Source organism: Pempheris klunzingeri, chromosome 6, assembly GCF_042242105.1.
Source record: "Pempheris klunzingeri isolate RE-2024b chromosome 6, fPemKlu1.hap1, whole genome shotgun sequence".
Taxonomy (NCBI): Eukaryota; Metazoa; Chordata; class Actinopteri; order Acropomatiformes; family Pempheridae; genus Pempheris; species Pempheris klunzingeri.
In genome coordinates this window covers 13,212,787-13,323,241 of record NC_092017.1, presented here as the reverse complement: position 1 = coordinate 13,323,241, position 110,455 = coordinate 13,212,787, and the positions used below count along the sequence as shown (strand labels likewise).

Here is a 110,455-nt window from a genome sequence, read left to right as displayed (position 1 = left end):
AGTGTACACGCACAGAACGTTTGGGTGTTTATATCTAACATACACTGAGCGTGTTTGTATTCACTGTTCACTATAAACTGCATGTGCCCCTTTTAACCTTTCAACCTTTCAGACAAAACGCAGAGCTTTGCAGGAAGATAGTAATCGCAGATATTCCTCCTTATCAGCGAGGTCCAATGTATGCAGAATGCAGCACCTACAGAAATACCCAAAGGAACTATTTTGAATTTGAATAGTTTTGCAGGTGAAAACACAGATAAAATCACTTTTGTGGTCCCGCTATGAGCCATTTTGACTTCTGCAGAGATGATGTTCGTGAGATCGGTGGGAAGCCAGAAACATCAGCCTTCTCATATATCATCTTTGACATATACTGTATAAAAAATTACATTTAAATATATATGAAATCTGAGTCTACTTACAGATGCCAAACCCCAAGACAGCACTGTTACATAGCATGAGGATATTTTTGCTTGCCAGTTAGATAAGGGATGTGGGTAATGTAGACTTCGTGTTTTGACAAGGAAGAAGAATGCGTTGGATGAAACAAAAGAGATGTTTCTGGCTCTGCTGCATCGATTTTATCTTCTTTTTTTCCCCCAAACTGTCCATCTTGAGTGTGACAATGTTGTAGGAGTGTAATGTTAGGTTGGTTGGAGTTCAGCCGAGAAACTCGACTGAAATTATGCCAATGTGGGACATTTTTCATCTGCAGAGCCTTATAATGGAACCTGTACTGTACTGTAATAATTCCATATTTATTCCAGCATCATTGTAATACGGTCTTCGTCACACTCTGTCATAGTTTTTACATCTATACTTATATATATATAAACACACACACACACACACACACACACACATATATATACACTACTCACTAAAACTTAGGGATATTCCGCTTTCAGGTGAAATTTCAGGATGAACCTAAAATGCATTCTAACCTTTCCAGGTGAACTTAATGTGACCTTCTCTAAACCTTTGAATGCACATGTCCAACTGTTCAGTGTTTCAGTACTTTTTGCACAAGTTGCTGTTCTCTAACAAGAAGCTTAACAGCAAAATTCACAACAGGTTTGATCCATGAATCGACCAATACATTTCCTGCTTCAGTTAGAATTGGTATTTAAACAGTCCTCCTCATCCTGCTGTTCACATTCTGACATCATGAGACCAAGACGACACCTAACAGTTGATCAGCAGCACCTCAACACTGGAGGCTTCAAACAGGAAGTCCTCAGACGGAGGTGTTCACTGAGCTTAGAGGGTCACAGAGTGTCATCAGGAGGTTGTAACAGTGATACAGAGACTGGAAGAGTCACAGAAAGGAGAGGAGTGGACGTCCTTTGGCCACATCCCAATTTATTGAGACACTGAAAGTTTTTTGTTGTGGTATACCTACCACTGTTGTTAGCGTTTCTTTCAATAAATTGTTTAAGATGAATAAAATTACTATTGCATGCTTCTACTTAAATGCCCTACTTCCATGAGTAGTGTATATATATATATATATATATATATATATATATATATATATACTGTATATATACATATTTATTTATTTGCTTAGTTAGATGTGTTAAATTTGTGCTTAGCTTGTTTACTTTGTTCGGCTTTGGTGTTCTTGTCCCCCTTTTTGTCTGTTTATGTTTAAGTACACAAGAGCAGTGGAAAAACCAAAGTCAAATTCTGTGCATGTGTTCACATACTTGGCCAATAAAAGCTGATTCTGATTCTGATTCTTTTTTTTTTCCAGTTTCAAACTCAATGAAGTGATCTCAATGAGTAGACCACAGCGGGCCTGACTCCACCAACACTATATGAGGGCTGGATGTATGATAGGGTTACAATATGAGATAAGGGGTCAGATTCATCAGTCTTCTCTTATATCATATTTGACATATGTATAAAAATAGATGTAACTGTTTAGCTATGAAACCTAAGTCCATTTGCAGATGCCAAACACCAAAACGGCACTATCATTTAGCGTGAGGACATTTTTGTCTTTCTTGCATAAGGCATATGCATGCTAATGCACCCACATTATGTATGTGTGTGTGCATGCATCTAGTGTGTATACATTGCACACACACACAAACACACAGGAGAACATATGGTTCGAAGGCCGTCCATCTGTTGCCGCTTGTCCTCTATAAGTCACATAATACAGAGCTTCCACTGTCTTTTACACACTGCGCCCTGAGCACAAATGCACATTTGTCATGGATGCATGCAAGTGTACATGGAGTCCCCACGTATATAGAGAGATGTGTGCAGTCTGAGACGCACACACGCAACAGACTCAAACACACTCCAGTAGCTCTGTCTACTCAATAGAGTTTTTCGGTCACAATTTCATGCCTGTACATTACATAAGCACTTTTTTCACATGTGTGTTGATGGTTTTATCTGTATTGACCAGGAGCCTGAATGAGTCTTATGTTTAGTCCATGAAAGCAGCTGGCCATGCTAGTGTTAAATTCAGTTAAAATGGAGACTTGAGCCTCTGTGTGTGCAGCCGCCAGCACCAGTCTGGACTTTCACAACTCTCAAGTGATGTCCCAACTCAAAAGAAAGAAGTGGTTTCAGAACAATTTGATTTCTGTTGCTCCAGATGGTGCCAGCGCCCGGCCTGGCAGTGATGAGAAGGGGCTGAACTTGTGGAGTTTGGCAGCACAAAGTTCATTTTAATTCATATATTTGAATTATTTTGCAAACTAATCGTATGTGAAAATAAACTGTTAAATATATAAAGCGCATTCATTTAGTATTTTACATCAAATACTGGGTAGTGAGTAATGGACTGTACTGTAGTGCTTTAATTGGTCAATGAGTAAACTGAAGTTAAAGGCTCAGTATCAAAGAGACAACATTTAATTACTGTCTGACTCTCCACTTGACTGATGATGCTTTAGGTTCCTATCTAACTCTAATTCTGCCTTATTCCATGGCTCACATCACTGAAGCTCTGCAGAACTCCATCTCCTCCCTGCAGGCCAAGCTGTTGCTCTGAGCTTCAGTTCTGTGGAAAAATAAAAAGGATGTTGACTCAGCTTTGTTTTCCCTCAACTTTCCAATGAAGCTCCTGGTGGATCCACCTGTGGATCTGTTTCAGGTCTGGTTGCCTCGAAGAGGAGCTCATGTACTATCAAATGCAAACATGCAACACGAACACCATGACTGTTCCTCAGCTCCCCTGTTGCAATCAAATGCAACTAATTATGATTCATGAACCAATCAAAGTGATGAAAGATCTTACCAGAAACCTGTTGTGAAATATGATGTGAATCCACCATGTTTCTCACATGTTGGACAAAGGGGGGGTCTGACACGCCAACGCATTACCTGCGATACATTCATATATCATCCTGACAGGAGATATAGACCTTGTTTGTGAACTTAGAAAATGCAGAGGAAAGCACATCATATTCTACTTTTTAAAACAGCCAGTCAGGGTGGATAAGACTCAAATATCACATTCATTTTGCGATTGGCAGCCACTCAAAGAGTCATAAACCCAAATAAATAAACCTCTGTAGAGATGGGCACAGAGCGCACATTGCACTTAAGTATCCCATTACAATCCGGTTTTAACATGTTTTAATCCTTGCTGTAGAATCTGTCTGTGAAATATATGATTTCCAAACAGGAAATCAGGAAAGAAAAACAGCTGCAGGAAATGAGCTTATATTTTTGTGTAACAGACTAGGATGAGAGAGAGAAAAAAGAGGAGAAAGACACAACAGACACAGAAACATGGAGGACGCCTCAGTTCGACGACTCATCAGGACAGCCATCAGAGAAAATAAACACAGTTACCTTCCAAAGTCCAGGAATCTGGGTAAATGATGTTTCACAGCACGGGGTGAAACCAATCATTGAACACCTGTGGTGTGCCTGTTTGAGCGTGTGCATTCTTCTTACTTTGACCTCAGTGTGTGTGCTTACACATGCATATTTCTACCTTTAAGTGTGTCTGTCCACATGAAGTGTCGGCAGCCTTCTGTTTTGCTCAGACCCCGTGTGCTTTTCTCCCCAGTGGCTGCAGCCATGTTGATTTAGGCTGTTCGTCCAACATGTGGTGGACTTTTTGTCGTGGTGGAGCAGTCAGTCAGGTTGAGAGGAGAGGGGAAGAGGTGAACCAGGGACATGAACAGAGACACTGATACATGTCCTGATGAAGGCATGGAGGTCATGTCTTCTATGCCTTTATCTACTGTCTCCATTGATTCACCTCCTCTATGTAGCACTGCTGTCATCCATGCTGCTAAAGTTGATATTTAAGCTGTCACTAACCTTCCCAATAACATCTACTTCTAAAGTAGATATAGGATTATCCAGTTCTGGTTTCTATTTATGATTATGTGACACCCTCTAGTGGATAGAAAGAAAACAACAGACAAAATTGAATAGAAATGCATTAGATTAAACGATTTCATGAAATGGCATTAAGATTGTAATCACCTCATGTGGTTTCAGTGTTTCTGCCTGAAACACCAAGATAGTTGAGACAGGCACATCTGCTGCATGTCGCTCTAGTTATTGTATCTGCAGACCTGCACATTTGATATGATGATAGAGGTCAAAATCTATGATAACATTTTATTAACTAAAAGTTTGTTCACACCAGTGGGTGCAACAGCAAGTTATGTATAAACAAAGGGATACATTGAAGTACATGTATAAAATATACAAGAAGTATGCAAACATGTATTTATTAAAGATATTTGGCAGCAAAGTAACAAATGTTCCCAGGTACACAAGGTAGCATGGAAAGATAAAAATATAAGCTATTATAAACTACTAACGGCAATTATCATACCTCATGTTGACTTTGAAACGTTTTCTCATTACAGAAATCCCATTGTTTCTTCAGTCTTCTTTTATCACCATGAATTATGTTTTGTCCACAAAGTTCATGAACTAGAAAAGTGACTCCGGATCATTTCTTTAAAGCCAAACCGTCCAGATGGCCCACTGGCAGACAGCAAGCCTCAAAGTTTGACTTTATGACTTGAGCAATAGCACCTTCAGTTTAATAAAACTTAAGAGTTAATATGAAGCTCAAATGTACAGCCTGATGTTGGGTACTTTCCTCGTGATAATTCTACACTTATAGTCATTATCTACACTTCATGACACAAGAGCTGCAGTGTGTTGGAGGAGGAACGTATCTGTGGAAAAGAAAGGAACTCCATTTGTAGAGAATGAACTTGGAGGCCCAGTATTAGATAAAGACCATGGAGGTCACAGTGAAGAAAGAACTATATCTGGAGGTCAAAATGGCATCCTATAGAAGATCATTTTCTGGTGTGATTTAACATGCAATATGTGATTCTGCAACGACAGTGTTACATGCAACCCTGATACCCACTGGGCTTGCTATTGCAGTCGCTAACTTCTCACCTCATTACTTCAGTCTGTGCTGGAGGTCTACAAGCCACGTGAAATCCATCCATCCTTCATCATTGGACTTCACGTTGAGTAACACTCCCTTTGCCACTTGGCTAAGTTTCAGGGCACCAGGGCTGCAGTCTAAGTGCAAATAAGCACTGGGGAATTCCATTATCAGTCAGCGACAGTACTCCCAATCATCATTACTATTAAACAAATTTGAAACAAACTATACCACAAGGTTACTCCTGTCATTATACTGTAAATTCTGTAAGCACACTGGGAACTCGGACCTGCTGTGCCTACTATTGTGGTGATTCCATTTGCTGCTGTTTTATGTGACATTTTCATCTTGCTGTGTTAAACATTCACTCGCTGCAAGTTCTCCAGCACTGCAGTGAGTTCAAACGTATGTACTGAATTTTGGTAAGAAAGGAAGCCATCATACAAGGGGAAGCTCGAACAAGAGGGTTTAAATTTAAATATTTGCCTCAGTGAGTCACACCACCTCATTTGCTTTTAAGTTTTTAGTGATTTTTCTTGTGCTCAATGAGCCCCTGAAATTGACCATTGAAAAAAGCAAGCAAAATATGAGTCAGGGACCATTTGTTTGAATAGCACCACTGCAAAAAGATGAAAAGTCTTTTATTGTTGGAGGAAACTTCACCCTGTGAATTTTACAACCCAGCTCCACGACCACCAGCAGCTGATATTTACTGCCACTGAACTGAGCATGGCATTAAAATGAACTGAAAAACTGAACTGAAAAGAAAAAAAACACTGTAAGCAGGAGGATGAAAAAACAAAATATCATTTTTATGGAAAAAAAGAAAACTAAATACATTGGGGTTACAGAAAACTTAGACTGACACATTTTTAGATTTGATCAATCAATACTTTGAACACACGCTCTCCAGGGGCATTTATTACTAGTATCCAACAATCACAAGTCAAATCCTATATACAAAAACACTAACTGAAACTTTAAAAAAAGTCTATCAAGCACTGATGATCAAAATGTGACATGTAGTTTAAAAACCTCTTCAGCAGCAAAACTTCGCCAACCATCTGTGTTATAACAAGAATAAACACCAAAACGGAGCCTCAAGCTCTGAACAAATTAATTGCGACAAAGGCTAATTTAAGAAGAATGGAAAAAAATCCAAAATGCTTTGGACATAAACTGGGATACAGAGTGAAGACTGGTGAGTTTAGGTCCATGAACCCAGTTGTCTATAAAACATTTGAATTTACAACACAGAGCTCTGACATGGCTCTCCTCCATAGGCCAACCTGCATTTACAGCATATCCTTGTGAGCAGACAGTTGTGTTATACAAATAAGGTGGGTTTGACTGAATGATAAATACAAGATCACAAAAGATCACAACATCACAAAAGAAAAAAAAAAAAAAGGTGGAAGCGACCAAAAAAACTAAAGGTCTCCATCAAAAATTGATTGGAATTGTGTCAAAAAAGAATTCCTGATTTAAAAACATGTACAAAACCAAGATGGCCACATCCTTCATGGCATGACCTCCTGAAACAGTCCCCCCTACTGTCTTCAGACAGACATCAGTAACGTCGACCAAAAGCTCCACTCTGCAGCCCGCTGCCACCGCTGCCCTGCATCAGCTGGTTCTGTCTGTTGAGAGCTCCAGAGAGGGACTGAGATGTTCCTGTGTTCATGTAGCCTCCACGGCTGGTGACAAAACAAAAAACACACACAATCATCAATACAGTTCTAACAAACAGACCAAACAATCAATGAGGCTTAAATCCAGCTGATATTCACTACTCACCCTGCCATTCCTCCACGCGCTATGTGGCTCTGGCCAGGGATGGCACCGTCTCTGCCTGGAACAACAAAGCAAAACATCAGACACAGACACCAGAGTAGTTTTACAACTCTATTTCCATTAAGTAGGATAACGACTATTTTCAGAACATATTGCATATTTCCTTCAGCCTGCTACTGTATGCCAATCAGACCTGCTGTACTTTAAAATGTACATCACGGTATCACAAAAGCAGTGGATGTAGAGAGCAGTACAGTTATCACACACAAACAGCACAAGAACACATACTTTGCCATGCTCTGTCTCCGTCCATCTTCCGGCTGGAGTCCCAGTCTCGACTTCCTTCCCTAAAAAACGAACAAAAATCATTTTTACATTGTCTCCCTCTCTTCAGAAAAAAAATATACTGGACTCCATTTTGGTTTTAATATGGCTTGAACTGAAACCAGTGCCAGCTCAGTCTGGTGCTCACCGGGGGTTTATGCGTTTGTCGTAGCCTCCACTCCAAGAGTCTCTGCCATCTCTGCTATGTCTGTCTGACCGGTCTGAGAAGTGCTGCAAGAGGAGACACAGCACAGTTAAACTTTCTAACATCCTATGCCTGTGCACTCTTAGGCTTCAAAACACCCACATGTGTCTTCTGGGCATCTGTTTACATGTGTACTGATCTATGTGTCTGTCACAAACCCTGCCTACTACCCACAGTGCTTGGCTTGACTCTCGCCACACCAAAAAGGTATATTTTAACTAAAGTGGCTTTACTAAGGTGCATGGGATTCATCTAGACTGTAGTGAGATTGTGTTTTTAAAACAGGAGGAGGAGGAGGGTCTATGTCTCTTACCTGACCATCTCTGTCTGCGGCGATACTTCGAGTGTTGTCACGCCTGTCAATCATCATGTCGTCCTGGTAACGGCCCCGGTCCCTGTGGTCAAAGTCCTGATAACGCTCTTGACGACCGAAATCTGAGCGGCCGTAACGGTCGTCCATGGCCATGCGCTTCTCAGGCCAGTCATCTTTCCTAAAAATAAGAGCAGGTAACATCCGCAATGAAATTCATCTAGTGAGCTGCTCTGTGTACAGTTGGTTTATGCAGTATACATGTAAGCATATTTTAGTATTGGTGATATTCTGACGCTGGTGGAAGTTACAGTGGGTCAAAAAAGTATTTAGTCAGCCACCAATTGTGCAAATTCTCCCACTTAAAAAGATGAGAGAGGCCTGTAATTTTCATCATAGGTACACTTCAACTATGAGAGACAGAATGAGAAAAAAAAAAAATCCAGAAAATTACTGTCTGATTTTTAAAGAATTTATTTGCAAATTATGGTGGAAAATAAGTATTTGGTCAATAACAAAAGTTCATCTCAATACTTTGTTATATACCCTTTGTTGGCAATGACAGGTCAAACATTTTCACACACTGTTGCTGGTATTTTGGCCCATTCCTCCATGCAGATCTCCTCTAGAGCAGTGATGTTTTGGGGCTGTCGCTGGGCAACACGGACTTTCAACTCCCTCCAAAGATTTTCTATGGGGTTGAGATCTGGAGACTGGCTAGGCCACTCCAGGACCTTGAAATGCTTCTTACGAAGCCACTCCTTCGTTGCCCGGGCGGGTGTGTTTGGGATCATTGTCATGTTGAGAGACCCAGCCACGTTTCATCTTCAATGCCCTTGCTGATGGAAGGAGGTTTTCACTCAAAATCTCGCGATACATGGCCCCATTCATTCTTTCCTTAACACGGATCAGTCGTCCTGGTCCCTTTGCAGAAAAACAGCCCCAAAGCATGATGTTTCCACCCCCATGCTTCACAGTAGGTATGGTGTTCTTTGGATGCAACTCAGCATTGTTTCTCCTCCAAACATGACAAGTTGAGTTTTTACCAAAAAGTTCTATTTTGGTTTCATCTGACCATATGACATTCTCCCAATCCTCTTCTGGATCATCCAAATGCTCTCTAGCAAACTTCAGACGGGCCTGGACATGTACTGGCTTAAGCAGGGGGACACGTCTGGCACTGCAGGATTTGAGGATTCACTAGGTCCCCCCGTGTGGTTCTGGGATTTTTGCTCACCGTTCTTGTGATCATTTTGACCCCACGGGGTGAGATCTTGCGTGGAGCCCCAGATCGAGGGAGATTATCAGTGGTCTTGTATGTCTTCCATTTTCTAATAATTGCTCCCACAGTTGATTTCTTCACACCAAGCTGCTTACCTATTGCAGATTCAGTCTTCCCAGCCTGGTGCAGGTCTACAATTTTGTTTCTGGTGTCCTTTGACAGCTCTTTGGTCTTAGCCATAGTGGAGTTTGGAGTGTGACTGTTTGAGGTTGTGGACAGGTGTCTTTTATACTGATAACCAGTTCAAACAGGTGCCATTAATACAGGTAACGAGTGGAGGACAGAGGAGCCTCTTAAAGGAGAAGTTACAGGTCTGTGAGAGCCAGAAATCTTGCTTGTTTGTAGGTGACCAAATACTTATTTTACAGAGGAATTTACCAATTAATTTATTAAAAATCCTACAATGTGATTTCCTGGATTCTTTCCCCCCATTCTGTCTCTCATAGTTGAAGTGTACCTATGATGAAAATTACAGGCCTCTCTCATCTTTTTAAGTGGGAGAACTTGCACAATTGGTGGCTGACGTGGCTGATACTTTTTTGCCCCACTTTATCTGAAAAGAACGTCCTGTTCAGCATCACCACAATATGTCTCTTATAATTTACCTGCTCTCCATGTCATAAGGCCTCTTGATGGGGCGTCGCTCCTGTTCATAACGCAGCTGCTCCTGCTGCCGCCGCAGCTCGTCGCGCTCCCTGAGGATCCTTTCCTGCTCACGCCGCCTCTCGTACTCTATACGCAGCCTTTCCCGCTCCAAGAACTGACGCTCCATGCGGTCTGCATCGAGGCGCTGCTTCTCAGCCTGAAAGCGTTCATGGGTTCGGTAAGATTATTAACATGAAACCCATGAGGAAGAAAGGCTGACATTGACAAATTTCTATATGGGAGCAAAATTGATGATATTTTATACATTTCATATCTATACTTTATTATTTGATACAACAGTATGTGTATTCGTCAGGCTGAGATTTGCACCAGAGATAATATAATGTAGGAAATGTGAAATAAGAGAACTCAGAGATCCGACGGTACCTCCAGCCAGTTTCGCTTCCGGATCAAATGTTTCCTCTCCTCTCTCTCCCGGAAGAGACGGATTCGCTCGCGCTCACGGTCCGGGCGGTTGTCACGATCACGGTCCCGGTCACTGAAAGAAGATGGAGATCAATCTTTCAGCATCAAAACGTACTGTTTATGAAGACCAGGTGAGGTTTCAGGCTTCAAGAAGGATGTTGACATGGACCTAATCCAAACAAACACAATAGAAATGTTTTAGTAAGGCCTTATCGCTGGGTTTGAGTCGTTGTTTCTATCCCCCCTTGCATGATGCTTACGTGTATCTGCGTCTCTCCACCTCTCTGATCTCCCTCTCCCGTTGTCTCTGCCTCTCCCTCTCTCGCTGCTCCTTGATCTGGTCAAACGATAGGATGTCTTTCTTCTCCTTGCTGGGAGACTTGCGGTCCCGACTTTTTGTGCTCTGGGGAAAGGACACAAGGAAAAAAAATATATAAGAGGAAAAAAGTTTGGAAAGAGTATCTGGGCGTGACATTAACTGGAGGAAAATTTGAATTAGTAACATTGTTGTTACAGAATGAAGGTTCACTCACTCGTTCCTTGCTTTTTGTTTTGACGCTGATGACGGGTTCTCCTTTGGATTTGTCCATGACTACAGTCCTCTCATTTCGCCCTGTCAAAACAATTGTCCAGAATATATGAAAATGTTTGACAGAGGTGACCATTTTTGTGACCGTTTGTGATAAGTACAAGCAGGGAATAATCCCACATTTCTCACCTTTGCCATCTTTTCCTTCTCCCTCAGACTTCTCATCCTTTCCATCAGACCTACAGGAAATATCAACAGTGTGAGCTTTATCAAGACTATATCAATTAACACTTTAATCAGTTGACAATTAAACAATGACTGGTTTATTTATCTATCCACATAGTTTGATAACTTATCCACTCTTGAGTTGTATAACTCAGGGGCTGTAACCGCTATGGTTATGGGTCACCACTGGGGCATGCCATGCTAAATATGTATGCACCCATGATATTTAAAAGAACACCAGACCAAAAATACCGAGCTGGCGGGGGCATTTTCAGTGAGAGACTTTACTCATGTGACAGCATGTCAGGGGTCTTACTTGGAGTCAGAGGAGTGTCTCCTGTCACTGCCAGACTTCTTGGTGTCAGTCTTGTCTGCTGGCTTCTTCCCAGCGGGCTCATTTTTAGCCTACAATGTTTAAACAGGAACATGTTTATTCACAAAAGCTGAATGAACATTTACACAGTGATAGTACCATGCGCTGAAAATGAACACTGCCACCTTTTCTATCTCAATAGATATTCTAATCTTTAACAAAATAATACATTATCAAGTATAACAATTGTTCCTGTGCCCATTTCCTACATCTCTTCTCATAAGTAGGCTTCGCAAAAGGATCAAATGTATCAGTATGTTGTGAAAAAGGAGTTTTAGAGAGATGATGGTGGAAATAAACCCATAGGCTTCATTATATTTTCTTCAACTGGTCTTATTTTTGTGATTTAAGCATCTGGCTTGCCTAATAATGTTAGTTAGCTGATTAGAACTGCACGTGGAGCATAATTAAATTTGTCACCATCAGGTTAGCAACTTCTCCCATTACACCAGAAATAATTAAATAACAAAAACTGACTTCTGTGTACACCTTCCAACAGATGCACTCAGACCCATTAAGGAGTTTCTGGGTGGGACCAAGGTTATTGGAGATCCAATGAACAGACTACATCTTCCGCCGACACTGACCCGCTCTACAGAGATCATCCTGCCGTGCAGCTCAGTTCTGTGAAGGTGGCTGATGCACTTGGTGGCCTCCTCTGTGGAAGACATGGTGACAAAACCATAGCAGCGAGCCCCGGGACTCTTGGCGTTGGTCACCACCTTAGCCCCAACAACCTGCAGGAAATGGAGAGAGAGAAAGAGAAGGGAGGCAAGGACCAAGAGACGACCAGGGAACAGGAGAAAAATATGAAATCCTCAATTTTAGATATACTATAAATGACTTGTATATTCCAGGCCTGATAACAATGGTGAGGGATAGTTTGTGTTCGCTCACCTTGCCATATTTGCTGAAGAGTGTCTTCAGATCAGTCGCTCTGGTAGTGGAGGAGAGGCCACTGACCCACAGATTCCTGCTACTGCTTGCGGCAGCACCACTTCCAGCAGCTACACACAAACAAATACACAATAAATTGATGAGCATGTATCTTCTGAATTTGCAGGACCAGAAGAGGAAGAAAAACATTACATCCACTCACCCTTTTCATCTTTTGACTCTGTCTTGCCTTCTTTTTCCTCAGAGCTAGAGACAAAGAAATAAAGCCATAAATACAAAGCAGTGAGGACATCTGGGATCTGTCCTCACACAGATGTATGTACTTATGTGTTTTATGGTATAATACACAATTGACAGTGATCAGCCCATCATGTACGATTGTGCAGTGATTTAACAGTGAATGAATGGAGCTACATCCTCTGTCAATCCCAAAACGTTACTTGTTAATGGGTAATAACGCAGGATAGGTGAGTGTAAGGAATGACAAATGAAAACGGACAAATGCACAGAACGTTTTTACCTCCAAAAGAGCATCCAAATTTTGCTAGCACAAAGGAGCCAATGCAACAGAGATAGCCATTTTGGTTTCTAGTAGACAGAAAGCAACAAACCTCTTTCTCTGATCATCGCCCTCTACAGAAGAGGACTCTTTCACTGTCGAGGCTGAATCCACAGCAGCTTTCTCTTCTGTCTTCTCGTCCTCCTCCCCCTCCTTAGACCCCATTTCTGAATCAACAGTTTCACCCACAGTGCCCTGTTTGCTTACACTAACAGCCTGCGAGCTTTTGTTTTCAGCGTCAAATGTCTCTTCTGGGACATTGAGCGTGTCCCCAACCTCTTTGGTGTCAGTCTCCACAACATCCTTGTCGCTCTCCACATCTCCAGAGGCGGCCTTGGCACCAGTGTCGGACACATTTTCTTCCCCTCCGGCGGTGGCAGCTTGCTCTTCTTCAGGGCTCGTCTCATGGCTCTGGTGGTGATCTTCGTTAAGCGGCTCAGATAAACAAGACCCGGCTACTTTGTCATTTTCTACGGATTTAACAGGAATAGAATGGCACAGAGTTTAATCACTTCTGAAACACAGCAATGGTTAACGAGGAACTGGCAAGGCCTGGATTAGGAACGTCATGACCACTGGCCTGTGCTCTTAGAACTTATGTATTAAAACGATGAAGCAGACCCTAACGAGAGACTGGAAGATAACCCAAAGGCTGGAGGACAACCAAGCAACTAGTGCAACTAACACTTTGGCTCATTTCTCAAGTTGAACCACTTCACTCTGTTCACCTGATCCAGAGCAGACAAAGAGTTCAGTGCTGAAGAGAGCCACAAGATCGGCAGTGCAGCAATAGATTCTCGCTACAGTCCATCTTCTTTCAACCTTTGACTTTCCCAGTGTCCATTCGTGATTAGCAGAACTTCAGTTCAAGTCCAGCGATTTCATATCCAGTTGACGTCTGAGTAAGTGTCTTTAAAAAGCCGAAATAGTTGCCAAATCTTGATGGATCTTCTTTGTCTTGATCTTCGTGTGGCAACCTGGAAACACTGCAATCATCTGTCACAGCTCACACCTCCCTGACCTCGTTTATAATTGCTGTCAACGTGCATCAAATTGTTAACCACTGCTGTTTTACTACAGCAAGAACACGACTGGCACCGTAATCAACATTTGCCAGTGATATTAGTAAGTATGGTTAACCAAATTTCAACACAAAGTCAGCAATTGCCCTTTGGGCTTCCAGTCTCTCTTCCTTAATGAAACTTAACTAAGTGTTTGCATTCCAAGCTCAACACTGTAAAAAGACGCCTCCACCTTTTTATAACCCCTTTTTTACAGTACCTGTTTCTTCTTTCACCTCATCTGCGTCTGGATCCTGAGACTACAAGAAAAGAAGGACGTCTTAAGGAATGTGACCGTTTGTAACATTTAGTTTAACCGCAACATCACAAGCTTTATACACAAGATATATTTGGGAAAAAACATACCATATTGATTGATGAGCACGTCATAAATTCATCCGCGTCCAACGTTTCAGACTCTTCCATCTGCTGAAATAGACAGAGATTCAGTGACATTAAAACCTGCCAGTTCGACAGATAAAAAGATCAAACTTAGTAGACAAGTTTCTAGTCTAATTTCTCACCTCTGGACCTTTAGCTTCATCTTCTGACTCAAAGGTCTTGGAGACATGTTCTTCGTTCATCGCTGCGTCTTCGTCAGAGTGAAAATTCCCGTTTTTTTCCTCATAATCCTTGGTTGGTATTCCGTTGTCATTCTCCGTCTCGTCCAAAACGTTCATGTCGAGGATGTCCATCTCCTGCATGTTCTCGTGATCATCCTGAAGCTCCTCCTAAAAGAAAAGAAGGGAAATTTGCTACAACACAGACAACAATTCAACAGAGATATCCAGAGCCTTCAACAACTCTGCTGAACTAATTTTCACAAGATTAAGCACTGCTAATGTTTTTGCTGGACTTGAAGCCCTCCTTAATGACTGCAAACTCACATGTCCATCAGGGGAATCCTCCTCGAGAGTGCTGTCCTCTGGTTCATCATTCTCTTGCCTTGTATCTACAGAAAATAGTTTAGACCAAGTTTAGACAAAGGCTTGGTTTGGGATATCTTACATGTATTAGATTTGACAAGAGGTGGACAATCTTAATGCAATCCAATGCATTAAAGACAAGTAAGAGGTGCTACACTTATTCAACACCAAATGTTCTGTGACTGTTTAAGAAGTGCCGATTTAACTCAGCAGTTTGCATATCAGCTAGACCCAAAACTAGAAATCATTTCAATACCAACTACAACTTTCCAAATTGCCGCTGTCTTTATACAACAGTTCCCTTACAGTCCCAAACAAAATTTTATGACTCCAATGTAGCAGTTTTTGCAGGCAACGACAATCTTGCCTACCCCTACACAAAACTGTCGCCAGTGTACTGTTTGCAGATGTGGTGCCTATCTTGGAAAAGTGGCAGCCCCCTGTTGATGGTTTTATTTCATGAAAAATCCTAGAGGAGTTTTTAATACTTGGGGCATTTTGGTGCAAAAGTGCACTTAGCTGCTACAGTACTGGAGCAGTTCAATTGTACTGCACCACAGGCAGATGTTTTCCACAGTATAATACCTCCAATATTACCATAATATTTATTTAGATTTTAACAGATACTGAACATTAAATATTTCATGAACATGTACCCAACGTAATGACAACTGAGTGTACATCCATGCACTGTGCACTGGCAGCTACTCAACATTAGGTGGCAGTTTTAGTGGTAAATAATGTGAACATAACCAGGTGAGTCTCTCAAACACGTGAATATTTTCTGGCATTTCTTGAGGTCATGTGAACGCTCACAGGTATGAAATACCGCGAGACCGTGTGTCGTGTCATTAGGAAAGCAGAGCGCTCTCCAGTATCAATGAGACAGACAGACTGTGTGACAGACTACATGGTTATTTACACTGGGGGAAACGTGGTGAGCAGCTCTCATCATGTGCACACCTTCAGCCTCACCTTTGGCAGTCCGTTTAGCTGGAGTGGGTTTTTTAGGCGTCGATTCCGGAGCGATGACTATCTCATCAGGATTTCCACCTTCTTCCTCGATAGCCTGTTTATGGACATTTGGGCAAAACCACACACGTGCATTTTAACAGACTGCAGATATAAACTAGCGCCATATGTGTAAAAAGCCATAAATATGAGAGCCTTTAGCTGTAACGTTAGCTTGCGTTCATGGTTACAGCTACACAGCTCGGCTCAATGGGCCTGGTAAGCTAATGTAGCTTTACATTTGTATTGGTCTGACTGGGTGCCTTTGGGAAGCTAGACTATACAAGCATGTTGGTAAAGATTCAGCGCCTAGTTGTAACAAGTGTGCGGTTAGAAAACCTTTTTCAGGCGCTCCGACAGCACGCTCTTGACGCCCGTGGTGTCCAGGTTTCGCTTCTTCAGCTCGGCCTTCAGATCGATGACCCTCAGCTCCGACAGCTTGCGGACCTCTACGCCCTCCGCGGCCTCCACGTCTGCTGATGGGTCAGCCATCGTTTTGAGGTCGCAATTATGTCTCCTCAGCTAGAAGCAATCCCTTTGCGCACTTTATTTTCCTGATGCTGCGCCGGGACCATAAGCAGCTGGCTGGTAAACTACTGCAAAATGGAGGCCACGGTGAGCGGAGTTGACGTCGCGGCGCATGCGCAGTACGGTTACAGTGCAGAGAGCAGCAGGAGAAAGATTCTGTTTGCTGATGACACTGATGGGATTCAATGTAAACAAACATTCAAACATTCACTCTAAAAACAAAAGACGATGGCCCCGATCTTTTTCATGACAGTTGTAGATGTAATCAAAGTCATATAAAGTTTAGTGCGTGCAACAGTTTGTACAGTTCAGCATAAAATATTGTTTTATTTCTTCTTTCTTACAAAAATAACCCATATCTAACCTGACCTGCGATGTAATCATGTAATCAATGTAATCCTTAAGCATTATATACATTTAAAACTGTCCTGTGCCTGAAGTTAAGCATGTTGCCTGAGAACTAATTATTATTTATTGCAATCTTATAAAACTGTTTATAAAACATTCCAAAACTTTATTGCATAGTAAAGGTGACGATAAATGGGCTACATACAGTTACCTGACTGAAATGGCAAATTCATTGGCACCCCCCACTTTTGTCATGTTTGACTGATCAGTGTGTGACGGTCAAATCAAGTTTCATAATGCTTTAGTGAGAATAAAAATTATACATGTCACTAAATTTGTAGTTTGAATCAGTTACTTGGCTGTGGGGCAAGCTCTTGCTGGCAACAAGAGATTGAGGGGCATCAAATACTTCAGGGCAGTCAGTCTCCTCTGGTACATTGGCATTAATGGATGAAGTTCGACAGTCTGGGGTGGAGCGTGGATCAGTTTGTGCATAATATGACCATGTGTTTGAGGCTGAACCAACAGAGGTGACAGAGGAGCACTCGGGAACGTCGAAGGAGTCGAGGCTGAAGGATGCGGAGGGAGAGCAGGCACGAGGTGGTCTTGGTTCATGTAGATTGAGTTTGGACACCAGTGGTTTACCAACTGTCACCAGTTGGCTCTCCTGTATTACATCATCCATGTTGGAATAGGTGTAATGAAGGCAGGTGGTGAATGTGAGCTCCCTCTATAAAGACAGAGAGGAGCAAAACGTGTTTTAACTTATCAATGCAACATACTTTAATTCTACTCTGTAAACTTCACATCTTTTTCAACATGAATTTTGATGAAAATGCTTGAAATGGTAGCGTAAGCCTTGTTCATGACTGTACCAAACCCTAAAAACTTGTCAGAATAGGAGAATTAATTATGAAAACCATGGCAAGAGTCTGACCCTGAGTCTCTGCAGGCCTCGGATGCGTGTATAGAGACTCGGGACCTCTGGTGAAGGAAAATTTTCCTTGATCAAACATAAACTGCCGGCTTCAAGGAGAGTTTCCTGGTTACTTTTCTTCAGGTCAACGTCCACTTCCTGCCGAAGCAACACAGAATACAGTGTAAAGGTCAGTACAGTGCTTAAATAAGAGTGTTTGTGTGCATCAAGTGTCCAAAATGGGAAATTAACTCATTTTAACTGCTTAAAATGTAGGACTCCAGATCCAGAAGCATGATGAGTCAGACCAAATGTCTTTGTGTCTCAAACCTTCATATATAATAACAGCTTGCAAACCTCAGGGAAGTCTGTAAGCTGAGCAGAGCAGGAAACAATTTCTTCTGGCTTCTCAAGTATCCGTGTGTAGATGACCATGATGTTGGAGAACTCCGCAGCAAAACCAAGCTGAACCTTCACTCCACAGTCAAACTGCAGGCAAAGGCTCTTCGGCAGGTCTATGAACACACAGACCTTTGAAATAAGTATATTTTTTTCTAAGACTATTTTATTTTATTTCATGCCAACATTAAATACAGTAATCTACACACATAACATATGTTTGTGAAGATTCTCAGCCATCCAGGTCATAGTTATTCCTTAGGAGTTGAGCAAAAGCCAACTGGACTTGTTGCAGGTACTTGAAATTCAAGTACCTGCAACTAAGGAATACGCACATAACAGTAGCTCTTGCAGTATCTGATAATGTGAGAAGAGTACCGTGAGCAACAGCCCACTGCAGGTTTCGAGCCGAATGGGACGCAGAGCAGTCCGACATCTGTATCCGGTCGGTGAGAGAACGTCGTTCAGACAGATTACTGCGTAGCTCCAGAGCCTGTCTCCCTCGTGTGATCTCACACCGACCCATGTCTGGTGAGAATAAAGAGATTTTAGTGCACAGTGTGCATTAATCAGTGCTGTTTCTAAGTTGCACATCTGACTGGATCCCAAAGTGAGTGTTGTCCCATCTCCTGTCAGTGTTAGTGTGAGTGAGTGGTATTTGTCTCGGACTGAAAACAGAGCAGTACAGCAATATTCTTTTGTCCTTTGTGAATGTGTATGTAGCACGCTACTAAAAATATTTCTCCAGTATACATTGTCCCACACCGGAGCAGTAACATCATGGGTGCATTCAAACATTTCATAATGGTTTGAAGCATTTCTCTGATTTAAAGGATATGTTCCCCCTGAGCTGTCTTCATTTATTGCTATGGTAGTATAGTAACAAACACCTTTCTCACAATGGACATTTTGACTTTCATAGAAAAAACAGCACAGGTGGAAATAGCAGCAATAACCTGTTTCATCTAGGTATGAATGTAATGTCTGTCATGCACAATACCAGAGCTGTACAACTTCAATAGCGAAACACCACAGTGTTTATCCTGGAAAAGTTATGATCGCACCTGTCATTTCAGTGCAGTTTTAATTAAATGATAACTTTAGGCACACTTTGAATACTTCTCAAATATGAAAATGTCAGGTGTAATCATGATTTTCCATGCAACATAGAGAGTTTAATGCATTTAATGCCCAGTTTGTGCAAGTCTATTGCAGACCTAATGTTGAGCTCTCATACCTCACATGAGCAAACTGTGCTCTACATACCTTCAGCCACTCTGTCTAGCATGACTGTGACCTTCTCATCTTCACAAACTCGCCGTTTGAGGAAGCTTATGAAGATCCCATTTGACACATCTTCCTTCTTTACTTCATATGCCTCGGCGTCAACGCATCTAAACACACCGAGCTACACATCAGTTACTCCCATTAAAGCAGGTGAATTAATACACAGACATAGTTTGACAATGAATGTGTCAGAGAATTAGAAACTCACGTGGCATATCCAAACACGATATTCGCTGTCACTTTGAGCAGTCCTGGTTGTACAATGACATCATCATTTGGGTTTCTACAAAAATAAATCATTAGAAACAGGACACCTACCTCAATGTGACATAAAAAAAGCTAGAGCATCAATTAATCAGCTTCAAAAAACAGTCACACCTTTTGCGGCACATGTCCAGCAGGAATACATTAAGCCCAGTCTCTTTCTCCTGCATCCTGGTTAGTATATTCTGCACACACAGGCAGTGCTCTGATGTGTAAGAGGCCGGCGCATCGATCGGGACCATGAAACTGTTGCCGTAGTTCTCATAACCATGACCAGCGAAGTAGAGCAAGCCTGTGGAGGGAAGGACAAAGACATGCTATCAAATGATGGTCTGGTCAATAGCGTACTTCAAAAAACATATAAAAAAAGCTGTAAAGTACTGACAAAATGGCATGGATGCTTGATCAAATGAAAAGAATGTATGTTTTATCTAAGAATTTAGTTAGTTTTATACTATATATTGTGCTTTTTATAGAAACACAGAGATACATCCATTTTAATGTATTACAATGTAGGGGCAGAGCAGTGTTGCAGTCTCTGAACATACACACAGATATGAAATAAGTTTCAAACATATATATATTCCAGATGGACAAGAGACCAACCATAGACTCCCTTGTCAAGCAGCAAGAGGAACTCTGTAACAGCGCTGTGCATCTCCTGCCAGTTGAGGTCGAGCAGGGAAACCACCTTGAAGTCCATTTGTCTGAGTAAGTTGGTCATCTCGTGGACGTCAGCAATGGGAGCACTCAGCTGAGTGTGGTAGACATAGTTCATGTTACCAATCAGGAGGGCAACTTTGTCTGTTGCTGTGGAGAGGAACATAATCATCATGAAAAAACAATTAACTGTAAAAAATCATGTAACATACCTATTCATAGTGTATATGTTGATCTATAGATAATGTATTGTGATTAAAGTCATTTGTTTGGGCAAAACTCACCATAGAAATTCTTGGCTGGTGGAGGTGGCTTGACCAGCTGTTGTAGCGGATGTATTCCTGGTGTGAAGGTGGGCCTGTGGACTGTCTGTGAGCCTGTCAACACCAAAATGAAAAGATTAAAATAAAGCAAAAAGAAACATGCTGTTTGATCTCGCATCAAACTGTTTAATGTCTCATTTTAATGTCTACACTGTTTGGTAACTACAAATACTGAATGCACTGCTTTCTATTAATGAGATGAGTCCACTGAAGATTTCAACACACACCCAACCAATACCAGCAACTGATTTGGCATCCACAAAGTAAACCTACTTACTTTGACAGTAAAACTCCTCTATTCCCTCCTAAATATTCTATGTATAAGAATATAAAGAATACCAAAACCACGATCAACTTCTTCCCAGGAGGCATCAGTGATGGAACTGGGGCCTGCAGAAAGATGCAAAACAGTTGCACAGTTTTGTACTTATGCTCAAGTGTGATTTTGGGCTTACGATAGGGCAGTGTCAGACTTAATACTGACCTGTGAATGTTAACGAATTATCAGAAGTATTTTAACTTTTTAAGACCTCTTTGATGTGGCATTCTGAATATGGAGAAAAAGAAATATGCCTGAGTCTCACCGATGGTGACTGTTGCTGTGTCACTCCACGCTTCGCAATACAAGTTGAACACCTTGCATCTGTACTGTCCTCTGTGTTCTGTGGTCACACATGGGATCTACAGGAAACACAAGAATTCACAACATCAACTGCACGATGCAGACTGACAAATATGAGAATTAGCTATTAACTGTGTTTTCAAAAGTCTCAACTCTGGCGTTGGTTTAGCCAAATCTATCTTACTTCCAAAAACTGTCCTCTGAAATCATTGTTATACGTAAGCAGCTCACAGCAAGACTCTGTGAATACACTTACCTTGAGTGAACGTGTCTTGTGTTGTTTCACGGGCACCATGTTGTGGTACCACTCATACTGGGCAGGAGGGTTGGCCTCTGCATAGCACTCAAGGAACAGAGTGTCGCCCTCAGACGCTGCTTTGGACTGAGGCTGATGGGTGATAAGCAGCCCACCACTCACTGACCCTGGAGACAGACTGCTGCTGTTGCCTGAGATGGTAAGATTTACGAGGACATGCTAAAACATGTCATGAGATGAAATAAAACAAGGGAAATGATAAGAGGAAGGAGAGGTACCTGCAGAATGGACAACGCGAACTCGAGCCCAGTCGGAGAAGACAAAGTTTACCCCACAGCTGACCCTACAGATGTAGTGGCCCTCATGGACCGGGGCTACAGGACACAAAACCAGCTCTGGTGTACTCCCTGTCTCATCCAAAATCTGAAACAAGGAAATAAACAACCAGATTCACTACAACTGATATATGACAATAACTTTCAAGATAACAAAATATTTGCCCCGATACAATCTCCACATGAACATCAGCATTAAGTAAAGGTGGTAGATTTATAGGAAAAAGTCACATGATACCAAACACTCCACATAACTCATCAACTATTGTTTCTCTTTATAATCGAATATTCAGAGGATGTTGGACTGACCTCCTCATTGAGTCTGAACCACTGGTAGCAGAGTCCAGGGGGGCCAGAGGCTCTGCAGGTCAATATCACCTTCTCCCCCACTGTGGCCTGCTGGGATTGTGGCTGCATTGTGATCTGGATCAGCGCAGCTATTTCCACCGCACATGCACGCACAAACGTTTTGCACAGACAAGAAGAAACAGAGCACAGGTATTTTCATTTGGATGTGGAGCATCAGAGGGTTGCTATGCATGTCTTTAACAGGCACTAACTTGTTACCTCTGCAGACAAAAATTATTTCAATAAAAAAAAAAAAATGGAAAGTGAAATAACTTTATTTCCTTGGCATTTTACCCATTTAAGGATAAACAACACTGCATAAGATAACATTAATGAATAACATTAATAACTGTGGACCATTCCAGGCCTTGTGCATGCTGACTCGAACCCTGTTGGGAAACAAATCCAAGCTTTAAGTTAAACTTCTACACATTAGCAAATGTATGGCACCACAGCCACTTCTGCTTTACCCGTGGTAGTGAGGTAGTGCACAGCTTCCTGGTGGTTCATCTTCCTCAGGCAGAGGAGCAGGAAGTCCAGGGAGCAGTCACGATCAGCCAGCCAAGCCAGGAGGGTTCGTCCTGGGCTTCCTGTGGCGCTCATCACCTGGAGTGAGCAGCTGGTCACCTCTCTCTCACTACAGGAAGGACAGAGGAGTGGGCAGTGTCAGCAGAGGTGGTGACAGGTCAGGGGTGAGGGATCAAAACTCTTGCACAGTATTATGGAGGGACAACTCTGTTTGACATGCATGTCATACACCATAGCGAATCCTTGTGATGCAAGATGAAGAGTAAATGTTGCAATAAGTTTTCACGGTTTGGAAAAAAGATGCTTGAATGTTGAATGTTGTGATGCATTCATGACCCACCTGCAGTGGAATTTCGGCTGCTCGGACACCGCATTAGCTAGCTGCCTCCATCCGCAGGTGGAGTTGTCCAACATCTTTGACAGCCTGTTCAGGACGTCTTCACTCAGCGCACCGATGCTCATTTTACACTCCTCCATCGCCGTCTGTGTCACCACTAACAAACCCCAGAGATTTAGCGAATAAACCAGGGACACTGAAGTGAAACTTTATACAGTAAAACCTGCCTCCATGGTCTGTGCACCTTAAATCACGTAACACAGAGATGTGTAATGATTCGCCCAGGATGTGACTAAATGTGAGAACATACCACAGTGTGTGTGTGTGTGTGTGTGTGTGTGTGTGTGTGTGTGTTTTATTTTTAATGAATCCCTCTCACTTGTTCGCCTGCACAAAAGCACAGGTTGTAAATATGGGCTTGGGTTTCCCAGGGGTCAACTTAATGAAAATCCCCCTTGTAACATTACACACACACACACACACGGCAGAGGATATTAACTTTAAGGAAATAAGTCGGGTAGAAAATGAAACGACGACCAAACCAAACAAGACGACGTTGTTTAACCACTAGTATCTGCTTCCGCCATTAACATTTAGTCACGTTAGCATTAATCACAGCGCCGAGGAAACTTGAGGACTTACCGACTTCTGAACAAGCGCTGCTGTCGACAAAGAGGAGCGAGTGTCTTCTACATGAAAAGCGATATCTGGTGCATTTTTACACCCCATCGGTCTTTCATTCTTTCGTGATTTTGTTCCCCACAGGATTAAACTACTTCTCATTTCGGTTCCTCATTTCTGCCATTAGCGGCAGATTCCCCCCTTTGCATGAAGCGTTGTCATAGCAACCTTGTTTATTGAGCCCGGCTTTCACAGAAGATGATCCATTTCTATTAAATGACAAACCTGTAAAATCCCCATGTTTGTCTTATTGGTAATCTTAAAGGTGATATTCAAAATGAATGTAAATGATTTATTGATTCATAATTAGAGTGTATAAAAGGTGCCTCATTGGAGAGTGGTGCCAGATTTAATACTGTGGTGCTGACTGAAGCTGTGAGGCAGTCAGCAAGAGTACAAGACAAGATAATCGGCATGTTTATGTATTCAGATTTATTCATTGTGAGTCTGAGAAAACAACAAATAGTGACAGTGTTTGGTGGAAATATCAGCAAGCCTAGTCTCTTCAGGTACAGACAAAACCAAACATGAACACATATACATATATCAGTCCAATGCAGTATTAGTGTCCTTGCGACGTATACTGTACAACACTACCTTTCTGAAACTGACAATCTCACCACACGGTCCATTTAGTAGCTGTTCAATCTCAGAAATATGAGCGTCTATATTTTCATGACAACTAGGTGCATACAATCTGCTGAAGGTATTAAAAAAACAGGTGAAAGCTCCAGAACGAAAATTGACCCTGTGGTGAGGTTGTTTTGCCAACTACTGTCTCCAAGGTCAAGAACTACCTTTCTTAAACTTAAGGTGTTGCTTTTTTTTGTGTTTCTGTAGGCATTACTCTGGTAACATTGGGTCATATATTAAACCCCCATTTTAACACACAATGATCTATCTTTCAAGTACTGAGAGAGCCACAGACTGCACATTTCAAATGACTCGCTGGAAGTGGCAAAAAAAAAAAAAAAAAAGGTCTGATGATATATCACGCAGGAGGTTATTGTCAGGTTATTCAGTCCACAGAGTCTGAAGCATCCCGCTGCACACGGAGATGCTGTCTGCCAGTCCAGTGAAGGCCTAAAACTTCTTTCCTTTGTGTAGTCTGTTGAAACGCCAAATGTTTTCCTTCCTCAGACGATTCCAGTATTCCAATGTGTCCGAGTCCATCTCATGCAGCTTTTTGGGCGCTCCCAGGTTTAACTGGAACAACCTGAGAGGACGATAAAAGAAGAGGACAATCAGAACATTACAGAAAGAAAAATAAACTATGTAGATGCTATAGGCAACATGCAATGATTTATCTCTAAAGATGTGAACATGAATTCACAATATTATTTAGGTGAAATATGTGCAGTTTTCAGCTACAGAAGGGTACATTTACTTATGAATTTCTAACCAGCTTTTCTCAACAAATATCACGAAAAGGAGGAAAAGAAATTTCCTCACAACAAAGTACCATGACAGAATACAGAAAGAGTTAACTCTAAATCATAAAAAAGTGGCAGAAATAAAAGAAACATGTGCCCTCACCACTCTGGGTATTGCTCAGGAGGCTTCAGCTGGGGGTCCTCCCCCTGCTTCAAAACATTGACTCCTACTGCAGAAGACGTAAGTCTGGCCGCGTCTTTACACACCTCTGGACCTTTGAACTGTTCTTTCACCATGCCTTTGCCTTTCCCTTTGGCCGCTGCAGAGACAGACATACTTGCAATGACTGCATCTCTTTCGTACGGTGCTTCTCAAACTGTGTGCCGTGGAATTTTGTCCCTTAAACGTCCTATTCAGGCATTTCAGAAAGTACACATTTAAGGAGCAAATGTTATAAAATGAATGGATGCACAGTGTTATCCATATTTCATAGCAGTCACTACACTTCTAGCGTTATGTGGTGTTTCTGTGTGGTCCAGATCTCTTTTGCCTTATCTATTTGCAATATAATGCAGCTTGAATGTGCATTTTAATACAATATATTCCATATCTATGATGATGCATACACCAATACATCAATCAACATACATCAATAGTTATAAAACTAGTGTTCCTTGGAAATGTCATGTTCATAAGGGTGTGCCTAAGGGCGAAAAAGGCTGAAAACCACAGCTATAGAGACATGCTGATTATGATGAGCTGGTATGCAGATAAAGGTGATTTAGGCTGGTGGACGAACTGTGAAAACAATCATGTAAAAGGCAATTATGCACCACTTGTTCAACCACATACTGTGGAGTAAACTAAACGTGTCACAACTTAACACTGAGACAAGCTAAATAGAGATGGTTTACTCACCAGCTTTTTTGGCATATCCGCATGTCTGTGCTCTGTTTAGTGTGTTCGTCCTGCACAAAAACGTTGTGGCATTGTTTGTGAGACATTTTGTTAACGTGACTATCCTAAATAAACTGTAACCTGACATTTTTTTCCTTTACCGCAGGTTACTTAAAAACGCAGCCCACCATGCTACAGTTTGACATTCACCGGTTCCTTCAACTTCCGCTCTCTGCTTTGTGTCTTGCTCTGTGGAAATAATCTACTGCTCCTCTCCGGACGGGAAGACGCACTGCAGGGTGACTGAGCTGTGCGCTCTGGTCGCTTCATCTTCAGCCGACAGGTGGCAGCACTGCTGCGCATGCGCCAGGTGCTTTAATAACAATAACAGAAGAAGAAGAGGAGGCGGAAGAAGAAGACGACACCGAGAGCTTCCAAGATGTCTGAGTACGCTACGGCCCAGAAGAGTGCCCTGAAATTAAAAGGTCTTGGGGATATTTCAGCTGGTAAAAAGTGAGTCTTGTGGCATTTTGGTAACATTTTCCTGTAAGAGGCGACGCGTTTAAATAGACTAAAACACTTCAATTGACAGTCGCGGCTAATCGAAGCTTCTGGTTTTCAGGAGAAGCTATTGTTAGCCTGTTTGCTAATAGGTAAACATAACGTCACCTTAACATTTTCTAAGATTTTGAGAAAGCTATGAAATAATATTTTGGCAAATTCATTCAGTTTTACACTGGACAACACTTGTTTCATCTGTGACTTCAATACTGTTTACGGTGATACTGAGGAGTGCTAGAGATTTAGCAAAGCTATTGCTTCTTAGCTAGCTAAATCAGAATAATGATCGAATTTTTTTTTTTGATCAGTTAGTTTGCACTTAAATTGTAAATGAAGTTCCTTAATACAGCATTAAAAACGGGTTCCTTTCCTAGTCACAAACATATGACTTGCACTTGTCCATCTTGCGAGTTTTAGCAGGATTGTGAATGCATCATTATGTGCCACCAGAAGCTTTTTCATTCTTGCTTTACTGTAACTGCACCACAAGTGTGCTGTACAAAGAGGAGTACAGTAGGCTCTACAAAGGGCAGCTTCAGCCTTTTCTGTACACACATGAACTTTGTGTGCCAGCATATTGGCTTGCGAAAACACTGGCGTAGCCGTAGCACCATTGTCGTCATCACATGGATCGTTCCTGCTAATGTGATCCAAATATCTTAATTTTTCCACCCAATTTCTGGTGCAAGAATGTTCTTTACCAGTTCACTGTGTGAGGTATAAAGAGGGCAAGATAATAATTCAAAAGATTTGCATTCGTTGAAATTAAACCACATAGGGCATTGGATTTTTTTATTTTTCAGGAAGAAGAAGAAGGATAAGGAGAGTAAGCATCGCCTGGAGCAGGTCGTGACCAGTCAAAAAGATGAGGAGACGAAAACAAAGAAAGCTTACATTGACAAGAGGACACCGGCACAAGTTGCATTTGACAAGATGCAAGAGAAGAGGGTAAGTTATAGTTCATCATTAAAGAGCTGCAGTAATTTGTCAAGGATTTGACACAGAGGCATGGCTAATAAAAGGTTTTTAACAGGTTGGAGATGCCAAACTTACCAAAAGTGAACTATTGATTAAATTGGTAAAAATGCTTGACCGCTATCAGCCGATATGCTCCATTAGTATGAGCGACCAATAAGCAAACCATTTTGCAGCAGAAGCACAGAGAGGGGTTGTTGTAAGAACAAATGACACTAGCCAAACTATTAATATATAATAAATATTGATTTATAATAATATTACATTTTTACAAACATTAGAAGAGAAATCCAAAATACCTTTGCGGCAGGAATTTATCCAGGCATACAGTATGACAAATGAAGCTCCAAACCAGCAATGCTGCCACGGAACAAAAACACCTAATTATCCAAGTGGGTTGTAGATGAACTTTTCTGCTGTTTTGAACTTTCCTGTTCCAACGAAGTACTGATTGTATTGGAAATACCAGAGAGAGAGAGATGGATGTCTGTTTTCACTCTTAGCATAAGATAATCCCAATTTGAAATGGTTTCATGATAGACTTTGGTAGCTCAGTGTTGTAGTTAATAATGTTTCATTATTACATAAGTGGTATTGGTGTTTATACGCCCTTTTTGACTCAAAGGACAAAGTTCATTATACGAGACAGTGAATGTTGCATCATAACATTGTGAAGCACGTGAACATGGTGTCTTCTCTTAGTTGGTAAGCTGATCAACATGTCTACTGACCTAAAACATTTTCAAGGTGTTTTTTCATTCATTTTTTTTCTCTCTGTCTTTTTCCCTGAAGCAAATGGAGAGGATTTTGAACAAAGCATCAAAGACACACAAACTCAGAGTCGAGGTAAGTCATGGGAGATCTGACATGGTATCATTCAGTCCAAAAGGAGTGCATTTATGTCGGTAGAATCCATGTTGCAGCTGAAATTATTTCAACTTCACGAACAGAAAAATGTCAACAAAAGTAAGTGTATTTTCTTTGCAGGATTTCAATCGTCACCTGGACAACCTGACAGAACATTATGATATTCCCAAGGTCAGCTGGACCAAATAGACGAGGAGCAAATGTGCATTTTGTTTTCTTTACCGCTTGTACAAAAATCTTGCACGCCACATTTTTTAAGTTTCTTTGCTAGTTTTCATATATTTACAATTAAAATATGTTCTCCTTATGGTGAGTCTTTCTTTTGTCGTAACTCCTGATATATACAAATAAAAGGATTTCACCACATAAATCTGGTTGTTTCAAAGATTGCATTCATTCATCAGCTGACATTGCATACATGAGTGTATAAACAATATTTTTGAGGGGAAAAAGTCAGAAACCAGAAAATTCTTGCTTTTTAATGAATTGCATATTTAATGTAAATATATCATACTGTAAACCAGAACAGACAAGTCACATATGTAGTGCATGTTGGCGCATTTGGGATGGCACAGTGTGAACACATGAACTATTGTAAAGGTACCAACTAATAGTCAAATCAGCACTTAAGACTTTAAATACCAAAAAACCAACAAGCTGGTACACACACACACACAGAGAAAAAGTTGAATTGACAGTAAAATATACTTGGTTGTGTGACAGATCTGAGTGGGGTAGCATCCTCACATACGCAAGTCTGTAAAGTGTGGCTTTACTGTTTGACCACCACTAATATAGAAGTGTTCAACAGTAAGTTTTACCAGTATGCAAAACAGTGAGAATAAGAAGCTGCATCAAACAACAGCAGAGGATTCTCAAAACGTTTATTAAGAGACGAGAGATGTTCAGGATTCAGAGAATGTTTAGTTCGTACAGTTCACAGGGTATTTTTCTGTGTTTTGTAGTGCTTCGTGTCTTGCAGAGTTCACTTTGGCCCCAGCATGTCACTTGGCTTCACCCACTGGTCAAACTGCTCCTCGGTCAGGTAGCCCAGCTCCACAGCCACGGCCTTCAGCGTAGAGCCTTTCTTGTGAGCGGTCTTGGCGATGGTGGCTGCTTTGTCATAACCAATGTGTGGGTTGAGCGCAGTGACCAGCATGAGGGACTCGTTCATGAGCTTGTTGATCCTCTCAGTGTTGGCCTGGATGCCCACCACGCAGTTGTTGGTGAAGGACACTGATGCGTCTCCGAGCAGCCGGGCTGAGTTCAGCACATTCTTGATCATCATGGGTTTGAAGACGTTGAGCTCGAAGTGTCCGTTGCTGCCTCCGATGGTGACCGCGACGTGGTTCCCCATTACCTGGGCTGCGACCATGGTCATGGCCTCACACTGGGTGGGGTTGACCTTTCCTGGCATGATGCTGCTTCCCGGTTCGTTCTCTGGTAAGATGAGCTCTCCCAGGCCGGAGCGGGGTCCTGACCCCAAGAAGCGAACGTCGTTGGCGATCTTCATCATGCTGACAGCCACTGTGTTCAGCGCTCCGCTCAGCTCCACCAGGGCGTCGTGGGCTGCCAGAGCTTCAAACTTGTTGGGAGCTGTCACAAACGGCAGGCCTGTGAGGGAGGCGACAGTGGAGGCTACTTTCTCAGCGAAGCCGATGCGGGTGTTGAGTCCTGTCCCCACTGCTGTGCCTCCTGCTGCCAGCTCATACACCCTGGGCATGGCGGCCTTCACTCTCTCAATGCTGTACTTCACCTGCTGGACGTAACCGCCGAACTCCTGCCCGAGGGAGAGAGGCACAGCGTCCTGAGTGTGTGTGCGTCCAATCTTGATGATATCTTTGAACTCTTCTGCCTTGGCAGCCAGGGCGTCGTGCAGCGTCTGCAGGCCGGGCAGCAGGACGTGGTGCACCTCTGTGGCAGCAGCAATGTGCATGGCGGTGGGGAAGGTGTCATTGGAGCTCTGGCTCTTGTTGACATGGTCATTGGGGTGGACGGGATCTTTGGAGCCGAGCTGTCCTCCCATGATCTCAATAGCTCTGTTGCTGATCACCTCATTGACGTTCATGTTGCTCTGAGTCCCAGATCCAGTCTGCCACACCACCAGAGGGAAATGATCATCCAGTTTACCTGCTGATACCTCATCTGCAGCCTGGACGATTGCGTCTGCTATCTTTGGGTTGAGGCCGTACTCCTTGTTCACCTCAGCAGCTGCTCTCTTCAGGACCCCAAAGGCCTTGATCACTTGGATTGGCATTCTCTCACTTGGACCCCCAATCTTGAAGTTCATGGTGGATCTGACAGTCTGGGCACCGTAGTACTTGTCAGCTGGGACCTTGAGCTCACCAAATGTGTCCCGCTCGAGCCTGTACTCTGAACTGGCCATTCTGGACGTGCAGATGAAGAGTTTGGAGTTGACGCCGAGTCTCTGCAAAGTCAGGGGGTTGCAGTTAAACTGCTGGACGCGTCGAAAAGAGCGAAACATGGCTTCTGATTAGAGGTGAATCCGGGGGGAGGTCAGCGCTGCCTTCCACACTGTAATCTGTTATTGGGTGCATAGGAAACTGATCGCGAGTCAGCCAATGACGAGGCAGCACAGGCGGGACTTCCGCTGTGGTTGTCATATCCAGTGGAGACGACCAGGCTGCTGCATCCGGATCAGTGAAGCTTTTCACGACGTCGCACGATTGTATTTCCTGTATGACAAAGAAGGATGTTTTACTTTGTAGAATAAAAGTCAGAAACTTTACGTAATTTGGTATTTTAGCTCAATTTAAAGAAACATTAATTGATGATATTTCTGACAAATATGGATTTTGTATTATTAGCACAGAAACCTTTATGGGCATCTATAATGCCTTGAAATTTTGTTTTTAGCTTTTACATGTATGCAGCTCTGTCTATTTCCGTTTTCTTAAAAAAATTTCATGTTTTTATACAATTTAGGACAAACCTAATACAGATGAAAAAGAAAATAATAAAAGTAAGTCGGAAACACGTGAAAGCATAATGAATTTCCTGTATAGTGCACTGTGCGTATGTGATGTGAGTATTAACGCGGGAACATATGGAATTTGATACAAACCTGTACATACATGGTGACTTTGTCCATTTCATGCACTATTTGGCAACTGAGATGCAATTTATCCTGTTCAGATTGAACTTTATTTGTATGGAAGTTTGATTTGGATGTCTTTGTCATGCCAGAGAAAGAGAGGCATAATGTGACATGAGTGATTATGCTGATTGTTTTGCACACAAAACAAATTGACATTATGGATAGACTTAATGATTAATCTCAATGCAGTGATAAGGATGCCAAGCCAAGTAGGTAGGTAGATAAAGTAAAACCAACAATGGATAAACAATGAAACTGGAAGAGTTTGAGAATAGAAACCAAAAAATTAGGACTATCCTCTAATTCTAATATGTATTGAATGCACACTTTGCAATGAGTCTTTATAGTGTGTTTATTTGCTGAGACATGAATCCAAAAGATCTGCACATAGCCAACTGCTTCACTTATTCTGGAAAGCTATTGAGGATCTGCATTGTGTGACTTGATAGGAAATGACCATGTTGTTCTTTGCCTTGGGTCTTTTCAGTGGGATCCTCTTGTGTCTGATGTATGAATTAATGGACATGATTGTAGCTATTTTTTAAATCTCCTACCAGGGTGGTCATATTCAAAATATATATAGCCTTCTTTCATTTGTACATTTATAGTGATATTGTATGGTGTGGCCGTAGAGGTTGTTTTATAGCACTATCAGTTAATTTGCCAGGACGATTTTCATTTTATTACACTGTCCTGGGATGATTTAGAAGGTCTTTTAATTTGAAATCTGGTATGAACATGTCACCGGAAGTGCCCTGCGTTTTGAAGCTATCTTCACGCGGCTGTCTCTTCTCGCGGTAACGTCAGTACGCTGTTAGCTTGCTAGCTAACCCCATCGTTTCCAGGTTTCGTGTCGACCTGAAAAAAAAAGCAAACGGAGAGAGACACGGGAAGGCTACGCAGCTGAATACTTTTTAAATCAAGGCTGCACAGAGGAGCGGGACGATGCCGCACAACTTCCAGCCCGGAGACCTGGTCTTCGCTAAAATGAAGGGGTACCCCCACTGGCCAGCCAGGGTAAGCAAGTAACGTTAGCAGCAGCCGGAGGGGCGGAGGGGATGAGCTGCTCTGCATGGGACGCTGGAGAAGCTTCTCTGTGTATCCTCGGCACTGTCTAACATGGATACCCATCACACATACACAGACATAACTTCATTTTTTGTTGGGCTGACAGGCCCACGGGCCCTCGGTTAGTGTACGAGCAGAGCAGTGTGCACGATATGCTGTTGGCCTAACGTTTATATACATGGAGAGCAACAGCCTCGAGGCTAACGTCTATATGTATATGTGTATTAAATGCCATTTCGGATAACTCCATCTGTTTCTATCTGGATAAGAAGCCCCCCTGTCAGTATAAGAACTGTTTATTGTGTAGCACACATCCACACACTTTCAATCAGTTATGGGGACATTTTCAGTGCTTTGTTTTCCTGCATCAGTGCACGGTGCCATCATGTTTGAGTCCCTTGTGTGAAATCTTTTCTCTGCTGCCTGGTTTGTTCTTGAAAGTCTGGTTTGTTTACAGATCGAAGATGTGGCTGATGGGGCAGTGAAACCCCCTCCTAATAAAATCCCAATTTTCTTCTTCGGGACACATGAAACGTGAGTACAGTACAGTGCTGTGGAGAAAGTTCTGGTGTGTCACTGATGTGCACTGACCTCTTCAAAACTTAGATAGCTGCAGATGCATTTTGCTCTCTTAACCATTTGAAAGGAGGGTATGTGATGATAAAATTGGCTGCAAGTCATTGCTTGTTGTGGAGTTTGCTCTTTTGTTATGTGTGGTTGAATTGACCATGCCACTTTTAAATGTAGGCACTTGACTCATCTGTTTATCAGGTGATATCCTCTTTTGAAAGCAATGGTGCGTGCCAAAAACTCAAATCACTACGTTTCTCTCACTCCATTACTTGTCAATCTCCTTCCTTTAGTTTTACTCTCCTCTAAAGGTTCACTATTGACCGCTGACTGATGCCACTTTGAGCGTGCAGTATGTTTTTGAGGGATGTGTTGATATGTCTGATCTGGCATCAGACACCATCTGTTTGACAAGATGGCACCTGTAGTATATTAATCTAACACTAGATGGCACAGTCTGCTGTCCTGAGCTCTTAACTTAGTGTAAAGCATCACTAATGTCAGTGCAAACAACATGATGTTTAATGATGGCACTGGGGTTTCATTGTTCACATTTTTCTTGTGTGTTTGTTTCACAGAGCATTCCTTGCAGCGAAGGACCTTTTTGCTTATGAAAAGTACAGTGAACGCTATGGGAAGCCCAACAAAAGGAAGGGATTCAATGAAGGTTTATGGGAGATCCAGAACAATCCACATGCCTCCTACAGTGCCCCACCTGTAGTAAGTTACCCTGATATCAGAAATCCTAAATCTTGAAGCGTCCATGAATCAACGTTATCTCATACTCCAAAATATCCTATAAATGTAGACTTAGAAGTTAACTTTAACTCATGGTGACAAAGCTGAAGGGTTTTCCTAATCATTTCTGCTCATTTGTTGCTCATAATGATATTAGTAGTAAGGTTTATGTTCATTGTTCTAAAACTCACATGTAGATCTCGCGAGATGGTAACTTTTGAGTCACTTAAAAATGTTTGGTTTTTGAAGGGTGTTGTGCAAATTAACTTGTCTTGTCTTGCCTTTTGATTGAAATGCTGCAGTTCAGACAAGGGCGACCTGGTGCCCAGCAGTTTAAGGTGTGATGCTGTTTATAACATATACTGTTCAGTCCTGACTTGGGAACTTTGTTGCATCTCTGTCCCCATGTTTCATTTCACTGTCTAGACGAGCTGTCAAGGAAAGGAAAAATGTCATAAAGTACTGCTTAAAAATGCAGCAGTTCCAACCGAGAGACTGGATTTAGAGGTTTTATGACAGGCTTTGTAGACTGCACTGCCTATAAGTGAGAAATTTATATTAATCCTCTTGTCACGGCTTGTCTGCAGCCAGCCAGCTCGTCTGACAGCGAGGGCAACAATGCGGGAGGAGGAAGCGACGAGGATGAGGAAGACGACGAAGCCAAGGTGCCTCAGAAAGCAGACTCTGGAAGTGAGGTTGACTCAGATTCAGGGAGTGAGGACCAAGGAAGGGGGCCAGGAGTGAAGCGAAAGCCACCACCATCTAAGGTAATGGACATTTTATTTCACTGTCAGTGGAAATAAGTCATGGGTTAAACTAAACCGCCTATTCAGTGCTTTGTCTAGTCACCTAATAAATCGTTAACTCTTTAGATCACACTGTAACTGTATAATGTCACAATATACAACCAAGAGCCATCAGCAGCACCAAAGTTACCACAACAAATTATCAGTGCTTTGATATTACTGAGAATATGCCTGTTTATATATGAATGACGCCGCCAACAGGTGTCAGAAGTGGCAGAAACACCACTAACTAGAAGAGTGCCCGGAGAGGGTAGACCTGACAATGTCAGTAGTCCACTCCTCTCTGAGTGATATGTGTGGATATATTTCCCAAACGGTTAGAGTTATGTAAAAGTGTTATGTTGCTTGTTTGTGTTGAACCACACCATTCACTTTGCCATGGACACTGGTGTTACAGTTTGGTCAACATTGCTTGTTTGTCAGCCGAATCAGAATCAGCTCCAAAATTTCCTGGGTCCCTCCGTGGCCCATGCTACAGCCTCCCACCAAGTTTGATGAAAATTGTAGTTTTTCCGTGATCCAAACAAACAAACGGAACCAAAGACACAACCTCTTTGGTGGAGTTGATTACAGGTAGCTTCCTTCTTCATATCAGTAGCCGTATCAGAGCAATGACAAAAGCACTAATGAGCCACGATTAATGGAACTCATCTGCATGGTTTGAGTGCAAGCTTGACAGATCAGATTGTTTGACAGAAACAACTGACTGCGTAAAAAATGTAAAAGCTGCAATCACAGAGTCGATGGAGTAAAAGTTTTCTATTTTTGTGCTTGTTGTTATTCTAGCGGCCTCCCCCTCCAAAAAAGGCTCGAGGTTCATCCAGTGACCGAGATGTGGAGAGCGGATCCCCCTCTGAATCAGAACCCACACCTTCAGAGTCTGACTCTGGGAAAAACAGTGACCAGGTAATTATACACACACACACACACACACACACACACACACACACACACACACACATATATATACATAACATGGTTTGACTATATGAAGTCAACTGTGAATGTTACACATTTGTTTTTCCAACAGGATTTTACTCCAGAGAAGAAATCTGGAGGACGAGGTGGAAAGAAAGTAGGAGGTAGAGGGAAGAAAAAGGTGAACCATCAGCCCCCCTCACACATTATAAGAACCTTTTTTTTTCTTACAGTAACTCCTTCATTCACTCCAAATCCCCCTTTATCTTTGACGTTGCAGAAGGCTTCGTCTGACTCAGACTCAGACTCTGGATCAGGGTCGGAGAAGAAAGTAGTGGACAGCGAGTCAGAGGACGAGAAGCCTCGACCAGCTCTGTCTGGCTCTGAATCTCAGTCTGGTTCAAAGTCTGAATCAGACTCAGATCCACCTCCCCGGAAGGGCCCACAGGCACGCAAGAAAGGTGTGTGTTTAGCCTTGTTTAAGATTGGATCAATTTCAGTGTAACTAAAAGTCTAGAAATGAATGTTGTTTGATATTAAAGGAACGATTTTATGCCCTTCTTATGTAAATGTGCTCAGTGCTTATTTTTTTTACAACCCATAGAGAAACCTGCACCAAAGCCTCGAGCACGGAAACCCAAACCCACCCCGGCAAAACGTGCCCCTTCATCATCCTCCGACAGCGACAGGTCGGGCTGCCCTAGGGATATATTTCTTGTTGGTTCACCATGAATTCAAAACAGTAATGTGAATTGTGAGGTACGTTTTGTAAAAGGCGACGTAAAGGTTGCTGTGTTTTCTCTCAGTGACAGTGAGCCTGACACCATCAGTGAATGGAAGAAACGAGACGAGGAACGCAGACGAGAGCTGGAGGAGCGCCGGAAAAGGGAGGAGGCGGAGGAGCTCCGCAGGCTACGTGAGAGAGAGAAGGAGGAAGACGAGAAAAAGAAAAAGGACAAAGAAAAGGGTAAAAAAGGGAGCGACAGTGACAGCAGCAGTAGCTCAGATGAAGCTGTAGATGATCACCCATTGAAGAAGTCCAAGAAACCCCCTCCACCCCCGATCCCTGCGCCCTCAGACTCTGATTCTCCACCACCCACTGAGGTAGAGTCGCTCACTAAATTAAGAACAAACCCCAAAAAACATGTTGGTCATCTAAACTGCAAATCATCTGTCACATTTTGCTTTATACAAACTAATGGGAATTCAGGTGACCTTATGTGCTATTGACACATATAATGTCTTGTGCTTTTCCCATCAAAAAGGTAAAGAAATCATCCAAAAAGCCCGACAACCAGAAGAAGGCAAGAATAAAGAAAGAGAAGGAGAGAAAAGAACGAAAGGAGAAGGAGCTAAAAGAGAAGAAAGCCAGGCGGTCAGAAGAGAAGTCCAGAGCGAGGTGAGCGCACAATGGGGAACAGACTACCGTATGCAAACTTCATTAGGAGAACTTCATTAAAATTTGATGTGCACAGATCACAGAGTTGCCTCTCTCTCTCTACAGGTCTAAGCCCGAAAAACCCAAACGCAAACCAGAGAAGGTGCCAGAGAAGAAAGTGGAAAAGAAAAAGGGTCGGTGTCGAGTACAGTCGCATTTGGTTTCACAAGCACCGTTTTACCAGTCACTGTGGCTAATGAGCTATGCCTGGTGGAAACTTATTTGCATGGAAAGTTTAATGTAAAGATCAATAATGATTATTGTTTCTGTTGGAGGGAAAGTTGTAATTCAGAGCAGCATGTTGAGTGTCGTTGTGTTCGTATGCAGAGCCATCGCCAGAAGAAAGGCTACAGAAGCTCCACACAGACATAAAGTTTGCACTCAAAGTGGACAACCCAGTGAGTGACATCTATGATTTTGGTTGAATATAATTTTCCTTCTGGCTGCCAGCATGAAAACTGAATCTTGATGCGTTTGTGTGTTCTTAGGACATAGAGCGGTGTCTACAAGCCCTGGAAGAACTTGAGGCTGTGCCTGTTACCAGCCAGATCCTCCATAAGAACGCTGAAGTCATTGCCACACTGAAAAAGGTGCATCTATTGTTTGACTGCTTTTAATCATTTATGTTTGTGAACCCATCCTGCATTGAGACATGATAACCCACAAAGTTAAAATAATGGCAAAAATATACTTGACATGGTGTCCTATTTGACACTGTACCTTTACTAATAATGTATACTGCTTTATTCAGAATATAACCATTTTATTTTTTATAAATTACACTTGGGAAAAGTGGAGTAAAAAAGTAAAAATCTCATCACTCATATGATTAAAAACACCAGGACACTGTGATTTACCATGTCTACGGTATTTCATTTTAATAATTCCACATAAAATTATAGCGACTTTACTTGTTTAATTTTATTGATTAGTTGCATTTTATTTTATACACTCAAATGTGCATTTACACAGCGTCAAATATGGTAAATTGATCTTTGTTGTTCTGTTCAAAGTGCTTCTCCAAAAAGGTGTTGAAAATTGGAGAAGAGGTTGTCTTATAATTGTGTTTGTTTGTTTGTTTGTCTTTCTTACGGACAATATAGATTCGGCGGTATAAAGCCAGCACTGCAGTCATGGAAAAAGCTAGCGATGTCTACAACAAGCTAAAACTTCGCTTTGTGGGCAAGCCAGAGGTGGCAGCTAAACCTAAATCAGAGGACAAACAACCAGAAGATGATGAGAAGGAGACGCAAAACACAAGTAAAAGCTAATCTGGGTTCTTCGTTACCTACCTCTAGTTTTTGTTTTTTATGGATTTTTTCTCTTACGTTAATCTAAATCTAAAATTAATCTACTTTTTTTTTTTTTTAGATTCCACTCCAGTGAACGGGGAATCAGAACAGAAAAAGGATGATATGGAGGTAGAAGAAACACAAAAATCACCTGCACATGAGGAGAATAATGATGCTTCTTCAAGTCCAAACAGGTGAACATACCATGTGAAGGAATATACAGTACTTACTTTACTTGCAATTGGCTCGGACAACTGACAGGATGTGAATGCAGATCTTGTTTCATGGAAAATAAAAAAGAAATAGGAATCTTCTGGAAAAAATGTCGTCATTTAGTTTTAAGCAGAACCGATGTACATCTTGATGTAGCACTTGTGTATAAGTGGGACCCATTCGCTAAATATAGCAAAGCCTATGTGAGCATCCTTCCTATTTAATACGCAAGTAATTTTAATTTAAGCACAGAAGTGCCTGTGACTGATAATGTACTTTGTCTTTAGACGGAGCCCAGACAGCCCCGCTGAACAACTGACTCACACGTATGAAGAGGCAGACAACTCCATCTCTGCAGAGATGGAACCACCTGCTATAGAAAGCTGAAAGACCCTTAACCACCACTGCAGTGGACCAAGTGCTAAAGATGGTGGCCTCTTTGTTTGACGTCATACAGTGCTCCTGGCCCAACAACACTGAAACATGCACCCAGCGTTTCCTACAGTATCTGTTACGTCATATTAGATGTTTTTGGACATTTTGTACTATATTGATATCAAACCGGAAGGTCCCATTGCTCAAATCGTTTGGTCCATTATTTATCACAGTAAAAAGGAAAGCTTATTAGTGTGATAGTTCGTGGCGCTGCGCGAAACCCCTTTTGTTTCTGAAATGTACTTTTCCTTTTCTACAACACTCAGCCCGTCCTGGACCCCCACCCAGCACCCCATGCTCCTGGCTACTTTGTTCTTTCTACCACATGAACTCTTACTTTTGTCTTTCATGCTGTATGTATATTGAATGATTACATTTTTAGCACTTCTAACCGGAATTTAGTCTTGGCTAGGACGAGATGAAACTGATTCTTGTGGGGGAATTGGGTGGAAATGGAGCCATGCCGTTTTTTCGCTTTGAAGATTTTGTGCAGCCCTTGCATCTGTCGGCTTCATCTTCATCTTCATTTTTTTTTAAATTATAAAGCCTAGAAAACATCACAAAGGCCTCTTGTCTGAGTGTATGACACTGTGAGAGTGGTTAAGTACTATTTGTGAGTCTTTTATGTTGTGTATTTTTTTAATTATCTGGTCTTGATCCAGTTAATCCAGTCTGAAATGTAAAGCCATTAAGTGAGTCACTTAAAACTGTTTTCCAACTGAGGTCCACCTACTTTTTTATAGCCTTGTTTGCAAATATTTGCATCTACAGTTTTGTCTAAAATTATAATTGCTGTGGAGTTGAACACCTTGCACTCTCGTCTCCCCATAGTGTCTGCTTTCAAGTAACTCGCATAATAAATGGTATATCTGTACAGATTTAAAACTGCCCTTAAAAGCTATTGAGATCTCATGTAGCTGCAGCCTATTTTGCCATTTTTCTGTCATATGCATACAACAGGTGTTTTTAGTGCTATGTAAATTGGTAAAGCATTTCTATCACTAAGTTGAGACTTGAATAAAAATCTCAGCATGATTTTGCTTCCATCATTTCTTGCTATGTGTGAAACATGTTCTTAAATGAGCAGCTGTGCTTGTGTAATAACTGGTTTACCAACAACTGCATTACCATATAGTTCGTTATTAATGGCTTTCTGGTACAAAATTGATGGTTAACCTTTCTTGTATGAAACATAGCCCACTGCTCTTACACAATCCACTTAGCCTGCAAATAATATGAGGAATTATCCCACAAACCTTCAGACTGACGGTGCCTTTTTCAATTTAATAATGTGTTCAAATTTGAAGCGTCATAAATCCGTTTACTAGTCCAAACGGGGGACTGGACCTTTAATTCCTCTGATTCCCACATGAGAATCTCGCATAATAATACTCAAGTCAGCTGACTTCAGACGCCATTTTGTCAGCCATTTCCTACACTGATCCATTGCCAGCGTCTCTGCACAGCACAGGACGCCCCGTCTGGCCTCAGCTTCATCTGCCCGGGCTTGGTAAACAGCAGCGGATCCTGCACGCACGGTCCCGGGTGGATGAGAGACAGTCCGGGTCGGTCGGCACCCTCTAAGACCTCTGGAAGGCTCTTGGTCCCGCAGGACAGAAGCGGTACAAGTCACAGACAGTCATGGCTTTAAAGATTGTCAAAGGGAGCATCGATCGGATGTTCGATAAAAATCTTCAGGATTTAGTACGTGGCATTAGGAATCACAAGGAAGATGAGGTAAAACGACCAGTGAGAAAACACTGTCACCTGCTACATTTTTAACCTCACATTCATTGACGTGTTTACCACCTATTGCCATGACCGTTATCACTGACCAGCTAGCTAACGTTAGTAGCTAACGCTAGGTAAATTAACGTTAACGTTAGCATTAGCATTAGGTAGGTTGGCCAGCTAACGTTAGCTCAGTCATCCCACCCGCTAGCTAACAGCCACTCCAAACACTCATTTTCAGAGGGTGGTGCAGCCGAATGAATGCTCATGTAATGTTTGCTAAATATGTTTGCTTGGGGATGCACGCTGGTGTTAACTTTGTTGTTTCGTTACATGTCAGGTTTCAAGCAAGGAGGCTTATTGGAGAGTTGTTAGTGACAGCTAGCTAACCTCGATAAACTGACAGCCAGTTAGAGGAAGCGGCTTCATAGATTATCTCAGTTTACCAGAGGCTACTGCTAATGTTGATATCTCTACTCCTACCATTTAGCAATTACTGCATTAACGTTATCAATTAGTGGCCTGTTATGACTGATTCATTTTGGCAGAAGTATCTAGAGGTCTGTTGTCCGTCCAGTCACTTAATTGACTGGATTGCTGAATGGATGATGTGATGCTGTGGTCACGTGGACGTTATGTGAAGCAGGCCAAGCTGGTTCACTTAAAAATCATGTCTTATATAAATCATGTGAAAGAGTCAGGCAGCCTCTTGAGCATCCCGTCAGTGATTGAAGGTGATGTCATCCCTGTCGCTGATCTGTGGGTTATAACAGGCTCATCACAGCACCAGACCTCAGTGGGAGTGGGAGTGGGGTGGGATGGGCCATTAGAGGGCACTGTTTGGGACAGCCACCTTTCCATCCATCACTTCTGTGTTGGCTGTGTCTAACCTTGTTCCTGCTGTAAAAATAACATGACATGTAGTTAGATTGGGTGGGTATATAAGGCAGTGTCCCTGGGTGATTGTTGCCCAGACTAGAGCTGCGGTGCTGTGCACACCTGTCTCAAGCTGTAGGTCAGGTGTGAAATTTAGAGGTATCGTGTCTGACCTGAGGGCAGCTTTTTGGATTTGATTTCTTTCTCAGCATGGCAGATTTTGTCCTGCTTACTATCATCAGAAAACCAATGTACCAGCAGGGGCTACATCAGCAAATCAAATCTGTTTTATACCTATTTTGTTTGGATATTATTTCTATATCTGTGCCTGAATGTTTTTGGACATGAAAATCAAGCACTTAGATCAGCTATGGCGTTTGAGGCCATCAAAGCTTGATCTCTTGATTCAATGTATGGGCTAAGCTGTTCGCTGGTGGTAACCTTACACGGGCAGCCTAGATAAGGTGGTGGTTGCCCAGTCAACAGTGGACAGTTTGCTAAAATATTAATACACTCTGTGTGTGTGTGTGTGTGTGTGTGTGTGTGTGTGTGTGTGTGTGTGTGCGCGCGAATGCCCACTTGAGTGTGTGTTGACTTTTTCCTGGCCAGCTCACAGTTTCTCATACACTGTTTGTTTTTCACGTGTGTGCCGAGTCTTTGCACGGTCCATTCATTCACTCTCCCTCCCACGCCTTTGGAACAGCCGGCATATTGAAGAAAGGTGTGAGGATGTCTTAAGTGTAATCCTTTGACAGGAGAAGAGGCCTTTTTTTAGGCCTATTTCTATTTGGCCTTTGTTTTTCTTATAAAAACTTAAACACTTGTTAGCTCCAGCTAACACTGAGCCCCCTCATGCTTTGCTTGGAGAGTTCAGGCCTTTATCTCCAGCTCAGTCTGCATTGGTGGCTGAAAGATTGTCTTTGTTGGCCCTTTGACAACTATTTAAGTTATTTCATTGGATTCTGAATTGGCTTTTGAATATGAGTGTGATGGAGAAGCACTGTGTGTGTTTGTGTGTGTGTGTCTGGTGATCCTGTGTAGATTCCCTGCCTGTCTGCCTGCCCTCCAGCCCTGTTAGCCACAGGAACAGCAGCAGCTCAGCTCAGCCCCCACCTCCTCCTCCTCCTCCTCCTCCTTGTCACTGTGCTGTCTCATGACTGCACACACATGACCAGCACACACTCACACTCTTCAGAGCTATATGTGTATGTGTTTGTTTTGCAAGATTGCTCTTCTCAGCGATAGTTGAGTTGACTGATTGCACTAGCCAGAGGTCTGACTGAGCTTGTCTGGTCTGCTGAATGAAATGTGCCTTCTGCTCTAATTCAGAAAATCTAGTGTATAATACCAGGAGTCATAGGAGCTGCTATTTTTTTCACTCATTCATTCAGGCAAGAGATTCCTGGAAGCACTCAGTTGTTAAAATACTTTAGAGGATGGGTGAGCTGTTGAGCCCCCCGCATTATGTTATGACTTGCATAAAACCACCTGTGTGATTAAAGTGATACAGTTTAATCTTTAGCTCATGATTAATATTTTGTGCTCTGTAAGCATGAGCAGTTTACTCAGACCTGAGCTCTTTGAACGTTTGTTTAAGTTTGTTCCAGTCATCGGGCCATGCATGAAGAAAATCTCATTTAATGTGTCGGTAATGGCCACCAGGGAAGGAAATGTTCTTAGTCTACAAATGCAGGTGCCACATTTACACAGTATCTTGGAGCATGGCTTAAAAGTATGTAATTTAGTCATCAGACTGTGGAAGTTGTCATGCACAAGTCATCACTATGATGACTTTAGACTTCTTAACTTTTAATCAGATGCCAATGACTTGTGACTTTAGTTTGACTTATGACTTAAAGCCGAGTGGATTCCAGAGTGGAATAATTTCAGCAGCATTTTAAGAGTGAAGCCTGCAGTAGGAATTCATAAAGTTTAGGTTTAGTTCCACCTCTGCTGGTTGGTGTCTTGGACAGCCACAATAGACAAACCACCCGCTTGTTCCTGGGGCCTGGTAGCAGCCCCTCACTCCGGATATCAGTCCTCCTAATCTGATCTGGTGTCTGTTGTTTGTCCTCTCCTTTGTCTGCCCTCAGGCCAAGTACATCTCCACATGTATCGATGAGATCAAACAGGAGCTCAAGCAGGACAACATCGCTGTCAAAGCCAATGCTGTGTGCAAGCTCACCTACGTAAGATCTCTCGACACCCTCCACTGATTCACTGATTCTGTCACTTCTACTTGATACGTAGGCACTGACACACACACACACACACACACACACACACACACACACACACACACACACACACACACACACACACACACACACAGATGCAACCATTGTGTGACTCTCAGTGTAAACCCACCTGTGGGTCTTTTGATCGATGCTTTAGGACAAAACGTACTAAAATAATGCCAGAGTTCTTTATTCCTGTAGAATTAGCCAAGTAATCAATTCAGCCATAAGCATGTGGTTTGTTATATGACCCCAAAAGAAGGTAAGAAATATAGTCTTGTATATATTCGTTCTGTGTTAACTTAAATTCATTCAAAACATTTAAGCCAGCTAGGGAAGATTTATTTATTTTTTTTTAACAGACACTGAATTAGGTGTCTACCAATATGCTCAGGCAGTTTCATACCTATGTTGTGTTGACACAATGGGGGGGAAAAAACTGTCTGGCTGAGATAATCGTAGAAGGGCGCCGTACACAGATTTGGTTCTTTGTATATCATCTTTTCTATTCAAACAACATCACGCTGAATCAAAGCCCATTGTTTCAGCTCAAAGCTTCATCAGGGGGCAAATAGGGGCGACTGGTTAGAAACCAGTACAAGGTTGCTTGCGCATGTTTAGTTTTATAGGCTGAAGATTACTCACAACACAATTCAATAGCCAGCAGCCAGTTGCATTGAAATCAGTATACAATTTCTGTTTAAATGAAACCTCTCATTCATTCATTTAGCCCCTGCACTATAGGAGCAGTTCAGAGCCCCTCTCCTCCTTTTATTCACCGACATCTCTCACTGTCTCTGTCTCTTTTCTTTTCGGTGATACAGCTTCAGATGCTGGGCTATGATGTCAGCTGGGCTGCTTTCAACATCGTTGAAGTCATGAGCTCCTCCAAGTTCACATACAAGGTATGATTGGCATATAAAGAAGGGTACTTGAAAAGCAGATGCCAGAACACTTTTTGGGTTAATGGTATGATGTTGTGACCGGGGTGTTCGCAAAGTGGAGTTTTACCAGGAAGTTATTGCTGCGATGCGAACAGTCTCATTCTGTAGCGCTGAAGTTAACTTCTCCACATAGATACTCACCTAAAAATAGTACATTGAATAATCACAGCGGATTCTTATGGACCGTGTTGGTAAATCTCCATGGAACTGCTGCAGGTTGATGAATGTTTGTAATGATAACATTGTACTGAAATGGTTCCAGTTAAAATGCAGCACAGTATGTAATTCTTTCTGCTTGCTTCTCTTCCTACAGAGGATTGGCTACCTGGCGGCCTCACAGTGCTTTCACGAGAGCACTGATGTCATCATGCTGACAACCAATCAGATCCGAAAGGTCAGTGTCCTTTTTGTTCTGTGCCTTCCCTGAATATCTTTTGACGTTATTTTTCTCAGCCAAACTTTTTTTTTTTCTTATGGACTATTTTTGCCCTTTTGTCTTCCAGGATCTCAGCAGTCCCAACCAGTATGACACTGGTGTTGCCCTCACTGGCCTCTCTTGTTTTGTGACCCCTGACTTGGCTCGTGACCTAGCCAATGACATCATGACACTGGTGAGTCCTGGGGAATATGTCAAGAGGGTTACCAACAAGGATTATAGATGGCTTATAAGATGATGACAGTCTCTACTTTCTTTACCTTTTCCCACTCCAGATGTCCCACACTAAACCCTACATCAGAAAGAAAGCAGTGCTTATCATGTACAAGGTGTTTCTGAAGTACCCAGAGTCCCTGCGCCCCGCTTTCCCCAGGCTCAAGGAGAAACTGGAGGACCCAGACCCAGGTATCAGGAGAGACCCCACATTGAGCCTGATATTCAGGAAGTGTGTATGTTGCAGTTAACTGTTTTAAAAATTGTTAGTTTCAATCCTGGTTGTGTCTCTTCATTTGGACCAAATGTGTCTTTTCTCATTCGAGGTAGCTAAATGTTAGACTCAGCCGACACTCCTGGGGACAGGCGTTCTCTGTCACCTGAACCCTATGAATTATTGAGCAGCGAAGAATATGAGATTAAGGAAGGCGCATTTGTGATCCTGCCAGGGCTGCCAAGGAATATTCAACAACTCACAGGCTCTATTTCTGTTGCACAGACAAAAGGATATCTCAGGACATTTATCTGACATCTAACCAGGACTGTGACAGTGGTGTCACACTTATTTATTGGATCAGTCAGTGAGCCAAGATTTACTGGTTTGAGATTCAGAATGGGCTTTGTTGTGAAAGCTACTTGCAACAGTTATCAAAAGGATATTTCAAATGTGACGTAAGGTGAAAAGAAATGTACCCTCTTTCATCTACACTCTTTCACATTTTAAATGTTCGTTATTTGTCATTGCACAAGACATGGCTGCATATTTCAATGTAATAAATGCATCCAATTATGATATTTTACCACTTTGACCTATGTTATACTGCTACATTATTGCACATTATTCTTTTTTAAGCCATACTTACTTCACCCTTACCGAATAAACAAACAGATCAGTCTTTATATGTTAGTCATGTTTACATAATGTTTTTTACTTTTGTTTTCAGATCATCTTTGTTCCTGACTAATGCACCTTCTCCTCTTTAGGTGTCCAATCTGCAGCAGTAAACGTCATCTGTGAGCTGGCACGGAGAAATCCTAAGAACTACCTGTCTCTGGCCCCTCTCTTCTTCAAACTCATGACTTCCTCTACTAATAACTGGGTTCTCATTAAGATCATCAAGCTGGTAAGTGAACAGGATGCAAGGAACTGCTTTTGTTTTTACCAATTTCAATCTACCATGCTCTTTAATTACCATGGACAAACAGAAACACACTATATACTGTGCACCACCAAGCCACGGTTTTGTTATGATTTCAGTATTGCACCAATCATACAGGTTAAATCCATCATAAAAGAGGAATTGATACTAGTTTGTCCACCAGCATTAGCCTCAGTTTACCTAAAGGCAATGAAGTCTCATGGCACGTTGGGCTTCATAGCAAGTTGTATTCATATGAAAAGAACCACCTTTTTTTAAAGCAACAGCTCAGTTGTAAGTCTGTTCAAGCTCATTTTCACAATAGAACTGCTTGAATCCATCAGTAATTATGAACGGATAGGACTATATCGACAGTAGATTTAAATTTAGAAACATTCTGGTGTGAGAGATAAGCTACTGAATGTCATGGCACTGTCGTGTTTGTTTTACAGTTTGGTGCACTCACACCACTGGAGCCACGGTTGGGGAAGAAGCTGATCGAGCCTCTGACAAACCTAATCCACAGGTGAGGTGAAATCCCTCAATTTTTTTTTTTTTTTTTTGTACAGCTGATGAAAGCAGTTTGATTTGACTAGTATATCAATAATAATCTGCTCCGTCTCTCCCTTTTTTCCTCTGTTTCTTTCACCATCCTCCTCTCTCACAGTACCTCTGCAATGTCTCTGCTGTATGAATGTGTCAACACTGTGATTGCAGGTCAGTACTGGCATTCTGTGCACAATGCTGTGGTCTCTGTTTTAGCTTTGTGTGTTTGGTTAACACTGCAAGAATTCCTAATATGAATGTGTTTATTGAAGTTTTGTAACAAGTTGTTGTCCTTACTTTGACTAAATCTGCATCTTGAAACGTTTTTGTTTCTTCTCAGAAAATCTTTAGTTGACAGTCAGATCTAAATGCTTCTCTCTCCCACATTGCAGTGTTGATTTCCTTGTCCTCTGGGATGCCGAACCACAGTGCTAGCATCCAGGTAAGCCTCTGAGGTCCACTCCTCCATCTGCACTTTCATGTGGTTAGATGTTGATCATAATCCTTTCCAATCCTGTTGAACCACTATGCATGCTTTCACCAGTTTCTTTCTGTTCACAAGACTGTGTGCCCAAACATATTTTAAGTAGAGACACAGCAACTGTCAGACAGGTTAGCAGGACTCACAAAGCTGTTTTTTTTTTCTTGCCTTCAGTCCTTGTGACTGTTAGTAATGCATGAAAAAAAAAATGTTTTCACCTTCGAGTATAGATCCCATTTCCTCCATTTTTTTGTTTGTCTCATCCATGTATCTTAAAGTGTGCTCATGTGGTAAGACTGAAGGTTTAAAGTGATGTTAATGGCTCTCCCCCTCTCCCCACCCCGCTTCTCCCTTGCTCTCTACATCTCCCTCCCTCTCTCTTTCTCTCTCTCTCTCTCTTTCAGCTCTGTGTGCAGAAACTGCGAATCCTGATAGAAGACTCGGACCAGAACTGTGAGCCCTCTGTCAATGCCTGCAGTGTGTCATTTTCTCATTGTCTGCGTGTTTCTGACTATGGAACAGTCCACCCTTTTAGACAACAATAATGTAGACCCCCTGACTCTGGATAACTCGAACATAACTCTCAATGAGTTGGCCAAGTCACATCCACTCCTTTCACACAGAAAGCCTGTGAATGGACAAAAGTGAACAACTTTTTTTTTCTCTGGTTGCTTCTATCTGAAAGGGGTTACTCTCAAACTCTCTTGGTTTTACAAATACACTCCCAGTTGGAGCTGAACATACTGCATCCAGCCAGTCGAGTTATCTAGACACCCATACATAGATAGCTGTGTGGAGTAGACTATAGACCTCTGATGTTAATAGAGCAGACTCTGAACCTGTGGTTTTGGGTTTTGTTTATCCTGTCACCACAACTTCAGTCATGCTGTAGGTATAACAGAAAGTAAATAAGAAGGGGCAATACTGGAAGTCTATCATTCAGACATTTTATGCAAGCAGATATACAAAAACTAGTGCAGATTGCTTGGACACTGGTATTACTGCTTGCATCTCTCTCTTGAGAGCTGTTCATCCAAATAACCTCACACTGGACACTACACTTCCTTGAGTCTTGAGCAATAACTTGCCATGACATAGTGGCGTCTCCCAGCAATGCCAGAAAATACACAACATTTGGGTGCAAAAGCTTATAAAAATTATTTGTGGCCTCAATGAAATGAAAGCCCCATTTAATGTCTATGGATAGCCTCACATTTTACATACTTTACTCAATACGGCAACCTTAGATGTTGTCTGGGACCAGGCTATTTCCAGGAACAAAAGCGTTCATTCCAAAAGTTGCATTGCCTATGTTTGAAATGTTAGGTTTGCTACAGTGTAATATTCCTAGTCTCTCCGGTTTCTTTCCTCATCTGTTGCTGATGCAACAGCAAGTAACGAGTGCGAACTGTACCCAGCATGATGTACCCTTTTAATAGGGGTCCGCTATCAATACAATACACAGTGTGTGTTTCTGGCAGTACTAATGAATATGTTCCGTACATCTCAAGAGCTCACACTCGACATTGCACTTCCTCAGGTGCTCGGCAATGCACCTGCCATCAGTGTGACGTCAGTTGGATGTACAGTTGTCAAGAAAGTTGAAAGATGGACAGACGGAGGCTCCTTCTGTTTTAGTTGGATATAAATAAGTAACTACCTATTAACTTGGTTGGCAAACCTGCAATATTGTGTTTAAGGCATTAGATGCATTGCAGTCAACTAAAATAGGAAAATCAATTACTATTAAGTCACATTTTAGATGCATTTTGTGTTGCAAATGCCAGATGCATTAGATTTATTTCACCCCTTCATTGATTACACTTAACAAAATTTAAAAAATGTTTTTTACAAACCAGAATAAGCCTGGAAAGGCATCTATTGAAGGCAGTTGTGTAGTAAACAATCTTTGAAATGTTTGCTTTGTCCAGCTCACATTTCATTACTCTATTACGCCTTTCTCACTGATGGAAAGTTGCATTTCACTGAACTGCTGCTGTCACTTTTCTATAGCAGAGGTAGATTCAGAGGCCCGGGTCATTCCTACTATACATTCACTGCAGTGACCAGCCTCACGTCACGCCAAGGTCACTACCACACACAGAAGGCTTTTCACCATTATTGATCAAAGAACCTGAGAGGCATTTGTCTCTGCCAGATCAGATGATCGACAGAAGGTCATGATTCAGCAGAAAGCTGCCCGGGATACGAGGAAGGATAAAGCAAAACAAAACTACTGTGTCCAGCTTGTGTGTCGTCCCGCGTGTATGTGTTTGTGTGTCCCTTCCATCATTCTGTATGTTTTGTGTTCTTACTTCTTTCTAATATTTAGTTTGTGCCATTTCCATATGATTTTCCATAGATGATTCCATATGAGATAACACCGCAGTAATTTGCTCATATTGTATTCACATGTAAATATTTCCTATATACACTCCTTGGCTTCATAGAGTTACTAGAGAGTAGTATAAACTGACATATTTCAACAACTAGTCCTCTTTTCTCTGGAAACCATAGATCTTCAAAAGTAATACTTTGTCGTCAACCAGTTATTGTGTTTGTTGCGTAACTGCAGCCACAATCAAGTAAGGATAGTCAAGTTTAAAGATGATAGGAACTTGAATAATTTTATAACAACCAACATTTTTGGTGCAGAGAATAATGTCAGATGATAAAAGCTAGAGGTAAATACACCTTTACATGATAGGGTACAGAGAGCTAAAAGTGCATCCTTGCCTGTTTTTTAAATACACTGAGGCCACATGTGTTAATTTGTTTCTTGTTTGTAGTGAAGTACTTGGGCCTGCTGGCCATGTCAAAGATCCTGAAAACCCACCCTAAGTCAGTGCAGTCTCATAAAGACCTCATCCTCCAATGTCTGGATGACAAAGATGAATCCATCCGACTCAGAGCTCTGGACCTGCTCTATGGCATGGTATGAAACAAAGGCATTTGTGCTTTATTCATCAGTCTGTTTACAACTTTTTTCAATTAAGTCCCAGTTTAAGTAATGTCACCTCAGATTTCAAAAAATTACCTCCATTCTTTGCATTTACCAGTGGCTATGGCAAAAGGTGTTGTTGGCTGCCCTGCTGAGTTCATGTGCCACATGATTTACTTCACCAGGCACCATAGGTTTTGTAATGAAATGGCTCAGTTGCTGGCCAAAGTAGCTAATAGATGGCGTGGAAACTTCTGCAGGTGGCGTTGATTTCATTGTGTGATTTATTTGCTATACAAGATATTATGCAGTCAATTGTGCTATTTTAATTTTAAAGCGGTTTTGAGGACACGCTGTCTCTTTCCGTCACAGAAGAACAAATTTAATTTGATCGTTGTTGAACTGGTGTCTGCTCTCCCAGGTATCCAAAAAGAACTTGATGGAAATTGTAAAGAAGCTGATGCTGCATGTGGACAAAGCAGAAGGAACCACCTACAGAGATGAACTGCTCACCAAGATCATCGACATCTGCAGCCAGAGCAACTACCAGTACATCACCAACTTTGAATGGTCAGTCTTGCAGGCACACCAGCATCCTCTTATTCTTCTCCCCAAATTTTGTTAACTTTATTCGAGGTCATTTTCCACTCAGCGGCACGATTTTCAATTGCATCTCCTTGTATCTGCTTGACAGGTACATCAGTATCCTGGTGGAGCTGACCCGATTAGAGGGCACACGGCATGGCCACCTCATTGCGTCTCAGATGCTGGATGTGGCTATTCGGGTCAAAGCCATCCGGGTCTTTGCTGTAGCCCAGATGGCCACTCTGCTGGACAATGCTCACCTGTTGACAGGCAACATGCAGCGAAAGGGCATCTGTGAAGTGTTGTACGCTGCAGCGTGGATCTGCGGAGAATTCTCAGAGTACGTTTATTCATTTATTTTTCTTTTGGATTCAAACTGATGTAAGGCGACAGAAGTAAAAAGAGGACATGAGAAGGGAGTGAAACCACTCTTAAACACACAATTATTTGTCATCTTTTCACTATATAGAAGGTAAATCTAAAGTAATTCAGCAATCCTGCTTAAATATTGCATGACTCTTTCATGGCAATAAGATATCCCATAACCCTGTAACAATGAATCCATACGTAAATGACTGACAGCTTGGTTCACATGCTGTGCTCCTTACCTCTATGTTTGCTCCCTCTTTTATCATCCAAGTACAAGCTAGTGCAGCCCTGGCAGCCAAACCTGATTGACAGTTGACAGAATATTTCATTTTCTTTACACACACAGCAATGCTAACCTGTCACTCCAAATTAGACTCAGTGACACTTGTGTTATCCTTTTACCTGTCAAAAGTAACATCTTCTATTTCAAAATTTAAATAATAGGGCTCCCATTGGTATTAAAGTGTCTGGTATTTTCAAATGTGTGGGTTATTTCAGTGGGTTGAGGCATTTTCAAACCTCTTTGACACACTTTCTAAGTAACATATCAATATTCATCAGGAATAACTGAAAGGAAACAATCATGAAATATTTATCAGCGCCATGCTGGAACTTGCACCAGTATTGTGATTCAGTGTAGTTTTCAGTCAGGCCTGTCTTTTAATCCACCTCCTCTGCTTAGACACCTGGAGAACCCAATGCAGACGCTAGAGGCCATGCTGCGGCCTAAGGTGGCCACCCTACCAGGCCACATCCAGGCAGTGTATGTGCAGAATGCAGCCAAGCTGTTTGCCACCGTGCTGAAGAGCCTGGAGGGGAACACGGAGAGCACAGCAGCACAGGAAACCAGCCAGCTCATGATAGACAGGCTGCCGCTGTTTGTCCAGAGCGCCAACCTGGAGGTGCAGGAGAGGGTAAGACGGAGAAATACCTTGAAGTCACAATTGGTTTTCTTTTGTCCAAACCATGACAGACATGCTTTGAGTCTGCTCTTTCACATTACGTACCTCACAAGTTACCCACTATGTACAAATTTGGCAAACCTTCACTTTAGCCTCACTTTTGGTTATCTCCTCAGGCATCTTGCATCCTGCAGCTGGTCAAGTACATCCAGAAACTGCAACAGAAGGACGTAGAAGTAGCAGATGAAGTCACAGCTCTGTTTGCTGGAGAGCTCAACCCTGTGGCTCCCAAGGCACAGAAGAAAGTGCCTGTTCCTGAAGGGTGAGTTGGCTCGGTACACAAGGAGCACACACATTAAGACAGTTATCAAAATTGCATGAATGCATAGTTTGGCCTGAATCTAAACTCCATGCACTTGCATATACCGTTGTGGTCTGCGAGCAAGATGGGCTGAAACTTTAATGCGCACATATGTCCCTGTGTGTAGTCTGGACTTGGATGCCTGGATCAACGAACCTCCATCTGAGAGCGAGTCCGAGGACGAGCAGCCGAAGGCTATTTTTACCAAGGAGGAGACCAAACACTCCCGTCCCCGTCACACAGAGGTGGATGAGAAGGAGCTGGCGAGGGTAAGGCGGTTCATGGGTGTAGCCCTGCTGAACTGAGCAAGGAATGTTGTTTTATGAGTAGCATAAATGTACAGTGTTGTGTATAAAAAGATGTATCACTTTTTAACGTTTGAAGTCTTTATGAATGAGAAGAACCTTTTTAATTGTTTTAGTTTTATTAATGACAATTATCTTCTTGTATGCACTTGTGTGTTTCAATGCTAGTTTATGCGTGTTGTTTTTTTTTTTTTGTTGACTCTATGAAAAAAATTTATTTAACCACTTGTAGCTGTTAGTAGTCAAGACATTCAAATAAGGTAAAAATGTTCAACTGTGAATCTATCTTCCTGTGTAGTTCCTATCTCATCCTGTTGCTGAGGTAGATTGTGCCTTCATTGATAAATTCGTGCAACTGTTTTTTTTTTTTTTCCTCACCCCCAGAGGAGAGAAGCCAGAAAGCAGGAGCAAGCCAACAACCCGTTCTACATCAAGGCTTCCCCGTCCTCTCAAAAGGTGTGCTTGCCCAGACATCACTAGGCTGTGATCTGCTTGATCCCCGACTTTTATAAGGAATAACAATATACCAAATAAATGTAGTTGGACTTGTGTGTGTGAAATGTATACACTAACAAATAGCGTATGGTAAGCGCAGTGGTTTACATGAATGTCTCCTCTGTGTAGGTGTACCAGGAAGCCCCTGGAGTGGAGCACATCCCAGTCGTGCAGATTGACCTCAGTGTGCCTCTCAAAGTCCCAGGTGGGACACACTTTTCTAACACTACCACAAGGCTCTCGTTTGACACTCACACCTTTCAAAATTATACCAAAATCAAAAAGCCTTACTTTACTGCCATTGCACTAGACGTAATGCTTTCATATAATAAAGACAGTATCGTGGTTGAAGTTCAACATAATGCAATTTTTTTGTTTCTCTGTATCTGTTCTCATGTTTTCTGCTGTTTTTTTTTTTTCTTTTTTTCGTTTTGTATAATTGTCAAATTACTATCTGTCCCACAGGTCTGCCTATGTCTGACCAGTATGTGAAACTGGAGGAGGAGCGTCGGCAAAAAGAGAGAGCAGAGAAGAAGAAGAAGGAGAAGAAAAAGAGGAAAGAAAAGCGCAGCGGACGAGGGAAGAAACACGATTCGGGCCCAGAGAGCGAGGAGGACATCACACCTGCACACATGGTTGACATTGTTACCGAGGAGATGCCAGAGGTACGCCTGAGCCATGTAAACATCACCATGAGTTTGAAGGGAAACACTAGAACTAATATATTATGATATATGCCAAAGCCAGAAAGAATGGGAATTGGATTTGAAACTCGATTTGAATTGACAGGCATCATGACTCACTGTGAAAAGATGAAAGATGTTTTTGTCATTAAGTTCTAATGCAGTTTACTCTGACCTTATTATTGACACAATAATTCAAACTGAGAAGCTGTAGGAATGTAGACGTACATTTCTCTCAGAATTAAATGCCCTAATTGCTTATTTAATTGGATACTCGGGTCTGAGACAACAGAGACTGGAAGTCAATGTCTTAATAGATGTCTTCACATTTTGTGTTGTGGATATAGATTTATTTAGAAAGTTATTAACTCTGTTTTATTGATTTCACCTTCTCATTGCTTCAGAATGCCTTACCCAGTGATGATGATGACAAAGACCCCAATGACCCTCATAAAGCCCTGGACATCGACCTGGACAAGTGAGTTCATACTATGTAGATCAGACCCTCATATAGATTTAACTATTGATTTATCTACATAGTTTTAAAGTTGCTGAAACCCACCAATTACATATCTGACTAAGCTAATCAACCAGTCATTGAAACGTTGGATTTTTAGTCCAAATTTAGAGCAGAGGAACGTTGGAAGTTTTTTTTATTGGATATTTTCTGAGACTGATTATTTCAGCATTTACTCCTGACCCTCCCGGCCACAGTGTCACATCCGATGTGACTGGGCCCTTTCTCTCCATTCACTCCTTCTCATGGCGTTCTGCTTTCTGCTTCCTCTTTTCTATGCCTGCACACACCCATTACTGCCCCTTTGTGTGGGCAGCTTGTTGGAAACCGCTGGGCGCAGGTGAGTAGCACCACAGCCGCAGGACCGGGGCTCCGGTTGTACTTGGATTGCCTTGCCGACTTTCTCTTTCTCTTAATAGCTATCTTGCTCCTCTCACTAACATAGCTGTCCTTTCTTTCCTCATTTGGAGTTTGCAGTACCTGCTTCCTCTTTTTGCTCTTTTTCCCTGTATTTTCAATATGCATAGTTCAAGTATAATATACAGTATCCCTTTTCTCTTACCCTGCTTCTTTTTTCATTTTTTTTTTTTTTACTTTTATAAGTCTGATAATACCAGCAGCATACCACTCAGTTTCTAAACAAACTGCTCTGTCATTTTTAAAACAGGAAGAATTCTCTTAAAAGAAGACATCTCTTTGATAGAGTTACATAGTTTCATAGTAATAAGATAACTTTTATCTGGCTGCTGCTGCTGATGTTCTCAGGACTTAATCTGTCCTCCTGAAAGGGCCTCCCAAAAGCATATTGGCACTTGTTTTTCTTGTAAAAGATAATCTGCATTAATATGCTTTTAGGAAACCTGTCCCAGGGGTCAGGTACTGCAGTTCTTTTGCTCACCTTTCTCAGATCCTCCTCAGTTGAGTTCAGTAGACATGCCATGCCTCCAAATTCTCACTAGCTGATTTTTAAGTGGACACTCCTCGCCTACCCTTGATGGAAATAACAAGCACATGTGCCCATAGACCAGTGCTATGATTTTAATAGTATGAGGTTAAACTTGTGTTAGACTAAGAAATAAAGAGTAATAGAGATTGTGCAGAATTTATTGTCAACGTCTGGGGGAAACAATCTGTTGTACATATATTTATATGCCATAGCTTTCTTTTAGTGTAAGCTGACCTCAGTAGCAGTGACTCTGTTATATTTTTAATGTTGTTTGACAGTTAGATGACTGAGAGCTTTTATTTTGTTAGTGTTACAACAGGCCGCTGCTGCTGTCAGTCTCTGGTCAGTCTCAGGGTTTGTCCGATGTTTCTTTAATGTCAAACATCAAACTTAGAACAACCATAGAAACAGCTGCAAGTGGTAGAGATTATTGTCATGCATATAGGCAAGAACAGTCAGCAAGAAGTTTTACTTCAGAAAAGGATTATAACAATGCAAAGCTAACCAACTGAATCAGAGACTTTTTATTTTTAGAAATTGACAAATAAAAAGGGGAAATGCATCTTGACAACTAAATAAAGCTAAACTGGAAATAGACAGATTCAAGCACCCAGGTTAGGGCTGACGGATATCAGCATGTCTGTACAGAGGATAACCAGCAGGGGGCTGCAGTGCCTGTCATTACTGATTTAAAGGGTCAGGCTAGGAGAAATAAACTTGGCGTCTCTCATTAGTTCAATATGGAGGAATTTATTGGTGTAGTTCATTGCTGTCTGGGGATTTCTAGTGCTTCTAGCTCTGCCAGAGGAATGGCTTACCTTAGTGCTTTGAATGAGACCTGGCTGCGGCACAGTGCAGAATGCGTGCCTGAATACAGTGGATTGCTGCACCTTACAAACATTTTTCACATTTTCTAACAGGTTAATTCTAACTAGAAAAATAAGGTTCAAAGATATTTTTTCAAATGATGGCATTAACTCCAGGTGGACTGTGATCATCCCACAAGCCCTCATTCCAAACAAAGTCTAAATGTGCACCTGTGCATCTTTGTTTGTCCAGGCCACTTGCAGACAGTGAGAAGCTACCAGTCAGGTCACACCGTGCAGCAGAGGCTGCAAAAAGCCCAGCAGAGGATGAAGACGCTGAAAGCGCTGCTTCACAGGAGCCCAAGAAGAAAAGCAGCAAAGAGAAGAGAGAGAAGAAGAAGGATAAAGAGAGGGATAGGAAGGTGAGGATAAAATGGCTTTTTTTATCAACAAGATTATGCTCCCCTCCTCTCAGAAAACCCGCCCGCCTCATTCTGTCTAACTGATGAAACTGCTTCTTAAAACCAGTAAGTCAGATTTATGGAGCTGTTTGGGCGAGGGGAAAACAACACGGAGCTGTCAACCATTGTGACATGATGAATCACTGGTTGTGGTTCTCAACCTTATTGTGACACTGAGCTGAATTTATTCCCTTGTTGGTCTGCAGAAGAGCAAAGAAGAAAAGAAGAAGAAGAAACACAAACATGAAGAAAAGGGGGAGGATCTTCTCGGGGGTCAGGCTGAAGAGCCAGTGGTCCAATCAGAAGAAACCAGTGAGGTGGCTGCACCTCCGCCCACCTCCACCAGTGCGGAGGTATGTCCTTACAAAAGGGTGGAGTTAGGCTGTTTCCTACCTAGCAACAGAGATTATATCTAAGATCTGGTTGAACCAGAATTCTGATTAAAATCAACAATCAAATGGAAAATTCATGATGAAAAATGGCCTAAGAATATATCTTATGTAGTCTACAATTGCTGCTAAAGGTTACATGCAAAGTGATATCTTTGATCATTTTCATTGACTCAACACTTCCATTGCTTCTTCCCAGCCTGTCTTTCAATCAGCTTTAGTGATCAAGTATCAGTTTCCTCGTAGCTGACTGTGCAGTCTCTTGCCAAATACTTGATTTATTCATGAAATAGAACAGTGTAATCTCTGTATCCATTTTCATGAATAGTAGAAAGATACAGAACCTGTTTGGCCCTCACCTCCTCGCCCTCCTCTCCCTCCCCCCTCTTCTAGGTTTCGGATCTGGATTTCTGGCTCTCAAACGCTCCAGTGCCCTCTAACAGCCAGGTTGAGTCTCCCCCCTCCCCTCCCCCTTTCGCTCTCTCTCTCTCTCTCTCTCTCTCTCTCTCTCTCTCTCTAGTTTATACATTTGTTTCTCATATCTCCCATGTTTTATTGATCTACCTCATACATTGGTATTTTCCATACACTGTCCCCCTATTGACTCTTGGATCAGTTTCACATTTTCTAAACATCACCTTTTTCATTTTTGACACAACTTCCTCTCTTTCACAGGTCTCATAACCCTTTCCTCTCTCATTCACCAGCCCTCCTTTGTTTTCCAGCATGTGTATATATGTGCCTGTGTACACAGTATGTGTGTATTTGTCTCACAACGCCAGTGGTTCTCTTCCTCAGCTTTTGTTTTGCTCGCTGGGTGTCGTGTTGGTCTTGAGGTCAAAGTAGATGTCGCTGTTGTTGTTATTGTTGTGTTGATGGTGGTGACAAGTAAGCAGAGGTTATTTGAAGTTCCCTGCAATCTGGCCTGGAGTCCGTGCCTTTTGTCTGTTGTCACCACACATGTCCTCTGACTACTTCCTCCATGATCACATGTGAGGTTGTTCTTGTCTTTGTTTAACCTTTTAAGGTGTTACAACTGCACACAAAGAAACAGAAAACATTTTTTACAAAACATCCCCAAAAATTCCTAGAAGTAGGGTAGTGTTAAAGGTACCATGTGGAATTTTTAGCCAGTGGTGGTGCTGTGGAGCAGAGTTTTAGTGTGCGAGTACCTATTTTGGATTACCCAGTCTTACCGCAGATTTCAAGCTATTCTTCTCATCAGCAGTTTGTTTCGGTAACGTGAAGGAACATACAAGTTACAAGAAGCTTTTTGATTAAAGATACTGAATGTAAACAAAACTTTGGTTCACAAGAAAACTTTGCAAAGCACTTTTTAACTTGCTCTGAAGGAATGCTATTATTTACCTTTTTAAATGACAAAAAAAAATGTATGAAAAAAGTTTCAGGTGTTGTAGAAAATCACTTTCTTCATTATTTGAGATCAAGGATTTTTTTACCTGCAGACAGAGCCAGACTAGCTGCTTGGCACTGTCAACTAAGTCAACTAAGCTGACTAAGCTAACTCTCACCAATAAAGTCAAGTAACATATTTTCCAAAATGTCACACTATCCCTTTAACGATACAAGAAAGTATTTGACCTTTAACACAGATGTTAGCACTGACTGTTTTGCACCTTCTGTACCTTCTTCTTTCTTTTTGAGGAATTCTGTTTTTACTCATGTGAGCTGTCAGACCCAAAGTAAAAGCACTGCTGACCTAAAAACATGACCTTTTCTAGTCATGCCTCAACATGTCCATGTGGAAAACTTGTTTTTGTATTGGCTGTCACTGTAGCATAGCAAAATTTGACTTAAAGTAGCATATATGAATGCCGTCGGCAGGATCCTGTAAGGCATGTTCTTTTAATTGGTTTTCTGCAACTAGTATGGCTGGTTAGTACAGTCAATCCAGAAGTCCAAAACAAAGCCACTGCACATGTACAGATACCCACGGACATAACATATTTGTTGTTTTCTCTTTGTGGTTTAGCTCAAAGTCTTGCATGTAATTCTCAAATCAGATGTATGTTTGTGGTGTCATAGAGCTCAGTAGGTTGCAGCTGATCACGAATTACCTTTCTATGAATAATTGAGTAAACTCACTAACGTCATTTATCTCTATCAACACAGAAGTGGCAAACAGTGCTCTATGTGTAACATGCTATGGTTGCTCATTGCTAATGCCTCATTTTTTGTGTGTGTGAACAGGAAGTGGGAACAGTAGCAGCAGCGAAAGCAGCCCCCGTGCCTGAGGCGGCCTCCGGCACGGCACCGGACTCCGAGCCTGATGAGCCCAAAGACACCGAGATGGAGGTGGAGGAGACTGTGAGTCACCACTGATGATGTGATAATTACAAAGTAGGAAGTTTGGCTGCAGTGCTAGAGATTCCAATTCACAGTGACCTGACAGGATGCAACTCGTTGGCAGCTCTTATTCTCACAAGTCTGTGTAAATGATGTACCAGAGACCTGTCAGTTCTTATGCGGTCTCGGGAGGAATGTTTCTAATCATGTTTCCTTCCCAGTTTAGTTTTCAAACTATGGCATTTCTAATAAAATGTCTCCACCTTCCCTGTGGGTTTTCATTGTTAAGAAGTCCTCCAAACACAAGAAGAAGAAGCAGAAAAAGGAGAAGGAAGAGAAGGAGAAGAAAAAGAAGAAGAAGCATCATCACCATCATCATCACAGTGATGGAGGTGGAGAGGAGTCGGTGCAGAATGGTACTGTGGAGGAGGAAGAGCCTTTGCCGGTCAGTGTTCGTCAACATAGCATTTTTTAATTTTATGCATCGATACAGTAAAAGGAAACATTTTTATGACTGGGCCCATGTGGTGATTGTCCCTTCAATGCAAGAAATAATGATTTCTAATTTAGTAAAGTGAAAAGTAAAGTATTGTTGCTGTTGGGGAGACAAGTCACTGACCTCAAAGCCACAAATAACTTGATACTGCCTAAAGGTTGTATAATTTATCATAATTTTTTATCTGTACCTTTCGAACTCCACTGTTTACACCCTCTGGCCTCTGCAGACACACACACACACACACACACACACACACACACAGACAGCCTTTCTTGTTATGCATCAACTAGGAAGATCCAGCTCCTGTTGCCTAGTTAGCATACAGAGTGACAGAGAGTGCCTTGGTCTGACCCGAACTCTTCTCTCGTTTCAGCCCATGTCCAATTACTGCCTGCTGGCTGAGAACTCCTACATCAAGATGGTGAGTGATGGTGCTGCTGAAGGAGGGACTTTTTACCAACATTAAATAGTTTTGTCCGCATATGGCTTCATTTTAGTCATAACATAAGTCATAAGTCATAACAACATTTAATTCGCTAATTTAATTTCTAAAGCCAGGTTCACATGTGTCTGACAGGGCCTCTGACACATGAATGTGTCAGACATTATCAGATTGTATTGGGCGTTCTTTATCTACTTAATCATATTTAGATGCTTCTATTCACTTTATAATATAAAGGGATGATGAAAGGCACTAGGCATGAGGTTGATTGGTATATTACAAGATATGCTTTTGTCTGGTTACTTGAAAGGCAAAATGTATTTGATCATCTGATGGACTGCATGTGATTTTTGCCCTTAATTCAACTCTGCTGTTGTATCCTGGTGCATCGCTGCAATAATGAGTCAGATGTTATAACCAATAAGATCTGGGTTGCATTAAAACTGAATTAACCCTAACACTGGGCAAGTTCCCACCATTCTACTGCACATCTGCATGGATGAATGAGCAAATGATCATGCTTAGCGTTCATGCTTACTTGTATCAATGTGAACATTATCCAAAACAACAGTAGCTGTAAAAACAGTGTATGCAGACATCTCCTTTTCTCTCCCTCTCTTTTAAAGATGATGGAGGATGCTGATCAGGTACTGGTTAAAGTTCTGTCATTGACAGAATATTATTCAAAGTCTTCACTAGATGTGTTTCTCTCTCCGTTTTTGCTGCTGTTCAGACTTTGAAGCCTCTGAGGTGGACTACATTGATGTTTCTGTAGCAGTGTTGCATCAGTTCCTAAGAATGATTCTGTCCCTGTGATTTCCTCCTGGTTTCATATGATGCGTGCTTTGGTGTTGGGTTTATGAGCCAGATTGGCTGTTTGCTGTTTGCCTTCTCGTTGCTTAGCTTTTTTTATACAAGGGACGCAGGTTTAGACAGCTTCAGTTTGAATAGTTCCTGGTGCAAATAGAAAATGATTTTTATTATTAGATATTCATTGTTAAATCTTTTTCCTCTCACTAAGGTGTATGACATCCAAGGAAACCTGCAGGACGGCAGTCAGGTGGTGGTCTCTGTTATATTTGAAAACAAGTGTGACAGCTTCCTCAAGTCCATGGAGTTCAACGTCCTGGATTCTCTCAACTCCAAGCTCCAGAGGCCAGAGGGGTCAGGTCCACATGATGGCCTTACCGTCCCCTTCCAACTGCCACCTGGTCAGTGGTAATCTGCAAAATACATCTCTTTGATAGAAAACTTGTATTATGCGTGTCGTCAATGTATAAATCATTGCAATGCAAAACTTGAGTTATCGAATATCAGGTTATCAAAGCAGCATTGTATTAACCACACAGAGATTTCAGATCTGTTTCAAACCTCACTTTGGGAAGTTTTGTTAAGTCTTTGACCGTGAACTTTTCTCTTGTTGCTTCAGGGGTGTCCAATGAGGCACGCTTTGTCTTCACCGTGCAGAGCATCGTAATGCCACAGAAACTGAAAGGAACCCTCACCTTTATAGTAAAGGTCAGTAGGAAAACACTCACTCACCCACAAACACGCACCAAAACAAACACAATTCATAGTTTCTATTTGTGTGATTTTGGTATAAAATTTGAAATCAATGTTGTAGGGTTAGATTTATTAGTGCAGTTGTTCCCATTTTGTTGATTCCTCTTATGTGTTAAAAACACTTTGGGGGCAGTAGGGTGGTGCCATAGTGTAGAAGCTGGTGTACTTCACTGAGACGAGGAGTCCTCACCCGCTCTTGGTATCATTTTGGTGACTGACTCATCACAGAGATCTCTCTACAGGACGCTTTCCTTCGTGGGTAGATAACTGAGTCATCCAGATGATAGACTGCTGACAATTTGACACAACGAATATGACTGAACAAGAACAACAAAGCTTATCAAAGTCAAGTCAAATCAGTTTTATATATGTATCCCTACATTACAAATCAAAAATTGCCTCAAGGGGCTTCGCAATCTGCACAGCAAATAGCATCATTTATCCTTAGATCCTCGGCTCGAATGAGGAACGGTTCCTCCAGTCCTCACTTCCTTTGAGTCTAGATAGAGACATAAACCACAGCTTGACTGGTTGGTGAAGGTACACAACCGCGAGGCAGTAATTCTGGTTTGCTTCTTCGAGGCTGGTTAAACATTAATCAGGACCTGTTGTCAAAGCAGCAGGTCCTCAGGCCCAAACCTGCGTGTGCAGGCTTATTGACAGTTAGCCGCATCATTAGCAAAATGTTTTAGACTGAACCTCACACAGTAAGTAACCTTCAAATACATATGGCTTGTTTTTCTTAGATTTACTGTAAGAGTGTTGATTGTAATATGATTTTAAGATAAGATAACAGAGACTTTATTTATCCCACACTGGGGAAATTCACTTGTTACAGCAGCAGAGAGTTAAGAGACTGAAAAGGTGCAGAAACAAAGTATCAGTGACAGAAGTAGATGAGAACAGATAGAAAAAAATCACTGTGCTCTTTTTGTGTGATTATCACGGTTCAATTTTTGTAATGAAGACAAAATTATCAATGCAGGATCCCACCTAGAATAAGACTTGTGTCCATGAATCTGTTGTCCCAGTGCATGGTTGGAGGGTCGACCTGCACTCACCCAGTCAAAGCAATGCTGATCACATTCTTAACTCTTAACTCATTTTGCCTTTATTTCGAAATAAAAGTATAATGTTGCTCAAGATGTTTTTCAAGTCCAAGGGGAACAAATCAATCCCCACGCTGCTTTCCAAATGAGCTGGACAGGATTATTTTAGCCTGATAACAGCAGGTTAGCCTGAATTAGTTAAGACAAGTTTGGAGAACAGGGCCCTGGTCTGCAGGCCGAAAGGGATTCAATCAACTCTTACTTTGTTATTGATTATCTGCATTTGTTGTTGTGTTGTGTTGCCGCAGAATGAGGAATCCTCCACTCATGAGAAACTGGATTTCAAACTGCACTTTACCTGCACCTCCTACCTAATCACTACTCCTTGCTACAGGTTGGTGTATTAATTTTCCATCTGAAACACTGTCCCCAAAAATACATTCTTTGGAGGGATCAATCAGCCGGTTACATTTTTATATTTTCTGTGTAATGTTGAGAATTTATGATTGATGGTGGCATTAAAAGTCAGTATGTCACCAAAAACCTTACGATTTATCGTCTTGGGACCATGATTGTCTGCAGTAAGTTTAAAGTTTGCGATTAGTACTCGAGTTGTTTTCGCTCTTTGTCATGTTTTCGTCGAAACTGAGAATTGACTTTCTTTTGTTTTTGTTTTTGCCAGTGATGCATTTGCAAAGCTGCTGGAGTCGGGCGACCTGAAGGGCAGCTCTGTCAGACTGGAGGGAGTCAACATGCCCTTCCACCACCTACTGGCCAGGATCTGCTTCCACCACCATTTCTCTGGTACATGCACACCAGACCACGTACTGTGTGTCTCCAATGACAGACTTTTGTTGTTAAGCATCATGGTACTAGATTGCTTGGGTGTTCCACATACAGGATTCAACAATACAGTGTTTGTCAGGAGTTTGTGACCATTATGGTTAAGTATGTGAAAGGGAATTTAGTATGTTTCTGTGATGGTAGCGCTCACTCGCAGCATGTGATTGTGGTGATCATGTAAGCCCCACCCATGTGGTTAACCATGTATTTTAGACTAAGGCTAAGAATAATCTGAATAAGTATCCTGTGATTGCATGCAATTGTTTTGAGTGCTGCTGACACTTGTTTTCTTTTTGTCTTGTTGGAATAGTTGTGGAGAGGATCGACTCCTGTGCCTCCATGTACAGCAGGTCTATCCAGGGTCACCATGTCTGTCTGCTGGTCAAAACTGTGAGTGCAGCACTCAAACTCCTCTCTTATCCTCTGATATTGAGATTTTCATTACCTATCATTATTGTTATTCTTATTATTTGAAAAAGTGGACTTTTAGATTGTGACCTTGATTTTCTTTCTCTCTCTCTCTCTCTGCATCCCACCCAGTCTGGTCAAACGGTGTGCATTGACGCTAAATGTGACGAGCCGACGCTGCTTGGGAATGTGTTGGATGAGATCAAGCAGACCTTCTCTCAGTGCTGATTGTGTCCGACAGCCCCAGGGTGCCCCCCAGCCCCTCCACGCCACCCCCTCCCTCGCTGAAACACAACATAATCATGTTACGAAACACTGCGGCTGGCACTTCCAGTATCGCCCTATTTATTAGTCCTCAGATTCGCAAGATTTCTTTCCCCTTCTTCGTCTTCTTCTTCCTCAGTGTCCCACACTCTGTTGTTCCTCTGCACTCTGAGATCTGTGGTCACTCCCCAACACTCGATGTTGTTTTACAGACTCACCGTGTACATGCACTGTGTTCTCTGCAATGCAATTTCATTTTTACGTCCTGGCCACCCTGTTCCTCCTGACTCTGACTCTATACTGAGCTCCTGTTTCTGGATGCCCAGCGTCCTTTGCTCTTTCCTGTGCACCTCTCCGCCTCCACTGTCGGCAATTCAGTCTGTGACAGTCATGTAATGTAATGTTGACAACTGGACTTTTGCTGTTGATGGTTGAATTGTGTTTTTACTGTTTTGAAGGGTTTCTTTTGTGTCTTTGGTTTGTTTTTGTTTGTTGTTTTTGTCTCTCTTTTTTTTTTTTTCTTGTCTGAAGCCTGTCTGCGCCTTTGTCTCTCCCCCCCTTCTTTCTGCTCACTAAACATCAGTGTGCGTGCTGCTCGTCTGTGTAGGCCTGGAAAATCCATTTGACTGACTGTTTCTCAGATTGGTCCTAGCTGGGGAAAAATGGGGACTGTGACCTTGACCTGGTGCCTGCAGAGGACAAGACGATGAGCAACTACAGTGAGAGCAGTGCAGAGATTAAACCAAAGCTACACATAAGGCATGGGTTTTAAACCTCTTTCAGAGCCGTTTGCCCCACTTGCCTTTTGGCAAGGATCAGAGCAGATCTGCTAGCGTTAGTTCAATAGAATCCTAGTGTGGCACTACGGGTGATTTGTACAGTAGATCAGTGGTTTTGCTCTGTGCCTTAGCCGTGCAGTCTGACCCACTCCAGCGCATCTTGTAGAGCCCCACCTCTCTCCCCAGTATATCTGCTCCCTGATTAAGTGTACTAAGCTGCAGTTTGACCCCCGCAAGAACTTCCAACATATCATTCCTTTTATGAATCAAAGAAGAATTTGAAGACAGAAGGGTGTGAAAATGTGATGCTGGTACCAGAGTAGAAGTGCACAGTGTTATGTGAGATTTCACCACAGGACAGTTTGCAGTCAGGCCAGGGCCACCATTATCAGCCTCTTCCTCCTCAACTCACAGACGGTCTGGTTAGTTGTATAGAAGATGTCATATTATTGTAGAACACAGAAGGATACTGTTATTCTTATGAAACCATTACGGTGCTGACGGTCCTCATTTGTGTCACCACTCAGTCAAGTTAGAGACAGAAGAATCTGGCACAGAGAGCTGCTTGTGTTACATCCCTGACCTGCGTCCTTTCTCTGAAAAAGTCAAAGTCTGTCTGGCTGAGGGGCGACAAAGTTACACCATCAACCAGTCTTTCATTTTAAAACCAGCTCGTCTGCATATCAGGTTGCTGGGGTTGTTCTCTGTAAGCAGAGACTGTTAAGCGGTCGGTGGTTTTAGGTTACCTTTCAATCAGTATTAGGCGACATGGCTACCACTGTACGTCTGTCTGTCCTCACGTGAAATCATGTGAAACTTTTACGCCTGTGCCACTTTGACGTTTGCATCACAGTAGCTGCACCCAGGCTGGCTGACACCCAGCTTGCGTGTACCCAGATAATAAACCTCAATGTTCCTTTTCCCCTCAGAAACTGCCTTGCCATTTTTCTGTGCATTGACATGTCATGATGAACGTGAATGGTCGTTTTTAAAAGACATTGCCTCCTCTTAAAAGTCTCTCAGAGGTACTTGATGTTTTACTTTGTGTCATTCATGTCTGGAGTCACTACCCAGTCCAGCACGACTTAACCTAGTAGTAGCAAGATAAAAACTGACTCGGTAGCGTCTCTGATCATATTTACTGGTAAGGCCCTCTCTTCACATCTGTCTGCTATTGTAGGTAACTATGATAATGATGTCTGTGACCTGAAGGTCAGGTCAGCCATTCCATGAGATCTTCTGTCCAGTAGTAGAGTCTGAATACAGAGGTGATCAGCTGTATTTCAGGAATGTCAATAGAAAATAAGTTTGTATGTATTCCCTGTTCCTTAAAATGACTGATGTTAGGTGAAACTGGAAAAAAAACAACTCCCCTAATCACACATTATCCTAATTCTGATCATTTTTCCGGTGCATAATATTTGATTAAAATTTGTATATTGCATGATTAGGAATGTACACTTTTTATTTTTCCTTTTTTTTCTATTCCATCAACATGCTTACACAAACAAAAACTTTTCATTCCATTTTGTCCTTTTTCTTTATAATTTTTTATTATGAAGTTTACTTGACCATTCTCTATTTTTGATGGTATTGTGTTTTTATCTATTCTAAGTTCAGACAATTAAAAAAAAAACAAAAAAAACGTATCTCTGAATGTTTTAAATTATTAAACACAGGGGAAGGAATGGGGTTCTGTTTGGGCATGGGGCTCCGAATAAAAAGTCGAGTAGAACAGGTTACATGAAGCAGTGTACTGAGAGGCAACCCACTCTGTCTTAATTCTCTATTGGTTCAGTTGTAGTGACTTACTTTTCCAAGTTTGGCTTGTGACATTGAAATATACTCTCATATGACTCGTATGATTTCTGAAAGTCCTGTCTTTTTATTTCTCCATATTCAATTATCAAGCTGTACAATGTAAAATGTTTTAAAGGGGATAACATAAATTATCTACATTACCTTTAAAGAAAGACATCCCAAATTAAAAATAAAGGCTGTAAGAAAATGCCGTAGTCTTTTTTTGTGTGTGTGTTAAAGTGAACCAATAAATACCCACATATGCCAAAATGTTTAATATCTTTTCTGCGTGTATGAGGAAACAACAGATGGATAACAGACTAACGTGTGTGTGTGTGTGTGTGTGTGTGTGTGTGTGTGTGTGTGTGTAAGGTATTATATTTCTATTTTCACAGACTGTTAATGGCACATAAACGTTTTGATCAAAACACAGATGTAGTGCTAGGACTTCAATTCCCAGAAGGCCTTGCGTGACAGCAGCAGTAGTCGAGACCACTTTACTGACTGACAACGAGCGACTGAGTTGACTAAAGTTGAGCTGACAAAGTGGCAGCCTTTAGTCTGACTAGTACATGTATAACTCGTCTCTCTGAACGCTAAGGTCGCTCAGCGGACCTCCTTTTCCGTGTGAGAGCAACACACCCGAAAGATGAGACAAGCAAGCTTTCGTTACCATCACTGTCAAGCTAACGCCTAGAAAACACTTCCGGTGTCTAACTTCAAAATAAAGCCCCTTTCGTAGCGCTAAGCTAACTTGTTTACTCATCAAAGGTAATCTGAAATGCCTGCTTAGCTGTCAAAATTATACAGCAAACGTTAGCTATGTCATACATTTAGATAACATGGTAATTCCAGGTGTAGCTGACTTAAGTAGCCCTGGTTAAGATAAGCGACAGCATTGAGAGCTAACGTTAACATTAGACAGCCTAAAAAAACAGCCAGATGGTGATTCCTTAGAAACAGAAAAATATGTGGGTGTATAGGACAACAAAAACATAAGTAAACACGTTGTGAAGTTGCTAACTGTTCAAAATGTAACAAAAACGTACATTCAAAACAACACAAGACAAACAAGCGCTTTATTTTGACAGCCGTGACAGGAAGTGCAGCGGAAGATCCGTGTGGCTTGCTAACAGGAGGTTTAGATGGTCGTTAATACCTGGGGCTCCCCGGGATTGTTCACAACAACAGAGGAAGCCGCACCAGCTCTGACCAAATAAAGCACAGTCGCGATTTTTTAGATCCTGTTTTGGAACCACATTAACGGAAACTAACGTTAACGCGTTCCTGTGCGAAAAGGCTGCGCTCTCCTTACAGAAAAGCCATTGTTTGCACCGAGCTAGCTTTGTCCTTCTTCGCAGTCACAGCTGTGGTGTGTTGCTGATATATATTTATACAAATCGTTGTGGAATATGGCTCAGCATGGACATCATGTAGCCAGTTCCCAAAAAGCACTAATGCTGGAGATGAAAAGTCTCCAAGATGAGCCCGTCGAAGGGTTCAAAATAACTTTGGTGGACGAGTCGGACATGTACAACTGGGAAGTAGCGATATTCGGACCCCCAAATACACACTACGAGGGTGGTTATTTTAAGGTGAGTAGCTAATGTTAGCTAGCAGTCGATCTATTGTTCTGTAGCTGGTAGATTTAGCCCACATTTGTGTAATTTACTCAAGGAGGATAGCCCAGCGGCTAACCTTAGCCTCCAAGTTACCGTGTTCAACAGCAGCAGGTAACAGTTAATAACGTTAACTCGGCTAATTGGCTGTTGTTCCCTGTTACTGTGATTAAACTGTCTCCCTTTCTTTGTTCAACTTTAAACCAACTCCACACAACCAGGTTTGGTATATGTTCACTGTGGCCAGCTCGTAGACATAAACACTTTCCCCCTCAAGGCTTTTTTTCTGCTTTTAGGTTTATTGAGGTTCCTCTTAGTGACAGTCAGCACATGACCACGTTTGACAGAGTTACTTTTGGGTCAAACAAAAGGTTGTTAGCATAACCGCCTCCTGCTTTAACATTAGTTAATGTGATCAGCCCAACTCATCATCTAACTAATTTAATCATTTCCATTGTCCTTTTCATTACAAGTCAACAGCTCTAGGTGAAATGGGCTTTTGGTTTGTATATTCAGATCACCTCAAAGGGACCAATCCATAGCGCATGGTATAACCTTGTTTTAAATGTGGATAGCTCTGATTTTAGCTTGTCTAACTTATAAGACATCATAAGACATTAGAAGTGTTCTCAAGCACACTTCCTCCCCTGAGAGTGAACATGTGGTGGTTTCACAGATGTGTTGTTCCTGTTTTTGAGATTTTGTGTTATTGACAAAAGGGATTTACGGTTCACAGAGCTGCAGAGTGCTGTTACTAACAACTGAATTGTCTTGTTTCTTTTTTTAATCTTTCCTAGCTCTTAATGCTTGATTGTTAAATCTTTGTAAAATGACATGATGGTCCCCTCCACTTGTATTTTCATGGCACTATGGCTGTGGTCCTTGACCTGTAAACCACTGGTTGCTTGAACTGTTTTTGTACTAAAAGTTGGAGTTGCAGCACCTGATTTCAGACTCACTTTACACCTACCACACCTACATTGTAAATCTGAAATGCCATTTGTTGCCATAGCAGAGAGCATACTGTTTATTTGTCTTAAATCTTAATATGTGTTTGTGAAAATCAACTTCACATATTGCACAACACTGAGGGGATAGTTGCAAACCCAAGTTTTATGTAGATTTACCCAGACTTACTGGCAAAGTAAAAAGTTATTTAATTGGACCTCAAATAGAAAATAATGCACTTTTAGTAAGTTAGTATAATAGTCCTACCTTTCTGAAGAAACAATAATATAGGTCAGGGTCATGAAAGGATATCACAGTAACAAACATAAATTAGCATTAGCTGAACTGAATATATTAGATTGTCCAGCATATTGTAAATGCTTCTCTTTGTAAACTATCATTTCAGATGTACCGTGCCCTCTTGCTTGTTCGTTACACCTCTAGTCTTTTTCAAGCCTGTGAACATGAGCAGAGGGCCCCGGCCAGGCTACCGTAGACGGTGTTCAGCGTATCTGTGTGGGTGATGTGTACAGGATTCCTTTGTCGGGCCAGGAATGCACAGCCAGGCTGTGAAATCCACCGCATGGTTGTGACTCATTGTTCTCTGCTGGGTTTCCATCCAACCAGTTTGCCATATTATTAACAAAAAAGAACAGGAAAAAAAAAGCACCGTTACCCAAACAAACAAGCAGTTATGACGTGCTGCAGCTGCCTGTTCATCTGAAACAGGGCAGCTAATGACGTCACATGAAACCTAGCTTAGTCAGGTATTTATTTCACATGGGTGTTGCTCCCAAAGAGTCACACCATGACGAATGCATTATACCTGCAGGCACACAGTAGATTGACACATATTTACCCCTTTTCCAACAAGGCAGTTTTAGGGCTGGTTCAGAGCCAGTTCCTAATCTCAAACTAGTTCTTTGTGTTTCAACGGCAAAAGAAGCGGCACACAGCTCGTTCCCGAAAACTTGGCTGGTCTAAAACCTAGAACCACTTACGCCAGGGGCTCAGGGTGGGGTTATTGTGCCAACCAACTATGACTTGGTAAAACTTTCATCACCATCTTTAAAAAAACAAAAACATTCTCGAACATACCTGCCATTATAGTTGTCGCAACAAGCAGTACAAATGCATTGGACCAGTAATTTTTTGATGCCAATGTTGGCTTGTCAAAACTTATAAAAAGATAATATAGCCCACCGTTATTGTAATTTTAGTACTGCAACTAAAGATGCTTTCATTTTCCAATTATCTGTTGATTATTTTTTTGATTAAAATGTATAAAAGTGTGAAATATGTCAATCAGTGTTTGCCAAAGTCCAAGATGAGGTCCTCAAATATATTGTTTTGTCCACAACCCAAAGATATTCAGTTAACTCTCACAGAGGAGTAAAGAAACTGGACAACATTCATAAATGCACAGCATTTTTATTTCCCATTTTATTTCCCCTTAAAAAAAAAATAAAAAAATTCACTCAAAAGGCACTGGCGTTGCTGGAAAAGTATAAAGATGACGTTACAAAGTGCATCTCTAGCTGGTGGCAAAGCAAACTGGTTCTCAGCAGGTTTGCAAGTTGGCAACTGCGAATCAGCATTAGCTCCAGTCCAGAAACAGATCTAGGGTCACGTTGGTGGAAAGGGGGTAACTGACATGTCAATCAAATAACATTAAATAACTGGTCTAGATCCACGGCACAGAAGTAAACAGTACCTTATCATAACAAATGTATCATTGACCTGTATGTCTCACACTGGGCTCTGATGCTGACATTCATTCACTGGTTCAGGCACATTTCCAATCTTTAGCTCCTTTGTGCATATGTCTCCTGCTTTGTCATGTGAAGCATCCCTACGGGCTCTGAGTGTCTGATGATTACTGGCAGGGGGCCAGTCAAGCCCGTAGCCAGCCGTGGTCCTGGGACATGTATGAAGCAGAACAATTGGGTTGTCTGCCCCCTGAGTACAGACTTTAAGGAGTGCTTGGACCCACTGTGTGTCGTTAATGTACACATTCAGTTTGAATGTCCAGATGATACAGTGATGTGAGATTTAAACCGCCTACTTAATGTAATCAAATACAACGATAATGTGAAAACTTGTGATGGAGACATCGTTGTGTGTATCATTAACTATAATTTAAATTGATAAAATTGATAAATTGATACTACTTCAACTGTCTACTTCAACTGTGTGTTGATAGTGCCATATAGCCATGACCAAAACATTAAAACTGTAGTAGCCATTTTCTACCTCAGTGTATTTTCTAGTAGATCTCTGGTCCTTGACTGTCTCATTCTCAGTTCTTTTCCTGTTTCTCTTTAACATCTGTCTTCTCTCCGTGTATTTTCTTGACACCAGGGAAGTCCTATAGAAACAGAGAAGTGAGACTACAGTGTGTTTATGAAATATACAGTCGCACTCCACATCAATAATAGTGTACTTGCCAATGTTCAGCATGTCATTTAGAAAAAATATGCCAAGCGCAGTCTCCTCAGTAATGCCTTATTTGCTGAGGAGCTATGTGTTTTTGAATTCCCAATCAGTTTCCTCTAAACTGCAAACTCATAATGTGTGAGTCCTCACAGTTTTGTCTCATACTTGCAAAATATCTGCATTAAAAGAATAAAAATGGAAGACTGCTTGGAAGTGTAGTGAACACACAGCACTTCTCTGAATATTGTGCCCTAATCCTTGACTGTTATTTTGACCTCTGTTCAAACAAAACTCCCTTCTCAACAGGCCAAAAGTAATTACTGTACTTTCCAGGGGGCCCCTCCCCGGCTCAACCAATTGGCTTTACCTTACATGGCATATAGCACAGGATACCTAAAGCTCTGGTTTGTGTTTTGCAGAAGTTTCATGTCTATACAAGGCAAAAATGCCTGCTACATGTAGAAAATCTAAAATATACAAAAATCTTTTTTTACTTTTGCTGGAGCTAAAAATTGTTTTACGAATCTATATTGCTGTTATCATTTGCTTGGCGGAGTAACATAAAACACAAAACCCACCACTTCTGTTTTGCTCTCCATATTGATCGGCTTATTGGGTTAATAAAACAACAAGGACGGCCGTAATGATTCGTGCAGGTCAATAAACTCCACTTGAGAACTATGACATTGCTTTTTCTGTGATTGTCTGGTCACATTTGGCAGATTTGACCTCTCCCTGCTCTGTTTTTGTGTCATGCACCAGAGCAGCAGAAGAAGGTACTGTGCTCTGTATCCACAACTATGAGGTCATACAGTTGTGTTTGACGGATGCGTTCATCACAGTGATGTACAACAGAAACTAAGCTTAGTGTGTGTGTGTGTGTGTGTGTGTAGTGACAGAGCTCCACTGCTGTGGAAGAGCCTGTAAATGGATGAATTGCAGTGTTAGAAGTACTGCGCTGTCAGCACCTGGCAGCTTTAATTGTCATTTTTGTTGCATTTAATTATGCGAAGAGGGTCTCTGCAACACATTAATTATTATTTATATATATGAAACATCGTTAATATCTCAGTGAAGCGGTTTTCCTGAGTGGCTTACTGAACACTGACAAAACCGCTTCTTCACAGCTAACATGAAAAAGAGGGGCGTTGCCCTGTCTGTCTTTTTTAGCTTACGACAATCAGTCGACAGATACCCAGTTGTGTTTGTGCCTTCCTTCCTTCCTCACTCTTCAGGTGAACGCTACATAATTTGTACCGGCTGCCTTGCAGCAGCAGTGGAGGGGAGGGAACAGGCAAGAGGACCCGGCCTGGCCGCAGAGGGCATGGCTGGGCCGAGTCTGGCTGAGCTGCCGGAGTCATGTTTCCCCCTCTGGCTGTGTCGCAGAGAAACGAGAGCAGCGCAGAGGAAAGAAGATGGGAATACAGAAACAGCCAGATCAAGAGAAGGCCGGGCCCTTCCTTGCAGTGGTGCCCCTTTGAAAGTAGAGCCTGCTGTTAATAGAGGTGAACGTGAGGCCCCAGTAGACAGTTATAACCGTCCCCTGAAGCCCTGGCCATGTGTGGGTTTTTTTTTTTTTGTTTGTTTTTCTCTCTCTCTTCCTGTATGGGCCACCAGCATGGTACTGCTTCTGAAACACAGCCTTACGATCTGTTTGTTTGAAAAGTCCATGTGCTGTCATCACTTAGGAATCGTTTTTTAACACATCTTCAGCTCTTGATCCTCCTTCTCCTGCGTCCAGTTAATGAGGAAGGGGCCTGTTGGGTGTGGACATGATAATCTCTGGGAGATTTATTTGTGTTTGTCAGGGTATGGAATTTGCTCTACTCGAGGACCTTTTTCCTTATCATTCAGTGTGGGGTGGGTGGGGGATGTGTGTGAGAGGATAAGGTCTGTAGAGAAAGTAAAGAGGTGCACAGGGAGAACAGAATGATTCGTTCTGTTCAGGGTCTTTGCATTGACCTGGTTTACTTTGCCTTGCTGTCATTTTTCCACACGGTGGGCGTGTTCACTCTCATTCCTGTTCTCTCTTCAAGGCAGCTTTTTTAGCTCACAATCCGAGGAAGATTTTCATAGAAAGAGGAAATTGATCCTGTGTTCTGTATTCACCTTAACGAGCCTTCCGCGAGTGTTGTTTTTGCGTGGTTGGCAGGAAATTGGCTGCACTTCATGTCCACTGCTCCAAATGAGATATTCAGAGTGAATCACCCTTTGACCGCGGATGCTGTTAATTCTGCGCGCAGTCCAGTTAAGGGGCATGACATGCAAGACAGCGGTAGCATGTTGCTGCGGTTGCACCAAGGCTTGCCCTTCGTGATGGACAGGGGTCTTGTTGTGTCTTCAAGAAATCCTTCTCTCCCCAGAGTGAGAGCAGAGAGAGTGAGCGTTGTACAGTTAAGGCAAATATGTGTGTGTGGATATATAATAAGGACAGGAACACAGATACAGGTCTGATCAAATGTGTGCCTGACACGAGAATGATCCCATGAGACTCAAAAGAGAAAGCTGATATTCAAAGACCCCGCTGCATCGTCCTCTCTCTTCTCTCCTCCTTGTGTTTCTCCTCCTCTGTCAGCTCGATGCTGATGAGACGGGAGACAAGCTGCTCGCTGCTGCAGAGCAAATGAGCCAACCAAGCATCCTGTCTGTGTTTAGGCCATCTCCGTCGCACTTCTCTACCCCCATCCATCCATCCTCTCCTCTCCTCCCTCCATCAATCCAGAGTTTGGTGTCACCCGGATGAGCAGGTCAAGAGTTTCAGGCCCCCCCCCCCTGCTTCCTCTGGCCAGTGGGGTTTAACACCACATTACTGGTGCTTTTAATGGTCTGCAATACAGCCTTTCCCTTCTTTTCTAGTCTCCTGACTGACCGTTTTATTTTGATAGGATCATGGTGCTTTAAATGATAAGCATTGCATGTGTTTGCATACAGTCTGTGGCATTGTACTACAAGAAATACGGATTTTAAGCCCCCTGGTAAGCTGCATTGTGAAGTCATGCTTTTACCTCCTCACAGGGATTAGTGCTCATGTTTATCCTTAATGCATAACCCCACCTCCCTGTTTTACTGGTGGTTTGCATTCAGACTTGCAGGATTGTGATGAATTTTTTTTTTTTTTTTTTATGGGAAGTGTTGACACAGTGTTGAGATCTGGGACCATTTCTTTATTCACCCGTGTCATAATGGCATAAAGACCCAGTAATGCTGAGTAGTTGGTACCATTTCTTTGTGTGCCACCAAAGAGTTGGATTGTTCTGAGGTAGACAAAGTTTTCTTTCATGTCCCATTGTCTTTTCTGTTTCCAAGGTATCATAAAAAAGATAACTGATTGAAACTGGATGGCTCTTTGCCCAAGGAATTAGATTTTTGTGTTGTTTAACCAGTGAACTAAAGATGTCTGGGTCTTTCAGAGTCAGGCTGCCAAAGAGCTTTTCATTCACATACCGTTTTGTTAGATAATCAAACACTGAAGCCAAACAAACACAAACCACTTTGCCTACTGCATGTGTTGGCATAGCTTGATGTTTAGCCAAATGCCCTCCAGTTTTTTGTTTTTGTTTTTTTTTACTTTTCCACGTTTCCATCTCCTTTTGAATTGGACCAAATGTTTTCTGAAAGTTATGCTGAATGACCACTGATAAGAGCCAGAGTGGTTTATTTAAAGCATCCTCACTGTCAGATTCTGCAGCTGTCTGCTCACATTGGGATCAAATAAAAAGACATTGCATTGTTAACTAAAACCGACATTTGAGTGTTGGACATCATGTGGAAGCAGGGGGTGCGAGTTTTCCCAAATAGACTAGATAAGATTGTCTTTGCCTAGTTCCCAGCCAGTGGACAGATATGATCTCGATGCTTATATTGTTTTGGAAGACAAACCAAGCTCTCACTGTTGCTGCCTGCTGCCCGCCCCCGTCCTGGCTGGCTGCTATGTGTTGCACTGCTGCCAGCCTGTAATGTGTGCAATGTTGGCTTGAACCCTGCACTCTGAAGGGCCGCCAGCTTTCTGACAGGGTCAGTCAGACCCTGGGATTTCGTTTTTTGTGTTTTGTTTTTTTCCTACAAGCGGCATTCTCTTTGGACTGTGTCAGTGTTTCCTCTCCACTCCGGTTTCATATAGCAAAAGCAGGTTAATTCTGTTTGTTGCAAATCAGGAGCATGTAGGATACCAAATACAACAAAAGTTGCTTTTGCATGGTAGTTCAGGACACACTGACACACTTGAACAGAACGGACCCTTAAATACGGTTATTAACAGGTCACACAGACTGTTTAGGTCTGAGCATCAATATATGTCTCCACATACAGCCTGGTTTAAATGCTACATTGCAGGCAAAGAGGGATAATGCCTTTTTAAATGTTGAGCTCATGCATTATATAGAGCAAAACCCCCTTTATTCCAATTGAAATCCCCTTCTTCCTCCTCCCACTACCACTCCACCGCCTCCCTGCTCCCATGCAGCCTATTCCCGTACCTCCCGCTCGTTGGTTCACAGACCAGCTGACCATGCCAAATCAGCAAATGTGGACAAGTGTGTATGTGTCTCTGTATGACGGGGGGGGGGGATCAGCAGAAGGTTTCATGCTGTGAGTGACGTGCATGTGTGTAATCAGTGTGGTCGGTGTGTGTGTGTGTCTCCCATCCCTCCCACGGCACTCCTTATGGAACAAGAGGAGGGGTCCTCTACACATAGTAGGATTTATACAGTGTGTGGGTGTGGTTTCAGTTTGAGGACATATAATAGCAGAACACGGGTGTGAGTAGTGGATTGTCTTGGGTTGCAGTGACAGCTGGAGAGGACAGACCCCCACAATGTCTTTATACCAACCCCTCACCCACCAGTGGTTCTCTAAGCTCCGCACACTCGGCAGCTGAATGCACTGCGAGCCTCCGTCACTCAGCGTCACTCCCTCCACACCATATTACATTACACTGTCATTAGCTCCTCCATGCTCAGGCACCTCAGAAGGGTTTGTCATGACTCTACAGCTACTATTTATAGGTTTCTTTCAATCACTGTTGAAGCTGATCAGCATGATTGTGGAGCTCTTCATTCAGCAGCTGCTTGTTGACACCAGTGCTGCAAACATGGGCCTTTGTGAAGAAAAACATTCAGAATTAAGCCCTCCCTCTCCCCAGCAGCTGTGTGTGCTGTGTTTATGTGTTTGTTGCTTCTGCGGCATTGTACAGACTTGCATGTTAGATTCAGTTACCCCTGGGAGACCAGCAGAGTAGTTTTTAGCAAAAGTATGTGTGGGTAGATTTTCCTCAAGCAAACGACACCACTAGTGCGCTGCAATAATATGCAGCAGCCTATTTATGGCTAAAGGAATCACCTTTTACTTTTCTGGTACATTTAAGACAGGCTCTTTTGGCCTAATCGTTGGAAATGGTTTCTTTCAGACATTAATGGTTTGAAAGGAAGTAGTGACTTGTGTCTGTTGGCAAGGGAAAAGGGTAGATCAACTGCCTGCCTCTCACGTTGCTGATGTGTGTCTTCTCTCGCCCTCAGGCTCGGATCAAGTTTCCCATCGACTACCCATACTCTCCACCTGCTTTCCGCTTCCTCACCAAAATGTGGCACCCCAATATTTATGAGGTAACTCTGACCTGTACCAGCGCCTGGAAAAAACACAGTAGTTTCTACTAGCCTTTGTTAAAATACCAGTGAGCTACTGGTAATTGGCGTCTGTTTGAATAAAGAATGGTGTAAAAAAAAAACACTTTTGATATGATATAATTAATTAAGTGGTAAGAACTAAAAATATTGTCTGAACATGTTGGCGTATCCTATTGTGCCCCTAGAACGGCGATGTATGCATCTCTATCCTGCACCCACCAGTGGACGACCCACAGAGCGGAGAGTTGCCTTCAGAGAGGTGGAACCCAACACAGAACGTCAGGTACACAACATCATCTCCTGACATCCGTCCTAGGTTGTTTTTTAAAGAACAAGTCACAAAAACGATGATAAGCAGGGTTAACGTTTGTCTACAGTTGCCTCTTTAAAGGTTCATACTTGTATTTGGAAGTCCTGCTAGAGCAGGTTTACATGGTTTAATGATCAATAAACACATTATTTTTCTCACACCAGACATGGCTACTGCAGCTGTTTTCAGCCTCTGTCTGAACGCTCGGTTTTAGAAGAACAGAACAATCTGCTTCGCTCTCACGTTCAATAGTGTTAACAAGAGATGGCGTTAGTGAGGGGCAGAGCAATGGTGGACAGTGAGGTGGATTCAGGAGCTTTTCAGCAGGTGGGGACAGTCAGCCTGCTGACGGGCTCAACAGATCCCCTTATGACATCACAAGGGGAGCCAAATCGTAACGGAGCGTTTCCACACACATGCTGAAAGTTGGAGCAGGAAAAATTGGAGACAACGGTCTTTTCTCATAGTTTGTCCATGTGTAGGCACACCAGGGACACGCAAGAGTGCATTTTGCAATATATGGGACCTTTTAAATTTACCAGCCTCCCCCCGATCCAGTCATTAGTCTTTTAATCATGTGTCACTGTCCACATTTCTCACATTTTGACCCGATAGATATCAGATGGGGATGGAAACATTGTGTCTTCAATTACGTTTATGGTTTGGAGTCTGTGCAGTCATTACTCATCATGGATACTAATTTCCAGTAGCTTTGAACCTTAATGTGATGTCTCCTGAGTACCCTCCTACTGCTGTCCACATTGCCTCATTGTGCACCAATCAATTCAGGCTAAAGGCTTAAAACAATATGCAAGTATTTATGCAGGTTTCTGCCCATTTCTTCCAAACCTCACCGAGAATTTTTAGATTTCCTACCAAGCTAGCAAGATTTAGACTGTATTTTTCCTGCCTCCCAGGCAACCCTGGTTCTCCTGGAATCATCGTCTTGGCATGACGCTCAACTTGCAAAGACTTGAAACTTTCCGCTGTGGTCGTTCCTTATGGGTTTCTGAGAATTGTTATTGAGTGCTAACGTAGCTAATAGCATCAGCTGCTTTGACATGTCCTTGCTGTAAACGAGTACAGTGGCTGATTGACTCCAGACATCACCAGTGAAATCAATACTTTAGAAGATAAACTAACCTCCAGATCATGGCTGGAAAATATTAATGTGATGGTTAGAACTGACAAACCTGTGACACACAACAGCTCCAACCCAAGTTTTTCACCCCATTTGTTTACACATCTCAGATTATGTACTATCTAGGAGCAGCTATGCTATTTTTATAGGTTTTAGTGATAATCAGGCCCTCAATAGATTTTTTGCTCTCCCGGCCATGGGCCTAATGTGGAGCTAGACACTTTGAGACTTTTTTTCTCAAGTGCTGACTAACTAACTTGCTATGTAAATGCAGCAAACATTCAAACATGATGCATAATTCGTACCCCTTTTATTTGACTCAACACAGATTTATTGTTTTCTGCATTATGTACAGGCACAGACTCTTATAGCGGTTTGTAATGGTGTCCTGTATAATTGGCCCTCTGTAGCCCCTGAACAACAACAAGAATAGTCCCACGTTTTGAGCTGGTGGGAGATCACATGTATGAGAACAGCTTTAGGGAGTGAGACCAACAAGTTGATTCACCCGGGACAAAGTAAAGCATAAATGATGTATAACATCTTCTTCTGTTAGCGTCTCGAATGAGTTATAACCAAGCTGACAACAGAGACAAATGGATGTTCTGGGGTTTAGCAGGCTGGTTGTCTGACCCTAACCTTCATCCCTCCCCCTCTCCCTCTCTTTCTCTCTTTGTCTCTCTCTTTGTCCTGCACTTTCAATGTCTCCTGTCTCGTCTTACCTCCGTCTTCACTTCCCCATCCCGTATTCCTCTGCATCCCTGCCCTCCTCCTGTATTGCTTTCCTGTATTTTAATCTCTCTCCACTTCTGTCTCAGGACCATCCTGCTCAGTGTGATCTCTCTGCTGAACGAGCCCAACACCTTCTCCCCGGCCAACGTGGACGCATCTGTCATGTACCGCAAGTGGAGGGACAGCAAGGGCAAGGACAGAGAATACATCGAGATCATCAGGTACCAAGAGGAAAACTGCACACACAGCACACTTCAAACGGGTGCTTGTCAGTGGAGCAGGCACACTGAGTACCAGCTCTGACGCTCCCGTTTGGCCTCATCTGACTGTTTTTCCTCCTCTTTCTTCTCTCTGTGCACCTCACAGGAAGCAGGTGCTGGCTACCAAAGCTGACGCAGAGCGGGACGGCGTCAAGGTCCCCGTCACGTTGGACGAGTACTGTGTCCGCACCCAAGTCCCGCCCACAGACGATGGCTCCAACCTCTTATACGACGACTACTATGATGATGAGGAACTGGAGGATGACGACGAGGACGACAACGAGGACTGTTGCTATGACGAGGACGACTCGGGCACGGAGGACTCCTGACCTCGCCTCCCAGCGATGTCACCCCACCCTACCCCCCCTCGCCCATGCCCAATCCTTCCCCACACCACGCCCCACACACACCTCCCTCTCTTGTCATGGACTGAACTTTAATTCCCTGCCCCCCTCCTCCCTGAACCCCACAACTCCTCATCATCCTCACTTAGCACAGGCCCCCTTGTCCACCGTCTGTCACATGTGCAGTCACAGTATGCACACTAAAACCTGATGCATCGAAGAAAAGAAAGCTACAGAGTTGTTGTTTTTTGTTTCTTACATTTTCCTTTTATTTTTTAAATTTGTTGTCTGAGTAGAGGTTACACACATGATACACACACACACACACACACACACACACATGCACACGCACACACAGCAGCACAACTTACAGGAATAGTCCTGATACCTGAGAACTGGTTCAGATTTCCTCAAAAGCGTTTTTAGCTCCAAGACTTATTTCATCCTCTGGCTTTGAGTGGAACAAAGCCATCCAAGCCAAGTTTTTAGTATAAATTTTGGCTGAGGGAATGGTCACCTCTTTACTCCATATCATCAGCAGGCTAGAATGTAACGTCAGGTCGGATCACAGCAGAGACAAACTAGCAAAGCGCATTTGCAGAGGGAGCTAATTCAGGAAAATTGGTACACAGCATGTGTGTTTTGAGAAGCTGAGTCACCCCTGTCTCTGAGCCATGTGTGTGACCTCTGGTTAGCAGGCTGTTTGAAGCCCTGCCACACTTCACCTCCGACCTTTTGAGCCCCAGGGCTTGTGCTGCTCCGAACAGGGAAGTTATCCATTTCAAAAAGCCGTTCACACTCCCTTGTGCCTTCCGTCGCTCCCTGATATCAGATCTGAACGACCTGTGGGACAGACCGTATGCACAGCGGGTCAAAGCAAACCCCCACCAGCCCAACAAACAAAGGTGGCGGAGGGAGATATTCAGGCTCACAAGGTCCCAGGTGGGGGATAACGTGCAAACAGCTCCCTCCTGATGGAACAAGTTGCAACTTATTTATAGCAGCAAGTGTCAGATCTGTCCGGGGTGTGAGTGAGAAAGGTAAAATCCAACAGCTGAACTAAAGAATGGAATGTAGATCAGAATCCCACAAACGTCCTCTACCGACTGCCACACGGCCTTCATCATACAAGCACGTGCTACTAGTGGCCTGGATGCATTAAGAAACAGCCTGCTGCTCCTCATGAAATCCAATGTACTGTATTTAAAAAAGAACCTATGCAGTCAGTGCTTGAACCTACTTAATATGCAGTGCTTTAAACGTGGCAGTAAAGCTGAGCCTGTCAACAGTCTGACTCAGAGCTCCAGCTTTGTACCCGTGACAGCTTTGGACTGACTACGTCCTCAATTAGAGATGGACACGCGCGGTTGTACCCATCTTTACGTTTGTCGGTGGGTTGTTATTCTAACTCAGAGTAGCACTGCAAGTGTCCAGAGCAGAGGAAACAAGAGTGAGATTCTACAGCAGCTGTCATCAGAGCCCCCTAGTGGTGGCTGTGCATACAAGCAGTTTTTTTGCCCCTCTGAGAAATGCTTGTCTGGGCTGCAGCCATCTTGACTCACCTGAATCGAGGCGAGGCAGCAGTGTGAGCGATTCAGGAGAGTGAAAATGGCCCGATGGATGTGTAGACTGACAGGGGAGGGGTGGGGGGTGTCTATTGTCTGAGGCCCTGTGGTTTCTTCTCTCCTAACTGCCAGGAGCGCTCTGTCGAACGCTCAAGACACATTGCCACCATCCAACAGTATTTCCAATGTATTTCTCAACGTTGCTTTATGTTTCCGTTGTGTGTGAATATTCGCCGATCGTTTATAAGATGTACCGAGAAGTGTGGAGACGAAGCGCAGAAATGGGAAGGCATGGGGATGTGGTTGACCTTTGAGCATGAACAGGAGAACGTGGTTCTTCACTCGCATGCTGTTATGATGTGTTTGTGGTTTTAGATCTGCTACAGGGTTCGGGATTGTGTCCAAGGACGATGGTCCTTTTACTCAACTTTATCTAAAACTGTTGCATTGAGAATGGGCTGAGGGTTGTCTGTTTTTTTTTTTGAGGGGGGGGCTTCTTTTATGGTTTTGTTGTAATCTTTTATTTCCAAATTGTGGTGTGAGCTGCAATGTTTTCTATCTTATATGTATTAAGTGCTATGAATTTTGGCCTGATTGTGAAAAACCCAAGATTGTTCATGGAAGAACAAATAAATGTACCAACTCATTAGACACAAATATCAAAGAGCAGAAATGTTACGCAGAACTGAATTGACAGAGCACACCTTACAGTAATTATTCTAGACTTCTCTCAAGCCCCAAATGCTCAGAAATGAATTATCAATACTCAATAATTGACTGATGGCCGTTACACAGCCCATGAATGATCCTCCGCCTCCATTGTGATGTTTTAGGGTGAATGGGATGTAATTTTTGTCAAACTACTGTTATTATTATTATTTTTTTATTTTTTTTTCTATCGTCTCTCCTCCCCACTTGTCCCCCAGTTCTCTGAGCTCTGCTTGGTGGCAGCATCACTGAGGGAAAAACCCAGCAGTCAATTACAGAAAACTATAAGAACCTCAGGAAAAAAAACAACTAAGAACCAACCAACAAACAAACATCCTTTTCCAACTGAGTGAACCTGACCACGGGGAGTCTCACTTTTTGGCTTCAAAGGACTGTTTACAATCTCTACCTTGATATGCACATGTGGATATTTGACGATCACTTGATTTTTTTTTTTTTTTTTTTTTTTTTTCTTGTTTATATTTTCTTTTTTTCTTATGGTTTGTAAATCTATTTAAAATCTGAAATAAAGATCTTTATTAGATATTGGCTGTTTTATTTTTTATTATTGAAGTGTGAGTTTTAAAGGTCTTATTGGTTGGTTCCTTTTATGTTCTCTCTTATAGACCCCGGGAATGGCATGAGTGGACGAAGCTCGAGGCTAGAGGTAAGACTGGAGTCCTTCCTTTTTCACTTTCACATACAGTTTCTCTGTTTGTTTGTTTTTTAAGTAAAAAAAACCTTTTAATGGAAGCACAGTATGAGGAAAGCACATGATGAGACGTGCACCCAGTAGTCACCCTGCTGGACTCAGAGGGTGGTGGAGACTTTAAAGGATTTCCTGATGCTTTCCATTTTTTCATCTATTGCATGTGGGAATTTAGGAAATTACTTTTCTAAATTGACATGGTTTCTTTTTCCTTTTCTTCTGTTTCCTTCTCTGTAGGAAACGTTAAGTCTTGGGAGACGGGGTGAGATATTTTAGTATTTTTATCTATCTATTACTTCCTGCTTAAGTAGTTAAATTAGCCCTGGCTTTTCTCTTTTGACCTCAAAAATGGAAAAGAAAAAAGCAAAACTCGCACAAAGAGGATTATGTTGTTGGTTTTAAGGCTTATCAAGAAACGTCTTCATGAGGTTCATCTCAGAGGACAAGACTCAGGTTTTAGCTGATAATTAAAACTACATAACCCTGCTCCCCTGCATGTGGGTGCCTGAAGTCTCTTTTATCCATGTTTGTGTTGCATGATCTACCGTGTGGCTCTATGGACAGTAATATCAGTCTGCCACTTGGCCCACTGCTTTGGTCCAAACTGAAACTACTGAATGAATTGTCATTCATTTTAGTTCATACATAAATGCAATTGCTTTTACTTTAAATAGTATAAAACATAAAAATGTTTGATTCTGTTTGCATCAAAGTTGTTGCATTTTCCTACTTTTTTGCATGGCAAGATCTTTGTTTTCTCCTATTTGTGGAGAAGCTAAGCAGAAAGAAGTTGCACACGAAGAAAGAGGCTGTAATAAAGGCTCCTGTCTCTGTATCTTTTCTTACAGATGCTTGTAGGAATCAGTGTGATCCTGCAAGAAAATTGGAGCCAAATGAGCTCATGTTAACTGCTCGTGTATGTTTTCCCTCAGCTTTAATAGATAAGACTCTGTATTTTTGCATGAATTAAGAGCTCCCTGTTTAGTGAGTGTCTGGTTTGGCATGTTCAAACTGTGTGAGGAGTGAGCATGATGAAATTTGTACCCTGCAGTCATCCTGCAGACTTCCTGATGCTGAAAACTTGCACTAAAATTCTTCATTTTGCGACAACTTCGTACCTCCAGGGGGCAGCAACAGCTTGTTGTTATATTGGACCTGCTTGTCTTGTCTGTAAAAAGCCTGAAAAACCTCAAAGACGATAGACTGAAAAGTGAAAACAGTCTCTCACATGAGCATAAAGTTGTTTAGTTTGGTTTATTTTCAATATGCAAGTCTATTAAAGTGTTTCTCTTGTTTTCTCAGATAAAACTACTGTGATTCTGCAATCGACGCCACAAGCTGGAACTCACAATGTTTCCTTGTCTCCAGTCGAGGGCGCTGCCATCACCTTAATAGAGAGTAATATGGGCCACATACAGTATATCTCACCCTCTCATATTATTGTCCCCTGGTCATTTTCATTTTCTCATCACCCACTGTGACTCTGTAACTTCACTGCCAGTATGACTCACAAGCTTCTATGCTGCTCCTGCACATGAGTTTTAAGGTTTCTAATCTCCACTTTTCTTATTTCCTTTTGGTAAAATTGCTTAATCAATAATCAAGGTTTCTTTTACCAATACTCCTCTAAGCTCCAAGGTCATCCCATCATTCACCCCCAAACAGAGAGATACCGGTCTTTGCTGCAGAGTCCATTAAATTTGTTTCCTGTGACGACCGGTCTGACCTTTTGCCCTGCGTGCGTCCAATCCAAATGCCAGTTCAGTGGACCAAAACAAGCAGGGCTCTCAAATGGTCCTGGCATTTGCAGGATTGCTTCTCTCCCTGCAGTTTCTTTAATACTTTGCAGAGTCTTTTGTGCTGGAAAAAGATAACACTCTGCTTTAACTGCAGGGTACAAACACAATTACTGGATCAGAGCCAGATGTTGCATCTCACGGGCCTCTCTTGGTGGTGTCACACTGTGGCCTCTAGTCATGTGCCTCAGACTTTGGCATCTCCAGGCCACTGGTGACGGGACTGAGCCCTCTGTGATCTAAACTGGATGTCCTGAGGAATGGGCAGACTGCAACAGATCGCAGAGGTGAAGACATGTGAGTGCAGAGGAGGAGAACAGAGAGCTGGTCAGCGAGGGAGGGAAGGGGGATTGATTCATATGTCAGATTATGAGATGTCTCCAAGGCAACAGAAGTTGTGTGGAAGCCGGTTGGTAGAAATGAGAAAAATGGATGGCAACAATAAGAGATAGGTAAAAATGGACCCTGTGACGTGTCAGCCATAATGACTGACCACATGTGCTGAGAGTCAATCCAGACAGACGCACGCACACACTGTAAAAAGGAACAAGTGAGCAAACCTGGACGTACATGAGACCTCCCGCAGAGCTTTTGTGCGACTTCTGTTCTGTGTGACCACCTTGTTTCTGCGAACCAGACGCAGCTCCTCCTCCTCCTCCTCTCAGGAAATCAATGGGACGTCAGCAGGGAAGATGTTGCACCACAGTGGTGCTATACAATATAGACGACTCTTTTTGGCCGCTTTTTTTGTGCATATTTGCCCATGTTACTGCCCATGTGTTGGTACATCTGTCTGTCTGTCCACGAAGGGACGCACTGAAGCACCTGTGTATTACTCAGTGAGGGAGGTCACTTCTGTACTTTTGGGTCTGTGATAGTTTAAGTGTTGGACAGACAAAGATGTAGGGTCTGGTCCCTTAATGAGTGCAGAACAGACACATTAACCTTTTCTCAGGCTGTAGTCTGTCCTCGTCTGAGTGCTGGAGATCCTCAGAAACTTGTGTACCAACCTCATTATTTCATAAAGGAAGCTGTTAACAGTGCGAGCGTGGAGTGATGTGACATTCAGATATTCCTCAGCAGTTATCCTCTGACGTAAACTGCAGTATTGAAGCTGATTAATTGATTAAACACTAATCACCAACAATTTTGATAACTGATGAATCATTTCAGGTAATTTTGTAAGCATAGAAGCTGAAACTTTGACATTTACAACTTCTTTTATATGTTTCTTTGTGTGTCTGTTTGACCATTCTTTATTTAATGTTTGCATTTAGTTTGTTGTAGATGCTGTTGTAGAGAATGTACACTGTTAGATATCTACATAAAAACTACTATGTTTTTACCTGTTTTGACAGGTTTCAGGCTGTTGGAGATGTCACCTTGGGCTTTGGGGAAAAAAAATCGGTTGATCATCAGTTGCACCCCTGACAAACTGAGGAGTGTTGAGGGACTCTGAATCGCAAATCCACTAGTGTTTCAGTTTTTCTCAGAGTTGAATCCTTTGAAACATGTTTTTGTGTAACAGGTAGAACGTCTGCAGGCTGCCGAGCGAGCACTGCATGCCTCTGCTGGCTTCACATGACAGACAGTCGCGGTTCAGGTGTGCTTCTGCAATCTATATGGTAAGTGGCTCTTTTCTCAGGTTGATTACATCAGACAATGACCTCTGGAAGGACCTCAGGAGGCAAGACGTGTAATTATCTCCAGTCTGAGCTTGAATAGCTGACATGGTTTACATGCCATACTGAGGCTGTCCTGATGTGTGTCTATGTCGCTGTAACGTCCAGGTACACTCTCTGATAAGGATTGTTGTGCTGCAGGTTTGTCCTGCATTTCCTGGATTTTTGTGTGTGAATATGTGCACATACGTGTGTGTAAATGGACACAGATATGTTTGCGTTTGTTGGATTGTCTTTGAATGTCCAGACAAACATTATACAAATATAATTTATTACTGTTACATATGCATTATGCATCCATTTGGATTCATGAATGCATCAGAGTGATAAATAAGCATTGATGCTTATTCATGAAGTGTCACTCAAGGGATTCATGTTCTAGCTTTTCAATAAGGTCACAAAGAGAACTCAAGTACGGTTAACTAACTATAACACGCAATAATTTATAGGTCAGACGGCAAGCTAAGGAATGTCTACACGTCTACCCTTAAATCAACATTTATGAAAATAAAATTATTAACAGCAGTTTTCTCTTAAGGAAATAGCTTAGCTGTGAACTTCATGACATAGAGTAGGATGCAAATTAACATCTTTTCTACCACTTACCCTAATTAGCATGTAAAACCTTAATGAATGTTAACAAAAGACATTTGTTCACAGTTACTTAATGCTTATTATTGTATTAACTGTTAATTCTATGTTAAGTAGCATTAATAACATCTTTATAGGTGATTTAAAAATGTTTAACACCATTGGACATAATGAAGAGATGCATTAATAGTTAACTAACTTTTAAATAATGCTTATTACCTAATTAACTAATGTTAATTAATGTACCATATCTCCCTTTTTACAGATCTAGTGTCAACATCAGTTCATTATTTCACTGCACTTTGGTTTATGACCAAACATCTACAGAACTAATGACATCCCTTTGTGTTTAGTGCTGATTAGAAAATGTTCGCCTGCTAAACTGAGGTGGTGAACGTGGTGAACATGACCTTCTTAATATCAGCATGTTAGCATTGGCACTGTATGGTGTTAGAAAGCGAGAGCCTCACAGAACGGTTGTGTAAACACTCCAACTTTAACTTTTATTCATGCTGGTGTTGTCAAGAATATTAAATGTTATACTGAAGATTTTACAGTTATACATTTTCAGAGGCTTTTAAAAGACAGTGAAACTCAAGTGGAGGTTAAATCCAGCTGTTCAATTACTGTAAAGCTGTGTTTGTTGTGCTTTGCAAGCGGCCAATTAGCTGCAACAAGAAGAGCAACCAGCTCCACAACAATCAAGCTCATCTCATTTTCCATCTGAGTGAGGCAGAGACAGCAGAGCCGACACCTATTACAGGCCTACTCGCATTAAATGTCTGTTAATCAGCTGTTTGTAATCTGCTATTTTGTTGGCTCTGTCCTCGCTATCACCACATGATGACGGTCACAGTAGCCGAAATCTACATATTGACCCTGTGCAGCTGATAAAGCAGCGGCTGTACCCCTCTCAGTCCACGGCTTCCTTGGCACCTGGACAAATAAAGTGATTTTTACCCTGCAGATCAATGAAGTCAGTGGGGCCCTTCCTATTTTAGACAAACAAATGTATTTGTTGCCATAGCAAAGTTTCAAGGGAAACCAATCAGCTGGTTTAAACCCAAAGACAGACGGACATACAAAAAAGAGAAGCAGAAAAAAGAAAAGCTGCTGTAAATTGAATTAAACCCCACAGCACACAGGTGTATGTGCTCCACACTGCATCAGCTGCTCAGCTGAATGTGCTTTTCCTGGTCAAATAGTCTTTTTATACGTAATTATTCACTGACAAAATTTCATTAGATGTGAAGTGTCACGTCTCCTCTTCATTTTTAATGATGTTTATGTCCTTTAGATGAAAGTTTGATTTGTCATGTTGAAGTACAACAGAGTGAAATCAATTAACATGTTTTTAATCCTGGCAAAGAAAACAAAATGAGTAAAACAGAGTGGCTGTCATATCTAAATGACATATCTTATATCTAAGATGTGACAAAGTGCACATGCAGTTATTTTGGAAATGGCACACACATTTCCCATGAAACATCAGGGTTTGTTCAGTGTTGGAGCAGCACCGGGACTGCGCTGGTTAAAACTGTGAAACACACCTGTAAGATTCCTCTGCCTGTGATGTGCAGCCAGTGTGTTTCTAGTCGGTTGTGCAGGGAAACGCACAGTTTGATCTTATTGGTCAGCTGCCGCACTGTGTCGTCTATAAAACGCCTGACTGGAGCTCGGGAGCTGAGACCGTCTGAGGGCGCAGAGCAGCGCCGAGGAGCGCGCAGGCTTACCGGGGGAGAGGGCACCTGTTACTGACGGAGCAAGTGCACAAACAGGAGCGGGTCCATTCCTATTGTGCTGTGAGTATTTTATTTATACATTTCTGCAGACAGGAGCGGTGCGTTTCCCCTCAGACTACGTGAAGACTTTGGATGTTTTGGAAAACCAACTGGTGCGCAATCGCTTTATACACCTGTTGAACTCAATATTTCGTTTGTAACTTTTAAAGAATATATTTTTCTTCAATTTTTTTCGCTTAAAACTCGTAAATCCATACAATTTAAAGGAGCAAAAAAAGTGTCTGTTGTTAGATAATTAAATATAGAAACATTAATATTATTTGATTTGGCAAAATCAGCTGTAAAGTTAAGATCTTTTTTCTTTTATCTTTTAAAATGAAAACTGAATTCTGAATCAAATCAGAATTTTCTTAGTTTGAGGAGTAAAATGCACCTAAAGGCTCCCTGCAGGAGGAAAGGGGGTGCAGATATTTCATGTCGTGTCAAGTCTAATAACAGTAAAATAGATAATGAGAATTTAAATGTAGTCCTTTAAAAACGGCAAGATTCACAACAAACTGGCAAAGTAGCCTCTATTGTTGTTTTTAATCTGTTCTCAGATCGACTCTATATTTACACCACTAACCAATGAAGCCACTCTGCTGTCTAAAAATAATTAGGACTCTGTTTCCTCTGTTGTAAATGTTGTAATATAGTTGAATTCTGGTTGATTTTGTATCATAAGTCGATAAAGACCTCACATTTGTTGCCTATTGACACATGTTGCTGTTAGTTCCCCTTTCCTGAACTGTAATAAGCTTAAAAAATGAACTGCAGCTCTTTTACAGAAAGCCTTTTTAAGCTATAGTATCTTTGTGAGGTTTTTTTCCGTAGCCAATAAAAGTTGGGCTCATCCTCCGTATGCTGTAGCTGCCATATCCGCTGTTTATTCAGTCTTAATCCTTGAGGTACTTGAGGTACAGAGTGCTCATCAGAGCTTCAACACCTAGGTGTTATTTTTATCTCCCTATTCCCCCGTGGAGTAATCATCATCTGATCATTTACATCTACCCCCCCCATGTGTTATTAATTGCAGACACACCTGACTGCATCTACTCCACCCGCCCACACATCCCACTGTCTGGTGGGACCATGTGGGTTCTGGATAAGATCCGCGGGTCGGTGGAGACCGGCGTGCTGCGACAGGGGGAGAACGGAGACAAGAAAGGCGTCTCCCCGTCCTACAGCAACGTCCTCACCCCCGACAAGATCCCCGACTTCTTCATTCCTCCGAAGTTGGTGAGCAGCCCCCCAGAGCCTGAGATTCCTAATGTGAAGCCCAAGGAAGGATTGCAACCTTCAACTTCAGAGCAGACTATCGGCAGTGGGAAGAAAATCAGCAGCCCCAGAAGTCCGCGCCTGGTGGCCAAGATCGCGGGAGACACCAAGAACTTGCTGAGAGCAGCAAACCGTCACATCATACAGATTGAGAGTGCAGATGATGTTGTGACTGGAGACACCAATGCAGACCCGCAGTCGCAGACAGCAATGTCCCTGCCTTACATTCCCAAGACTCACACACCTTATGGCTTTGCTACCTTGAAGGAAAGCCCTCACACTCGCCGCAAAGAGTCACTGTTCCACTGCGAGCACACCAGTCCTATCACCTCCCCAAACACTCAGAGGAAGACCCAGGGAAAAAGCGGCGAAGGGGGAAACCATCTGAATCCTGCTGACTTCAACACCTCTCACATGAATCCTTATCGATACTTCAGCGGCGGGGAAAGCGACACCTGCTCCTCGGCAGAGTCCTCTCCCTTCAGCTCCCCTCTGCTCTCCCGCTCTGCCTCCCTGCTCAAGATCTTCACCCATGAAACGCAGGCCAAAGTTGTGAAAGCCAAGCGGACGTTCGCTCGCCACAGCTCCCTCTCCACCGACGAGTGCAGCTCGGCCGAGCCAAGCCCCAACATCCAGCGACGGCTCCACGTCCCCTCCTTCCACGGTGGTGCCGGGGCATCAGACCAAGGGGTCCATCGGGAGCACACAATCAGCCTGCACAAAGGTGGGACGGTGAGAATCAGCGCCAGCTATGACTCCAGCACCTCCCGCCTGCTCATCCGCGTGCTAGTGGCAGAGAGTCTTTACGACAAGCACTTTGACATCAAGAGCATCAACTGCTGTGTGTCCGTCTACCTGAACCCGGGGAAGCTGCAGAAGCAGCGGAGCAACATCATCAAGAACAGCCGCAATCCAGTCTTCAACGAGGACTTCTTCTTTGACTCGATAAGCTCGGTTCAGGTGAAGAACCTGTCGATGAAGTTCAAGGTGGTAAATAAAGGCACCAGCCTGAAGAGGGACACGCTGCTGGGAGAGCGAGAGGTGCCTCTGACTAAGCTGCTGTCAGGGCTTTAAACACAGCCACAGGATGTCAAAGCAGGCAGAAAAAACAAGGACACTGACTGAAACTTAAATTAGATGTTTGCACTGGTTTCTATACAAACAACCCTTTTAATTCCAACAGATGAAAACAGTGAACAGTACGATGGAGGGAGAGGAAAGGGTTTCTAGTAGGTGAAACGTATTCCTAGAAGGAAAGAGAGGCTTTCATCTGCGATCTGAAAAAACCCCACCAAACTCAGAAAATGAATCTCTTGATGTAAATGGACGATTGAAGGATTTATGGTGATTGAGGCTTTCCTGTTTCCTTCTCCCAATAATGAATTAAACCATTAAACCAATCCTGGCTCGACAGCAACATGAATTTGACAGATGAAAGAGGTTTTTTTTGTTTTTTTTCTCCCAGCCAACTTCCACAGCCAGGTCTGGTTCAAAGGTTGGACGATACGTGTGCACCAACCTGTCTCGCTCTGCACTGCGTTTCTCATGTGTTGCGTGGTTTTATTATTGTAATGTGACATAAATCCAGAGCAGTACAGGATGTGATTTCACATGAGCTACACTGCGTGTTCAGCACAAAGATGCTTTTGTGAATCAGTGTGAGCTTTGAAGTGGCACTACATCCTGATGTGCAAATGGCCCTTTGATCCGTGTTGCCATGGCCCACTTCCTACAGTGGAGGGCGAGGGACAAACAGAGCAGCCACAATAGACACATTTACATGCACATCAAAAATAGAATTATAATGCGATTAGTAATGCAGGTCAGACTAAATCCTGATTGTATAATCTGATCATGTTAGTATAATTATGAACCACAATAACGTGCTGCAAAAAGTCTAGTCTGTAATTTCGTGACGTTAAAGTAGCCTTAAAGTTAATGGTGCCCCGTGGAGTTTTCTAGTAAATAAACAGAAGTCATGTTTGTCGTGAGTGTTTGTTACTGAAACACATTGTGTGAATTGCATTTACTTCTTCATAAAAAACAACTTTTTGGATGTTTTAAATCCTGCATGGTTTTGCATCTGTGTTCATCTGCTAGTGTTTTTCTTCCTGCCTGCCTTTGTTGGTGCCTTGTTCAGTTTGTAGCCGCGTTGCAGCCACAGATTTTCCATCCGCAGATTAGTGTGAAACCAACAGTAGGATGGGAATCACAGCACGCGTATACAACACAAACAAAACGTGGGACCCATTTTTACAAACACTGCTCCATAGCACCATCAGTGGTCAAAACCTCCGCGGGATACCTTTAAAGTTTTTTTTTCGTGAAGAAAAAATCTGCCTGTGCAGTGAGTTCATTTGTTGAAGACAGTTTGAAATATTCTTACTGTACATGCTGATGTCATTTTCACTTGTTTTAGAAAAATTAGGTTTAGGATTTTTAACGTCACCAGTATGTTTTTAACTGCATGAAGCATGAAGTGAAGGCGGAGTTTATGAATGCGGAGCTCCAAAAGGGAAAATATTTGTAGGATGTGAGAAAATTTCTTCATATATTTGATATATATGTTAGACGTTCCAGGTGCAGCCTGTCACGCATGCTTCATCCAGTGTTGGCACCTTGATTAAACCTTGTGCAACTAAGCAACAGGCTCCTGCCAGATAGGCACACCAATGCCTTCCCTCTGCATTCAGAAGGATGCATATTACGAATTATTATTATAAGTGCTTTTACTGCTGATTTAATTGCTGTTTAATTCATTGTTATAGCGGTGGGACAAGAGGCAAGGCTATTAGAAGTCAAATTAAAATACGGCTGTCATGTACATGCAAACAGAATTTAACTATCCTCGATTTATGCAACCAGGCTGTTGCCTCAGTCGTAGTATTGGCAGTGGACATATACGGTACTTGTGTGCATGTAGATGTATTAAATGTCTGATATGAGAAGAACAGAGCACTGGTGTCACGGTGCAGAGTACCAGTTGCATGGCATGAATATGTCCGTGACATACTGGTGTTTGCATGACGTGCTCAAAGTTTTATGAAACCCTGAAGCCTTACTATGTGTGTGTGAGAGAGAGAGAGAGAGAGAGAGAGAGAGAGAGAGAGAGAGAGAAAGTGTGTGTGTTGATTAGCATGACATTTTGTCGAAAGTTGGTAATTTTCTATGTACGACATAGTATTTTGTAAAATGCTTTTGAATGGTTTAAAACGACTCTAAGCGTGTGTTGATTTGTATAGTATATGACTACATGTGTACTAGTTTCTACACTGAAATGCCAATTATGCACCAGCGTGTGAGGAGTGCTGATGAGAGGCATTTTAATTAAGCAGAAATATCAAGAAAGAGATAAAGAAAACATGGCAACAGGGAAAACTATATTATGTGTTTTGACATGAACAGCAGCCTTCTCCTCTGTCGGTGTACTCTGCTGTCCATCTGAGGAATTAGAAGAAATTGCATGTGATTGCAGCCTCGAGTGCTCGGAGGAGGAGAGCAACTACAGAAAAGACATCAGAGTGATGCAAATTACTGAGGTGTCTCCCGCACTGGCCCAAAGCTTCAGTTCAGCTCTGTGAGGATTACTCTCACCTGGTGTTTGTAGCTCACTTGTAGCACTGCTATTGATATGCTCTATATACTTTATATACAGTGCTGGTTGTTATGATGTGAGAGTCAGTGGTCCGTTGTAATCCCTGTTGCATACTCACGTGCAAACATACAGTGCCTGCTCGTAGAGTTGATTGTATTTTCCTAAAAACCTAAATTATACTCAACCCTGTTATTACCAAACCTTTTCTGGAGTTTCTTCTAGCATGACTATCATACTTCAGTAGTGTCAGTACTAAACTTCAGTGGATTCTTATTGTCTGGTGGTGGGTCACCTTGTGCTCTGATTCTAGATGAGGAGTTGCTGCCAAAACAAATGTTTATAATAATACACCTGAGATATGGGTGATGTGTGATTGTCTAAGTGAGTCCTGTTTTTATTAATGATTGTTTTGATTGTTTATCTTTCGCAGTTTACTTGACTATTTCTGCCCAGCCAGGCTGCACAGATTCATGTTCATGGTGGAAAACGTTTGGCCACATGTCTGAGTAGAACAGCTTCATCCGTAAACATATCTGAAGACTTATCTGTCGTAGCTGAAGGAAATGGTCAAAGAGAAAATGGCATTTCATTTTTAAATCTTAACTTGATAGGAGGGAATATCACCGTTACACCTCTGAGTTTTCAAAGCTTATCAAAATGCACAGGAAAATATTTGCTAAATTAATTTTGGACTCAGACCCACACTTCATGTCCGGTCTCTGAGCAGTTCCAGAAAAGACAGAAAGGAAAGTCAGAAATGTAGGCTTAACAACGTAGCAGCACAAAGTGAGTTTCATCACATCTGTGCAATTTTTGCTTTTTGCAGACCACATGTCTCTGACAGAAGTATGCTGGACAGTGATAAGAGTCGTGATAAGCTCACTTGAAGAAAATGCTACGTTTTTTTTCCCCCTGCGGTTTGATTAAATATCTGAAAGGAAAACAGATCCCGATAATCTCTATATAAACAGTTTTTTAGGTAGTCACAAGAAATGTAATTGTTTCTGTAATTATTTTTGTAAAATTAAAAGCTGTTCCTTGTGTAACCAGCCAATTGTCTTGCTAGCAATCTAATGGTCTCAAAATTGTTAGGCGACTTTGTAGCAGAAGTGTCAGACAAGTGGACATTTTGGCCCGTTGGTGGCGCTAGATAAAACATCAGTTAAGCACCAAAATAATCTGGACTCACCCTCTGAGGAGCATGAATATGTGAGCTGAAAGACACGACAGTTCATTTCAGCAGCTGTCAGGATTATTTCGCTGTGGACCAAAGTGTCGAACGAACAAGCAGACATCGTCATGCCCAGGGTCACGCTGATTGTGTGCTTAAAAACAAGGTTTTTCATTTTAAATGCTAACCTGTATTTAATCCAAGGAGAGATTAGCTAAATTACCTTTCTATTATCCAGCCTGCTGCTGTGGTGGAAATCAATCCTTATATCTCTGGACTCAAAAGGTGTTTAATTAGGTAGCCTGTAGGGTGCAGAGCCTTGACTGATAACGTTTAAAATGAGGGTTGAGGAAAGCGTCAGTGCCTGTGTGTGTGTGTGTGTGTGTGTGTGTGTGTGTGTGTGTGTGTGTGTGTGTGTGTGTGTGTGTGTGTGTGTGTGTGTGTGTGTGTGTGTGTGTGTGTGTGTGTGTGTGTGTGTGTGTGTGTGTGTGTGTGTGTGTGTGTGTGTGTGAGAGAGAGAGCGAGCCTGAGAGTGGTGGTCAGTTGAATGTTATTTCACTGATGGTCATGTTTAGTTCCTTAGGCTTTTTTTGATATACAATATATATACTGAAGTGTCTCTCAAGTCTTCCTGTCTTGACAGGTTCTCTCTGAAAAATGAAACTGAAAAGTGCCGGTCCATTACTTGACACAGAGGTCTTTAATTTCTCTCCAGACTCAGATAAACGATGGGAGCTGGTTTCCATGTGCTGTTGCTGTTCTTGTTGTGTGTCAGACCTGTGCAGGTAGATACTTTTTTACTGTGATGCTACAACAACTGACAGCTGTTCTCTGGTTACTTACTGTGTTAATGTGAAATACTGTAATTAAAGGGAAAGTTCCACAATGCTTCTGCTCATGTTGTTATTGATTTACAGTTTATCAACGCACTTATTTTAGAGGATGTGATTGATGAGTAGAATCCAACTGGTTCACTAGTGGTGTTCACAGACTCAGGGGGTCAGAGATGAGGGTCTATTTTCACCAATGTCATACATTTTTCAGACAAATTGAAGGTTAAAAAGTCTTTTATCTGCAGTGGAAATTTCATCTTCTAATGTTACATAAACCATTTAAAAACCCAGTGCACTATTTGGAAAATGCATTGTCACAAAAATAAAAGCAAGGGTGCTTTTGTTAGCTCATAAAAGGTTGACATTTTTGGTAAGGATTCTTCAAATTTGGTCCAAAGACTTTTGATAAATAAAATAAATGATAAGATGGCAGTGAAGTTTAGAAGCTACTGCTTATCTTAAATAACTACAACACTGTTTCTGTTTAACCCAAATTAAGAAAAGTGAAAAAGATCCAGATGATTTTGGAATCTGAAAATTACATGAAATGAAATCCATGAAATGGAATATGAAGCTAGTTACTTTATTGACTATGATAAAAACTATGATACTATGATACATTTCAGTATGTTTATTTGTTTTTGTATAAATAGGCCATAAATCAATATTATTGTTTCTGTATTTTGGTCTCCAGTTTCTGGTAAATTCAGCCCTTTATTTGTCTCTGAAGCTGTTACGAGGAGAAAAGCTAATTAAAGCAAGTAACAAGAAAATACAAAAAAGATAAACAGGGACTCTCTTGCTGGCAACAACAGAGGGTTCAAATTAAGTGATTTAATTTTGATTAATTTTGATTGGCTTTTTTTGCCTGTCTAGATGTGCTCACCAATTAGGTTTCAAAACAAAAACTGAAGACTAAAACAGACTCAGTAAATGATCTGTAAGGGCACAAATGTCTTGATATTAAGAGATTGTATATATTTCTACTTCTGCCTCGCTCCACCACCCATTTCTTGTGCTCTGATGGTGACGATGACAGCATGAGGATGTGGTTACTGTTATCATACAGTCAAAACTGTCTCAGTGTTTTAACTGAGGCAGCTGTACAGACATTTTATCTGCACATCATGAATAAAAGAGGAAAGTGTGCTTGTGACTGAGAGGATGAGATCCTCCCTGTGCACCTCACAGCTCTCCTCTGACTTTGAGTAAATTCTCAACATTTTCAGTCAGTAGAGCCTCGCCGCCTCGTTCTCCCCCCTTCCCTCATCTCTGGCTGCTCTGCCTCTAACCTTTCTGTCTTCGTAATTACTTGATTCACCACAATATAGAATAAAACTCTTGTTCCCTCAGACTAACACAAACTCCTGTTAATGACGTCCACCCACTTAAAATCTCAGATTTAACAGAGTTTTCAGGCCTCCTGTCAGTCTCAGCTGCCATCCCTCTTCCACCCTGAATTAGTATAAACGGCATAACCAAACAGAGGTATTAAACATGTCATCGCTGCCATGCCGTCTTTAATTGGCAGCGCAGAATTACTGCACCACCACCATTATTCTCAGGGAGGAGTCACTGTCTGTTTGGAGAGGAAGAGTGTGGGAGGCAGGAGGAGACAGGAGCAGTTACACACCAGGGGAAACACCCGTTTAATAACTACTGTCAGTGTCACATTTCTGTCCCTCTGGATGCTTATTTGTCTTATTCTAAAAACAACTTTAAAGCGGCACTAATCTATATTTTTATGTTCAAAATAGTTCAAATTTGTAATGTGAAAGGTGTCACTGACCAACTGAGTATTATCAACCAGATCTGCAGTTCCATTCAGCTCCATGGACAGTTTTACAGTCTTTCAGCGCATTGATTTGGTTTTATGAATTTAATAGACTTTTGGTTGACTCATGAACGTTTTTTTCTGCATAAAAGCTCTGATTAACCCACTGTACACAACGGCAGCTTGGCAACAAACAACAGACAGACAAGGTTAGCAACTAGCTGGTGAGCGTTGCATTGTGGAAACTGTATGACCATATTGTGTGAACAGATGAAAAAGAAAAAACATTGTTATTCCACTCTTCTGGAGACTCGTGATTGGTGTGGATTACAACTGTTTGGACTGTTGTTAAAGACAAAGGCTGGGAAGGAAGTTTACCTGGCATGTTCGAAGTTCATCTTCCAACCAGTAATATGCAGATAATTTATCATTTTGAGATTCTGTAGTTTTAAATGCTAGTAATCAAAGACATTGTGTTTATATCTACTAATGTTATATGTTGCATGCCACGGCTCGCTGTGCCATGTTGGGTTAGGGTCAATCAACTCAACACATACACACATGACAGTGGATGTAGATATGACAGATGGTTCATCAGAGGTGTAAGCACTTTTTTGTCCCCTTCACCACCGCTTCATTCAACAATTGACTTACGTAAAATAACTTTGCCTGCCATGACTGAACATTTCCACTATTCATTATTCAGGATCCGACCCAAGCCGCAGACTCATACTGTATAGATCATCTTCCTCTCTCCTCATCCCTGCCTTCCCTAATTCATCATCCACACGCACATGCACACGCAAAAATACTATTAGGTTTCCTGTGCCAGCTGCACATGAGATGCTGCCACTGCCCACACCCGCTCACTGTGACGGCAAGAAGATGTTTTCCCAATATCCTTCATCTGCCATTGTTCATTTCCATCCTCTGCCGGATGCCTTTCCCAGCTTGTAAATTGATTTATAATGCTGTCTTCTCCTGAGTAGGGTGGAGGATGGGGGAAACACATGGAGGCTGTGGCGGAGTGGGTGCAGGCTCTGGGTGTTATGTGGCAGCAGCAATGAAAACCTGTATTCTGTAGGGCAAATTTGATTGGGGCAATTTTCCTCCTCGACTTCAGGGAGGAAAGGTTTAGGGCTGTTATTGGCTTTGGGATTACTATGGCAACCAGAGAGCGGAGAGCGCTCAGAGTGAGGGAATGAGATGAGTGTGTGTGTGTGTGTGTGTGTGTGTGTGTGTGTGTGTGTGTGTGTGTGTGTGTGTGTGTGTGTGTGTGTGTGTGTGTGTGTGTTCCTAGTGGGGGGTTGAGTACCGCTGTTTAAATTGCCATCCAGTATAACTGTAGCACGCCATGCTTTTCCTTTCATTGTTAACCCTCAAACAAAAGATGAAATTTGGTGGAGTGTTTAATTAGTGGGCTACATATTCACATTCGTGTCCAGTCACAAATACTGATTTTTGTTTTTGTTTTGGTATGTTAGCCTGCTATTAGAGGCACTGTACAGACATTCAGGTGTTTTATTGGAAACTATAAACACCTGAAACCCCACTAATGCAGTGTTACTTAGTAAAAGAGCACTCCCTTGTATAATAGCAGTGCTATGGACCTGTTGTACCGTGAGCATTTTGACTTGTGACTAATAGCCTTAATCAGGGCTGCATTTCACAGGCCTAGATAAATAGGACAAAGCCATCATTAATGTCATTAGTTACACCTTTGTTAATTCTACTGTTGAAGGTCAAAATGTCCGCTGTGAGCAACATCCATTGCTTCTACGTGTCCTGAGGGAAAAATGTCACAGACGTGAATTTTGGATTTTGTCGTGTTATTCTGTTCCTCTTGTGTTGCAGTAGTGCTTTTTTCCCCTGCACACCCGACTTGTGTTGTGTTACTTGCCTCCTCCATCTGTGTCCTCCTCTCGTGCTTAGTTTTGTGTACATACACTCCCCTCCAAAAGTATTGGAACAGTGAGGCCAATTCCTTTATTTTTGCTGTAGACTGAAAACATTTGGGTTTGACATCAAAAGATGAATATGAGACAAGAGATCAACATTTCAGCTTTTATTTCCAGGTATTTACATCTGGATCTGACACACAACTTAGAAGTTAGCACCTTTTGTTTGAACCCACCCATTTTTCATGTGAGCAAAAGTATTGGAACATGTGACTGACAGGTGTGTTTTGTTGCCCTGGTGTGTCCTGTTACATTGATTATTCAAACAATAAATAGCGCTGAATGTCTACGTTCAGTTTCAGATTTAGGTTTTGCCTGTGCAGACTGCATTTATAGTTAGAGGTGTAACCAACAAGAAAACCAGAGAGCTGTCCATGGGTGAAAAACAAACAATTGTGAAGCTGAGAGAAGATGGAAAATCAATCAGAGTCATTGCACAAACATTGTCCATAGCCAGTACAACCATTTGGAATGTCCTGAAGAAGAAAGAAACCACTGGTGTACTAAGTAACAGACGTCGAACGGGTAGACCGAGGAAAACAGCAGCAGCTGACAACAGAAACATTGTGAGAGCTGTAAAGAAAGACCCTCAAACAACTGTTGACATCAGCATCAACCTCCAGAGAGCAGGAGAGAAGGTGTCACAGTCTACTGTTCACAGAAGACTTCATGAACAAAAGTACAGAGGCCACACCAGAAGATGCAAACCACTCATTAGCAAGAAGAATAGGAAGGCCAGGCTGGGATTTGCCAAAAAGTCCAGAGACAAGCCTAAAAATTCTGGGACAAAGTTTTATGGACTGATGAGACAAAGATGAACTTTTACCAAAGTGATGGAAAGGCTAAAGTTTGGAGAAAGAGAGGATCTGCTCATGATCCCAAACATACAAGCTCATCTGTGAAACACAGTGGAGGTCATGTCATGGCTTGGGCTTGCATGGCTTCTTCTGGGATGGGCTCATTCATCTTCATTGATGATGTAACACATGATGGCAGCAGCAAAATGAACTCAGAAGTCTACAGAGACATTTTGTCTGCCAATTTAAAGAAAGATGCAACCAAACTGATCCTTCATGGTGCAGCAAGATAATGATTCAAAACACACTGCCAAAACAACACAGGAGTTCATCAGGGGCAAGAAGTGGGAGGTTTTAGACTGGCTCCAGTCTATCTCCAGACTTCAACCCTGTAGAGCATTTTACCTGCTAAAGAGCAGACTGAAGGGAGAAACCCCCCAAAACAAACCACAACTGAAAGAGGCTGCGGTGAAAGCCTGGAAAAGCATCACAAAAGCAGAATGCAAAAGTTTGGTGATGTCAATGGGTCACAGGCTTGATGCAGTTATTGCAAGCAAAGGATTTGCAACTAAATATTAAGTCTCTTCACGTTAATGTATTTTATGTCTATCTGTTCCAATACTTTTGCTCGCCTAAAAATTTGGTGTTCCGTCACAAATAATGCTATCTTCTAAGTTGTGTATCAGATCCAGATGTAAATACCTGGAAATAAAAGCTGAAATGTTGATCTCTTGTCTCATATTCTTTTGATGTCAAACCCAAATGTTTTCAGTCTACAGCAAAAATAAAGGAACTGGCCTCACTGTTCCAATACTTTTGGAGGGGAGTGTATACCTCTGTGTTACCCAGACAGCTCCTTGTCAGTTTGTGGTCAATGTATGTTTTTTGCACCTCATTTTTCAAGAAAAATATTTTTTGAGCTCATTTAGCTCCACCTGCCTGCGAACCACGATAGAAAAATGCATTCTGCCACTCAGGCCTAAAAGAGTTATCTGTGAAGCTTAGAGGGGAAACGGCTGTCCATTTTTATGTGTACACAGTATAGCAGGCAGGCAGGCAGCTGCTATTGATCTTTACATTGCTCAAGACAAACCACCTTCACTGTCACTCTATACGAATGATATTACTCAGTGGTGGCTCTGTAGCATAACACTGGTTTATAGTGCTGCTCAGAGGTATGTGGTCCTTCTACCTGAGTCTCCCTCCCTAAATGACTCTTCACCAAGCATTGATCGATCGACCTATTGTAGCTTAGTGTCCACAGCTCTGGCAGAGTTTAGGGTAACAGCTCTGTCCTGCTCTGAATGAGAACAAGAACACTTTTCAGACATTTTGATACGTAAAAACAGAAGAAGCACAGATGTCATTAATAACGTTAATGATGTCCATATTTTGGAACAGAACCATCATTAATGTTATTTGATACAGTTGTGCTTTTGCAGCATTCATCTCAATCATGCATCATTTTTCTTTTTATATGCAAATTCTCTCCTTAACCTCAAAACATTTTGTCTTGTAAAAACCAAACATGTTTCCAAAGTACCTAAAAATCGTACCCTTGTTTTGTTTGTCGTCTGCATGTGAAGTAGCACTACCCTGCATTACAGTTAAGAACAATGCTGCTCATTTATTTCCAAGTTGACTACGCAGATCGTCGACAGGTGAGACTGCAGACTTTTCAAGATCTGTAAGATTTGTATGTTTTCATGGTCACGTGAGGATGAACCCTGAGGTAGGACGTTTCCAGGATTCTCATTTTGAGACTGCAAAGTTTTACCAACTGATGTTAATTAGCTAACTAGCTACAGCTGATGAAATCAACCAGCAATGATCAGTCTTATCGGCTGAGAAACCAACCAGCAAAAACCAAAAGCGTGCTTTTGTCTACCTCATTTTGAAACTGACGTGCGGTCCTTTTTCACAGATAATTGTTTCATTTTTATAGACAGATTGATATATCTTAGATCATGACAAAATGGCATCCTTGAAAATGGTCTGTTTTGCCCAAAGCTTCTAATAGTTTCAACAGGCACAGCACCCACAAGGTGTGCCCAAGTGAAGGATCAGTTACAGTCACATGTTAATTCAGTCCGACATGTGAGAGCAGCTCTATAGCTTAGTGCTGTTTATGGGATGAAGGCACATGTTACAACCATATGGAGTCCTGGCAAAGGCAGGGTGTCCACGAGGAGCATTCGTGCTGTATTTATCACCTGGCAGCCAGCACCGTTAATGATCTGCAGCTGCTCCTTTGTCTGCCTGGCCTCTGGTGAACCTGTCAGCGTCGGCTCCCGCTGGCCCTAACCAGCAAGATGGCCGACCCTCAGCCACCAGTGCTGCAGCTCAACTACCATGATCACAGGACACACTTCAGCTGTAAACTGTGTTAGGGCTGAAAACCGGAGCCCACGGTGCTGCTGAACCCACCGTGTCAGTGTTGCCATAGCAACCAGGGGACGTTTGCCACAGGTGAGAGGGAAAGGAAGGTTGACTGGAGTGGGAGGTCGTTTCTTAAAATGTTTTTAATTTTATTTTTGCTTTTGAGGAACATCTGGTGGTCAGTGCTGCAGAGAGGACATTTTCTAAGTGTTTCTGAGTGTAATTACCCTCAACTGCTTTCTCAAATATCACCTGAAATGGAGCAGAAATCATTTCACATGTATACATTTGACCATGATACCATGTCTATTAATATGAAACTAAATAAATTGGGGCTGGAATTATTGTCATTATGAATTGATTTGGTGATTTATCTCTGGATAAATTGATTAATGTTAGCAAACTGTGGAAAAGTCCAATGGTTTTCTATTCATTTCCGTCCAACCAAAATCCAAAGATATAGATTATCCATTTAATACTATAGAAACCAGAACATTTTTACATTTGAGAAGCTAGAATCAATGAATTTTCTATTGATCGACTAATTGATTAATCAGTTTATTGTTGCAGCTCTAGAGTGGTTTAATAAACAGTTAATTTCAAAATAAGATATGTAGCATTCATAATCATTGGCATCTACTAACATCTAATAACTGAATGACTATATAGCTCATAAAAAGATAATTGATGCCATTAATCATGTTGAGATGGTTTTTTTTTCTATAGCTGCATAATTACAGCTTGTATTATGAGTTGCATCACTGAAATATTGACTGATAAAGATTAAGTGTTAGGCTGTCGCTTTCTGAAACAGAACAATCGATATTCCTTGTGGTTTATCCTCCCTTTTATTTACTTACACATCACTGTTGTGATGGAGGAGGGGCAATGATGGAAAACATTGTGTGCATTTGTCACTGGGAAATAAAGGACACGAACTATGACACTCATATTGATTTTTATTATGGAAATAAAATTGCTACAACTTCCCGCTTTCCAGTGAAAAAAAACAATAAACTGGATGAAAGGAAATGAAAGCAGTTTCATTAACTAGTCATCAACAGTCTGTAGACAAGGCGAGGGCTATTTTCCTCCTCGATTTTGTGTCATATTAAGGTGATATGGAGGGAAGTATTGTACTGTTTGTTCTCTCACAAAGTGGTAATTATTCATCTCTTCCAACAGTGACAACATCCAAACATGATGTCCTTATCAACAAAAGCACACAACACCGTTTCATTTAAAAAAAGACTCATGCCACTCTTTAAGCCTCCGTTTCTCCTTGTCACAGTGTCACAGGTTAAGAAAACATCACATAAGGCTTTGTGATTGACAAGGCTTTGAGTCTTGACCACGAGCTGTGCGCCTTTCCCCGCAAGCTGGGCTGGAAGAGGCTCATTGTGCGCACATGATTGCAAGAAATGTCACAAACACAAAAGGTGCTGTACGGACCAAACTGTGCAATCAGTATAAAGGGCCATCTTTAAAATTTGTCTGAATCAATGAGAGATGACTGACGTCAGCTCTTTGGAAACCAGGTTTATTGACACGTATTGTTTTCACGTATGAGGATTGTGCCAAGGTGAGTTGTCAGTGTCAATAAAACACTTCATGAAATTAATTCATCAAAATTTTTCCCAAATGCCACAAAATAATGTAAGATCCTTAATTTTTATACAAATTTTGAACAGTTTTCACAATAACAGTTGTAGAAATTCATATCTAAAAAATAAATGAACAAATGACAGAACATTTTGTCTACATTTTGTATAATAATGGAGAATAAATACTAATTAATAATACGTGCCTTCTTTTCCAGGCCAGAATCAGCTTTTATTGGCCAAGTATGTGAACACATACAAGAAATCTGACTTTAGTTTTTCCACTGCTCTTGTGCACTTACACATAAACAGACAAAAAGGGAGACAAGAACAACAAAGCTGAACAAAGTAAAATGAACATTTAAGGTTTATGTACAATGTAAATATAGAAAAAAATTAAAAATATATATATATATATACAGTAGTCCCTCGCTATAACGCGGTTCACCTTTCGCGGCCTCGCTGTTTCGCGGATTTTTTTAGTGCAATTTTGCATGCTTTTTTTTTTACAGTGTATGAATGCGCATTGTGTTCTGCGTCCTGATTGGCTAAGGGACTGTAGACCAATGTCAATCAATCTCCTCCGTGCCGTGTCTCTGTACAGTACAGAATGCGTTTGGCTTGCCAAATTTACATAAATGTTCAATCGCTAGCAGTGTGACTTTTAAGTGCTGCCTGTTTGCGAGACAAACAAATAAGTCAAACAAGAGATAAATGTGAGAAAATGTTAATGCCTGTCTGAGAAAAGTGTATAAACTGTATGGTGAGGGGTTTTACAGCCTTAAAATATATAGAATAATTGTAAAAAATAAAGCTGACTACTTCGCAGATTTCACCTATCGCGGGTTATTTTTAGAACATAACCCCGCAATAAATGAGGGACCACTGTATATATATATATATATATATATATTTTTTTTTTTAAACGGTAAATATGAAGCTACAGCTATGTTAGCCTAGCTTAGCAGGACACAAGACTGGAAACAGCTAACTTGGCTCTGTCAAAAGATAACAAAATCCTCCTGCCAGCACCTTTAAGGCTCGCTAATTAGCACGTTACATCTTTTTTGATTAATCTATGAAATAGAAAACATTAAATTTGTTGTATTTGCGTTACTTGTTCAAGTGTCTCCGCTGGTTTCTTGGTAAAAGACTTTGGGAAATAACCTCCTGTAAACGCACAGCATGCTGTTGTTACACTTTCATTTTTGTACATATTTGACAAACAAGATATAAATTGTGAAGTCTACATGCTGGTAGACAGATAAGAACAGAGCCAGGCAAAATGTTTCCTTGTTTACAGTCTTTATGTTATGCTAAGCTAACCAGCTGCTGCCTGTAGCTTCGCATTGAGAATAGTATCGGTCATCTCATCTAACTCTTGGCAAATATGTTCATTTAAACGATCTGAAGCTTGATGAGCTTTTACGTTCACATTTATGGTGATCTGCTCTGCACGGCTTGAGTCCAGGGAATCCGGGGTCCAGGGAAGTTGGGCTTCTAAGGGGCTTAGTGCTCTTTCATGAACAGGCCTTTACAGTTTGTTTACTATGCAGAATGCACTTTAAGATCTGACTTTTACCAGTCAGCCTCAATTTCCTGTTTAGGAGAAATCAGCGCCAGCTTGCCCACGCCACAGCAAGCATTGTTTGTTGTCCAGATTAATCAGTCCTGATAAGAGGAGGAGAAAAAAAAAGATGTGTGTCTGTTACGGATTAGACAGCATACCTTGAGGTTGCCATGGTGACTGGCAGGCAGCAGACACCTGCGAATTAACATTAGCGCAGCAGCACCAGGATCTTAATTAGAGACGCAGGGAAAGAGCAGGGATTCAGTGCGTTATCCCGGCCCTTTATCAACACACTGCTTCCATAAAATCAAAGAGAATTATGCTTTCAATTGAACAGGTGTAATATAGAGACACTTGTGAGAGCGGGATAAAGACAGCAATTGAGAGAGCGAGCGAGAGGGGATTTTACATGTACACAAACTCTAGCTAGCCCTAATGTTCCCTGGTCCGCAGGACATTTTATGCAGAATGGAGGAGGTGCAACATGAAGGGTCCTGGCTGTTTCCTAAGCAGGATTTTTTTTTAATGTGTGCTCATTTCAGGCTTAACCACATCTGCTTTATTCATGTTTCTGGGGAAAACAGATGACGCCAATGGCAACATTAGCATCTCTGTGCTCTCACAGCTACTTCTGAAGAAATTCTAATTTGTTGTTGTTGACTCATCAGTGCTGCACCGACCTCCACAGAAAGTGTTGAAATACAGATACATGCAACTATTTTCATCGTTAACATTTTCCCTTAATTAATTTATTTACTACTCTGCCTTCAAGAACCACCACTATGTGTAATTTGAAAGATAGAATACAAACTGCACTTCAGATCCTCAGATTCCTTGAAAACACACGAGGACGTGACCTCTCCGCCCTCACTGATAGCTACAGATCTGCTAATGGTGCACAAAGTCTCATACAGCAAGAGGAAGCTAAATCCAAAACCACAGAATACTGTTCAGCACCATTTTCACGTCAGGCTGTTAGTGACTGTTTAAACACAAGACACTTTAATCTCAAAACCCAAATATTTGGTACATAATCATCCTTGTCTGTAATGTTTCGAATTCACAGACACCTGGATCATTGATCAGATGCCCTTTTTAACCCTAAATGACATTTGTCCCTGTTTGTCTCACTTTTGCAGTGGATGCAGCTGCTGTGCTCAGAGTCATTTATTGACAAATCTCTCAACCTGTTGTTTAAAAAAAATCTACATCCATGATGCACATTTGAGTGAAGCCCTTGGAGCCACACCATATGCCTGCTGGAGTATTTATTCAACATGGCCACCTTACTAACCACAGGAGTTAGCTTGCACAGGTATAGATAAACCTGTAGGCGTAGAAGAATGTGCTAAACTATCATTTATAATACGGGTAGGTCAAACCAAGCAATCTAATAGCAGTGACATATGTATAACATGTCATACCATGGCGATGACGTCTAATTTCTTCTCCCAATTCAGTACCACTCTGCCTGTGTTGGGGGAAAAGAGTTTTTGGTTGCTTAGTAACTGCGGATATCCGATTGGCCTCTAATAAACTTATTAGCAAACGAACAAACCGATGCAAAGCGGAAACATTTAAGGTCAACTTCGACCTCAGTGGTGGCCTAACAATGGAGGAGTGGATTAAGCAGTGCATGTCTCCAGGGACAAAAGTCAAAAGACGACATGCAGAGAACACTGCAAACAAAATGGGACGTTAAATGCTGTGAAGATGACTGGTGTAAGGCTAATGGTGAGGTTTTAGACCTTCACATGGTGACAAAGGAGCAGGTCACTGAAACTGAGCAATTGAAGAATCACAATGACCCACAGGAGAAGAATAAAGAGGGCATAAAGGGAGTCATGTATATGCAGCCTGAAGATCCTCTCTGGTCTGCCTTTCATTGATGTTTGGTAAGTAGTCGGAGTGCATATTCTTTTGGCTATCCTGGCAGTTATTGACCTTGGCTACAGCTTAAATGTAAAATGTGGGCCCTTGTTGTGCATTAAAGAAGAACTTGAGAGACAAATACTGTAATGATGTCCAGAATATGCAAGCAAACAGGAAGGCAGCAGAAATACACTAACCACCGTCTCCACAGCACCACGACTCAGAAACCATCTGATGCTGGTCCTGACCCGAGAGAGATTATAGCTAGAAGTGGCCACTAGAGTGAAACCGCTGTCCAGAGCTATTGGCGAGCGAAACTCTGCGGCTGGTGAAACTGGAGCAACATCCTCGCCTTCCACACCAAGTGACACGCATCCACATCTCCTGAGTCCTACCCATAATGGACAGTGTTTCAGTGGTTGCACAATAGATGGCCTTCACCGAGCCCCTCCCTTCAACAATCACTGTCCAATCGTATGTTGTAACTAGGCGTGGAAGGCCTGTAGAGCTTTCAGTAGTCTCGCTGTGACCACACTTTGTTTATGTGCTGAGAGCTTTCAGAACAACAGACAAATGCATATGCAAGCAATGTGCTTGCAAAATAACAATTTTTTTCAATATTCTAGATACATTATTGCTGTGAAATATCACCTTAAAGGCAAATTTTAATTGGTTTTAGAATTTAGATAGAAAATACAATGTTTCAGTACCCTGCTTTAAATATACTCTTTATATATGTTCTCTCTGTGTTGTCTCCCATCTTGATTCATCTCAGATAACCACACTTCAGTTTAATGTTTTAATAATGCCTTATTTCCTTGACCTATGTAACTCCCTCAAACCTCTGATAGTGTCACACTTGTTCATCTCATTCAGGTGAAAAGGGTTTCATCCCTACTGATGACTTATTCTGCAGTGCAATTTGTGGACTCAGCCTCTTTATCCTCTTTTCACTTATGACTCACACCACGGATTGCTGATATATTAATTTACTTAACAGTCTTGCTGATCAATCTCCATAAGTTTCTCACCTTCAACACTCTCATACTGTAAAGCTCAGAGTACCCAGACAGAGTGCTGTCATCTGGGTGTTCAGTGTGAACCAACATACAACATAAACATGTCTGTTGTTTCATCTTCCCCTGTTAAACAATTCATTATTGGAAGTAACATTTAATGATTATTCATTATGTAGACCCAGGTAGATTTGCAAGAGTTTAGTTAAATTTCTGGATTATATAGACAAACACGAGATTACAGTTGAGTTAAAGGCAGAGAGAATGAAGTGAGGTGCTGGCTGTCATTTAATTGTCTTATATTTTTTCATAATTTCCTTATTAATTACTTGTGTTGTGTAGCATGAAATGTCAGATGGGTGCCCCTTATTCTGCCTGTCACCTCTTTTAATGAGCAAATAAAGGAGGGTTTTTAAATTGACATTATAGCTCCTGCAGAGAGGGTTTTCATGGAAACTCTGGAGGGTGCTTATTAAGACCCTTAATGTTCCAGACAAAGTAGAAAGGGCTGTTTTTTGCAAACTGCTTAAAGATACACAGCAACTTTTTCTCTTTAATTTCCTTTAAAAAGGGAAGACTATGTGCGTGATCATAGTGCTTTATCTCCTGACGTTAGCTACTGGAAAAATGGAGAGATGGTCTTTTTAAATGTATGTAAATGTGGGATTTTTAAAAGCTTAAGTGCTTGCATGCCAGTGGTTTTGAATTCAGCAGTCCATTATGTAAGATTGATGTTTAACACAACTAAAAGGTTTCCTTATACGGTTTTTGCAACTGCCATTATGTTTAAATGGCACCTTGATGTTATAGGAGCTATATCATGACGAAGATGCAGCAAGAAACCAGCAAGAAATCTGACACTGACAGAGAGCAGGGCTAAGAAGCTCTATAATTTTGTATCTAAAATAAACATTATCTGAATAGATAGATGTTTATATGAACCTGAATGCTTGTGGTGACATGGACAAATTTATTCTGCAGCAG

At 41.9% G+C, this 110,455-nt stretch overlaps 9 protein-coding genes across 10 annotated transcripts; 5 read left to right on the top strand and 4 right to left on the bottom strand.

Annotated features, from left to right (window-relative positions):
• Positions 1-6,897: 6,897 nt before the first annotated feature.
• safb (scaffold attachment factor B) lies at positions 6,898-16,575 on the bottom strand. The gene is made up of 21 exons (XM_070832134.1): positions 16,305-16,575; positions 15,930-16,023; positions 14,916-14,980; positions 14,553-14,759; positions 14,395-14,457; positions 14,249-14,288; positions 13,020-13,437; positions 12,611-12,654; positions 12,409-12,518; positions 12,099-12,248; positions 11,455-11,543; positions 11,103-11,152; positions 10,918-10,997; positions 10,645-10,787; positions 10,346-10,457; positions 9,919-10,115; positions 8,035-8,212; positions 7,665-7,747; positions 7,481-7,539; positions 7,196-7,250; positions 6,898-7,095 (listed from the first exon to the last, which is right to left on the bottom strand). The coding sequence occupies exons 1-21, from the start codon at positions 16,455-16,457 to the stop codon at positions 6,969-6,971; spliced, it is 2,517 nt and encodes an 838-aa protein (XP_070688235.1). The 5' UTR covers positions 16,458-16,575; the 3' UTR covers positions 6,898-6,968.
• A 200-nt stretch (positions 16,576-16,775) lies between these two features.
• On the bottom strand, positions 16,776-23,801 carry malt2 (MALT paracaspase 2). Its single transcript, XM_070832045.1, has 17 exons — positions 23,759-23,801; positions 23,120-23,273; positions 22,722-22,888; positions 22,213-22,340; positions 21,847-21,991; positions 21,569-21,759; positions 21,275-21,371; positions 21,030-21,080; positions 20,652-20,744; positions 20,314-20,517; positions 19,822-19,999; positions 19,652-19,726; positions 19,423-19,550; positions 18,535-18,684; positions 18,115-18,272; positions 17,779-17,916; positions 16,776-17,571 (listed from the first exon to the last, which is right to left on the bottom strand). Exons 2-17 carry the CDS (start codon positions 23,254-23,256, stop codon positions 17,143-17,145), a joined length of 2,469 nt encoding a protein of 822 aa, XP_070688146.1. The 5' UTR covers positions 23,257-23,273; positions 23,759-23,801; the 3' UTR covers positions 16,776-17,142.
• Positions 23,802-24,227: 426 nt separating this feature from the next.
• mrpl54 (mitochondrial ribosomal protein L54) lies at positions 24,228-26,305 on the bottom strand. The gene is made up of 3 exons (XM_070832611.1): positions 26,090-26,305; positions 25,334-25,490; positions 24,228-25,013 (listed from the first exon to the last, which is right to left on the bottom strand). The coding sequence occupies exons 1-3, from the start codon at positions 26,214-26,216 to the stop codon at positions 24,881-24,883; spliced, it is 417 nt and encodes a 138-aa protein (XP_070688712.1). The 5' UTR covers positions 26,217-26,305; the 3' UTR covers positions 24,228-24,880.
• A 152-nt stretch (positions 26,306-26,457) lies between these two features.
• Positions 26,458-28,841, top strand: fam32a (family with sequence similarity 32 member A). Its single transcript, XM_070832288.1, has 4 exons — positions 26,458-26,581; positions 27,433-27,577; positions 28,397-28,450; positions 28,592-28,841. Exons 1-4 carry the CDS (start codon positions 26,508-26,510, stop codon positions 28,658-28,660), a joined length of 342 nt encoding a protein of 113 aa, XP_070688389.1. The 5' UTR covers positions 26,458-26,507; the 3' UTR covers positions 28,661-28,841.
• A 497-nt stretch (positions 28,842-29,338) lies between these two features.
• On the bottom strand, positions 29,339-31,007 carry fh (fumarate hydratase). The gene has a single exon (XM_070832287.1). It carries the CDS (start codon positions 30,954-30,956, stop codon positions 29,457-29,459), a length of 1,500 nt encoding a protein of 499 aa, XP_070688388.1. The 5' UTR covers positions 30,957-31,007; the 3' UTR covers positions 29,339-29,456.
• Positions 31,008-32,408: 1,401 nt separating this feature from the next.
• Positions 32,409-40,086, top strand: hdgfl2 (HDGF like 2). The gene is made up of 16 exons (XM_070832009.1): positions 32,409-32,606; positions 33,115-33,191; positions 33,806-33,947; positions 34,553-34,732; positions 35,558-35,677; positions 35,802-35,870; positions 35,970-36,150; positions 36,294-36,378; positions 36,496-36,793; positions 36,955-37,088; positions 37,194-37,261; positions 37,455-37,525; positions 37,616-37,717; positions 38,231-38,387; positions 38,499-38,613; positions 38,920-40,086. The coding sequence occupies exons 1-16, from the start codon at positions 32,535-32,537 to the stop codon at positions 39,017-39,019; spliced, it is 1,971 nt and encodes a 656-aa protein (XP_070688110.1). The 5' UTR covers positions 32,409-32,534; the 3' UTR covers positions 39,020-40,086.
• Positions 40,087-40,501: 415 nt separating this feature from the next.
• Positions 40,502-67,592, top strand: ap3d1 (adaptor related protein complex 3 subunit delta 1). Of its 2 annotated transcripts, XM_070831748.1 has the most exons (33): positions 40,502-40,804; positions 43,768-43,863; positions 44,736-44,816; positions 45,169-45,249; positions 45,359-45,466; positions 45,567-45,696; positions 46,489-46,628; positions 47,096-47,169; positions 47,311-47,360; positions 47,582-47,631; positions 48,075-48,123; positions 50,460-50,605; positions 51,033-51,181; positions 51,306-51,536; positions 52,248-52,479; positions 52,644-52,789; positions 52,956-53,097; positions 53,518-53,589; positions 53,758-53,833; positions 54,094-54,293; positions 54,716-54,789; positions 56,834-57,002; positions 57,248-57,394; positions 57,824-57,877; positions 59,642-59,758; positions 60,027-60,182; positions 60,610-60,657; positions 61,700-61,889; positions 62,108-62,196; positions 63,599-63,684; positions 63,973-64,094; positions 64,444-64,523; positions 64,674-67,592. In XM_070831748.1, the coding sequence occupies exons 1-33, from the start codon at positions 40,709-40,711 to the stop codon at positions 64,767-64,769; spliced, it is 3,777 nt and encodes a 1,258-aa protein (XP_070687849.1). In that variant the 5' UTR covers positions 40,502-40,708; the 3' UTR covers positions 64,770-67,592. The 2 variants fall into 2 exon arrangements, with proteins under 2 accessions (XP_070687849.1, XP_070687850.1); XM_070831749.1 differs by lacking the exon at positions 57,824-57,877.
• Positions 67,593-68,559: 967 nt separating this feature from the next.
• Positions 68,560-81,094, top strand: cdc34a (cell division cycle 34 homolog (S. cerevisiae) a). The gene is made up of 5 exons (XM_070832172.1): positions 68,560-68,979; positions 77,901-77,987; positions 78,194-78,291; positions 80,278-80,412; positions 80,558-81,094. The coding sequence occupies exons 1-5, from the start codon at positions 68,797-68,799 to the stop codon at positions 80,778-80,780; spliced, it is 726 nt and encodes a 241-aa protein (XP_070688273.1). The 5' UTR covers positions 68,560-68,796; the 3' UTR covers positions 80,781-81,094.
• An 8,456-nt stretch (positions 81,095-89,550) lies between these two features.
• On the top strand, positions 89,551-92,934 carry LOC139202863 (C2 calcium-dependent domain-containing protein 4C). Its single transcript, XM_070832453.1, has 2 exons — positions 89,551-89,648; positions 90,664-92,934. The coding sequence occupies exon 2, from the start codon at positions 90,720-90,722 to the stop codon at positions 91,977-91,979; it is 1,260 nt and encodes a 419-aa protein (XP_070688554.1). The 5' UTR covers positions 89,551-89,648; positions 90,664-90,719; the 3' UTR covers positions 91,980-92,934.
• Positions 92,935-110,455: the final 17,521 nt, after the last annotated feature.

Coding starts and splice junctions, on each gene's coding strand:
- safb (XM_070832134.1), bottom strand. CDS start 16,457: ATGGCTGACCCATCAGCAGACGTGGAGGCCGCGGAGGGCGTAGAGGTC. Junction 8,213..9,918: donor CCTTATGACATGGAGAGCAG/GTAAATTATAAG, acceptor TCTTATTTTTAG/GAAAGATGACTGGCCTGAGA. Junction 7,251..7,480: donor CGGAGACAGAGCATGGCAAA/GTATGTGTTCTT, acceptor TTGTTGTTCCAG/GCAGAGACGGTGCCATCCCT.
- malt2 (XM_070832045.1), bottom strand. CDS start 23,256: ATGGAGGAGTGTAAAATGAGCATCGGTGCGCTGAGTGAAGACGTCCTG. Junction 19,727..19,821: donor CTGGACATGTGCCGCAAAAG/GTGTGACTGTTT, acceptor TTATTTTTGTAG/AAACCCAAATGATGATGTCA. Junction 17,917..18,114: donor AGCTTACAGACTTCCCTGAG/GTTTGCAAGCTG, acceptor TTGCTTCGGCAG/GAAGTGGACGTTGACCTGAA.
- mrpl54 (XM_070832611.1), bottom strand. CDS start 26,216: ATGTCAGGTTACAGTTTATTTAGGATAGTCACGTTAACAAAATGTCTC. Junction 25,491..26,089: donor CGGATATGCCAAAAAAGCTG/GTGAGTAAACCA, acceptor CTGTCTCTGCAG/CGGCCAAAGGGAAAGGCAAA. Junction 25,014..25,333: donor CCTGAGCAATACCCAGAGTG/GTGAGGGCACAT, acceptor TCGTCCTCTCAG/GTTGTTCCAGTTAAACCTGG.
- fam32a (XM_070832288.1), top strand. CDS start 26,508: ATGTCTGAGTACGCTACGGCCCAGAAGAGTGCCCTGAAATTAAAAGGT. Junction 26,582..27,432: donor GATATTTCAGCTGGTAAAAA/GTGAGTCTTGTG, acceptor TTTATTTTTCAG/GAAGAAGAAGAAGGATAAGG. Junction 27,578..28,396: donor ACAAGATGCAAGAGAAGAGG/GTAAGTTATAGT, acceptor TTTTCCCTGAAG/CAAATGGAGAGGATTTTGAA.
- fh (XM_070832287.1), bottom strand. CDS start 30,956: ATGTTTCGCTCTTTTCGACGCGTCCAGCAGTTTAACTGCAACCCCCTG.
- hdgfl2 (XM_070832009.1), top strand. CDS start 32,535: ATGCCGCACAACTTCCAGCCCGGAGACCTGGTCTTCGCTAAAATGAAG. Junction 35,678..35,801: donor CTGGGAAAAACAGTGACCAG/GTAATTATACAC, acceptor TTTTTCCAACAG/GATTTTACTCCAGAGAAGAA. Junction 35,871..35,969: donor GAGGTAGAGGGAAGAAAAAG/GTGAACCATCAG, acceptor TTGACGTTGCAG/AAGGCTTCGTCTGACTCAGA.
- ap3d1 (XM_070831748.1), top strand. CDS start 40,709: ATGGCTTTAAAGATTGTCAAAGGGAGCATCGATCGGATGTTCGATAAA. Junction 44,817..45,168: donor CCTCCAAGTTCACATACAAG/GTATGATTGGCA, acceptor CTCTTCCTACAG/AGGATTGGCTACCTGGCGGC. Junction 51,182..51,305: donor TACATCACCAACTTTGAATG/GTCAGTCTTGCA, acceptor TCTGCTTGACAG/GTACATCAGTATCCTGGTGG.
- cdc34a (XM_070832172.1), top strand. CDS start 68,797: ATGGCTCAGCATGGACATCATGTAGCCAGTTCCCAAAAAGCACTAATG. Junction 77,988..78,193: donor GGCACCCCAATATTTATGAG/GTAACTCTGACC, acceptor TTGTGCCCCTAG/AACGGCGATGTATGCATCTC. Junction 78,292..80,277: donor AACCCAACACAGAACGTCAG/GTACACAACATC, acceptor CTTCTGTCTCAG/GACCATCCTGCTCAGTGTGA.
- LOC139202863 (XM_070832453.1), top strand. CDS start 90,720: ATGTGGGTTCTGGATAAGATCCGCGGGTCGGTGGAGACCGGCGTGCTG.